We start from the raw sequence: 129,046 nt of genomic DNA, 5'->3' as shown, positions 1-129,046 counted from the left end.
TCTTTGTACACTAGACGTACGACACACAACACTTTCACAACAGAAAGCACAAACAGCACGATCCTTTTGTTGTATAAATCCATATTCTTTTGTCCAATTTTCTTGAAATGGGCGTTGATCAAGATTTTGCCTTTTTTGGCCATTTTAGGGGTATTGTATTTAATACAAGAACATAAGAAATAGCAATAAAACTATACACGTTTAACACGTTGGCCGCGTGCAGTGACTGGTGTAGCGCCTTCGGCGCCACACTAATATAGCCTGCTGCTGGCCAGTGAAAGCGGACATGTGGCGACACCTAGCTAATGCAAGAAATATTACGAAAATGATATGGCGCCGTCCAGTGCACGCAGCAGCCATTATGCTGACGTACGTTGTTTTGACTTGCATTGAAAAATATCTTTTTTTCCACTTATTACCCTTTTTTCGGGGGGTGGGGGCGGGTCTTCCGCGTGCCATTGAAAATCGCTCTGCGTGCCAAGTCTGGCACGCGTGCCGTAGGTTGCCGACCCCTGTATTAGACTTGTTAGTAATTAACCAAGGTAAAATCTTCATGTGTGATATCCAAGTGTTTAATGAATTTTCTTCTGTCGTCGATGAGTTGAAAGTATCGACTTGGACCTATCAGTATTTAGTCTATTGAATATCAGACGTTGAGCAAATTTACACAAGCAATTCAACATAACTTTAGCAAACCACAGTTCCTCCTTTGTTCTGGTAGACGTGTTCGTGGTGTTGCCTTTTAAGGATATGTACCGTTCTTTGAATTCGTGTTTGTCTTTCGGACTGTGACACCAAGAAAGATAGCCTCTAGCTTGTTTTGTTTTGTTTTTTTTTTTTAAATTTCACAGCTTTGCTGACGTAGTGTAGTAGGGACATTTGATATGATTCAACTGTTTTTAAATTTTCTAGTCTTGTAAATATCCATATTGGATAGACTCCACAATGCAAGAAATGTTCTGCAATTGTACGGTCAGGTACGCCGCACAGTACGAGGTTTATTGCCGGTCGTATAGGAACGACGGGGTCGGGGTCGGTACCGTACCAATAAGAATTAAATATCTACTTGCACCACTGGTGATGTTCGATCAGGACTGTGAAAAGACGGAGATTCGAGCACCTTCTTGTATTAAAGGAAGAGGGATGCACTGCAGGAGAGGTGATAACTGGGAAGTAGACAGTCGATTTACTCGCCTTGTCCCAGCCGCTTCAACTTTAACAATCTTAAGTTCGATTATTGTGGAATTGACTTATAAGAGGTGTACCTACGTTACTGCTGTAGCTGCAGTTTGGCTGGCAGGTGGATCGACCAGATTGTGTTCGTTTATTTGTTGAGACCTGTACTGGTGGACCTTAAAATCCTCTAATGCAATAATAGGAATAAGAGCGCCTAATAAATTCTCAGATTTCAGGGGCGCATCCCTAAGAAGATTTTTTTCTATGCAATGAAAGCTTCGAAGTGTCCAATGCAGAGTTGGACGAGCTCCACCGACAACGCCATTGCTGTAGACAGTGCGTGACTTTGTCTTTGCCATAACCTCCAGTAGCCATTGGAATGCCAGTGCCATAGAGAGTGAGTGCCTTGGTATCTTTGCTAGAGTCCAACGGTCGTTGCAATAGGTAACATTGAATAGCAAGTCTTGATATGGTCCACTGAGGGAAACTACCAATAACAGAATCGAGTGTGATGGTATAGTCACCAAGGACATGTAACTTTAATTCTCAAGCGTATAATGATTTAAAGCAAGTCGAATAAACGACCCCGGTGAAATTCCTACTTGTGAAGCTGCGGAATCTCAGATGTGGGTTAGGACCAGTTCAGGAAATGAACCATATAGCTGGAGGTTGAGACTAAGGGTCTCAGTATATAAAGGAGAACTGGACACATTTATTTTGCCAGGCGAATTCTTGTTCTTTGTCCAACCTCTGCGCAAGTTCTCTGCATATATATGAGTGTAAGATCATGTATGGCTGGGGTATTGCTTCTGAAAGGTTTTCTAAGCATGAAAGCATGAAAGAATATTTGCACCACTCAAACACGTAGGCTCAAAGCACTTATCAAGAGAAGGAGGTGGTATACTTCATTTACTGCCTCGCTGCACAATATATTTCCTCCTCTTCGACCACCCGAGATGCTTGGTAAGATGCGTTTGGAGTTCATATTAGGAGAGCGTATACTCTCTCCTCCTAATCATAAGCAAGCTCCTCAGAATCAACTATAATTTAAGATGTATTATCAACTTCCTGTTCCAATCTAAGGTGGGATACAGGAGTATTATACCCAGAACGACCCCTTGGCAGGGAAGGCTGAGACGTAGGAACACGATTGTTCTGTGACTCTTCACGGAGAGTGACTGAACTGTTCCTACGGAAGTGCGAGAATTTTTCTCGTCCCTCCTATGTCGTGCTCAACAGTTTAATATTTTGCATAGATTAAGATTTTTTTAAAAAGGAAAATGAATTTCCAATGTTTTTCTCACTGGCTATTTAAAAGAAAAACCTTGTATATCTTAGGTATTATTAAAATAATTTTTAATTCCCTTTGTTTTGGTGCATGATTGATGGGTGTGAATTGGGTTATAGAGTATAGTTTGGCCTTACTTCCGATGCGCGTCAATAAATTAAAAAGACCTGCTATCTCTGCTTGGTCATTTTCACTTCCTCAACTTCAAAGATAAATAGTGAAGAAAGAAAAAAAAATAAAAACACCAAAAAAACCAAAACAAATACTTTTTTTATTTTTATTTTTGATCCATTGCACTTCAGAACTGGCATTATCTAGTCTGGCCAAGTTCGATATCACTATTGTAATAACTGCTAAAGATTGTACTTTATACTAATTCAGGCTGGTTTTTTGAGCACATGGGAGCAGCCATTTTGTTTAGCTGTGAGTTTAGATCGTGTACAGTTTCCACAAGTGCAATATCCAAAGAAATTGTAGCCTCAGTATATGAAAATGACAGAGGTATGCCAAAATTCTCTCCAATGTGCATCTGGCACATGCAAACAACTTCACTTCACGCCTGTCACTCTCTCAGAAGTGTATAACATCTGTAGAGCGCATTCTAGGCTTTTTTTTTCCGTGATGACCTCTCTTAAGTAACTTGTAATGGTCTTCGATCCTCAGCACTCAGGGGGCCATATAGAAGACATCCATGGTGGTACAGGATGATCTCTCTCTTAAAAAAAGAAACTCAACATCCTAAAATGGTTAAAAGAAGCAGCAGAGGAGGTGAACAGACCTTTTGCTGAAACGTCATTTTTGACAACTAAAACCTCATATGAATTTTATTTTAAAAATCAGGCCAATAACTCCAAACCGAAGCCTCTAACTTACCGAGAGTTTCTCTAATTGGGTTAGTACTTTTGTTACTTTATCTTTGTCGTTCGTGTTTTTTATATATATGTTTTGTTTACCCGCCGTACGTTTCATTGAGGTCGCACCTCCCCTGCTGCTTTAAATGTATAAGTAATTTAATCATATATATATATATATATATATATATATATATATATATATATATATATATATATATATATATATATATATATATATATATATATATAATATGTTAATGGAATCTTACACTAGTAGATTAGCTAGAGAAGGATTAGAAGCAATTAGAAGATATCTTCCTGTTCATGATGCTCTTAAACAAAACTAGAGGAACGACAAAAAGAAGCAACTGTTGAATATGTAGAAAATAAAGAACGATTTTTTAAACATGTTACAAAGGTTACCGAAAGATAGCAAAAAGAACCAAGCAGACAAAAAAGATTTTAAAAGATCTTCCAACTGAAATAGCTGTCATTCAACATCCTCATATTCAACTTGAAGAAGAACTTGAAGGCGCTGTTGGTGAAGAACAAAAACCAAGAACAAAAAAATAAAAAGTTAAATTGCTTGATAAATTTACTTAAGAAACTATAAATGCAATTTAAAAAAACAGCAAACATCAGCAGATTTAGCTATATTTGCTGTTGCGAGTTATAGTAATGTAGATAAATATTTAAAATCTGAATATGCCGGTTTCAAGAGACAATTGGCACAATTGGATATTTCGAGTATACAACGGTGGTAAGCAAGCTAGGACGGGTGATTTTGATTATATTGCATATACAAGTGAAATAAATAAAATATTAGCCATAGGGCAACAATTTAGAAAACAACCTAAAAAATCGAAACACGAAGTCGCTCTTCAAGATAAGTTGACGAAAAATGGTTTTAAGGCTATCGCTAATGGAAAATCATAAGAAGTGTATGATATTGCTGCAAACTATAAAAATATTGAATCGTGTCTCGAAAATGTTGATCTTGCTACGACGATATTGGGTCTGGCAAGATACAAAGATGATTACTCGAGGTCAGCTGGTCAGTCAATGATTTTTGCAAAGAATACCACTGATCACACGGAGAGTAACAACGTAACACTAAATGCAGCTGGGGACACAGTTGTATCGATGAACGAAAATTTCAACTTAGGATTTGCGGCACGTAGATCAATGTTAAATGGAGAAGACAATTTTCCATGTGTGATTCCATTATCACATATCTTTGGATATTGTTAGAAAAGTTATATTTGGAGCTAGACACACTGTGGTACTCGTGAGAAAAGCCACGGACAATGATGCAATTTGGCGACCTAACGCTGGTAAAGTATCGCTAATACAACTGCCACTGTGTATACAAGTAATGACTCCATCGCTTGCTGAAAAAGAAAAACTAATTGCTTTTATGAATTCAGGTGGTAAATCATTGTTGTCATGGTTGGCAATGATTACAGATATCATTCAAAGTAATGCGGCTGGTTTATTTACATTGCACATAGCAACACAGCAAGGAGTTTCTGCACCACGATATATATTCATCGAAGTTCGGGAAAACGCCAGAGTAGATTCGCAAGAAAGAAGTCCAATGGTATTTGACAAACTTGGAGCTTCTGAAGTTGTTTTTGAGGATAAACGGGCATCAAGAACCTCCTAAAGAAGTTTTGTTAAATTTTGATCAAAATCATGTCGCACGTGCATAACATCATTTGATGACATTTATGGGGCGTGATCAAAATGTTGACACTGGTCTGCAGATATCTCAGAGGGATTTCACAACATTATATCCAATCCATTACTTTTCGTTGGAACATTTAGATTTATTCAGGGAATCTGTCGTCGATATACACTTTCGAGCCCGCGTAGCTCGACTGCCTGCTGGTGGTTACAGAGCAATTGCACTTATACTCAGCGATAAAGCAACGCTATTTGAAGGTACAGGTTGACGAATGAGAGTTATTGATGCTCCAGTAGAAAGCATGTAACATTTTCAATTTAAAATAACCTATTATTTACAAAAATGACATATCATCATGTAAGTGTTAGTCTGACTCCTGGTCAGATTAAAATGCTTCAATCAAGTTCAGCAAAGAACTGCGGAATAAAAAATATCATTAAAAAAGAACGTCAACTCAAACATTTCCATAGCGCCAAACAATCAAAAACAGGTGTTAAACTCAATCTTGTTGCTGGTGCGGTTAAAGACTCAATTAAAACAGGTGGTATATTTCCACTTCTTCCAGCAGCCATACCAGCTTTATTAGGTGCTGCTCCAGCTATTGCAAAAACAGCTGCACTTGGTGCTGTTGGAGCTGCTGGTAAAATGGCTTTTGATAAAATAGTAGGAAGAGGATTTAGAAAAAGATGGAAAGGTCTAAGATTTCCAGGAACCATTTATCGATACGAAAAAGATATAAGACTTCCTGGAACAGTTCGTTAATCCGTCCAATGTCAAACTTTGATTTACTTGATGCTGCTAAAAAAATTTAAAAAAATTAAATATAAAAAATTTCAGAGGTGTTTTTATGCGTGATCAATTACCAAAGCAAACAAACAATATTGAAACAGACATTATTAATCTTGATAATAGTACTGATCCTGTAACTCACTGGGTGGCATACGCAATTGATCCACGTGGAATTATTTATTTTGATTCGTATAAGTTAGCTCCACCAAAAGAATTTTTAAATTACTTAAACACAATAAAAGCTCCAGTCTGGTATTCAACATTACCAACACAGACAATAACAGATCCGCCAATATGTGGCCGTGAAGCAATTGCTGTACTCGACGCTATATCTTCATCAACATTACCGCCTCATAAAGTCGTGCACGAGTTTACAAGTAGCGGTTAATCGTTTTAAAAAGATCTTTAAGTATAATGGTAGATATTTATGAAAGATCTTCTCGCCTCAGTAAAACTCAGCAAGGCGACTTATCTAAAAATGCAGCCTTTGACGAGGTCAATGATGAACTCGCTAATCTTTTTAGTCTTGCAAATGTAGACCAAAATGAATTTTTTTTTCTTCAGGATAAACAAGGACGATTAAAGACGATTAATATCCCGTTGATAGATATTATCCTGCTGGTTCCAGATGCAACAGAAGATAACTTAGTGGCGTTTACTAAAAACGGTAAAATTAAAAACTCAGATGAAAAAACTCAGATGAATCAATTATTGCTGAACGTATCAGAAGAATTGGGGATATTATGTACGGCGATCTCAATATGAGTAAAAATACAATAAATAACGTGACAGAACCAAAATCAGATGATGATGTGGTAACAAAAATATATGTAGACAGCAACAACAGCGTGATCACAACTGAGATCTATGATCGTGTATTAACCACAGGTGATACAATGTCTGGTTATCTTAATATGACTAATAATAAATGTATTGGTCTTGGAGAACCAGAATCAAGCCATGATGCTGCAGCGAAGAAATATGTCGATGATAACAACATTCCCATGATGAACTCGTTAATGACAATCAACGATGGAATGACCACATTTAGAGCTGAATAATCTAATCATATACAAACGTTTGTAAATTTTCGCAAAAATATAAATGGAATAGTTAACGAATTTTTGGGAAATCCATCAGAAATCAACTTTAAGCTCTCTGTCATAAAACAATTACCGATCGTCTAATTATATACGGTAACATCTGGATCAGCATTATGGTCACGACTCAATAAATCCATTCAACATCGCGCTGATGTTACGGGTATATACAGGCTCTCAGTACTTGGTGTTACAACATATACAATATCTACTAAAATTTCACGGCGTTTTCCACTAACTGGATCCTCTGGATATATGTTAGTGACGTTGGATCAAAACGACGAGGGAATATTCGTGGTGGAACCCGAAGAAAAAGGTAACCCCGTGCTGTATTATTGGGTCCTGAATTAGTTGCTAAATACCTCCTACATACAATATAATGAGCTTCCCAATCAACATTCAACATTACAGATACAATCAAGCACGTGAATGGCAAACAAAATTAAGAAATATCTTTGGCTAATATACAGTAAAAGTAATAAAAATATAGCATACGTGTAGTTGTTGTTGACATAATAGTATATTCGGCGTCTGCTGTTATTGCTGAAACATGCGTATCATTATCAACAATAACAATGAGATCGCCAGCAGTTGTAACAATTTGTGTTTCAGCTGCAACAATAAAATTGCTGTCCTTCTTAATATCATCGCAAAAAATATATACGTGTACAAATGCAAAATTGCATGATTATATAATAAAATTGCATACAGCGACGCTAGCATACTCCAAATTATCTTCGTTATTATCAATAAGCCTTAGTGATGGAAAAATATCAGATTTCGAGCTCACGAAGATGATTAAAATTTACAAGGCGGTAATGGCTTTGATAGAATCCACGCCTGATGTAGAAAATCAGGATTTAAATAAGAATGTCATCTCCGAACCAGCTTCTTCAGTAGACTGTCTTTAATACAACTTCGTCAAAAACTACGCTGACATCGGTAAGCTAAACTAATCCAGAATTTAGTGTTAACTTTCCAACTGCAATTTCAGCGAAAGAAATAGCGATATCACAATTACAAGTATATTACAGCTGGTCAAATATCAGATGAAAATCATATGGTGGATTACAAGCAAATAATTCGCTTGTATTGGCAAATAAAAATAAAGATGATCGAACTCCAGATTGACAAGTCGTCAGAATTCCAACAGGTAATTATCAAATCGAATAAATCAATGATGAATTCCAGCGCAGAATTGAATCTATTAATTAATTAAAAAATTGCTATAAAGGTTCACGAACGAACTTTACCAGCTGCGATAGAAATAAATTCACAAGATTATATCGTAGATATTTATCAATCATCGATCAGAAGTGTGTTAGGGTGGCCTCAAATAGCACCAGAGTATAAAAGACCGCCAGTACCTCAGCGAGATGACTTCTCTATTTACGAATTTTTAAAAAAATAAATGAACCACAATATCGAAAAGAAGAATCTCTATTGCACGCTAGACTTCAATATCTCTATCCTAGTTCTTTAGTCATGCGTGATGAAAATTAGGTGTATGTTAATCATGAAAGAATATTCAAATCATTATCTAGTAAAATTAAAGATGAACATGTAATTATATCAGCAACACTATAGCGGTTATTTAAAAAATATATTCTGGAGTATCCAAATGACAATCTAAAAAAGAAAATAGTTGAAACAATGCAACATTTAAATCAAATTACATCAGACCTTGATTATATTAATGAAGAAACTGTTGATATTATAAAAAGTAATCCAAGAATTACATCACCAGAAAAAATATTTAGTTATAAAGAAATATTTCTCAATCATTAAAAAATATCTGAAGCAGATCTAGCAACATTTACAATACCAGAATTTGGAATTATCGAACTAAAAATACGGGTAAATGATATTATCAATGAACATTTTCCACAAATCGTTGATGCATGGAGAAAAATAATCCCATCATCAAATATTCTCACACATAATAAGGATATGTACGGTGGCGGCAGACATATTTCACAAGGAATTGTAAATATAACATCAACAATCGCAGTCAATCTTGAATGTGATGCAAATGATGGCAGCTATCAGATAGATCTTGAAAAATCAAATCAAGCTCAACAAGGATATATTTTATATACATTTACACCGCAAGAACCTCCTTGATATTTGATTGTGCAGGAGCCTATTAATCCGGTTTATCTACGATGTCATAATCCGTTATTATTAAGAATACATTTCAAACTTACTGACCAATCCGGACGGTTACTTGATTTACGAAATGAAATTTAATTTTTAAATCTCGACGTAAAATCTCAACGATTTCATGGGTATATTCAAATTATCGGAACAAATTGCACAAATCAAATTATTGTTTTTATTTCTCAGGTAGAATAAAGTCAGATGATAATTAACCACGAAAGGAACCCCAGTTGTCAATACTTTCACCTTCAAAGGCCCGTTGACAATTTTCACTTTCACTTTTACTAATATCATAATGTCATCGTTGTCATTTTCATGAGCTGACATAAAAAATTTCAACTATCACACGCGCGTATTTCCTTTCGTACTCGTCAGCTAATTCTGATCGAATTTTTTCAATCACCCTTGAGAGAGATACGAATTTTCTAACTTCTGTATCTTTCACAGTAGCAAAAGATTGGAACATAGCCTGTTGGATTTGTTTTATAAATCTGTACTCTGTTGGTAGTGTATATCTATTTTAAAATTTACGTGTTTGCAATGAATCAAAATCACAAATAATTTTTTCTGGATCAAGTGTAAATTTTATGCCGTCCTTTTTTTAACTTTTTAATTGCAGAAATAATATCATTAATATTTTCTTAATTCATTATATAATATATATATATGTGTTTAAATGTAATTTTTAACAAAAAATAATCCGTAGCATGATGAGCGGTTATCATTCATGGGGTCATTTCATATTAGCCTTTGTGCCTTTAAATAGGGTCCTTTTGTGAGATTTTTCTTATGGTCTTCTTTGCACCCCAGGAGGCTTTTCCTTTTGGCGGACATTCTTTCGGAATGTTTTTGTGTGGGGTACCATTCAGTCAGATTAAGAGCTCATATTACGCTACGATTTAGTTTTGGACAGCTCCAAAATGCATAGCCCCCCCCCCCCGCCCGCGAATTCCTAAACGAAACGAAATTTTAGAGATTCAGAGGGTTGACTAGGGCTTTCAAATTCATGTACAACCCCACAATATCACACCCCTGGGAGAGTGCAAGAAAGGTGAGGAGTTGTACATGAATTTCTCGGGGTTTGGAGCCTCCCACTTATTTAAAAATTGCGATTATCGCCACAGTCGACAGTATGTCCAATCACGGGTTTCATACGCTAACCCTCGAGTATGAGAATTACCCGCTCTACCACTGCGCTATGTTCTAATCTTACTGATATATGATTCAGAATTATTATAAAGTTACCTTTACTAGATTTTCCTACAGATAACCACGGCGTGGATTTATTTTCCATTTTCCAGAACACATCGTATTAAAATAATCGTATATTGTATATATTTCAACCTTTGACAAAGTCAGATTTACAATACATATATTTATGTATAACAGAAAGATCTAGAAATAACTGAACTGTATTGTGCATGTAACGGCGTGTATGACCTTTTTCTGCCTTGAATTTGTTAGAAAGTACAAATAGCCTTGTATTAATTTGAACAATTATAAATTTATATTACTCCTCTGATATTAATTATCACATAGATGGTTAATAATTAATTAAAATGATAAACAGATTAAGATCTACCGGAGAAAGATATGCTACAGAGTTATCTCCCTTCTTGAGATCAATACATAGTAACAAACAAAGTAACTACTGAATTACTCTGCCGGCGAGAGCTTCAGCTTGCCAGAGTTATCATATTAATATAATATTAGCAGCAACACTACTTAATTACTCTATCGGAGATATATTAGCTTGACAGAGTTATCTCCCTTCAACAGTAACGAAAAGCAGATTTGTATATTTGCCAGCTACGTTCATTGATTGAAATAACATTTCTTCGCCAGTCTCTGTATTTACAGTCTTAACAGTCCTTTTTGAAATTGTTTTACATCTCCCAGTATTTCCAAATTTGCTACTTTGACTATGTGTAATGAATCGTAAACTCAAGAAATTCTTGAATTTTTCTACAACAATATGATCGATCACAAGACCGTCCTCGAGTACACCCCGAAAACACTCGTATACAAATTTGTGTCAAAGATAATTTTTTCCCCAGCGCAAAATTTGTGATACCCAGTATTAATGACAGTACCAATTAGATTTTTAGCCGATAGTGTTATATCACACCATCACGGGATGCTTCATAATCCTTCATGATAGGATGTCTCACAACTTCTTTTTGCTCCATTTATATATAATATTATTTGTTTAAATGATTAATTGTCTAAATCATTACTTTGAAAATCTAGCAAGACAATCTTTTGCATTTCTTATAACTTTATCATTATTATCAGTGTTATTTTTTATCATAATATCCTTTGAGCTCTCTGTATTTATTTTATCAGCACATTTCACACACAGCTGCGTGTTTCCTCTAACCCCAACACCACAGTTCAAACACGGTTTAGTTCCCAAACTCACTTTGCAAATGATATCCGCAGAATTTGTTCGCACAAAATTTTGTCACAAGGAATTGAAAAGCCTATCATAAGCCATTTGCATTTGGTCTTTGTTTGAATCTTTATATATATATATATATATATATATATATATATATATATATATATATATATATATATATATATATATATATATATATATATATAATTTCAATTTAAATACATATTTGTCTTAATTATAACGTGAATGAATTAACAGAGATTAAGATTAAACCATCTAAATATAGATTCGGTCTTGATAGAAGAACACCTGATCCACGAAGACGAGCTCTGGTTGATCCGACGAATGCTCTGATTAAATGTATTCGTAATGCTAAAAAAGAGTTTTGCAACGAGAACGCAACTCATGTGTGGTCAATATTTAAAATCATACGCAACACCGATGGTGTCGACAAAGTCGTCGATGCTACAATGAACGACCAACGAGCAGCGACGATTGCTAATTCTCTCGATAATCAAAGATATTTTTCAGAGTAAAATTTATTTAGGAAGTAGACGATACTTGGATTATCAGTGACAAACGTGACCCTGTCCTTCATAATGAAAAAATTGCCGTATTAAGTAAATATTCCAAACCAGGAATGTTGACGTATTAACAAACCGTATTATGAAAGAGCGTATCCTGTAACCGCGGTTATTTATGGAATTTATTCCGATAAACGAAAAATTTTCACAAATAAACTGGGTAGCCGAAGTAACGGAATATTATGCAAACGCTATACGTGGAAATGGTTTAATGGATAAAAGACGTAAAATAATAAGCGAGTGGGGAGAAATAGTTAAAAGATACCGGTGCGTCTGTCAAAGACGTCGCTGAGCTAGGAAAGAAACTAAAATTTACAATAACGATAAAAACAATAATCAGAGAGATTTTACACGATTCAAAATATAAATCGAAAGGAGCTTCGATTGAAATTATTGATCATAATGCGCATGCGTGGACAAATGCAGTCACAATATTTCCACGAAATCGAACTGTTAAATTTTAGCAAGGAGATATATTTGATCTTATTAACGAATTAAGTAAAGGTGATCCTGTATCAGTATGGTTATTTCAAAGTTCTGATAATGGAAATTATGATCAGTTTGTACGGCCTAATGGTGATATTTATCGCATAGAATCTCTCTGAGTAATTGTTTTACTGTTTCGTCAGTTGCTGCTCATTTCGCTGGAGAGAAAACTTCGTGAAAACCAACACGATTGGACTTTCTTGAAGAAATACAACGCAGTTGTGTCGAATACGGACACGGTGGATTATGGAATACCAGATGCGGTTATAGAATGTTATTTTGGTTGATATGTTTGAATGTTATCCGGGTATGGGGGAGTGTTCTAAATATTTTGAGCGATTTGGACATCCAATACACGAGATGACCAGAGTATCACTAAGTGGACCATTACCAGATTTTGACCTGACTGGATTTGCTTGTATCGAGTCATATAAGTTTGCCGAAAATCTTCATCCGATTTGTTATGTCTGGTTTGACAAACATTATTCAGAACAAAATGTGGGCACCAACAGTATTATTAAGGTATATGCTTGATGCAAAAATACTATTATTGTTAACAGTAAGTGAAGCAATTATATCGTATCGTCCACAAAAAGAAGTTTGATTATCACAACAAAAGAAACATTCTGATGATAAAAATCCTGATATAACTGATCTTGAGAATAAAATCGCAAAAGATCTTGGCAGAAAAAAAATTGGTAAATTCACCCAAGTAGGATCGTATGATCATAAACGACATTATACAAAATTGATAACAGATGATGCTGAACTCGATTTTATAATTGCTGATACAAAGAATAGAAATATGTTTACAAGTCGAAATAATGTTAATTTATCGGACGGAACTAAATTAGGTACAATTGTATGTTATATTGATGGTGAGTCACCGCAGTTTACTCATTTAAGATCTTCAATGCTCGCGTACGTTTCGATAAATCTATTATCAGTGATAAATAGAGTTTCTGAGTTTGCTGTCAGAGTCGCTACGGATTCATTTTATATCAATAAAAATATACAGGATTGTTAGAACAACTACATATCGGCACGTATACATTATGGGGTGAATGAAGAATAAAACAAGAAAATATACTCAATTATTCTGAATCCGCTGACATTGAAATTGTTTTTTTTTTAACCAAAAAAAATAAAAAATCATCATACGCACCATCTGTATTTGATCCTGTAACTAGACATAAAACAATTTACCTTAATGGGCCTGGAGTTCTGGTAAAACAAATCGTGTGATTGAATTATTCTTGAACAGTTGCTCAGAAATAGTTGTATTAACACCTACACACAGACTCGCAAGAGAAATGAATGAAAGAAATATTAAATCATGCACATATCATAAATTCTTTCGATGGAAGGGAGATAAATGGACTCCTGAACGAATGGGAGAGAAATATATTCCAAGAATTATTGTTTGGGATGAAATGTGCACTGTTTCATTAGAAATGTTAGAAATATTTCTTGATCGGTTATTGACAAAAATTACTGCTGTAATAATGTGTGGCAAAAATGGCCAACCACCACCTTTTTGTTGGATTGTCTCCACACGAATGATCAAAGAATTGTTAGATTATGATGAAGAAAGAAGAGATGATCATATAGCACTTGATACAGAATAAGGAGAGTTTAAAATAATTAATCGGACTACAACCGAATAAAATTCAATGTGAAATAATTTCAGAAACTCCTAACAATTTTTGGAATTTATGGAGACTAGATGATTTGATAGTGGCAAGTAGAAAGACAGTTCGTGATACACTTCAACAACAATTAGCTATGTTAAATAAAGAAAAAAAATCAAATCTACCCGTATCATTGTCGTATCGACCAGTAGATTCGCGACGACAGAATATCGACGTTGATATACCAGGATCGTCAGAAAAACAAAATCTTGTATTAAATGATATTGTTTCAGTCCTTGTCAGTGTTGTTGAGAGCGCGTTGTCTATGGACAAAACTCTATGATGGACACTAGGATACGCAATGACAATTCATTCATCACAAGGATTAAATATCTCTGATACAAATGTTTGGATCACCGATGATCGTATCGAATGGTCAAACTTAGTTTATCTCGCAGTATCTCGAGTCAGAAGAATATCTCAATTGTGGAGAAATGTCATAGACTTCACAGAAAATAATAATAAAAATCAGGAAACCATTGCTGGCAATGGCGGTGATATAGTAAGAAAAAATAGTTATAAACAGTGTTACAAATAAAATAAATAAGCGCGACTTTGATCTCGGTGCTGCATTTATTATGACATTAAAGCAACAACAGAATAAACATTGTGCGAGCTGTAACACAGTAATGTTGTGGCAGAATTAAAAAAAAAAATCCAAAACAATTCACCGTAGACAGAATAGTAATTTTGGTAACACACGCGAAAATGTGATGCTGACCAGTCTTAAATGTAATCGACGTCGAGGTGCTAGTATACAAAAGTGAATGTGGTGGTAATTGTGTCTTCAGGAATTACTTGTAATTGCTCACGCACAAATCTACGCTGAGGAACAGTTGAATCCAATCTGTAGATTGCAGGTCTACCCGTGGGTCTTTCCACGCTAGAAATTTTATGTATTGTAATACTCCAAATAGGATTAGTCGCTCTTTTTTTTGTTTTACCACCTTCAAGTTCACCAGGTTCATATAAATATCTTAGTCACATTGCCTAATACTAGTTGTTTTGAAAATTCATGTCGTTGTATTGGTGTTTTTTTGTAATTGCATTAATGGGTTTCATAGAAATTGCACTAGTAATTTCATTATTTAATGCAGCTATCACATTTTTTTAATCTTGAAACCCATTCGCGAGATCTCATATCTTTCTGAAATATTTCCTTTGCATATTTATATCCAAATAACCTCCCAGCAAGTGTTCGATTAAATCGTTTAACAATTGCCTGATTGCAATGAATTGCGATATCTCATCTGATTTTGGCATTATGTTTTTTCATCAGAGATGATACTGCACCAAGAAATTCCTTGCCAGGATCAGCCTGTAATATTTGTGGCCATCGCAAGGGTCCTCATTGATAAAATTCTTTCAAAAGCAGAAGAAACTTCAGTTGCTGTTTTAGTTGATAGTGGTTCTGCTTCCTTATATCTACTTGCAACATCAACGACAGCTAACCCCTAATTTTATGTACGTGTTTGACGTCTTCCAATTTTAATAGTTTCATGTGGTAAAAATAAAATATCTGCTCAATGAACTTCATTAGGAGTGCCGACATCAAAATATGCATGCTGAATTTTTTATTAGGTCGTACATAAATTTGCCATATTGCCTGTCATGCTAACCATTTCGCAGCAACAGAATGTTTAACATTTGCTGCATCAGCGAGTTTACTAATCGCCGCTCTACCTTTCCAATATCCTCTTGGGTTATAGTAAATCGATTCCATTATTTTATACTAATCGTTTGATTAATTAATGGCTCCGAATAATATTTCACCTTTCATCGCAGATCTTACCAACCAACTGCCTAATGATTCTATAATAGATTTATTTTTAATGGAATGTAACGAGTGAATCAACTTCACATCTGCAATATGTCGTCGTTGCAATCTTTACTTTTATAAGCTACATCATGAACGTGACATGCTTGATCAATATCCTTTATTGGATACTCTCCAGGTCTTGGTTGGTCTCGCTCGTCAAATCGGATATCAAGCCGGGCTCCAGGACCACAATATTTATACCCAGGAAGATGTTTTTCTCCTGTGTATTTAGCTCAAGGAGTTCCTGGTAATTTTCCTAATGAAGTAGCGATATGAATACCAATTTTATTATTAGATATAAATTTATATTTATTTCTACCACATTCTATACATTTACCTGCAAGTGCACGCTCTTTATTTTTTATTATTGATGTTAATCTACTTGTGGGTGTGGATGCTCTACATCAAACACAATATAAATTCATATTATTTATTATATTTGTACAAAATGTATGTCGTATTTCAGCATTACTGACTTCCATCAGAATGGTAATAATAGGTCCATCCGGATCGGGTAAAACACAATTACTGCTTAATTTGATAATGAGATAGCTCAAATGGGATAAGATGTATTTAGTAGCTCCGTCTATTGATGATCAGATGTTACAACGTACTTAAAGATTTGAATGAAAATGCAAAATTACTGGAAGAGGAGGGTGGTGACATTATCAATTTTATCACCTATATTGATGAAGCCCCATCTGTTGATGACCTCGATGTTATTTATTAATAATTTAGTAGTATATGACGATGTAATGCTGGATAAACAATCAAATTCAGCAAGAATATTTTCTTGAGGCAGACAAAAACACAGGCGTGTTTTATGTTACTCAGCAATATACACAAATACCTAAAGTGATCAGAGATCACTGCAATACTTTAGTTCTGTTTAATTGAGTTGATACACATACTCTGCGAAATATTCATCACATTTGGCGTAGTGGAAATATGGACATGGATTAGATTCAAAAACTTTGTTTCATGAGCAGTCTACTCCACACGGATTTATAACAATAAATTTACATGATCCTCGATTGCAAAATCATATAGGTATTGATAAAATATTTGGTTGAGAGACTGATTTAATTACTTATACATTTATAGCAGCAGAGGTGTGACCTCAATGAAACGTGCAGCGGGTAACTAAAACTATATACAAATTTAGAAAAAAACATAAACGACAAAGTAAAGGTAACAAAAAAACTAACCAAATTAGAGAAACTGTCCAAGTTAGAGGCTTCGGTTTGGCGTTATTGACCTTTTCTTTCAGGTTTATTTTTCAAAAATGACGTTTCAGCAAAAGATCTGTTCACCTCCTCTGCTGCTAAAGGGAACAGGAGGAAGGAGGGGAGATCAGTTCGATCTCTTCTCGTGGTACTGTGCAAGCTCTGTCGTTGTAGTTGAGTAATTTGGTTATGTAGAAACAGTGATTCAGATGAAATAAAGAAAAAACGTACTTCCATCCTATTTCTATATGTACGCCAACATTCGGCTAGGTTTTAGATATTTTGCGATGATAAACGTAAGGGGCATCCATCCATTCATGTACACTTTGTACACGAAAGATATGTGGTGTGAGTATACTGTGGAACATTCTTGTACCCAAACTTCGTGACAAATACAAGAAATTCTGAAACAGCAAACATTTTGGATTATAAGTCACAACTGATAAGCATCTCAACAAAATGGGAAGGTTCAGTATTTTTTTTATCAATCTTAAATGAAAAATACCCGGTTTATTCAAATTTTACTAAACGAATTATAAACTCTGGGACATCACTGAACCGCTCCGATGGCTTAGTGGTTAAAGCGTCTACCTCGGATGCGGGAGGTTGTGGGTTCAATCCTTGGCCGAGTCATACCAAAGACTTACAAAAATAGTACTAACAGCTGCTTCGCTTGGTGCTCAGCATTAAGAGGTTAGTGTTAGGACTGGTCAGCCTGGTGTCAGGATAATGTGACTTGGTGGGACATCATGCTACATGTCTGCGGCATGATGTCCCAGTGCTAGACATTATAAACTGTCAAACTGCAGACATCATAGCGATATGACTTAACAGTTGTTAAAGCTATGTTAAAATCCAAATCACACAATGGGACGTCATTGTATGAAATAAAATACTACTAAAAGCATTAATAAAAACAGGAGAAACATTGAATATAAAAAAATAAAAATAGTAAAATTAAAAATAGTATAATAAGAAGATTAATTGGCGGTAATAACGCTCGTTGCTTTAATAAGATGAACCACCGCACACCAGCCCCATACTATAGCAAATATACATATTTCTACAGGACGAAAACAGGAGATTCTTTTATGCTTTACAGACTCACCTCAGTGTTGTGCACCGTTACAAAGCTCCAATTTGGAGTATCATGTTATAATGTGCATGTGCGTGATTTCGATTTTTAATGCAGCATTAAATATTTTGGTCCTACTGCTACGTCTCCAATGTGGCCATTTAGAGTCCATTAAATATTTTATCGTTTTGGGGGCAAGTGTTTTGTTTACTGGCACTCTCATAAATATCTTGCCTGGGTGTTGCCGACCACCAAGTTTCTCTGCCTATTAAACCAATAATGAGCTTGTAAATTGTTACTTTTGTAGGCTTCAGCGTCATTAATTTTACTGTATTAAAAAACATTCACAGGGAGCAAGCTATGGTGCATGATTGATCGATCGATTATATTTTTACGGCACATCAGCACAATTAGGCTATTTAGCGCCATACAAAAGGTTATATGTAGGGTTATTTAAAAGTGCTAAAAGGTTTCACATCGACCAACGATATATATTTAAAAAAAGACTTGAATATAAAACTTCAAGATGGAAACGGTTATAAAAGCTAAGGTGCAAGTTTAATCTCTCCCACTTTAGCTTTTTTTTTATTATAACGTATAGAGCAATTAGCCTGCAAATTTATCATTTATAAGGTACTCATTTTTTTAGTGGGGGGTGTTTACAATTTTGTTTCAAGATGAAATATTTTAATTTTCTTTTATTTCAAGACAGTTTGTTTTCTTCAAATAATGATAAATAACTTCAATAATATGGTGTTATTTTGCTATAAACTGAAGCAAGATGTGTATTCCAGCAACTGGAAGGCAAAAATATAGAAAATAACTATGAGGTCCCAGTCCCAGAACAATAAATTTTCAGTCCCTAATATAACAGAGGTAAACCATGGTAGGTATCATGGAATGTCAAAAAATTACAATGGTATACTGCAGTGCAAATTTTTTGTGATACCTAGCTCTAGGACAACCAATCTAGGAAGTGTTTCTTCTGTGGCATCATGTACAATAAATGTATCCATGCTTCGCTTCAAGTGAACGTGCACTGACTGCTTAAAAGAATGTTATGATGTCATAGTCTCTTAACCATCATGATTTAATATGTACTAAAATACCTATGTACAATACATGAATGAACATGTACCTGGGATTCACTGCTGTGCAGTGTTAATAACGAAAGAGTTTCTGTCTTAGCTATTTTAAAATATACACATTTTGCCCACTGCCACATGCAGAAAGTGCTGGTGGTGAGAAAAAGTAATGGGAGTTCTCCAGCTGTGATTCAACTACAACCAGTGTACTTATAACCCAAGTTCTCTGCGTTGTCACACTACAGATGGGAAGTTTTCTGGATTTTTGGGCCAGAAAGCTGTCTAATTTACAAAATGTATCTTCAGCTGTAGTGATATGTGAAAATGAATATGTAGTGTTTGTTGTTATTTGCTCTGTGATGAGTATCGTTTTATCTATTTTTGAATGTTTTCTAAATTCTAATGTTTTACAGACTTGCGTTACAATAATGGCAGGTTATCAGCCTGTTTAAGTTGGCTATTTTTATAACTGACCAGGTAAGGTGAATTCAGTTATATGCTATATGCATTTAATCCCTAGCAGTCTTTGAGTTCTTATAATCCAGAGCAATTAGTCCTGTCCAAGACAGAGATTCATTTATCAATATGATTTTTATAATAATAATCTTGTTCTTATGAAATAATTTAATGCATAATGTGCATGTATGTGTAATGTATATACAGTAATTATATTCTGACTTTACAGTGTCCTGTGTACTACCTGCTCAGTCATCTCATTTTTAGCAGTTAAAGGGGAGTTGGCAAAATCAGGTTTTGTGCAACCCAGGATGCGGCCATCACTGGCAACATTGGTTCGAAGGAAGGGCATGGTTTTCTAAGTGCAAGGGGCCAAAGATTCTGGACCAGCTAGAATTGGAGGCTTGAGAGTGATCCTTCGACAGGCAGGTAGGGGTGGAACATGCAAGGCTGTTCCTTCACCATTTAATGTGAACTGTGAGATCAGAAATCTATTGTCATCACTGACCGGACACCATGAGGTAAATATCATATGATCCACTTCCTTGACACTTTTGCTAATAGACAAATGGAAGACAGAAAACAGACATTTTGGGGGTTATATCAGTAACATTTTTATTTGGGATGGTTACCACTGTTGTCACCATCTGCACCTGTTTCATTTAAATCCAACGAGACACCAGATATCTTTTTGTGAAATTCCCTTGATAACATAACCATCCAGTCTTCTGGAGAAACAATAAAATATTTTCAAGATAGCCACAGTTTCAGCCAAACTGGATGCCCGAACAGCAAAACTATCATTTTGGACCAACTAGTAGAAAAATATCTTCAGATGAAAACAATGTTGATCTTCCATTCTGGAGTAGTGATGACCAGATTTTCAATGTAGCCGTATTGGATGTCTGAGCAGCACCATTTTCATTTAGGACCATCTGGACCTTGGGATGAATATTTGGGAAAGTTTCATGGCATAGCTTAGGATTAATTAGCAATCCTGTGTTAATGGACAGATGGCTGTTGTACAATACACCATCCCTTAAGCCCTTCTGCTGAAAAGTGCCTTCCAACTCTACCCTATCATCACTTCTGAACAAAATGGACTTTGGCACAAAGAGTGAACAAAGGTTCCATGTACTATGGCATCTCACCCGCAAATCGCACCATGTGGATGCTGCTAACCCAGGCTTGACCGAATTCCTTGCATACCAGAATAAAATCCAATACATCTATATTGTTGGGGGCCAGGTGGCCGAGTAGCCTAAGGCACTCGCACACGTAGGTTGAAGTCCTGGCTCGACCATTGTTGGTATGCAAGAAAACTTGTTAGTGGCTTCCTGTGGGTCACATGTTCTTCCTCCACCAAACTTTCTGGCTGCCACGACCAATTTATTATGTGCTGAAAAAAATAGCGTTCAACCCACAAAACACAAAACTGTCAATAGTGTTCAAATGTTTAATGTGATCACAGGATCACAGCAACAGATCTAGGACTTGTTTCAAGAAGTTTTAAAACAAAATCAACATTACTGTACCACTGGAAACTGATAACTATACCTTGTTCTTTTCAATACAGGCTTGAACAAACTACAAGAGACTTTCTTTGCCAAGTCTTTATTTAGTCATTTCAGAAAGGTCTGATACATTAATGTTGGGTGTTTTTAGTTTGTAACAAAGTTAAAGTCGTCAATCTCCTTTCAAAATGCACATTAATGCACTATGTTGGACCCAATCTTCGTGAAGTATTTACTTCTTGGCAGGTTTCTTGGCTTGAACCTTCTTGGTTTCGGCCTTCTTGGCAGCTGGCTTCTGAGGCTTGATCTGTTAAGAAATCAAAAAGGAAAATTGGGATTGACCTTTGACTAAAGGCAAAGTAGAAAATTGGTAATTGCTAAGAAATATTCACTACTTTTTGTGGAGTACTGATTCTCATGAATTTCACTTGTGCTACAAACCACAAATTTAAAGACCCAATGCAAAATGATCCATGTGTGGAAATAATAGAACCTTTTCCCAAATTAACAAAAAATGTTCCTGAACAACTAACAATTTGATATGAAGGCTCAATGAATTTCTGTTTCTGACCAATAAACTGCATGTAATACTAGTCTATCAATATGCCGGAAGAAAGAAGTGCAGTATTCACTATTTCATTTATGGGGGTCAAAATGGTGATCAGCTGGAGAAAAAGGCAGGTCATTTTCTAAATTTGCTGAAGCCACACATTTACAACATAAAATATTACAAAGACGGAATGAAGTCGATACTTTTAAGTTTAAATATTTGGCTTTTCCTGCAAGATTACCTGAAATGACTAGCAAGATTTTCAAGATGGCAACTGTAACTGCCATACTGATCACATGAAGCTGAATACATTTGTTTAAAAAATTCGCCTAAATTTGGTTACTATCAATCTTCTTGTAACTAGATTTTCTTCATTCACAATAAAAAGGTATCAATGCAAGAATGCTATGAATGAACCAATTATATTCTCTGCAACATTAATAATATGGGCTGCCAATTATGGAACATTCTTTGAAAACATCAGCCTTCTTTTCCATTTCACATGATGGTGGCAATCATATTTACTGCCACAAGACATACTCAAATTGACATATGCTGTCCAATAAACGTAACCACGTCCCTTCCAGCTTTTATTTACAAGAATCTGAATATTCTTTTATATTCTTCTGTGAAGATTATTAACACTGTTCAAGAGGATTATTTTCCCTTTTGTCTTAAACATGCAATGCTTCCTTGATGCCATTTTTAAAAAAATTCTATAATCAACAGTTTGATCATGCACATGCATCTGAGGTGCAGCTGTAAAGTTAGTCTGGGTTCTCAGACTAATTTCACTAATTCTAATATGAAACCCGGATCCAAATCAAACATGGATGAACAGATTATCTGAACTTTTTGGCATTAATAATTTTTCCGTAGTCTTTGCTTCAACGTCTAAGTCTGCATTTTGAGGGTAATTATCGGAAGACTTGCGTTAAAATCGTTAAGAGTTGGTATGTCTGGAATGAAGGTAACAAGACACTGACCCCCTAAATACATATCAGGATTGACATTTTACACTGAAGGACCAAGGCTATACCTAAGGAAGGCAGTCAGTCAAACCAGTTTTGAATAAGGTTTAAGTATCATGGACTGCCATTGTCATGCATTTAAAAGTCCAGAAGATTCAAGACTTCCTATAGATTTACTGCCCAGTTATAAAGGTTGGTAGGTCTACAACTTCACCAGGAGCTCTGAGCATGCTCACCAAATAAACTGATGCAGAGTGCTTTTTTTTAAAGTTGAACTACATCAAAATACTACAAGAGACTCAACATGAGCAAAGATACATTGAAGAAAATTATGTGAGCAAAAGCAGACAAGGAATTCTGGGAAAACTACAAGCTTGTAGGGAAACAAATACATTTGTGCATATAATGAACAAAAAAATTAAATGAAACAACAGAAAAAACTTTCTTACCTTATTTATAAACATTTTCAAAGGCAGAAAACAATTTTAGTAAAATGAGTATATTAAAAATTATGAAAATAATCATTCCATTTTTATATACACACAAAACTAAATGTTATTAACCAGATTTCTTCCGACTCTTATTGTTTTGAAAATAAACACTAAAAAACATCCTTGACTTGAGAAGAAAAAAAAAAACAACCCTAAATAAGGAATGCTGTTAATTAACTTACACCACGATTGGCATTTTTTGCTTCTCGACGAGCTTTTCTGCTCTTTTCTAGAGCCTGGGCAGCGAGTCGAGCAACTTTAGCATAAGGATTCAAACGTCCCATTGCACGGTAGTTCTTAAGAGGATTCTTCTTAAGCTGGTGACGTTTATTTTGGCGTCTGAAAAATAAAAATAAATAGGTTAGTAGGAAGGTGGTTTATTAAATATGCTGTACTTGTCTGATGAATGGTATTTATGGCAAAGAAAGAAGAATCTGGGATTCAGCTACCTCTACACCAACTGCTTGAAATATAGCTATAGCCAATACTGAGTAGCATAATAGAGGAAAGGCAAGTAGATCTTCTAGTTTTAAAGATGTAGCAGGGGAAGGTGGGGATGGGGTAAAACAAACTCTAATTATCCAATACTGACCTGTCGCAACTACTATATTCTTTTCAGAGAAGTCAAAATTTTAGGAAACTTCTAGCAGGTACCCACTGATCCTAACGATCGGTTACCTAGGTACCCAATCAAAAGAAATTGTATTAAATGTGAACTTGAACTGCTTTATTGTAGGTATATACATACCAATCCCCAATAGAGGTGCAATAGTAATTGTTACTAACGCAGGTGGCAGAAAGCCTGATCTGAGCATAAAAAGACCAATCTGTATATTACATGCCATAATTCAGGAAAACTACGAGAAATGTACATTACTTAGCATAATCTGCAGTTAAAATTACTGTCACAAATTGGACAAATCCATGTGTGTAGTATGAGAGTATAGACACAAAACAAATTTATAAATCATTTACTCCCAACATGTTCTTTAAGTAGTCCGCATGTCTAACTTTCGCAAACCATCATGAAGTCTGCAAATGATGAATGCTGTATTACGTAAAATTCTTCTTTAAAAATTTTTGAAGTACTACTGATTTGTCCTTTTTCGGATGCAATGTGTTTAACTTTAACAAAATCCCTAACACTGGTCATTTAACATTCATGAGCCACATCGAAAAAGCCATATCTCTTAATATCTGAGACTGAACCAATATATTTTCGTACTGCAGCAACAACTGGAAATTCTCCACTTGTAAGTGAGCACTGAAGTAGACCACCTTGTAGCCCGAGTGATGCATTTGGCAACCTTGCACACAAACTCGTTCTGCTGTAAGAGGAACCCCATGTGCTGTGATAGCAGATCCATTCTCTGTGATCAATTTTCTGGGTTCACAGACTGAGGGCTGTTCCATTAAAATGTACATGGGACCCAGGCAAGGCATTTTTAAAGTGGGGTACTCACCCCTAGATGCAATTTAAAACTTTCTTATCATGTTAATATTAACTGTAAAATCAAAGTACCATGGCATACATTTTTTTAAAAAACTGCCTTCCCTGAATACCGTATGTTTAGGTGGCACAGCCCTTATAGACTGAATCATGATCACCAAGGAATTATTCTGAAAGGTGGGAAAGCAAAGGTTTACATATGATCTCATCACAGACTGAAGATGACCTCAGTCCATGCCCTCTGATCTGGCACTGGAGAGAAAAAGGAAGTATGTTCAGTCACGTTGTGATTAAGTCTCACTGGCACTTCCTATATGTAAAAAAATGTCTTTGTTACCAACTGCTGCAGAAACCAGGAGGATTGCTTACCATATGGACAAGCTGTTCACCAAAATAATTTTTTTGCTGGAATGTGATCCCAATTCAGACACTGTTAAGTACTGGAGGTTCCTGACATTCCCATAAAGAGGCACAGGTATTGTATTGAGGTGCACTATGGTCGACATGTTTTTTTTTTGTTGTAGAGATTGTGATGCAGTGACGTCTTGTGCAGTCCACGTGCACTCTAGATTACTGATGTGGAGTGAAGATTCTTCCCATGATCATAGTACTACCCTCTCAGGCTATAGGTGAGCATCCTAGCCTGAATCTAAGTTTACAGAAATTAATGGGTTTTGATGGGTGTGAATTGAGACTTGGGTCAAAAACTGGTCCAGATGCAAGACATCAATACAGGTGGTGGTGCAAGTCAGATCACACAGGGGAGAGGAAATATGGACTTGACAGGGTACAAATAAAGTATCTCAATTTAAACTAAGTCGGCAATCATGTTCCAGGAGAAAGAGTAAATGTGAGCCAGCAAGGTCTTGGCCAAAAGACCCCGTTATGTGAGACACAAGTTCATTGATCCTGTCCAAAGGAACATGATCCTGAACATGCTGTGGAGGAAATTCATCCTCATATATATATGAAATCAGTAAAATGGATGAGATCAGATTTCTCTAGGTTGGGGATAAGATTGAGATGAGACTATCAACCAAAAACAGAATAGGTCCTTCATAAGACAATCTCTGACAACAGGCTTCAACCAGACCCTGAAATACTGGGAGGATGGGGATCACTGGTAAAGGCTCTTGAGGTGGATGCGAAGCAGGTGAACAGAAGAGCTCAAAACTGAAATACCTTCTGTGTGGCAGGAAGATTGGGAGGGGAAGATACACATCATGAAAATTAATGGAGACAGGCCAGTTGCTAGACATTATGGTGTTTGTGATGGAGGTGGTAGTCTCCGTTTTGAAGTGTTATTCTCAAAGAAATGTATTGGAGGCAGAAAGATCAATGAGCAGAACATTTGTCTTTTTCAACATTAGTAAACTCTGAGAATATAAAACCCGGAGTCTGGTTGCTTTCCACCCTCTCGACTGCACCTGTCTTAAGGCATGCACTGCTTTCTTTAACTGAGCCAGTTTGGATTGGTGATAGATTAGAGTCCATGATAGTGGTAAATGTTCCTGGAAATGACACTGTCATCTTCCTTTACAAAGGAATGGAACCACACATTACAAAAATGGCAATAGATGCACCTAGCAGAATGCCAGGAAGAGAAGATTCTGTAAGAGGGAGTGTGATTTTCTTATAGAAAACAGGAAAGAGTCGTCAGGTCTTTCTCCCCTGGCCTCTCCAGAGTACCTCATCTAGTAAATGACAGGTGGGAGGAGGCTTTGAACCAAGACTAACTGCTAGACTGCTGAGGCTCCACTTACTTCAGAGCAGGTGCTCTTCTTTACTGGTTTTCGATGGGTTCGGAGTCACCAACAAGGATGTGTGTTGTTGGTCCCTCAAATCCTTTGATGCTATGGAGAGGACAAGACCTTCGAAGAGCATCTCCACTTTAAGTAGTTCTGCCCTTAGAAGGTTATTGCTGTGGTTCAGCAACACCTTGCACATCACCTTAAGATTTGCCGATGGCTTCCACTGACATGGAAAGTGCATGACACAATATCTTTGTTACAGCCTCTATCAAGTGCTGAAGCAATACTGGAGACAATAGTTTCTTCAAAAGGCTGAAGGAGGCCACAGAAAAGAGATTGGCATGCTAAGTGATCATCACTAGAGTGAGGGCCTTGTCTCAAATCAGATGATATCCACACCTGGAATGCACTCGAGTCCAAGGTGAGTGGGATTGCTTTTTGGCCTATGCTGGAGAATGAACTCCACAGATGAAGGCAGGGACCAGTCCAAGTATACAAACCACCCCTTTTGTCACCAAGTAAAATCCTGGCCAGGAAAAAACAAACTCACAACATAAAAGATTGTGGAAGCAGCAGAAAATCTGGACATGAGGAGTCACCAGAAAGCCTCTTCAGACTGGAAAGAATCATATTGTCCTCAGTGCCAGAAGGCTCAGGATACAAATCAAATCTAAGAGAAGGAGATGGCAAACTTTGTTCACTTCCTTACTGAACATTCAAACCTTTTCCTTCTCTAACACCTGACCAGAGAGGTGGGAAGGTGTATCAAGAACCTAATGGATGGGCAAGGACTGTTGCCACTTATTTCTCAGGAACTTGTTGGATTTGAGTCCACCATAATGGAAAGGACATCATTTTCCAGAGCCTGTTTTGAGATGAGACAAGTATTAATTTTGGTATCTCTTGCCAAGCAGGAAGACATCAAAATGGAGTTGTGTCATCCTATGACCAATGATAGGAAGATATGGGACTAATTGTACCAGCTGTCTTCCCAGATGAAGGTAATTGCTGACCATCTTGGTGAAGAGAGGCAGCCACCCCCCTTTAACTTGACCAGAGATGATGGAACAGATTCACAACTTGTATTTCATACCTTGAAACCAAGGTAAAGACCCTCATGACATCATGGTTAGGGTAAAAGATTAGCACTTGCTCCATGTAAAGAGAGTACATACTTAGGATCAAGTGTTTACAAACATGCACCTCCAGTAATGAAAAGAAAAGCTAAACTAAATTTCTTTACCTCCTAATATTACCAGATAATACAAATAACCAAATTAACCTACACTGGATCAGGTTTTACAACAGAGTCCCCTACAGTAAATGACACTGGTTGAAAATATTTTCCAGGAATTCAAGCAAAGACCATTTCTTCCTATCAACCTGCATTCTTCAGCAATAGCATGACTTTCATACAAGCTGCTGTGGTAAACATTTTGGATGTCAGCTTGGACCATTTTCAGACATCATTATAATTCTTTAAGTGAAAATCCCAGGTCATAATGAGCAACCATTAAGGGAAGTTTTGACAAGAAGATTTTCAAAAGTTATCATGGCAACCATTTTGGATGTATGCCTGGCGCTAAACTGGCAACATAACAAATCTGGTAAAAACCTAAGGATGATATAGCCATCCTTTTGGAGAGGACAATATTTTCATGATAAGGCTTTCCATTCAGGAAGAGTAGCAATAACAAAATTTAAAGATGGCTGATGTGGTTGCCATATTGGACATCAGATTATTGCTATTTTCATTCAAGACCAAATGGATATCACAAGACATCATCTAGTGAAAACCTCACTTTACGTTGTACTAAGATTTTTAAGCTGGCTGCCAGATATATTAGATGTCAGATCAGCACCACTTTTATTTAGAACCAGCTAGAAATCATAAGTCTTTCAGTAAAAGCCCCATGTTGATATGACCATCCATTCTGGATGAGTAGCAATAACATTTTCAAGATGACTGCCACGGTGGCCATATAAGACAACAGATCGGCACCACTTTCATTTAGGACCAATTAGACCTCATATAAAGTATTTTTAGAAAACACTATGTTGAGAAGACCATCTATTCAGGAGAAGTAGTGACAAGATTTTCAAAATGTCCCCTGTGGCAGCCATACTGGATCAGCACTGTTGTCATTTAGGAACAACTAGGCATGATAAGGAGTCTTTTTAAGAAATGATCATTCAGATGTCGTGATAAGATTTTTAAGATACCCATGGCGTCCATGAGTCATCAGACTGGCACCATTTTTATTTAGGACCAACTAGACATCTCAAAAGTCTTTTCGTGAGAACACCTTTGTTGATATGACCTTTCATTCAGGAGAAGTGATGTCAAGATTTTCAAGATGACTGCCATAGTGACTGGACATCAGATTGGAAACGTTTTTATTTAGAACCAACTAGATATCATAGACATTTTTTAGTACAAAACCCATGTTGATATATGCAATAATGTAGCAATAACAAGATTTTCAAGATAGCAGTACTGAATGTCAAAGCAGTATCATTGTCATTTAGGACCAACTAGGTCATGGTATTAATGTATGTCATGTTTCAAGGCAATCGTCAAAATAGTTTAGGCAGACAAATGTTAAGAAACTTGTGCTAACAGATAAACGGGCGACAGACACCTATCCCAAAAACTCTTCTGGTCTATGAAAAGTAGAGCTAAAAACATGCACCAACAACAGTGCAAAGATTATTGGGAACTAATTTTTCCTTCCTTTAATCTGTTCAATATTATAAATAGAAATTAACCAAATTAACTTACATAGGATCTCGCAGAGCAGCCTGTATTTCATCACTCTTCAGCAATCTGGTTAAATCTGTATTTGTCATTTTTGATGAAGGAAGACTGAAAAAAGGACAAAAAATGCATTTATGTTTTGGTTACCTTAGTACACAAGGATATGATGGACAAAAAAATTCTTCATGTGTTAGGGTTGAAGAGAAATCAATCATACAAAATGAATTCACAGAACTATACAGACTCCCTTGTATGTCCGGTCAAATGGAGACCCCCCTCCCCAAAGATTCTGATCTTTTGGCAAATTATGTGATGGCAGATCAGGGTCTATGTTGTTTGTTCAAATAACTCTTCCTTACAACTTCAGAGATCTGGTCAGTCAATATGTTCCTTACAACTTCAGAGATCTGGTCAGTCAATATGTTCTGCAACAACAGATCTGTCTTGCAGTTTGCATATGGACTCAATTTATGAGTATACAGTCTATCGACAGAATGATAACAGTCTATCCATGGCAACTCCCGTGCTTGTCATTACACATCACCATTACACCCATCCACCTTACGGTTACAACTCTAAAGCTACAAAATATATTGTCCTCATGGCACGGCTGGAATTGTCAAGAAATATAGATTGCTGTCTGACATCTGTTTAATAGCCAAATGCAAGTTATGTTAGCCATAAAATCGGGGTCTGTAGGATCTCTCTTGAGAAAAAAAATCCTTCAAATGCTGAAGACTCAGTTTTATAAAAACACTGGCTTCGAGGTTTCTGTTTGTTTGAATCTTCATCCGTATTTTATACAACATCAGCCTCATTCATCCAACAATAAACAGACTCAATGCCAAAAAGATTTTAAAGAGACAGTCGGTTACAGGCATTTCTCTTGTTGGCTACAGTTTGACAAATCTATACCATCAGCACAAACAAGAAAGGCCTCAAGGCTAGGATGTCTTCTGTGAAACTTGTAGGTGGATTGGCCAATTTTTAACTGCGCTTTTAATTACTTAGGTGAATTCTGATGAATGTTTTTTTAATTAGCTTTTAAAAAAATCTTTTGAAACAGCACAGCAAAAAAATTATGTTGAAAATTTGGCATCACTGCTACAAACTTAAAAATCCTTCAAACCAGGATATCTTTTATCAGATTTGGTCCAATTCTGCCAAGTTGTTTTTGTAAATTCATCATTTTAATGATTTTCAATTTATTATTTTGCAAATGGTGGTCAGGTTTAAGGGCAAATCCACATTTATAAAAGCTTGTAAGATTTCATGCTAGAATGCTTTCTGTAATGTTTGGTAAATTCAGTTGTAGCCATTTCTGAGAATTCTTCTCAAGCTCTTTCAATTTATTTTTATTAATGGTGCCCTTATTTTATGGTAGAACGTCACAATTTGTAGGAATAGCCCTTGCTGGCAGGATGCTTAATTTTACTAATTCTTTTTCTAATTCCAGTGAGTTATTTTTCAAAAGAAGTTACTTAAAAAGACTGCATCAGAAATTTCAAACAAAAAAGTTTTTTTCAAGCACTATAGTTAACCATATACAAACTTTGGACCAATGCTAATAATGCTGGGGTCGAGTCGAAGAAGTTACAGAATCAAGTATTTCATTTCTTAAACAAGAAACCTGTGATATCTTTTGCTAAATAGACACAGGCGAAGATGCTAGTGTAAGGGACCATGGGGCATAGGGGGTAAGGTAGTCATCTCGTCTCGTCAGTATAGGCATTAGTACTCGTTTGCCTGAGCATCCAACTCCAGAGTTTTCCTGCTTTTACAAAGTATTTTAAATTAGTTCCTTTTATTTATAGTTCATTCTTAATCTAGCTTAGGCTATTTTAGCTTTTCAAATTCTTAGCTGTACTTATGTTGGGGCTTTGAGTGCAATGTTGCAACTTCGAAGGCAATCTTTATCGATATCAAAGAAATTAAAAATAATAAGTAGTGTATTCTGCAAGCAAATTTCTACTCATATTTAGCAATTTTAAGTACAACGCTGTCAGATATGTACCATTTCAAGAATTATTTTTGATTACTGTGGTCGGTATGCAAGTTAAAGGTAATGTTCTCACCTAATGTATGATCTTGACTACCAGTGATCCAATTTATTTTCATGAACACTTAGACCTTTAATTTACAGCTTGTGGCAATCTTGTTTGAAAATAAACTTTCCATCATTGAGCACAGGGCTCACTCTTTTTTAAAATCAGCCCTAATGGCCCATTCAACACAGCATCCATCATTTACATCCAAAGGTGGTTAAAATACCAAATAAGGCATAGTACTAATAAGCACATAACCAAATATGTAAGTGAACCAATTACAGGAAATCAGGTTTCTGCCTTTATAACAGGTTTTTTAATCCAATTTCTTCTCAATTGTCTTTTCTGATATCTATGTCAGTAAATTAATCTTTTCAATGAAATACATTTATTTTAAAATTAAAGCACTTGTCAAGAACAGCTTCAGTTTCAAACAGTTTCCTTTTGGTGTTGACCTCAAATTCAAGCACTTTTCAAGGTAACCAGCAAAATTAAAGTGTTTTTCAAGGTTATGTAAATACGGTATCTCTGCCTGGATGCATTCTCACATAATCTTTTAAAAGATTTTAGGGCCATTCCATATAAACACAAATGGTCTTTGGGAAAGGCACATTCTTTTCAAAATATATGCAAGGGTACTCAGATCACCCAAAGAGTTCATATGAAAATGATACAAAATTCTAAATGCATCTATGGGTGACTATTCTATTATAAAAGTGCCTTCCATGGGTCCCATGTATATTTTTTTTACTGGAACAGCTCTTAGATGGTGTTATGTTCTGGGGAACAGTGGTCATACTTGCCGATATATAGAGCATCATCCTGAATAAATGTGAAACTCATCTATGTCGGGGTGCTTTCTGTCATATTTAGACAAACTTTGTTCAGCTATTGCAAGAAATAGTTTCATATATTTTTTATTTAGGTCTGTTTCACATATTTTTATTTAGGTCTTTAACAAACATGGGTGCAAGTATGTTATCATTCTGCACAGGCCAAACACGAACCTCTAGCATGTCAGATATTAACAACATATGTGAAGTTGAACATAGCTACAAATGCAGAACATCTGTGATTTGCTCAGAACACACCCACCAATTAGAACATCTGTGATTTACAGTCACATAAGTAGAACAGATGTGATTTACAAAGTCAAGCACAGCCACTTGGGCTGAACAGCTTCAATCTGCAGTTGAAAACAGATGTACAGCTGTGATCTGCACAGATGAGCATGGACAATGATATAGAACAGCTGTAACTAGCACAACAGCCACTTACGTAGAACATCCATGATTTACAAAACCTTAACATTGATGGCACTAATCACAGCATAAAGTTGACAAGTTTCCACTCACAGGCAGAAAACAATAACAAGAGTTATTCAAACATAAATTCAAGTGCTACAGAACAACTAGTGTGACCCAGTGGTCTGACAGCTTCTCAGAAAAATCATATGGGCCAAGTCTGATAATAATAAAAAATGCTTGTCTGTACATTCTGCATGCTTATAATTTACTGAACATCTAGTATACTTCATGTAATTCTCGATGCCTTTCACCACTTTATTCTATGCACTAAGCTGTAATGCATATCTTTAGAATCTAATGTTTCTCAAGCTATTTTATAGAATTTCTTACTTGTATCCATTTTTCTCTGCAGACTCTTTTCTCCATGTGCCATACAGACCATCCAATTTGCGGAAAGCCGACTCTGTCCAAATACAAAATCGACCAACATGGCCACCAGGAGCCAGTTTTAAAAGATTCAGCCTGGATACATTTATCAGTGTTATGCCTGTAATATAGAGAACAGATAGCTTGTATTGTATATACATACTTATAAATCAAGTCCAAATGCAAAATGCACAGACTAAATCTGCCACCACATACTGCAATGGAGTACTGGGGTCTATGCTGTTTGTTAGTAATAATCAGAAGAACAAACCAAAAAGATCGTCATCTGCCAATGCATTATGTACTGGTACATAGGGGTCTTTTCTGTTTCTTGACTGTAGTTGGAATTTATTTATAAGTAGGATATATACGGTAGGTAAAGACTTTACTTTTGATGAAACATAATTCCTCTGAACGAAAAAGTTTACGCTGAATTGACCAAATATTTATAAATTTAACAGAACATGGAATTTATGGTAACCAACCTGCCATGAGAATGTCTACAATCATTATCATGATTATAATGACAGTGACTGCAATAATGACAGCAAAAATAAGTAAAACAATGCCCAAAATATATAAAGGAAGAAATGTCTGGTTACTCAACAATGAATAAACATCCCTATGTTTTTCTGCAAATTTTACCATATAGCCACTAGCGTGCCGAGGTGCCATAAAACTGCTCCATACATACACTTATCAAATTTTTTAATTAGTTGCAAACAATAAATGGTGGATGTGAGACATGCAAACAGCCTCACATTCATCGAGGCTGTTTCTGAATGTAAAGGCATGACAAGTAGTCCGTCAGGTTGGTACAAGTGTCAAACCATTTAAATCAAACATGGACCTGAATTCTCATGCTAAGTGCTAAAGTGGCATAAACATAATTCACAATTTGAGCTCTGAACCTCATTTCAAGTCTAAAATTCTAGCCCTAGGGAAAAAGGTTTTTTAAAAAAATTCATGGAATTCATATTCATCTGAAATTTTCAATATCTGACGTGCCCCACTTGAGGTCAGATTTTTAAAAAAAATATTTGTGTATATGTGTGTGGTCATTCCATTTCAAAATAAAGGGGAAAATTTCAAAATGTTGGAGGGATTTAATGAAGAAATTATGATAGGGACTTAAAAGCGATGCACTTGTACATTCATTTGATTTTTCAGTGCCCTTTTTTTTGGACAAATTAGTGTGAATTGGACACTTGCAATGTCCTAGCACAGATAATGCATGCAAGAAACACAAAATTTACAAGTCAAAGGCGGCTCTCTTTAATATTTCTTTGAAAGAAAAAAAAAAAATGAATATACAAATTACCTATGGCACATGCATATAGTAAAGCTATAGCTTTAACTTGTTTTTATGATCTGCCACAGAAAGTACTCAAAATGTTTCAAAAATTCTTGCATCGAGGTACAATTGTGGCGCTGTAAGGTGGAGATATAATATTACAAAAAGACATGCTCATGCCTTCAAAATTTAAGGGGTTTGTTACCTGGTATGTTTCTAAAAGCTTTGGAAATGCCATTGTCTTGGCCATATATGATAAGTGGGCCTCTCTTTTGCATGCGCCTTCTGTTTCTCATTTTTCCAATTCCCGCACGGAATCTTTTTGAATTGTATACCTGAGAAAGTTAAAATATTTGATAAACAGCAACCTAAAACAAAAAAAATATTAGCTACCATGTAAAATCTGCATCTTTATAAATCTTCAAAACAAATTTTTCATTACTTGTTATACAGTGCCCTATGTTAAATCATTATCATGTATCTTTAATCATAATAGCAGCAAAAAAATTGAACTTTCACACTCACATATTAGAAGAGTGGGACCAACTGAATTAATTGTTACTTAACAAAAAAAATTGGATTCTTAAGTTAAACAGTGGCTGTACACCGACTCCAGTATATCACATTAATAATCAGCCAATTTGAATTTTCCAAAACAAAACAAAACCTGGCAATTTAACTCGACAGAATAGGTTCATGTAGTAGTGTTGTTTTGGGGTTAATGCCATTTCTCAGCACATACATGGTGGCCAGAATTAATGGCGGAGGATGAACCTGGAAAAACCCAGTAAGAACCACCAACCCATTGGAAGCTACTTGCAAGCATTCTCATATGCCCTAATTGGTTCAGCCTGAGACCCAAACCCACGCGGAAAGAGGTGAGGTGGCAGTGACTGGTAACAGCGAGCACCTTAGACCACTGCCATCTGAGGCCCCTTCATGTAGTAGTTGAAGCAGTTTATCTGTGTTAATGTTAACAAACTACAAATTGTTTGGTCTGGTGTTTTAGGACAGGTTATTTAGTTCTGGTGTTTTAGGACAGGTTATTTAGTTCTGGTGTTTTAGGACAGGTTATTTAGTTCTGGTGTTTTAGGACAGGTTATTTAGTTCTGGTGTTTTAGGACAGGTTATTTAGTTCTGGTGTTTTAGGACAGGTTATTTAGTTCTGGTGTTTTAGGACAGGTTATTTAGTTCTTGTGTTTTAGGACAGGTTATTTAGTTCCACCAAAGCAAAGGGAGTAAAGTGCCCTGCCTTGGGACAACACCTCTAGTTGACCTTGGCTGATTTGTTGCTAGCATCCGAAACCTACAAACTTTGGCACAATTTTCGCATGTTGACCACTAAAATGTAAGAAATGCCAATTAAAATGCCATCTATATGTATGCCTAAAGGGTCAGAAATACATTGGCAGTTTTTCATGGTTGTAGTGGCAATTTTGAAGACAATTTTAACTTAGTTAACTGAAATTGTTGTATGTAGCATTTAACGCCATTTTCAGCACATGATAGACTATACATGGCAGTCAGTATTAAGGGTGGAAGAAGAAACCGGGAAATCGCTGGAAAGAACCACCGACCCACGATAAGCTACTGGCAAGCTTTCTCACATACCCCCATTGGCTGAATCCGAGACTCGAACATACGCAGACAGAGGTGAGATGGCAATGATCCATAACAGATCGCTTTAGACCATTTGGCCACTCGGGGCCCCAGTTAACTGAAATACTTTTAGTTTTCATCTCAGAATTCTGAATTTGACCATTACCTTTTGAAATTCCTTCCAGTATAAATGAAGTTTTCATGTTCAGTAGTGCGGCCTGTTTTTATTACTATAATTCAATGATGAAAACACTGGCACTTCCAATGAGTAATCAGCTCGGTTTTTTGAAGCTATGGGTAAAATATGACAGTGATAGTAAAAGCTTTGCTCCGACCATCAAATATATATCTTAAACAAAGCTTTCCTCTTGCCTTCTTCCTGAATAATTTAAATTTTTCATTTCTTTATCCTTGATATGAATTACAATTATGTGTCATTGTTTTTAAACTCCAACCCCCAAACATTGCAGTATGCTGTTACATCTGATGTGCATCTGTTATGAAGCAGTATGACTTACCTTTTGTATGTCATGCCAGGCCTTCAGTTTTTTTAGAAGGGAAACTGCTTCCTTGGTCTTCTTGTATTCCTGTACTTTGTCACTAACCACAAGGGGGACCTCTGGGATCTCTTCAATTCTGTGGCCTGAAGGAGAAAATATCAATGTCAAAGGTTCATGAGAAATGTCACTAACCACAAGGGGGACCTCTGGAATCTCTTCAATTCTGTGGCCTGAAGGAGAAAATATCAATGTCAAAGGTTCATGAGAAATAATACACACAAGTACAAAACAGAAGTCGACACAGTAAACAGTTGTCACTTACTTGACAGCAAACTGTCAAATCTTCAACTTCATCTGATACAACTTAGGTCAACCACTGCACATTGAAAATTCCAACACGCAACCTAAAAATTTAATAACAAGCTAGGAGTAACTCAAGATATAAGCTTGATCAATAAAGTTTGATGTAGAATCTGCATGGTAATATGCCAAGCCAGTTTCCATTTACTGAAGTTTTCATCAAAGTTTCATGGAAATACAACATACCAAAAAAAAACAAATCAACCTAACAATGTTTAATCTGACCTTTTATGTCAAGTACATTGTATTTTTACAGAGAGAAACTATATTCTATGTACTTTCCTCCCTACTAAGGTTCATAGAAAATGCAAGTTCAAAATGTTACCCCCTCTTTAAAACTGAATTTTATCATTGCAATTCATAATGTAGAAATTTCACTAAATCAGTAATAATTTGCAAATGCCGGAACAATTGGCAACTCGACAACAACCTTGTATTAATGTACAATGGACAGATGACACAAAAGTCCATCACACAAGCTCTTCTGGTCTCTGACCAGTAGAACTAAAAGTGCTTGATTATCAGTAATTCTTTATTAATCTTATATTCATTGTAGGTTTGCAGGCATCAGGTTGGTTAAGTGTCTCATCACAAACTGTCAGTAACACGGACCATTGTTATCATCACATGATCTGCAAACCTAATGAATTGTTGTCAGATGTACAATAATGCCATTAGAGCAGTTATGGATCTGTGCATCACAATAGGCCCCACTCATTAGGATATACTCCTTAGGGTTTTTGGACATATAAATTGTGTTGGGAAACCAAAGTTAGGAAAAAAATCAGCATGCAGGAGCCAGGACTTCACTAAATGACATGGAATTCTAGAAATCCAATTCCTTCAAGGAATTAATAATTGAAGCAACATCCCATTTAAAAGATATCAGTTCATCGACAAGTGCCAAAACTGTGTCCAAAATGGAGTGACAAAACAAAACCCATAGACACATCTAGGTCACTGAAACAATCTTCACATCAAAATGCATTAGAATATGCAAATCCCACGCATATATGAAATCGACTGGCAAGGGCCATGACTCATCAAAAATGATGAAGAGAAAAAATCCAAAAAAGGCCTTCCAAATAATGTCTATAAAATATTAAATCAAAATACAAGGAATGACTCAAGTTGTGCATGTAAAAAAAAGATGTTAATTTTCAAGGGCCACAACTTTGTCTGCAAATGGCACTGAGGAGACATAACTCACAAAATGTTGATCTAGGGCTCAGACAGTGTTGATACCAAAGCTCATCATAAAGTGCTGCATGATTCTTTTGCCATGCTGGATACAAGCAACATCCTGTATGAAGATACGAAAGTGCCATGGGCCGTAACTTTATTCCAAATGTAGTAAACAATACAAAATCCATAAATGGCACATCTCTGTCTACGGGGCAATGTTCTTGCCAACTTACATCAGAATATATTCAATGTATCTATGCTGGTTACAAGCAACACCCTATATGAAGATTACGAGGCTGATCATGAGCCATAACTCCAAATTGGGGTTGAACTATACTGGAAATCAAAACTGATCGTAAAAGGCCAACAACAATCCAAATTTTAAGACGAACTGACAACACTTCTAAGAGGCACATCTACATGTAACAGGCAATTCACATACCAAATGACATCCAATTATGTGGAAGGGTTACTGAATTGTGCTGGTCATAAGATGTATGAATGGTGGACTGACAAAAAAGGTTAATATTGCATTCACCTTCAACCCCAATAGATGTATCCACCTACCAATTTTAAAAACTAAAGGCATTAAGGATATCAAACAATGAACAAAACTTGGTCACTTCATATATCAATCTAAATTTTTTAACCCAATTGTCATCATGGGGTCTCTGATACTGTCATCTTCACGTTTCAAACGAAATGGGAGTTTCTTTACTAACACAACTGCTAAGGTCAAGTAAATATTTCTGACAATAGCTGTGATGTAGCTTTAGTTTTCATTGATCTCCAAACTATTATGTAAATTTCAGAATCTTGGGGAGTTCCATGTTTGGACAAGTTTGTAAAAGTTTAAGTTAGGGACCCCCTGGTAAAAACAAGGCCAGAAATTATAAATTGATGAATGAAATGGTCAAGTTTTGTACAATTTTATATCCTTCTTGTTTTCTGTTTTTAAAACTGCTAGGAGGGTACAAACTGATAATAGTATAAACAATGCTATACAGGGCCCCTACACTTCAATGTGGATCCTTAATAGCATTTCTTCTCCGTTTGGCAAAACAAATAAATAAATTCCGGGTCTTTTCAATTTGCTTCATGCATAGAATTTCTGAAAACACATAAATACTAACTGAATGGAACTGAAATCATGTTGACATGTGAAGTATTATGTAGTAAAACGTTTTACTGTTTATTGTATCAAGTTCTTTTGTCAACTTCCATCCAACTAATTTTTTAAAAACAATTTGGCAAGTTGAATTTAACAGGTTTATCTACAAGAACACTTGTGTGTATTTTTTAAATTCTGTCAAGGTCTTGTATGCATTAAAATAAAGGATTGAGAGCAAGATGGGGATATTTCTTAGTTTTTGGTAAGCCATGTTATCTTGGGCCAAAAAATGTGCTTCAAGTTGGCCCCCCCCCCCACAATTAAATATATATTTTGAAGAAAAAAATGACCAGCTTATTCTAATTTTAAAAACAAGGATAACACACACTGTTAACCTGTTATCATGGTAATTGTATTTTTTACAGACTTTTTACAACTTTGGTCCAATAGATCCAGTCTTGCAGCCTTGTAGTCACATTTAGACTGATCCTGATATAGTCCAAAGTGATAAAAGAGGTTTGCCAGATATCTAAAAAATCAAGAATTTCTTCAAATTTACAGGATTAAATTACTTTTTTAATCACAAACATTATCTGAAAATTCACCATGTATTTGTTAAAAAACATCTGCAATTTCTCTCACCGATTTGGCAGAAATATCTTTGACCTGTAATAAAGACGGTGGAGCTAATGTTTTCTTAGCATTTAATTTGTTTAAAAACTTCCATATCTGATCACTAGCCCGTTCTCTTCCATTACTGATTTGTAGTACTTTGTCTTCTTAGTCCGACATTTACTTTGTTCCTGCATTCTTTATGATTTCCATATATTACTTTGAAGATAGCATCATGGTGGCCAAATTGGAGGTGTGACCAGAACCACGTTCCTTAAACCAACTACATATGAACATAAGAAGTCTTTTAGTGAAAAGCCCATGATAACACACGTAGTTTGGCAGTGGAAGCAATAACATTTGTAATCTGCACATTTTCATTACTAGATATCACAAATCTTTCACTGAAAACCCAATGCGAGAATGATAACTAAACTTCCAAGTAGCAGCCATATTGAACATTCAAGAAGAACCATTTCCACTTTGGTCCAACTGGACCCTGGATGAATGTGTGTGTGTAAAGTTTCATGCCAAGTTTCCCCAATAGTTTAGGAGAAGTGGAAATCTGCAACAAATTCCTAATGGAGGGACAACATACAACGAGCCAAGAGACAGGTTCTTATTGTCTATGACATGTAGAAACAAAAACTGCTGCATATCATTATCTGCTTCAACTTTTTAATAGGCTTCAATGTATTGTAGGTTTGCAGATATCAGGTTGGTTAAGTGTCAGATCACAAAATATCAGTAACACGGACCATAGTTATCATCACATGATCTGCAAACCTAAATAACATTTGATGTACATGTCTAATGCACAAAAATTACTTTTTGTAAAAAATGAGGCTTATTAATGACCGATGATTAGCATTTTAAAAAATTCCCACCTACTACAATTTGATCCATAAGATGTTAAACTGAGGTACATGCAATGGGACACCACCACTAATAAAAATGGACAATCTGGGAGCATAACTATTATAAATGATGATTGTTGTTATGCTAGGTTCAATGCCATTTTTAACCACCTAAGAGGCTATATATGGCAGCAAGTATAAATTGTGGAGCAAGAACCCAGAAAATTCCATAAAGAGTCACAAACCCATGAGAAGCTTTGGCAAGCTTTCTCACATACACTGATGAGCACAAGATATAAACATACATGGACCAAGGTGAGATGGCAGTGATCGGAAAAGGTGAGCACATGAGACCACTTGGCCATCTGGGGCCCCTCTAAATGATGAGGTGGAATGCGTAAAATCAACCATTAATGAGCCATCATTCAGTGATTTTCAAATCCACTTAAGCAAGTTAACTTTAATAACATTTGTAAATCCCTGCATCAGAAAATCAAGAATTTCTTCAAATCTACAGGATTAAATCACAATATCTGAAAATGCACCATGTATTTGTTAAAAAACATCTGCAATATCTTTCACCGATTTTGCAGAAGTATCTTTGACCTGAAACAAACATGGTGGAGCTAATGTTTTCTTAGCATTTAACGTATTTAAAAACTTCCATATCTGAGCACTAACCTGTTCTCTTCCATTGCTTATCTGTAGTACTTTTTGTCTTCTCAGTCCAACATTTACTTTCTTCCTCCATTCTTTATGATTTCCATGTATTACTTTATAGATGGCATCACAGTGGCCAAATTGAGTTGTGACCTGAACCACATTCATTTAACCAACTACATATGAACTTAAGAAGTCTTTTAGTGAAAAGCCCACGATAACACATTGTTTAGCAGCGGAAGCAAGAACAATATTTGTAATCTGCACATTTTCATTACTAGATATAAGTCATTCAGTGAAAACCCAATGCGAGAATGACCACCTATGAAGTAATAGTGATAACAAAACTTCCAAGTGGCAGCCACATGAAACATTCAAGAAGACCCATTTCCACTTTGGTCCAACTGGACCCCGAATGAATGTGTGCATAAAGTTGCATGGCAATTTTCCCCAACAGTTTAGGAGAAGTGGAAATCGGCAACAAATTCCTAATGGAGGGACAACATACAACAAGCCAAGAGACAGGTTCTTATTGTCTATGACATGTAGAAACAAAAACTGCTGCATATCATTATCTGCTTCAACTTTTTAATAGGCTTCAATGTATTGTAGGTTTGCAGATATCAGGTTGGTTAAGTGTCAGATCACAAAGTATCAGTAACACGGACCATAGTTATCATCATATTATCTGCAAACCTAAATAACATTTGATGTACATGTCTAATGCATAAAAATTACTTTCTGTAAAAAATGAGGCTTATTAATGACTGATGATTAGCATTTTAAAAAATTCCCACCAACTACAATTTGATCCATAAGATGTTAAACTGAGGTACATGCAATGGGACACCACTACTAGGAAAAATGGAAAATCTGGGAGCATAACTATTTTAAATGATGACTGTTGTTATGCTAGGTTCAATGCCATTTTTAAACACCTAAGAGGCTATACATGGCAGCCAGTATAAATTGTGGAGCAAGAACCCAGAAAATTCCATAAAGAGGCACAAACCCATCAGAAGCTATTGGCAAGCCTTCTCACATACATTGACAGAGCCCAAGATTTGAACACACACAGACCAAGGCGAGATGGCAGTGATCGGTAAAGGTAAGCACACGAGACCACCTGGCAACCCTCTAATGATGAGGTGGAATATGTAAAATCAACCATTAATAAGTCGTCATTCAATGATTTTCAAATCCACTTAGGCAAGCTAACTTTAATGACATTTGCAAATCCCTGCTTTAGACACTACCTCGGCACAATAATGATGACAGGGTGCGAAGCAGAAGCAAAAACAAATGTACAAATATTTTTACACAAAAACTGTAGGAAGATAAACCTTTCAAATAATATGCAGTAGATACTAACATTTTTGATCACTTGCCTGGTTTTCTTTTATTGCTTATTTGTAGTAATTACTTTTGTCCTCTCAGTCCACGTTTTATTTCGTTCTCCACTGTTTATGATTTCCATATATTACCTTAAAGACAGCAATCATGGTGGCCAAATAGGATGTCTGACCAGAACCACATTCATTTAACCAACTACATGTCAATGTATCACAAGTCTTTTAACTGCTGCACGTCATTATCTGTTGGAGCTTTTGTAATAGGCTTCAAATGTATTGTAGGTTTGCAGACATCAGGTTGGTTAAGTGTCTATCACAAAATATCAGTAACACGGACCATAGCTATCATCACATGATCTGCAATCCTAAATAACCTTTGATGTATGTGTCTATTGTACAAGAACTACTGTTTTTTATATAAAAATAAAGCTATTAGAGAGTGATGATCAGAAATTGTTTCCAACCAACACAATTTTTGCTCCTCAAGGCATAAAAGTGAGCTGCTTTATTGGGAAACCATCACTAGGAAAAATGGCCAATCTGAGGATACATGTCCATTAGATGATGCTCGTTGTTGTGGTGATTTTAATGCCATTTTTCAGCACATGAAAGGCTGTAAATCATGGCCAGGATAAATGGCGGAGGAAGATCCTGGGAATATCCTTCGAGACCCATCAACTCATGTCAAGCTTTCTCATGCACACACACTGGCAAAGCCAAAGACTCAAACCCATAAAGACTGTGGCGAGATGGCAGTTGAGTAAAAGCAAGTGCATCAGACCACTTGGCCAACTGTGGCCCCTCTATATGATGAGATGGAATGCTTAAAATACAGAACTATTAACTAGACATCAATCAGGGATTCACAAATCCACTTGTACAAGGTGACTAAATGTTTCATACCACCATAGCACAAAAATGGCGCCATGGTGCCAAATTCTATGTAAAGTTCTATAAATGTAAAGAAGTATTATTACACAAAAAGTGAAGGAAGATAATCCTTTCAAATAAATGTATTCGTGCAGTACTACCATTTTTTAAGATCACCAGCCTGGTTTTCTTCCACTGCTTATTTGTAGTAATTACTTTTGTCTTCTTGGTCCATGTTTTATTTGTTCCTCCAGTGTTTTTAATTTATATACATTTTCAAGATGGCAAAATTGGAAGTCTGACCAGAACCAGGTTCATTTAACAAACTATACATACAAATCTTCATGAAAAGCCCACATTAACAAACAAATCTAAGAAAGAGCATGAGAGCAACATTTTTAAACCACAGCAACTATGTTGGATGTTAGACGTGCACATTTTCAACCAAGAGTACCAGATAGTATAATAAGCCTTTCAATGAAAACAATGCCAGAATGACCAACTATTTAGTAGAAATGATGACTAAATTTCCATGTGGCAGCCATATTGAACATTCAAGAAAACCCATTTCCAGAATGTGGGTGTAAAGTTTCAAGGTTGTAACATGCAGAAACAAAAACTGCTGCACGTCATTATTAGTTTGAATTTTTGTAACAGACTTCAAATGTATTGTAGGTTAGCAGACATCAGGTTGGTTAAGTGTCTATCACAAAATATCAGTAACACGGACCATAGCTATCATCACATGATCTGCAAACCTAACTTTTGATGCACAACAAATATTTTTGTAAAATTAAGCTATGAGTGACTTTGAATAGTAAAAAAACTGTCCACCAACTACAATTTGCAGCCTAGGACAGAAACTTCACTAGTTCCAGTGTTTTTCAAAACCGATCACTTCTCTTTAAGCATTATGAGATTGTGGACTGCAAGCAAGGGTTAATTACCTCCAAAACTGAAGAGCCATACAGTGCGCAAAATTATGTACCTCAGAAAATTAAGATTTGAAAATCTAAGTGCCACAATAAGCATCAGCAATTTTATGCTTTGCAAAAAACACTCAATAAATCTTTTTTTGTTTTAAAAGAATTGTGCTTAGGTTAAAATTACTTTCAAGAGATAAATTGACTTTAGTAAATCATGAAAATTAACAAAGTAATCGGGCCACATGTTTGGAACTAATTTGTTGCTCTTAACATATAGATGCAACCTCACAGTTGGACGGCATAGGGATAATAGCCAAATTTGGATAGCAAATTGCCAGATAGCAGAGCTTTTTTTAATCACCTATGGGGCAGAGTACTTAGGACCTTAAACCAATGTACTTGTGTGGAAACTACCATGAGAAAAAATGAGCACTCTGGGGACGGAACTCCACAATGATCAAACCTGAGACTTCAACCCACACTGATCCAGTTGAAACGGCAGTAACAGCTGGCACTTTAGACCACTCAGCCACCTGGGGCCACTCTAAATGATGAACGCTAAAATCCAAAAATATTCATGGTCATCAATCAGTGATTTACAACTCCACTTACTTCAACTCCCATGACAAGCTCAAGTTTGCAAAGCACTTGACCTTGAGCCAGTGAAACAAATTGAGAGGGATAAAAGATACATGAAATTCCATTTAATGTCTGTAGTCTGGGTAAAATACACGAAACAACAGCTCTGCATGAGTTATTTAACAAAAATGGGTCACATTTAGTACATAATGCTTTATTTTCTGCAAGTTTTATACCCTGCCATTTTGCCACAGCACCTTTACTTTTCATGTATACTGTAGTCCTCATCTACATAACTGGACAGATTCTTTTATCTACTTTTTGTGTAATAACCATCTTGAAGTCAAGGTCAGTCTTGCACTTTCTTGTGCAGACGTAATAATGTGAATATTTACTGTTTTTACAAACAAGTAATACATATTTTTATTTTAACTTATTAGTTACATTTTAATCACTATCTTTTTATGATTGGTTTCATTCACCAAACTTTCAGGTTCCAAGTTGGCATCCTGCAGTCTTTCAGATTGCCAACTCTAAGCAATGACTTTTTCAAAAAAGTGTTTTAATGCAATTTTATGGTAAGCAAAGTGTTAATTGTGAACAAGACAGTGATGCATGTTTGGAAATAAATGATACCCATCTCTAATGGTCAACCAACAAGATTTCGCTCAAAGCGTGACTGATAAACATTTAGCACCAATTCCAAGGTGACTAGATGATAATTGTTAAGTAAATGGATAAAATAAGCATTCACAAATCCTTCAGTATAAATAAATCATAAAGTCAAGCTTTCATTCTCTTGAAATCGAGCTATATATTTGGACAGTTTTAATTATTAGCAAATGGTTTTAACATACAAAGATAAAAAGAAACATCCACCCTCCCCAAAAGTTGAAAAAAAAAATATTTGACATCCTTAGAATAAACCATATTTTATTCATCTTATTGTTTTACTCATGTTTGTTTGGTGCAAGCTCAGTTAAATTTTCCAGTCGGATTAACCCTGACAAGCTGAACTGAATATAATTTTTAAATCCCTGCATCAAAGTATGTACATAATACAGTGTTTAACACTACCTCAGCAATTAAAAGTCTAGTTTGACAAAGGAAAAGAAGTATTATTACACAAAAACTGAGGGAACACAAACCTTTCAAATAAATGTAAATATGGAGTACATACTACCACATTCGATCAATAGCATGTAGGCAATAAACAACAAATTGCTAATGAATGCATGACATACAACGAGCCAGAATACATCCTCTCTTCACCTCTGTCTGCGTGGGTTCGAGTCTCGGATTCGGCTAATGTGGGTATGTGAGAAAGCCTGCCAGTAGCTTCTCGTGGGTCGGTGGTTCTTTCCGGGGTTTTCCTGGGTTCTTCCTCCACCATTAATACTGGCCACCATGTATAGCCAATCGCGTGCTGAAAAATGGCGTTAAGCCCTACAACAACAACAACATCCTCTCTTGGTCTTAGACATGCTGAAACAAAAACTGCTGCATGTCATTATCTGCTTTCAACTTTTTAACAGGCTTGGTTTGCAGACATCAGGTTGGTTAAGTGTCTGATCACAAAATATCAGTAACACGGACCATAGTTATCATCATACAATCTGCAAACCTAAACAGAATCTGATGCTCATGTCTGATGCACAAGAATTACATTTCTAAAAATAAAGATACTGTTGAAAAAATTTCACACCCACTACAATCTGCTTCTTAGGGCCTTAAAACTGAGGAACTTGTACTGGAAAACCAACATTAGGAAATATGGGCAATAAGGGGGCATAACTCCATTAAATGATGAGCATGGGTGATAGTTGGAAAAAACATAATGTGCAGTAGGCTAACGGTCAAGGGGGCTGCCCAGGCCCCCTTTTGGGCCAGAAAACATGTCCGAGGAGTCTCAAGTGAAATAAATATCCCATGAAAACTTCCATTTGACAGTAAGTTTAAAATTTTGTATCCTAAGCATCAATTTCTTTTCCTACTAAACACTCTCGAACCACTTTAAATCCCTGTAACCCGCAGAAATGAAAATTCCATCTTATCATGGAGAACTTTCATCCATTGAGGCCTGAATGCTTAAAATCCAACTAGCAACGAGTCATCAATGAATGTACATATACATATATAGCATTTAACACTAACTAGTTCTACAACTGTGAAAACTTTCACATAAACTATAATGTAAATATAATTGCATTATAAATGCTGTTTGAATTCTGTACTCTGAGGTCAAGTGCATGATATGCAAGTCATACAATACATGATCGACCTATTTGTGATTTGTGTAATGACACTCTCCGACGATAGTTAAAAGGTTAAAAAGCATGTATGTACAGTTTTCAAACTGATTTTTTTTCCTTGTTGGCTTAAACAGCTAGACACTGATAGGAGGCACTTTTTTCCAATCAAAATTGGAATAAAATATGGTTGCACATGTACCATTCAAATTTAATTTATATTTGTATAGGATTTCCTATAGCTGTGCATGAATTCTAAAACATAAACTCATTTCGGGTGATACATGTGTATTGTGGGGTGTGTGTGCATGATCTGATGTCTAATTCAGGTTTAAACTTGTATCTTGTTGTAGAGTTCAAATTAGAAACAGATTTTGATCACAGCAATACATCTTTCATATCCCAAGCACCTGTGACCTTTAACCCTAAAATCAATAGAGTTCAATATCACCCCAAGTGCAAACCATCCACAAAGTCTAAAAATAAATGGGTCACATCATGTATTGAGAAAGAACTATTTTAGCTTTGTAATGAGTGTGTTTTCAGAAATACAAGCAAATGAAAATAATGAACCAAAATTCTCAAATAATTCTTCTTTAGCTTTGAATTTGACCCAAACTGCACACATCAGAGATTAAATCATCTTCAGAATAAGCGATTCCATGTAACATTTTAGACAGCCCAGGTCACCTGTGGCCCTGTGTTAGAAATGTGTGCGTGTCATTTCGATTTTTAATGTAACTTTAACAATTTTTCTGTCATACTGCTATGATGTCTGCAGTTTGGCAGTTTATAGTGATGTCTAGCACTGGGACATCATGCCGCAGACAAATCGCATGATGTCCCACCCAGTCACATTATCCTGACACCAGGCCGACCAGTCCTAACACTACCTCTTAATGTCAAGTGCCAAGCAAGGCAGCTGCTAGTACCAATTTTGTAAGTCTTTGGTATGACTTGGCCGGGGATTGAACCCACAACCTCACACATCCGAGGCGGACGCTCTAACCACTAGGCCACTGGAGCGGTGTGTGTTAGAAATCAATGTGGGCTCAAAATGTTTAAAGTTATTGGCCCCTGACCCCTGACCCCTTTATCTCAATTGTTAAATTTATGCAGATAATAGTGATAAATCTAACTTTATCTGACTGAAATTTTTTAAAAAGTCTTTGGTATGACACGGCCAGGGATTGAACCGATGGCCTACTGCATCCGAGGCTTCGGTGGCATCTTGGTTAGAGTGCCCACTTCGGATGCGGGAGATCATGGGTTAAATCCATGGTGCCCCCCCCCCCCCGAGTGGTCTAAAGTGCTCTCCGTTATGGATCATTGCCATCTCACCTCTGTCTGCATGGGTTTGAGTCTCGGATTCAGCCAATGTGGGTATGTGAGAAATCTTGCCAGTAGCTTCACGTGGGTCGGTGGTTCTATCTGGGGTTTTCCTGGGTTCTTCCTCCACCATTAATGCTGGCCGCCATGTATAGCCTATTGTGTGCTGAAAAATGGCGTTAAACACCATAACAACAAAAATAATCCCCGGCAGAGTCATAATAATGGGTAATTTAAATAAAATGCAATGTCCTACAATGGAAAGTTGTAGACTATGACAAAGGGTACTTCTGAATTCCATGAAAAAACAAAACAAAAACAACAGCAGCTTTAGTTCATGACAAATTCATGACCTACACGTTCAATCACTACCTTTGGACATGACAAGTGCTGGAATGCCAGAGGCTGCTATAGCTGAGCAAAGTGCATAGCGACGTTGGTTGATGTTTATCTTGCGGAACCATCTACGCCAGGTCTTTGTTGGGGCAAACATCCTTCCACCTCTGCACATGTTGCCAAAGGCTCCCTGACCAGATCTGTGGGTACCTCCACCACGAACACGAGGAATACGAGCCACAGCACGACCTGTACCCCAGGACTCAGCAGAGGTCTGGTGTCCTACAAAGAAAGATAACTTCATCATTTTCTTGTTTAAAAAACCCCAGATACAACCATTTCCGTTACCCAGTGAGCCATTTATGGATAGATTACTACTCATTTTGAAAGGACATAATAAAATACTTTTATTAAATTTATATCAAAAAACATAAGTAAATGGATCAATGTCACTTTTCTTTTATAACAACTTTTTAGAACAATTTTTTAAATACATTGTTGTGCCATATTTTTATTATCTAAATACTCATATGACTTGCGATGGATGGGTTGGTGAAATCAAATGTAGACATGTATACACTGAAGTTCAAGCATTCACTAGTTTTATATACAACAATCTTCTTAAAAATGTTAGATAGCTGGAGTACGTCTTAATGAGTCCATTCAACCAAAATTATTCATCTTAAATGTGTTACATAGACTGATAGACATGGAGATACACAGTCTACACCTTATACGGAAAGATAATCATTTATAATTTTTCCAAATTAAATTTTTTTACTGAGTGTTACAGGAAAATGTGTATCACATTAGATCCTTCTCTTGTGATATTAACAAAATAATGTGCATGTGTGTGATTTGGATTTTTAACTTGGCTCTAACAATTTTTCAGTCATACTGCTACGATGTCAGCAGTGTGGCAGTTTACAGTGATGTCTAGCACTGAGGCATCATGCTACAGACATTCAGCACGATGTCCCACCCAGTCACATTCCTGACACCAGTCCTAACACTAACCTCTTAATGTTGAGTGCCATGCGAGGCAGCTGTTAGGACCATTTTCTTAAAAAAGTCTTTGGTATGTTCTTGTTTTAATATCAGTGTGCAGATGTATTTAATGTCGGGTTAAGATAATTTGGACCACTCCGGTGGCCTAAGTGTATCCATCTTGGATTGGGAGATTATGGGTTCGAATCCCAGCAGTCATATCAAACACTTATAAAATGATACTAGCAGCTGCCTTGTTTGGCACTCAACATTAAGTGGTTCATGTTAGGAATGGACGGCCTAGTGTCAGGATAATGCAATTTAGTGAGACATAATGCCTTATGTCTGGTATGGTGCAACAGTGCTTGACTTCACTATAAACTGCCACACTGCAGACAATGTAGCAATATGACGTAATAAGTTTTTAAAGCTATATTAAAAATCCAAATCATACACACATACACAGAGATATAATTTGAGAGGTACCACTTGTCTGGATTATTTGCTGGAATTACAAAGTACCCACTGACTGGACTAAAATATTCTGGGTTTAGTGTTAATTCATTCAAAGGAATTTTGGACAATGCCATTCTAATATATCAAGACTGTTGGCACTTTAGCACACTGAAAACTACTGGTATTCCAGCACATTCAGGACCTGGAAGTTATATGAACACTCAGATCTTCAGTACTTATATAGAACCTTTTAGGGTCATTTTTTTATTTAGTTCATAATACTGAAAGTTCCTATTAAAGTTTCATTCTATAACTTAGAGAATTAAATTATCTGTTATGTCTAACAAGACTTAAATGCTTTTGTTACTTAGCTGAAGACTGTCATTGTTAAACAACCTATACAAAGGCAAAAACTGTCACCTGCATCCAATATCTGCATTTCTAGTTTTAACATTTACAAAAACTGGAACAATATAAAAAGGGCACATGGATTCAAAGTGGTGCTACTCCCAAAGTTACAGAAATTTACAGTTATTTGGACCTTATAGACGATGAAGAGCTATTTAACTCCCATTGTTTTGACTCCCCCATGCAGATATCATGACTGTGTTGGTAATGAAACTTCCATTTGGTTTGAAACATGATCAAGATGACTGTCTAGCGAGTGTAGAGATGAACACCAATGACATTCACATTATCTTCAAAACCCTATTGAATTTATATCTGAAATGTAGCTATTGCATCATTGTGTGACAAGATTAAAATAGAAATTTTGGGCATGTGGAACATCCAAGCTTGTGAATTTATTTAAGTCACCAGCCCTGGGCCTGTGTGTTGAAAAAGAAACGTCTTTGAGCACTGGTATACATGTATGCATGTATATTTCAGTTTTAGAGCTCTACAAAACTCTTCAATGAACTTCTGATCCAAATGTTGGAATTGTTTTTTTTTCTTGCTTACCAGCATCAACCGATACTGCATATGGCTGCCTGCTGTTTTTCTGCATGTCAAAGTGTACAGTGGAGACAATGTCTGGCCTAATAGGGGCACGGAACACTGCTGGGAGTGTTATGTTAACTCCCGAGGGCTCCCCTTTCTCTGAATAAACGCTGATTAAAGGTCTTGCAGCCTGCAATAAACAATTTGCATGTGTGACTAGTATTTATCAGAATTTTCACAAATAGTGAATTTAACATATTAGCAATATCAAACTTTCATGAATAACCAATCCTTAATACTGTATCAAGTGACAATATTTTTAGTAAATATGGATTCAATATAAAATGTCCAAACTGTTGTTCTTTCTAAAATTGCAAGTTACAGTTATGGGGGGGATTTTGTATCGACACAAATTACACAAAACAGCCAACTTTCATTACCTCACTGACTGACTCTTCATAGATACAAGTGTAATTATTGCTAAGATAAGTGGCAGAAAAGAGTAATCCGAGCATATAAAAGAATAATCTACAAGACCAAACATGTGCAATAACTAACTTGTCCTTATGGATGGTTGAAAAGGATGGAGGTCATTTGCCAAAAGTAGGTTTGATCATATGGAGCTTATTATAGACGACATCATTCCATGAAGCCGTACAGTTTTATAAGAATATTGATCAATAATAATGGGTTTTCCAACTTCCTATTGTTAATGAAAGAAATAATAACGAATCAGATAAGAATTAGATATGTCGTTTCGTTATTTTGAATATTCTGTTTTACAAGAAAAATATTAAACAGGGCAATGTTTATTTGCAAATCTATAAATTCTCTACTCAAAAGAAAATGAACTTATAATTTTGATATACTGTTGTGAACGAAATTATATGCAACCAGCAAAGGGAAATAATATGGTTTTCTTACATCATACAGCAAGAATTTTTAACTTTGCTAATGAAGACGAGAACAGAGTTTGATAATAAAGACATTTTGGATTGAAATATTCACACACTATACCATAGCATATACAAAACCTTAATCTTGCAAACTGAGGTAATCTCAATCATTTAAACAGCAATTTCTTCCAATTTACTTTGGAAATATTGCCATAACACTGAGAAAAAAATATCTAATCAAAATTGACCACATGAAAATATGGCAAGTTTTGCATTAATTTTACATGAAACTTCCAAGTGATTGGATTCTTGCATGTGCAACTACTTGTTATAGATTATTTCTATTTTGGTACTATATACATAGCAGACCAGTCTAAATTGAAAATAAACAGTGCCAGGTATCTATGGACTATTGAATATTATATGACTGAGAAATGTTAGAGGATAGGGATTTTGTTAAACTTAAAAACATGATGCACCTGACCGTTGTTCAGGGACGAACCAAGGCAGGTTGAGGATACTACAACAGTCATCATAAGTGGACTTAATGACTAGTCGCGAAAGTTACTGTAGACATGTGACGAGTTGAGTGTCATACGTAAATAATTTATCCATTTCTTTTGTGTTTATATTCTTATATTTACTACTAATCCACATCTGTGACAAAAAATTTAACTGCAGATCCAGGTAAGTAGCAAAAATAAATATACATTAAATAAAATGTGTATTTTCAGTTTTCCGTAATTTTGGCATGTAATATATAGATTATGTTTTATGCTCAGATTACACTTTTTTACCACTTGTATTAGTAAAAAAATAAATTACGCTTATACCTCTCTCGGGGGTTAACATGTGTGAACCTACAACAAAGCAGTTAAGGTTTCATTTCAAATACCTTGCAGCTCATATCAACACTTTTCTATGAATTAAAGTCAAGTTTTAGTTTGACTTTCCTGATTGTCTTTTTCCTAATAAATTCAAACTGTCCCAAAAGCAAATGGAGGTATTTTCAAGATCTGTTAGCTGGAATGCAATAGAAGCTGGAATTGCAAAAATCAGTTAAAAGGATTACAAGCATCCTGAATGAAACAAAGCTACATAAACCCTTTTTTCAATATTAATATATTTGTATTAACTTCATTAAAGAAACAAAAACCTAATTTGATTTCAACTTCCTTTGCACTGAATTTATTAGGAAATGACGAGTGGAAGTCAAGTCCACTAAAATACATCTTTAATATTAAAAGTATATTGTTATTTAAACAAATGTTAAGTTATATTTTGTCAAATACTAATATATATTAATACTAATGTGTAACTTGCAGGATTTTACTGATCATGTGATGCTGTATGAATTTCTCAAATGAAATATAGTACAAACCTGCCATTGAATCAGTGTTAAATGATTTCACTTTTTAGTAGCATTCTGTACTTTTTTATACATTAATAATTAATAGATTCTTTGTGTTTCTCAATACTGATTTCAATGCACACTGGCATTTGAGTTTTATTGTTCTTTTTATACATGCTGAATGTCCAATTCTTAATCAAGTCTTTTAAAGGATTCTGAGACTACTCGGCCCATAATGTACTCAGCCAAAGATTTATGTAAGTGTAATGCAAAATATCAACCATTCAGTGTAATGAATTACAAACTAGAAATTAGGGTTTCAACAGAACATACTTTTTGCTAAATATTAAAAAGCATCAATTCACCATTCAGTATAAAAAGTCACAAGTAGAAATTAAGGATTCAAAGAGAAACTTTACTAATCATTAAAAAATATTCCATGCAAGTTCAGGTATTCATCCAGACAACTACCTCTTACTTTAATTAACTATATAGATATGTTACTAAGTGTATCAGGAACAAATGTAAAAAATATTATGAATTTATTTTCTCAGAACAATGACCATATGCTTCATTCACATTTTTGTTTTTAATTATAAGATTTTAATGTTATACCATCACCTGATCAAAATAAAGAAAACTCAAACTGTGTGCATCTTGTCAATATTGTCAAATAACGACTTCATTATTTTCAATTATCAATATAAACTAATAAAACTATCCATTATATTCACTACTTTTTCTGCGTTTAAACCCCAAATGGAAACAGAAATAAAGGTTCATAAAAACCTTGTATCCTTCCATTTACACTGCATCTTAAATATACCATTTACAGACATGTTCATGTTTTGTCCTCGTATATATTAACAGAGTGGTTGCAAATCACATCAGTCAACAACTGAGAAAGTGGACACTTCAAGTGTTTAAACGATTACAAACTAGTCTACGTATATAAATATAACTCCAAATATATTTTTAATGGGTATATTTGAGCGTATTTGAGTGTACATATAGTTCCCAAATGACATCAGCCGCCATATTTGTCGTCATTTGGAAGTTGAAATAAATTCATTGAATCTCTAGATACCTTTACAAAATTTACATAAATAAACAGAACGCAAATCAGGCTTTCTGTTAATCTATATTTGTGATTTATAAGTTGACCTTGCTTCAGTGTGCCTTGTCAAAAATGGTAAAATTTGGTAATTGCATATAGGAGAAACTGCCATGTTGCCCATCATCCAGGTAAAATGGACAGAATATTGTCTGCTAGTGACCTCATCGGGAAAACAGGCTTGTATCATTTAAAATTGACCGGTCATAAATGTACTACATAATAACTACAAAGGAGGACACTTTTCTCCTTCCTCACAGTATCACTTGACATGTACCTGATCTGCCCGCTTAATATGCAAAAACAATGCCCTGAATGGAATACTTCCTTCTCATTGGCCAACTGAAAATAAGTTGTAAATAAATACAGGACGTCATTTTCTTTTATCTAACGAGAGGACTATTCCATTCAGCGCTTTTTTCTTGCATATTAAGTGGGCGCGATCAGGTACATGTAGAGCAGTACCGTTAGAAAACGATTTGGCATTCCTTAAAGGTATGATAGTAAGTCAAACTTTTGATAAGGATACACATTTGGATGCCTGAGCTAAACATCGGTACCAAATTAATTACGCTACGCGAAATGTGGCTTGAAATAACAGCGTTTATATTCTTAAATGGGTCGCGCAAGAAAGGAGAAAAGTGTTCTCTCTTGTAGTTATTATGTAGTACATGACAGGTCAATTTTAAGCAACGATACCAGCTCCTGTGATCGGAAAGCATCTACTGTAGTAAAAATACGTGACGAGTCAAGTCCGACTAAAACGTTACTTTAGCTACTTGGAAGCTTTCTCGCGTACCCACACTGGTCGAGTTGTGAGTCAAACTCACCCTGACCGAGGTCTTATGTGCGAGTAGTTTGTAAAGGCGATCACCTTAAACCACTTGGGGCACCATGAGTTAATGAATCAATGACATCGACCACGTGGGAGTAGAGTTTTCTTAATGCTACCGGCACCTTCACTGCTAACAAATGATCTTCAATTCATTTTTCTGACAACATAGTAGAATATTTAACTCTTGATGGCAACTATTTTATAACAAGAAATTCAAAACAGAGCCAAATGCTGTACCATTTCAATAGCCTATGTGGCCAAGAAATCTTGCTCCTTCGATAGTCGGACTGAAAAGAACTACTTTCGGCATGGCTGATTCTAAATATGAAAGTGAAGCGAATTATCTAAAATTCCGGACTCAATGGTAGAAGCTAGGTTAAAGACACGGTAAAAACTAATTTTTTGTTCTTCGTAGCCAGCGCGAGAATTTACATCAAAGTGTTAAAAAGTTGCAACATGTAAAAAAAAATGGCATATGTATAGACCTATTAAAATGTAAAAGTTATAAATAAAATTTAAAGCTTATTGAGCAATATACATATCCTGTCAATTTAAGCCTAGATTAATATTAAAATTCCAAATCAATATAACCCTCCCAAATAAGGAATATACAACCCTTTCCCTAAAAACAAAAATACAAACCACACCACCATGTACACTAAGGAAGACTAGATACATGCAGTGCATCATATAATACTTTAATAGTTATACACGTAACTCCTGAATGTTCACATTTAATGTGTGATCATATTATTTTTTTTTAATCAAGTGAAAACAATTATACAAATCAGACATAGGAATTACATAGAAATACTTTTAATCTTCTGACCCTAATTATCTAGTAAGCATTGTGATTATAAAAATCATATAATTTAATTTTCCAAAATTTTCTGAGGTTGCACATACTTATTAACCAGTTGTAATATCTCTCCTACATGAGCAGTATGCTTATAATTAGATGTTTCATGTTCTGTCTTCTATCTCACACTGTTGAGGGCATGCTTGAACTTCTACCTCACATTGTTAAGGGCATGCTTGAACTTCTACCTCACATTGTTAAGGGTATGCTTGAACTTCTACCTCACATTGTTAAGGGTATGCTTGAACTTCTACCTCACATTGTTAAGGGCATGCTTGAACTTCTACCTCACATTGTTATGGGTATGCTTGAACTTCTACCTCACATTGTTAAGGGCATACTTGAACTTCTACCTCACATTGTTAAGGGTATGCCTGAACTTCTACCTCATATTGTTAAGGGCATGCTTGAACTTCTACCTCACATTGTTAAGAGCATGCTTGAACTTCTACCTCACATTGTTAAGGGCATGCTTGAACTTGCATATATCATTGCTATTTACAACCTGTTTATCAAGATTATTAGATGAATTGATAACTCTGCTTCTAAAATAAAATCTTTCTTCTAAGTATTATGAATGACTTCAGAGTTCAAGTGTTCATAAAATGTTAAAGTGGAAAGTAAATTAATTTAAGATGTTGAAATTTAGATGGAGTATGGTACCACCATTACAGCAGGAGGTTGTCTATTTCAATGTAAAATGAAAATGCATGTAAGAAGAAAACAGTTAAGAGTTTTCCAGCACAAAAATTTGGTTAACCCAACTCAGAAATGTTATGTAACTGACAGTATCAAACAGAATTTTAGTAGAAAAATATTCATGTACTTGACAGTGCCAAAAGACACCACTAAACTGGAAACCATCTGGAAGGTGTTTCATGCGTAGCTGCTAAACATTTTACTCACCACAAAGTTTAGATCCCATCACTGGATACAATTTTGGTTGGATACAAAGTTCAGATCCCATCACTGGGTACAATTTGGGTTGGATACAAAGTTTAGATCCCTTTACTGGGTACAATTTTGGATGGAAACAAAGTTTAGATCCCATCACTGGGTATAATTTTGGTTGGATACAAAGTTTAGATCCCATCACTGGGTACAATTTTGGTTGGATACAAATACATGTCTGCACATCAATGGTTTTCAAATCATGTGGGTGACAACCACTACTTTATAACTGTGACTTGATTAATATTGTTTTCATTAGAGATCAGACAATTGTACTATGTTTTTTACAACCTCACAAAATAGGTTTTCTTTTCTCCAAAATTGATGAAGCATTGTTTTCAATCATTTCAAAGTAACTTATTTTTTTCCATTTTCCAGAAGCTAGAGATTTGCATACTCTTCTACAAAAGACAGAGTTAGAATGTTATTTTATACCTCCTCGTCCATCATATAAATAACAATATAAATTATTTTACTTGTCTTATAAATAAAATATGAAATTAACTGTAACAATCTCTCTCTCTCTCTCTCTGAATCTTCTACTGGGATATTGAAGATATAGGCTTGTATTCTTTATTCCTGCTGATGGTGACCAAATTTAATCTCAGTACTGCATACAAGTTTTAAAAAGTTTATTTGCATTTGAAATAGATGAATTCACACTTCAACCACAATTACAATCAATATTGCTTTCTTTGCACTGAATAGCTCCAGTGGTTAAAAGTCATTCTGGAGTAAAACTATCTCCATTTATAAAGAATTTTGCCATGAAAAATAATGCAGATTTTAGGTATCTTATGTGAAAGTTTATGTATCCTGTAAATTTGGAATTAATTTTTTTGTACACAAATAATTTTATGATAAATCTAAATTAACACCTTATTCAACAGAACATATGTTTTTTACCCCGACTGCCTTCTGAATTTATCTAATGGGACGTCACTCAGATTTACATTTGGAGAAATGTTGATTAATCTGTCATGTGCTAAGTTGATACCATGGTTACCTGAAAAAGAAAAAGCAATAAGAAAAAGAAAAGAAAAATAACTTAATAATAAATGTTGGTCTTGATCTGTGTCACTTTAAATATTTTAATCATTTGAGTTAAATTATATTCAATTTTATTTTATATTCGCCATTTGTATCGGGTCAGCAGCAGTGTTACAGAACTTCTTCCGCGTCTTTTTTTCGAATTTTAATTTGAACTAGAGTAATTGCGAATGAATACAATTCTGTAGTCTAAATACTTGTTATCTGATCAGTAGCATAAAACTTGGAGTAAAGTAAGGGTTAATACTAAAGACAAAGTTCACAACATGTATTGAACACGTTTAGTCTCCTAAAAGTTGTAAATATTTATAATCTTTGACGCACTACTTTTAAATGCACCCCTCTGAGAATTAGGAAAATGTAGGATAAGATAACTTGCTTCACATCCGGTTATTTGTTGACACAAATTTCAAAATACAAATATGTTGATGAACAGCCCCTAAGTCGTCCTCTTCGTTGTCTCTAGGGTTGTTGACAGTCAAAAATGCTTCACGAAGTTCTGCTAGCTCTGTTAGGCCATTCAGGTGGAGTATTTACAGACAATGGAGACGGAATCAAGGTTAATAAGGCTTGAATATTTAGTTGTGACTAATTTGGTGTATGTAGTACTAGCAACAGGAAATGATATTTTGTTCTAAAAAAATATATGAAAATGGAATGTTTTCTGCATAATTTCAGCGTGCTGAATTTTAAGATGAACTCATCTTTATGATATCTTTTGAAGTAAATTCACAGGAACGTTTTAAACACGCACTGTCTACCATTTTTTTTGTATTGGTCTTGGGTAACTTGTAGCAAATCTTTGGTCTCGTGTTCATGCAAATATTTGCATATCTCTTACATATGGTTACAAAAAAGTGTTTTATGAACATTTACCTTTTAAGAAAAAAAAACACCCTTTTATATGTTCCAGGTACTTCTAAGCTTTTATGTGCCTTTTATCAAGTACCCATAACATGTTTGCATGAAATACCATATTCTAAAGCCGTACACAATTTGAAATTATTTTACTCTTAAAACCGGTAGTAGATATTCAGTAGTGTTCGGTAACATATATAAATTGATATGAAATCACAGTTTATTAAATGCCATTTTAAAATTTAGTTGTGCTAAAATATTTTTATATTGACATTTATATCGATAAAATCAATAACTAAACCTAATCCTGACTATTATTTTGAGCAATTATGCATCATTCACAAGATAGGGGCAAGTGTTAAAATGTCAAAAGTTAGAGAGAAGGAACTGCCACAGCATTGGTTCTTAAGAAATATTTACAATTATGTTTTTTTTAAGCAGAAATATGCTTTAAGTTAGTTTTTTGTTCTTCATTCTGACATGTGATGGGAATTGGCCAGATATTCATAATTGATAATCAGTTCCACTTATCTGATAATTGATTATAATTGGTTACTAAGAGCAATGTTAAATCTTTGGTTTTTTTTATACAGTTATATCTTTGCTCAAGAGTTCAAAATGTTAATAATTGTACAGGAGCAATCTCTTTTAATGACATACGTTCTTTAAACTGATACAGATATTATATTTATTTCAATTGCGTTATTTTTATTTCTACACCTTTGTTAATTGAAAGCAACATTTGTGGCTAATATTCTTATTTAACTGATATACCCCTTCATTCATATGTGATGTGTGTTCAATTTAAAGTATAGAAGGAGATGGTTTTCTTCACATTATTTCCAAATACTACAAAGGATTTTACATTTAAACTGAAACAATTCATCAAAATTTGCTTAAATTTATTAATTCAGCAATTTAACAGCATAATCATGTATGTGTTCCTAATTATGAAAGTGTGCACTTATGGAATATGGTATGGTTTTATATATGTAAGTTATGAAGGGAATAAATAATTCAGATCAATTTTAGTCAATTGGAAACAATATTTAGCTTACCATTTACACAGGAGTTTTACCAACCATTGTGTTCTGCATGCAGCTAAAAAGTAGTAGTCTCCTTTTTACAAACAATCGATTATGGAGTTTCACAATTGATTACATTATTGGTTCACTCAAAAATTGTTAAAGATATGTTAAAAATCTAAATCACTCACACATACACACACTTTATTTTCAAGCAGAAATTTTCAGAGTTCTGTCTTTATTATAAACGCATCTGGTACATGTTTAAATTTATATACAGTGTATTTTGGCAATATGAAGAAAGAGAACAACTGAAGCTAAACATTATAGTGATATTTAACTGAGTGGCTTGATTATAGTATTGTAATTGTAAGTTAGTACAAGTGCTTAATATCAACTACCTTTAATCAAGAATTTTTCTTTTACTTTCTGAAAGTTTACTTTAAGATGGCAGTTGAAAAGATTTTTAAACTTATTTGAAACAACCCGTGCCATGTACATGAGAGCAAATACATACATCTTTCAGATCATACTATTCATTGTAATTTCTTTGTTGCCGATAATTTTTTTAACCATAACTGTTCTTAGACAACACACTGAAGAATTAAAGTAAATATATGAATGAACTAAACCCTTTTTTCAACCAAATCAACACACTAGCATGCAAGTGCATCTATTTTTAGAAAGAGGGGTTTTCTTAATGTAACCACTCACTTTACAGTTTCATTACACCAGTCCACTGATAGGATTGTAAATATAAGGTTTTACTATTTGTCTGCATACTTGTAGTAATGTTAGGCATTGCTTATATAGGATTTGCTTCATTGTTGTTGTTTTTTTTTCTTTGTATTTTTACAAAAATGAGTGACTCGGAATGCAACCTTGACCATACAGCACCTCTCTAATTCCACACCATTTCATTGTCCCGTATATTTCTGACTTTCATAATTGCATTTTAAAGCTAAATCTTCAATAATGTAATGTTTAGACTCTGCTTTCTATGAATTGTATATTTTCCTGAATATATTTGCTGAGTGGTTTACAAAAAGTGACAATCTAATAAAGTGGTACTTCCCAGACACAGCAATGTCTGCCATTATTTCCCTATGACAGGTTCACTTATGGTTCCAAACTGATTTGTTACCGGTTCTATTATTAAAACAAAAATTGCTATTTACATAAATTTAAGTTTTGAAAGATAAGTTTGTGTGTTTTTATCATCAAATGATAACTGGCAGAAATCGGGCAGTGGTAGTTGCTAACTTACTTGGGAAATGGTTAATGGTCAATTAACTATCAAAACACATGCCCGTGAATGTGCAAGAGTTTGTTTGTTGGCACACTTGATATCAACACCAACTATTTAATGGCATGAAACCTATATTTCACCTTGAGTTATAACTTTTCACAGGAACTAACCTGGCTAACGCAAGGTAGCATCTCAAAATGGACGGTCATTCATTGTTCTCTAAAATTTGCAGGGCGAAGTCGTTTTTGCTTTCCTAACAGAAGAAGGTGAAGTTTACATTTCTTAGGTGACTTTGTTGCCCACTTTGCCTGGTAGCATGACACCTGTTTTATACAAATATTTGCACACATTTTACCATTATTCTTTTTAAAAAAACTAAAGTATTTAAAAAGCAGTAGAGCGTATGTTTGTTTTGAGTTTTTCTGCGTTTTGAAAAATTCTTGTGCCTGATGTCATATATGCCAAATATAGGCAGTTAACCTTTTAGGCATAGTGTGACCCCACTATCATAACATGGTGGTTCGGGTCAATAGAGCCCAACTGAAGAAATGCAGTTACCTAAAATGTGGCCAGGTGTGGGAGGAGGGTAATAAAAGTGGATGCAAAATTACATGCTTTTAATTAAATGTAGATAAACTAGTTTGAAAAACTTGTATATTGACAATATACATTTGTGTAGTAGAATCCATAATCCATTAAGTACTATACATGTAGATAAAAAATCCATGAATAGATCACAGGTTATAAAGTTAGTGTATGACTCACGTCCCCTTTAAAAAACATAACACATATATAAAAAAATTGATTGCCCTAATTTTTTTATCTATATCTGATTGTAACTAAAGAATTAATTACAACTGTTACAGATCGCATGTGGCTAGTTATACATAGTTGTTTACATGTATATGTTCTTAAATTGGCCGTGATTTTGGTCAGCTGGATATAGCTATCATCTTGCCAAGGCTACCCTAGGAATGAGGCTATCCATAGTGAAATGAAATTGTAAACAAATTATAAAGTGAAATAAATATCTTTGCAAGATACCCCATCTTCAATTAACTTGATGGCCAGATATCTATAGTTTTAAAAGACTGGAAATTTATTTGTTTTATGTCGCTGTTGGTAGCAACCGAAAGCATACATTTTTTTGTGCAAAAATGAAACTTTCATGGCACAATAAACATCTTTGTGATTGCTGTATATATAAGGGAGCAATGGTGGGTTAGTGGTTAATGTGCTGGACTCGTGACCAAAAGGATGCAGTTTTGAATCCTACCATTGGACCAGACTGAGTCGGTTACTGTAGTGTCCTTGGACAAGGCGCTATACTCTAGCTGCCTTGACACTAAATAAAAAACTTGTGTACTGAGTACTCTGATGTTATCCCAAGAAATAGTGTGCTCCAATTCCTTGCAATGATCACAAACATCAGTCAGTGATTTTATGTTGGTATGCAAATGTTCTTTAACCCATGTTTCAAAACTTCTGGCGGTTTCCTCAATATAGTCTTTTTCACAGTTATTACACTAGAGTTTATAGCTGATCAAACAATTCTTATTCGAAGGTGTTTGATTTTTGGGATGTACCAGAATTGAATGAATGGTGTTAAACAGTTTGTAGATCACAGTAGCTCCATGTTTTTAGAATTTTTTTTATGTAATCTCTTGGAGAGTCCACATATATACAGTAAAGTGACAGTTAAAACTTTTTCTCATTTCTCCTTCAGATGTTCGTCCTTTCTCCATTCCTTTTCAGGATATACAAACATCCAGTCTTTGTAGCAGTTGACCCTTATTGCTTTGTTAATATGGTTGACTTCTATCGCAAGGTCTTCTAATAATGCTGTTTACCTGATGCAGCAGAGTTCTCACCACGGATCTATTTTGTCAAAGATGGTGGTTGGAATTTAAGTCCAGTTGGTACTCTGTAGAGGGAATAATACCCTAAGGAGAAAAAAAAGGAAGCTATTGAAATTATATCATGGTCATTCGCTATGGACTATGGACCCCAACTACCACATTATAACACTTGAGTATGGTATTTGGTTATATCATTGTTTAAATGTACTGTTACACTCATTTGGGCACTCGGATTTATAAGCCAGTGTTGCAAACTAACATGCAAGTTGGCCTGAAGCTGAAGTTTCAGTGTGTATTGTGATCAAGCAATATGTCCAACAAGTAGATGAAACATTTATTTTGTATCATAAAAGGTGAACCATTTATAATCAGTTCTGAATTAATGAGCAAATAATAAATGTTCTGTTTCTAAGGACAAAGTCAGAGATGTCACAAAACAGTTTATTTGTATCATGCAATATTTTCCTGATTGTCACAAGCATGCAACATGTTTCTTACAGGTTGAGAAGGATATTCCATTCATACACCCCTCTGAAGTAGACCAGCTGAACCACCTGTGCAGATTGGGCACCTTCTATAAGGACTTCAACAACTTTATTAAGAAGCATGGTGGTACACTCAGTCTGCATGCTGATGGTATGTGTTTTTGCATGCTGATAGCATGCTGCTTTGTTACTTATATGTATCGACTCAAGTCACTCTGTTGGACAGCATCTGTTATGATTCCTGTGTGATAAAGTCACTCATGTTGGACGACATATATGATGACTTCATTGTGATAGAGTTAATCCTGTTGGACAGAATATATTATCACTACAATGTTTGAGTCATCTTTATGGGACAGAATGTATTGTGTCTTCATTTGTGATAGAGTCACTTATGTTGGATGGAATATATTATCACTACAATGTAATAGTCACTCATGTGGGACAGAATATATTTTCACTACAATGTATATATATAAAACTGACTGTATATTTATATTTTCCTGCAACAAGGGATTCCAAAACTATGGGAACATTTTCAAATGTAACCCTGCCTTTGATAAGACATAATTAGATACTTCTGAGAAAAAACATTTCACTGTATCGTATAAAAAAAAGAATATTTTGATTGAGAGTCAATGTATGAACATGGCATTTAGATTTATCTTGTGATTTGCCTTGTGAAGTTTGATCTAAAAGAAGTACTTTTTTTAAATAAGATCTGTCTATAGCACTTTCACTGAAAAAGCTCCATGTTAAATTTTTGCTTGATGGTCCCATAAAGGGCATAATTTGCCAGTATGAAAATCCTTCATAATGAAGACTGTGCTAATGTTAGAATACAAGAGTACCACATGATATCACACTAAAATAACTTGTTTAAATCTATTTTCTTGATACATTTACTTTGCATGCAAAACATATACATGCATGATTCAACCAGTACTCTATCGGTTCCTTTTAAGTGACCATGACCTTCAAGCAGTAGACCCCCAGATCAATATGCTGCTCTTTAACCTTGCTGGTTTCATTGAAATCCATCTACTGTATACACCTGGTTATATGTTGAGTCCAACTGCAGACTGCACAGACTCAGATCTGGTTCTATGCTGTTTACGGTATAGACCTTGATCTACCATTGCATTATGCAATGGCAGTTCAGTGTCATGCTGTTTGAAGTTAGACTCAATTTATACAGGAATATATATAGTACTGGGACTAAGACTGCCATGTATAGATTATTGTGTGAATAGCCAGAATTAACTTGCAGTCTACTCTCCCTCGGTGAAAGGGTTTCACCTCTGATATGATGGAACATGCCTACCGGATTTTGTTGAAATCTTTATCTTAAATTGTAATATGGAAACCAATCCATTAACCCAGCTGCCCATACATGCAGCATTAAACCATAAATACCCCACGACCTTTGTTGCTTGGATATATTAATACAAGCAATAGAATCGTAAGCAAGTCTTGTGTCTTATCACATTGCCAAAGACAAGTTACAAATTTTGCTGGGGACTTAAAACCTTATGCAAATTGCTTATAATTTTTATGTAGACCTTGAATAGAAAATCAATTATACGGACTTGCAACAAAAAAAACCAACTCCTTTCTGCATAAGAAGACTTTTTATTTTTTTATTTAAATTACATGAAAATAAATTGACACTCCACAAAACCACTGTCTCCATATCCACTTTCTTTTTAGGTCCAGGAATACCAGATGGTATCCATGGCTTGTACCTGAAAGCTTTCTGTCATGGCTTGGACAGGGTTCTAGATGATTACAGACTAACATTAGAGAACCTCGAGCAAGATATTCTGAGAGACCCCCATCTTCCACTGTCTCATTTGCTCTGTAACTTACAACAGGTATAACACATTGAGATACTATGTCACACATGGTGGAACTTAGTTTTAAAAAACCTATTCTTATAAAAGAAAAAGGTTGTGACAGTTTGGACATGTGAAAATTAAGAGTGGGGGATGTGTCATTTGAATTACTCTCATGAGATGATCATAATGTTCAAATGATTTAACAATAAATGACATAATATGACTGTCATAGGTAATGAAGATGTTAAACAATTATATTTTGTTGTCAGTTTAGTTGGTGCAGTCACATGCTTTGACACCATGCTAAAATGTACATGTCTGTCAGTGTGCTGTATTATTGTGTCAGTTTTAAAATTTGGGGATAGTTGACTTCTCTTAGTTGCCAAATTAAGTTTTCAGCTTGTGTTTTAATTGGTCAGTATACAAAATATAAAAAATTAATCTTGCAAGACCCCAAAAAATCCCTTCTTCAGGGCTGTGCACATTTTATTTTGATTAACTTGTAGGGAGGATGTAGGACAAAGTAAAAGCCTGTCTGACCTTGTAGTGAACTTTGATCTGTTGCAACCAAAATCTTTGGCTCTGTGCCTAAAAAGAATCTATCATCGGATCTGACAGATTGAGTAAGGCACCATTTGAACTGGTATGTCTATAGTTTCATTGGTTCATGTCCCATACAAAATCTGCTTCGTAGTGATCCTAGCTTTAGCAGACAGAATCAGTGAAATAAATGCCTTGTCAGATGACCCAAACAATCTTCAGTTCCTGATCATTAGAAATTTCCCATACATGGAGCATACATTTCTTAAGAATTTGACATCTTTGGCAATATCACACTGCCTTTATCAGCAACTAAAAATTTTTTCAGCCATTTTAGCCTAATTATGTCTACATGTAATTGTATCTCAAAAGTTGAAGCTGCCTCACATACCTTAGGGCATTGGTTTTCAAACTGCAGCACTGGATCACAGAATGTCAGGCACTATGTCACTTGCTGATCCAAATGTATTGAAATACTATAATTTTATGAGAGAAAAAATCTTGTTAAAAGATTCACTTGTTGGGTCATATACAATTTTGTGTATATTTTTGACATAAGCATACAATTTTATCAATTTCTGAGATATTTTAATGTTTTGGTTGGGTGCAGAAAAATCAACACATGTATTTCTTCAGAGTGTAAAATGACATTTGATTTATACAAAAATTGATTCCAAAAGCATGTAAAACAATATGGAAGTTGAATAATCTATGATTCAAGTAGTTTGGTTATATTTCATGTACTCATAGGATACAGCAGTTTATTGTCATGATCTAAGATGACAGTGAATTCATTATTTTCACAGGGTACAAGTTTTCATGGATTTGATTCTTTTAATTAAATTTGAAATATAAAGATTTTGATTGAAGATATTACAACCAATGATCCTTCTGCCAGAATTATATGACTCCATCTCAATCCACACATTGTAAGTACTAACAAAATTGAAATTTTTGTCAGAACCACATTGTTTCTCCAGAATAAATAAATTTGCAATATTCACTTAGGATTGCAAAATCTAATGTTGAATGTCCTCAAAAGGATTGAGAAATGTTGAGTTTTTATTCATATTTGTTATAATCCCCTCACAAGGATTGATAAATACTGGACTCTAATTTATGTAATGTAAAATGCCCTCACAGGCATTAAGAAATACTGGCCTTCAGTTTAAGTAAGGTAGAATGTCCTCACAGGGATTGAGAAATGTTGGTCCTTTAGTCATGTAATGTATAGGACTCTCAAAAGAAATGAGAAGTTGGTCCTTTAGTCATGTAATGTATAGGGCCCTCAAAAGAACTGAGATGTTGGTTCTGAATGCAATATTTGTAATGTGCAATTCACTAACTAGAACTGGAAATGTTGGCGCAGTATTTCACAATGCTTAGTGGTAAATATGTTCTTTAGCAAAATTCATTGTATTAATAGGACCATTTTTTCTTGTTTTCAGTTCCAGATTTTATTTCCAGCACTTGCCTCAGTGATTGAGCAGCTTGTAAGTCATAAGGTAGGTCTCACTGTTTAGATCCTATAGGTATCATTATGATCCCATGTTGCAAGGAATATTTTTGTACCTTCCATCCATCCATCTGTCTCTCCATTACCACATGTGCAAAATTACAGAGTAGAAATTCACAAAACACCATAGTTATGCTCTCTTTTTGGTAAACCATCTACAAATGGTCATCCTGGCTTCCACCTCTTGGGTTCCTGGGAATAATCAGAGGTCAGATATACAGAGTTTCAGTTACAATGACATTTTCAAAATATGTTTAATCCAATTTTATATATGCAGTCATAGCTGGAAGACTCATCATTTATCTCATGCATTATAATCCCCTGCATCACTGGCTGGGAGGTGGGGTTAGTAGGAGGGTATTGAAGGGAGTTGCTCTAGTCAATTAACTGCATACAAATTTGTGAGCAATTGCAGTTGCTGGAGACTTGTTTTTTGTTATTTCTTCCTTTTTGCTCAACCTGTTTCTTATTATAAGAGATATGTATATACTAGGTGTGGAATGGCATTTTCTCTGTGATACTGAAACTTTGAAAGTCTCACAACCTCCTTTCTGCAGAGCTGTCTACCTAATGGATCAATTTGCAGTTCCAGCAGGAGAAAAGGCCTCATTGTTTGTTGCAGTAGCTTTTCATCTCAGAACTTCTTCCTCTTTTGAGTAACTAGTAGAAGACAGCAAACATATGGCATTCATGTACAGACTGGCACATCTGGAAGACTTGGTTCTTGTCTTTCATAAAGCGTAAGAGTCATAGAAATCAGTTGTGTGTACCAAGCCTGCATTTAGCAAAACTGTCTTGCAACAAATGTCCAAAATTAGTTAAGATTAGAAATATAGAAAGTCATTTTTGTCATCTTTCTCTGTTATAACATTTATCTAAAGAGCTCTGGTAGTAGAGGCTGCAGTCTTGTATTACTATCTCAGTGGGATGTTTGATTTAGGCTGCATCTGAGTAGATTGGAATTGTACTTAGATGCAGTATTCCACTTCTGGGTCTTTGTGTCTGTTGTCAAAAAGAGCTGTTGGGACTGACCATTTGAATTTATTCTGTCTTGGTCTACTATGTTAGGAATACTGTCTTGGTCTACTATGTTAGGAATAGTGTCTTTGTCTACTGTGTTAGAAATACTGTCTTTGTCTACTGTGTTAGGAATACTGTCTTGGTCTACTGTGCCAGGAATACTGTCTTGGTCTACTATGTTAAGAATATTGTCTTGGTCTACTGTGCCAGGAATACTGTCTTGGTCTACTATGTTAAAAATATTGTCTTGGTCTGCTGTGTTAGGAATACTGTCTTTGTATACTGTGTTAGGAATGCTGTCTTGGTCTACTGTGTTAGGAATATTGTCTTGGTCTACTATGTTATTAATACTGTCTTGGTCTACTATGTTAGGAATACTGTCTTGGACTACTATGTTAGGAATACTGTCTTGGACTACTGTGTTAGGAATACTGTCTTCGTCTACTGTGTTATGAATACTGTTTTGGTCTACTGTGTTAGGAATACTGTCTTGGTCTACTGTGTTAGGAATACTGTCTTGGTCTACTGTGCCAGGAATACTGTCTTGGTCTACTATGTTAAGAATATTGTCTTGGTGTACTGTGCCAGGAATACTATCTTGGTCTACTATGTTAAGAATATTGTCTTGGTCTACTGTGTTAGGAATACTGTCTTTGTATACTGTGTTAGGAATACTGTCTTGGTCTACTATGTTAGGAATACTGTCTTTGTCTACTATGTTAGGAATACTGTCTTGGTCTACTGTGTTAGGAATACTGCCTAGGTCTACAGTGTCAGGAATAATGTCTTGGTCTACCACATCAAGAATACTGTCTTGCTCTACTATGTTCAGAATACTGTCTTGGTCTATTGTGTCAGGAATACTGTCTTAATCTACTGTGTTAGGAATACTGTCTTGGTCTCCAGTGTTAGGAATACTGTCTTGGACTATTGTGTTAGGAATACTGTCTTGGTATACTATGTTATCAATAATTTCTTGGTCTACTATGTTAGGAATACTGTCTTGGTCTACTGTGTTGGGAAAACTGTCTTGGTCTACTGTGTCGATAATACTGTCTTGGTCTACAGTATTAGGAATACTGTCTTGGACTACTGTGTTAGGAATACTGTCTTGGTCTACTTTGTTAGAAATACTGTCTTGGTCTACTATGTTAGGAATACTGTCTTGGTCTGTTATGTTAGTAATACTCTTGGTCTACTTTGTTAGGAATACTGTCTTGGACTACTATGTTAGGAATACTGTCTTGGTCTACTATGTTAGGAATACTGTCTTGGTCTGCTATGTTAGTAATACTCTCTTGGTCTACTGTGTTAGGAATACTGTCTGTTTATATTTTTATGGCACAGCAACATTAGTAATTATTTAGTGTCAAAGAAATTAAAGTAATTGCATTGCACAGAGACACAAAATGGTAGCTGATCCAATGGTAGGATTAAAATCTATACCCTTTCAATTGTGAATTTGGGATACTAACAAGTGCACCATTTGGTTCTTTTTGTCATTACTTGCCTCTGTTATTTTAGTTGCCTCTTAATACATTAGTTGCCTCTCATTACATTAGTTGCTTCTTATTACTTTAGTTGCCTCATTACATTAGTTGCCTCATTACTTTAGTTGCCTCTCATTACATTAGTTGCCTCTTATTACATTAGTTGCCTCATATTACATTAGTTGCCTCTCGTTACATTAGTTGCCCCATATTACTTTAGTTGCCTGTTATTACATTAGTTGCCTCTTATTACATTAGTTTCCTCTCATTACATTAGTTGCCTCTCATTGCATTAGTTATCTCATTCCATTAGTTATCTCTTATTACTTTAGTTGCCACTTATTACATTAGTTGCTGCTTATTACTTCAGTTGCCTCTTATTACATTAGTTGCCTCTTATTACATTAGTTGCATATCTATGAACTCAAAAGACAAAACAAGCTTTTTTTGTTTTCCTATAAGTTATACTCCATATATACTTGTACATGTGATAATGTGTCATCTGCCTTCTTGGACTTCAGTTTTATTTTTGCAAGAAGACAGCATCTTGGCAGCATCACAAATGCCTGAATAATATTTCTGTATCTTGTATTCAGACTAGATCTTCAGGAAAAACCATGAGACATAGAAAGGTATGCAGATATCAGATGACTATGATCCAATCAGAATGTGTATATTTCTTTAGCTATATAATAAAGTTCCAATTATGGACCTTTTTGAAGTGAATATAAAGTTTAAAGAACCAGTAAACATAATATTGACCAATGCAGGGTGTATGTCACTTTAATAGGTTACTGGTTATTAGAACTTAATATTCATTGAAACAGTTGTCTGTAATTTTTTTATTATGTGATTTTGAGACAGAATTTGAATTTACTTGGATCTAATTTTTCTAAAATCATTTCATCCTCAAGATGCATATAATTTAATGTAAGGATATACGTAAAAGTCAATAATGTTGTGACCTTGCAACATTACGAATGACAGTGGGACATAAGAAGTCTCGTATCACATGATGTTTTGCCATTCACCGAGAAATCATCTCTCACAGAAATTGTGTAATTTATATTAAGCTTTTGTCAGTGAAATTATAAAATTTAATCTAAACAGGTTCTCATTATATTTCATATTTCTCTTTCAGGCGCATGGCTGCTACATCATTGATATTTTACACAAGAGTAGTGTGTGTGGTTTACCTTTAGTTAAAGAATCTCTAAACAGGTAAAGTTGATTTTGGCACTTCTTGAAAATAACATTGATTCATTATAGCAGTTGAAGTACATCTGAATTGATATAGCAGTGTAACATTGATTCATTATAGCAGTTGAAGTACATCTGAATCGATATAACAGTGTAACATTGATTCATTATAGCAGTTGAAGTACATCTGAATCGATATAACAGTGTAACATTGATTCATTATAGCAGTTGAAGTACATCTGAATTGATATAGCAGTGTAACATTGATTCATTATAGCAGTTGAAGTACATCTGAATTGATATAGCAGTGTAACATTGATTCATTATAGCAGTTGAAGTACATCTGAATCGATATAACAGTGTAACATTGATTCATTATAGCAGTTGAAGTACATCTGAATCGATATAACAGTGTAACATTGATTCATTATAGCAGTTGAAGTACATCTGAATTGATATAGCAGTGTAACATTGATTCATTATAGCAGTTGAAGTAAATCTGAATTGATATAGCAGTGTAACATTGATTCATTATAGCAGTTGAAGTACATCTGAATCGATATAACAGCGTAACATTGATTCATTATAGCAGTTGAAGTAAATCTGAATTGATATAGCAGTGTAACATTGATTCATTATAGCAGTTGAAGTACATCTGAATTGATATAACAGTGTAACATTGATTCATTATAGCAGTTGAAGTATATCTGAATTGATATAGCAGTGTAACATTGATTCATTATAGCAGTTGAAGTACATCTGAATCGATATAACAGTGTAACATTGATTCATTATAGCAGTTGAAGTACATCTGAATTGATATAACAGTGTAACATTGATTCATTATAGCAGTTGAAGTAAATCTGAATTGATATAGCAGTGTAACATTGATTCATTATAGCAGTTGAAGTACATCTGAATCGATATAACAGTGTAACATTGATTCATTATAGCAGTTGAAGTACATCTGAATCGATATAACAGTGTAACATTGATTCATTATAGCAGTTGAAGTACATCTGAATTGATATAGCAGTGTAACATTGATTCATTATAGCAGTTGAAGTAAATCTGAATTGATATAGCAGTGTAACATTGATTCATTATAGCAGTTGAAGTACATCTGAATCGATATAACAGCGTAACATTGATTCATTATAGCAGTTGAAGTAAATCTGAATTGATATAGCAGTGTAACATTGATTCATTATAGCAGTTGAAGTACATCTGAATTGATATAACAGTGTAACATTGATTCATTATAGCAGTTGAAGTATATCTGAATTGATATAGCAGTGTAACATTGATTCATTATAGCAGTTGAAGTACATCTGAATTGATATAGCAGTGTAACATTGATTCATTATAGCAGTTGAAGTATATCTGAATTGATATAGCAGTGTAACATTGATTCATTATAGCAGTTGAAGTACATCTGAATTGATATAACAGTGTAACATTGATTCATTATAGCAGTTGAAGTACATCTGAATTGATATAACAGTGTAACATTGATTCATTATAGCAGTTGAAGTAAATCTGAATTGATATAGCAGTGTAATATTGATTCATTATAGCAGTTGAAGTACATCTGAATTGATATAATAGTGTAACATTGATTCATTATAGCAGTTGAAGTACATCTGAATCGATATAACAGTGTAACATTGATTCATTATAGCAGTTGAAGTAAATCTGAATTGATATAGCAGTGTAACATTGATTCATTATAGCAGTTGAAGTACATCTGAATTGATATAGCAGTGTAACATTGGTTCATTATAGCAGATAAAATATATATGACTGTATAGCAAAAGAGAGGGTTTTCCAAAGCCTTGAAACTTCTTTAATTCAGAGGGTTGCCCTGAAATATCCCTGAATTTCAAAATAATGGGTTTTGTTATAGGAAATTGGTTGCATTTCTGAAATAACTACTTGAATTTCTTCAAAAACTCCCTGAATTTTATCAGTACTCTGGAAAAATGTCTTTTAAAAAAAGAAGAAAGTAAAAAGAAGAAAGTTTTACAATAAAATTTAAAAGAGCATAACACAGTAAAATTGAGTTGGTGAATTGTTAAATGACACTACTAGGTACTGGAATGAGGTGTATCCCTTTGCATAGGTGATACTGTAATCAGACTGTCAATGCAGATGGCTTACCTAGGTCACACGTGACACACGTGACCTATCATGAGCTGTATATACAATAGCAAATTGGAGCGTGACCCATGTTATAGTTGTAAGGTAAAAGCAATAAAGGGAGACAAAAAAGAGGAAGATTTATAAAGTTCATAACACAATGTTGGATATTTCCAGCATGGGAGAAAGTGCTCTCAAGTCTCGTGTGAAAAGTGAGAAATACAAGAGAAATGCAAGATTGTTTCCTTCAGGAAGTTTATTCTGTTTTGAGTGAAATGATAATAGTATCCCCACCACAGCTAAGATCAGTGACTGCTCTGCTCTTTTGCATTATTGATAATTTTGCAGCAAGGGAGGATGTTTTTAAAAAGCAGAAATATTATGGACTTCGATAGACTTGACTGTACACCATTCATACTATTCTTCCAAAACAAAACCAGGCATGCTGTTCCAAGCAATATTTCTAGTAGAGACATAACTTGGAATGTTGGTATTTTATTCAGTAAAAATACTGTTTGAAAAGTCCTTGAAAATAATGTCTTATGGTCTGCAAAGATTCACCAAGTGCATGTGATAATGCAATATGTGCAAAATTTGTATGAAAGCAGTGATGCTTGAGAACTTTCACAGATTAATTCAAAGTCAAACATATAAAAATGTACTCAACATAGCAGTTTGCATATTTTATTTATGTTAAGATACATTGAACAAATAAGAATGTAAAATTAAATTCAAAAGTAATGATATTTTTTTAATCATCATATCGCTTCCATTCCAAAGTCAGCATATGTATATTAATACTAAAGAAACTTGGAAATTCCAATAGTTATATATAACAGAAACACATGTCCTAAATATGTTTTGCGATTCATATCCTTTCCTTTCATATGCACAAACTTTTGGCCATTTCTGGAAAGTGAAATCAACCATAGCAGGACGTAAAATTACTGATTATTTTCAACAGCAAATTAGTGGTGGTGGGAATGTGGAAAATGGACTTTCAAGTCACAGGTGACAGGAATGTGGAAAGTGAATGTGGAATGAAGAAATCAGTGTAGTTTTTCATAGAATGGAGGGTGATATTTCAACAGCAGTGTCAGATGCTGAGTTAGATGTACCGCTAAAACAGAAGCCAAAATGTGCAGCAAAGTTTTCAAATTCTTGGATGTCAGGGCATAAATGTTTGCAAGACAACTTCAGGGCAGGAGATATGTTCTGTGATTCTCGCTAAAGTTGTGGGAAAAGTAACCTTTTTACAATGTAAATCAGCTGTTTGAATTTTAGGACTTCAGGTCTTACATGTGAGGCTGAATCACATGATCGTATGTAGGCATATGCTTCCTCAGACTGTGAAAGGCATTTCTCACCGCATAACAATATTCCCACACAGCTTAGGAGCAGATTAAGTTCATATACAATAAACACATCGATGCTTATACTACTAGCGGGGACATTGTTTGAAGATTTTGACTTTGTTAAAACCCCAACATGAGTTGAGCAGGAAGAAGAGAGATTGATATTTAAGTGTTCGGTAAATATTGAACTATGTCTGTTTTCACCCTCCCCCATTTTTTTCTGCTCCCCTCTTATTTTGGTGACAAAAGGGAAAATCCCCTTTTATGATAAAATCCTGGGAGCATCTCGTAGACTGTATGAACTCTGAATATAACATGGGTTCATTATAGCAGTGTACTGTGTACAGGGGAAGATATAGCTGTAGTAGCGATCCAGTTGAGACTTATTTTGAAAACACTTTCAAGAGAAGACAGCTGTTTTAGAACTACTTCATAGCATTTGTCAAACCAGCTGATAAACTTTATTTTTTCAAGAAATTATGCTTAAAATTATTTATGGATATCCAGGTGTTTCCCTTTTTGCATTGCAATATTACTGCTATTGAATCGTCACTAAAGTTTGGGGGCCCAATTTTAATTGTGTAACACTTTCCTGCTATTATTGCCTAATTCTCTCTTCCTCATTGCGCTTATGTCCTTTCAGTATTGATCCAAGTCAAAGAAGGATGATATTCCAGTCATTGGAAGTTAACCACAATCATGCTGTTTATTATTATAGACTTCCAGTTTCTAATTGGAGAAGAAAATAATCTCATTGGACTGGGGATTAGTGCCAGGAAAAGATATAGAATGCATTAATTGCAGAAAGTTATAAAATAAAATTAGTATTAGAGCCTCAAAACCTACATATTAAAGCTTTGGTTAAAGCTTTTTAAGGGGCCTCCAGTGGCTGTGTGGTCTAAAGCGCTCACCGTTCAGGATCACTGCCATCTCACCTCTGTCTGTGTGGGTTCAACTCTCAGGCTTGGCCATCATGGGTATGTGAGAAAGCTTGCCAGTAGCTTCTCTTGGGTTGGTGGTTCTTCCTGGGGTTTTCCAGGGTTCTTTCTCCATCAGTTATACTGGCCACCATGTATAACCTATCTTGTGCTGAAAAATGGTGTTAAACCCTACAACAACAACAACAACAAAGCTTTTTAAGTTGTGTATATTCCTAAAGCCCTTCATGGATTTCTTCCTATTTTAAACGAATCAGTATAAAGCTAAAGTCATTCATTCTGCAACAGAATTTCTTGCCCCTTTGACCCTGTGGTAAAAATCAGTCATATGACATTTTTGTTAAGGTTTTGATCATAATTTTGTTTCATTTGCTTGTATTTCCTTTACTGTCTGATTCTGATGGAATTTGTTCATCTTGGGATGAACCATTGTGAAGCTAATATTTCATTCTGCAACAAGCTCACTCACTGCTTTGACTGGTGTGAATGGAATGAATAATTATGAAGCTTAAACAATTTATTGTCTAAGGAGCTCACTCAGCCCTTTGGAGTAAAGGTCAGTCATAGAAAATTTCATAACACATTTTATATCAATGCTTAGATTATGGACTTGATTTGCCGACACTGGCCTTATTTGATTGTTGTATTCAGCCACATGATCAACTGCATCATGTCAGTATGCCTACTTTTCCAGGATAGCCCATGTATGTAACGGAGTGATGTTTAAGCAGTTGTGTGCCTGGCTGTTGCATGGTTCCCTAAATGATCCCTACCAGGAGTTCTTCATACAGCGGTCTTCAGATGAACAACTGGATCAGTCTCTTCAGAAACAGGAAGAAGAAGATGATCTGGGACTTATGGGAGTGACAGGGAGACAGTTGCAGGTAGTTTGCTACTTTATCATGAATGCAATTTTAGAAAATAAGAAAATCATTCATGTGGAGGAACAAAGAGAAGACTTGTTGCTGTTGAGAATTTTTCCCCCAGTGGTTGAATTTCTCCATATCACATCAATGCATCTGATTAACTCAGTGAATCTTTATGGATTTTCAGATGGCTGTGGTCTTGAGTTTGTCAGCATGCATTGATTGATTAAATGATCATTTTAAAGATAAACAAGTTTTATTACAGTCATCTAACCATATCATCTTTATTATTAGTATTTATGCTTACTATTGTAAATACAAACAAAACTTACCAATTCTCTTAAAAGTTTCTTTGACCTCTTAGTTTAATCGTTGAAAGGGCCCTGAGTAGAGTTGTATCATATACTAATGTTTACAACAATGCCATCATTGGTGTTTGTGATTGCCAATGTCATGTATCAGACAGGGGTAAAAATGAAATCCTTTGGTCATGCCCTGGGGATATACACTGGCAGCCCCTGGATATCAGCTCCGAAACTGGGTCTGTTCTTATACTTAACTTTGGAGATCCATTCCCAGTAACCATATATACACTTACTGGGTCATAAATAAATAGTTTATACATCCAACTGACATTGACCGCCAAGTTGTATCCCTCATTCCCAGGGAGTTAGCTCTGGAATCATAATTTGGAAGCCAACAAGTTCCCCACCCTAAAATAATAATAATAATCATAAGAAGAAGAAGAAGAAGAAGAAGAAGAAGAAAAAAGAAAAAGAAGAATACATCTATTGATCATGAAAAAACGTATCATTCAGGCAACTGTCATTGATCCAACAGTTCATCATTGCACACATGGACTTGGCCCTTAGTCATACCTTTGGAAAATGTTTAGATTCCCACCCTATAAGCATGTATACACTTACATTAAGCCATACAACAAAATTTTGACCCCTGGTCTATTGTTACCCTTTGGGACTTGATGTTAAGGGTACAGATCTTGGAGGGGCAGTCAAAAAAGTAGGTGAGTGCTGGGAAATAGTGGCATGCCATTAATTTAAATCTAATTTGTATTCCTATAAGATTAAGAAGACTTAACTATATTGTTCTTAATGAATGTAATCATTTTTTTTAAAATAAGAACAGTACAGTGGTCCACTCTTATAAGTCTATTCTTTATATAATGAGGTGAACGAGAAAAATGGTCAAATTGCACTAACCTGGTGAAGGATACAGTGGCCTTTCATCAAGGGATTCAGGGTGGGCTCAATAATAAGAAGACAACTATATATTATTCTGTTATTTTCTTCCACAGACAATCTTATCCATTAACATGCCAGACATATTAACACCAAGTCGACACCATTTCTCAGTGAACAGCAGCCTTCTACCTGACCATATTCCGGTGAGGGTGGCCAACAAAATTCTGTTTGTTGGAGAGTCAATTCAGATGTTTGAAGATGACAAGAAACCTACTTCACATAAAAGAGGTTAAAACTTTATTGATTTAAAGAATATATATATATATATATATATATATATATAGCATATTTTCTGATTAATGTCTGCTTCTTCTCATATTTACTACCTTGTTATAAAATTTTGTGTAATACAACCATTGTGCACAAAGGGTCCATATACACAAGTACAGTCTGCCCAAAAATCATGGTCCATGACAGATGCAATCATATTAAATTCAGATCTCCACTGTCCTACGTGAAGATCTTACAATGACTGCTTACGGGTCATGTTCTGGTGACCTATTACCATAACTGCTAATCTTTTCAGCTAGATGTAGTCTTATACCTTCACATTGCGGAGACTGAGCAGTATGGCTGAAGAGGATCAATGTGTGCTGAATGATTTGATTCACCTTCAAATTTCTGAAAGCTGCAGTTTGAATTGGTTGATTCAGAGGTCACTATAACACGACCCCTAAGTGTTCGCTGTCACGTCTTCATGTAAGACAGTGGAAATACGATTTTAATCAGATTGATGACTGGTACCCTCTCATAACAGGTCACAACACTATATAATCAATAAATATGTGCATTGAGAATATGGTCTATCAAGACAGGTGGTCTCACATAGCAGTGGTCTTTCAAGACAGGTTTTACTGTACTACTTTATTACCTAACTGTTGATAGAGAAACTTATATTAAATCCATGTGATCTTTCATGCGTCACCCAACCATTGGTAGGGAATCTTATAGTGAAATCATGTGACCCAACCATTGATAGGAAAGCTTATAGTGAAACCATGCACCTTTTGTCCCTTTCCCAGCCATTTATGGAGATGCTTATGGTAAAACTCTGTGACATTTCATCTGTCACCTGACCTTAGATAGAAAAGCTTATAAGCCATGTGACCTGTGTTAAGTCGTTAATGGTATTTGGTCAGAATTATGGAATTTCATCCCAGCACAGAACCCACACTAACTTCTGTCATGTTTGTTTAGAAGCAGCCAGTGCTTAGCGGTACTACAGAAATCATTCAGGCACTGTAACTTTAGCATGATACAAACATTGGTCTAAATCAGGGAAATACTACTAATATTTAAATACGAGTTGTGTACTTTTATTTATTGAACACAAAATGGCAATTATTAAAACAGTTTTTTATATGTAGCACTTTTATGCAAATCACATTACAGAAGTTAGGTAATGGTACATTTATCATAAGGATAGATCATTAAGTGGTCTTCCAAGATCATCAGCAATCATTAGGCAGTCTGCAGTGTTCAGATGGTCAGCAATAAAAGAAAATCAAGAAACAATGGTTTGATTTAACCTAATTATTGAGGTATCTCAGTGATATAAATTGACTTTCATAGTACCATAGTAAGATATTCACTTTATCCCTAGTGGTGACTAGTGCAAGTTTGCCAAACCAAGGTCTGCTCTTTGCTTTGGATTTTTAGGTTTTCTCCAACTTAGTGATCACCCCACGTCATATGATAGTGTAATAGAAATTGTACAGTTAACATAACATATATACAGTAATCATTTATTTTTCTCACATTCCTACATATCAGTATATGTGACACAGTTTGCCAATGTGAGAAAGCCACGTGGGGTACACCTATTCCACAATTGTGCACTCATTGACATTATTAATTATTTCATTATGCTTATGATGTCATGAATATTTGCAATGTTTCTGGCATTTAAATATCGAAAAGGCAAGATTTACTAGTTTAAAAATAGTTTTTCCTTTTAAAGGAAAAAATTAGAATAAAATAGAAATTCCTTTCAGATATTGAAAAGGCAAGATTTTCCTTTTTTGAAAACAGAAATTCTTTCAAAGGAAAAAAAGATGAAATTCCTTGTGAATATTGAAAAGGCAAGATTTTCTTGTTTAAAAACAGAAATTCCTTTTTTATAATAAACTTTATGTTGTAGACTAAACTCTATCTCGTGACATAATGCTTTTCAGAAAATATTAGCCTTGATCCTTTTTATAACTACATTGCCCCTGGTGATCATCTTCGCTAGCTAAGGTTCTGATGTGCTAACCTACTCCTTCGCATATCGTACAGATATTTAGGAGCTTCGTCATAATGGCATCTATTGGATTTCATGAGTTGTCTCCCTTATTATACAAAGCCATCTAACCAATATCATGTAACAGCGATGCATTGTACATCAACTGAAAATGGTGGAGGTAAGTGACTTCAGACAGATACTTTGTAAGTTCAACAGCAAAAGTATGACTATACACCAGAGAGAAGCCATTAGATGTGTATTTAAGGGAAAGGATGTATTTATACAAACATGGACCAGCAGTGGAAATTGCTTATTTAATGAGTTCATTCCACCTGTCTGTTCCACTTGTCTTGATTTTGTAGGAACTAGGGGTGAGTATTACTAGGAAAATATGTATTGCAATATATTGCAATATGGCATGTCTGTATTGCGATACGTATCAATATGTATTGGTCATTGATAGCATTTATGACTTGAATGTTGATTCTGCGTATTTTGTACTGAAATATTGAGCAATTTCCCTGCATTTAATAAAATATGAAGAAGAAAATGAAACCATCTTGCTTTTAATTCCACCAAAACACCCAATAATTGTAATAATCACATCACTTGTTTAGACAACAATAAATATATCAACATGTGAAAACTTCTATAAGCAAGAAACAAAAATACTGGAAAAGAGTTATATAATTATTTTGCCTGATTAGAAAGTCTTTAAATCATAATGCTGTAAAGATTCATTTCTTGCATGACAAGGGAAAAACACAAGAAAAACAACACATAATCACAAATTATCACATTGATAAATATCCTACTTTTATTAGAAAAATGAATAATATAGTAAATTAATAATAAAACCTTTCTTGGTTTGAACCTGAGAGACTAATTATTTAATAGGCAGCAGAAATCAAATCACAGAAGAACCTAATTTGGCTGACTAGAGACAGTATTTTTGTGATTATCAAAATTAAACTATTAATATAATTTGATCACTGATGTAAACCCCTTGTTTTCATCTATAACTTGGCAACACTGTCAAACTATATTTCTCTAATACAAGAAAGAACACAATATTTAATGTGACTAGATAAAACAAAGTCTTTTACAGCTGGACAAAATTGAAAATATCAGCTTATTTAGCTGTGTTTGAAACAAAGGATTAGCAAATTAACATTTTTCTAGAGAAACTTGTTTATGTGTCCTAGCCCTCCTAAGTGAATCCATCAAAGTCCAGAGTTCATTGTGTTTACAAAGAAGACATTAAGATATAGTCATGTTCTTCTTCAGAAATAGTAGCATATCCACATTCTACGCACTGATTGCTGCCCTTTGGCTTGAAACAATATCTCCTGCAATAGTGAAGACTATCAGAAGAGACGGATGTTGCTGGTATGCAGAGCAACTCTCTTGCATGACTGGATAACACAGGAAACTGATGTTGATGATCTCGCCACCATTGTAATGGGTTCTGGGCAAGAGGAATGGACTCCTGATCCTTGTAGCTCTCTATTTCTTCAGTTACTTTTTCAAGAACAGTCTTAGTATTTTTCTCCACTTTCACAACATATACATCTCCAAAAATGGAAGCAAGACCAGCATTAGTTATCTTTGGAGAAAAAGAACTTTCATCTGTTGGAGCAATGCAAGCATCAGCAGATGTAGATAAGACAGAAACAGAGTCAACTTTAGCTAATGTGGATGCGTCAGAAGCATCTTCATCCATCTTATTCTTTTCATTTGGTGAGATGTAGTTGTGCTGATATCCTCAGCTGACAAGGCTGGTAATGCAGGAAGAGGTGTAACATCAGTAGCTGAATCCTGTTGGCATACCTGTTTAACTTTTCTTTGGCTGATTCTGTTCGTAAGAAGTGGATGCAGCCAGAGGGAGGTTTTTGAACCAGGGGTCCAGAGCAGTTGCTATCTGGAGGAAATCCTTGTTTCCTTCATATCTGGTCGAAAGATCATTCACAATAGTTGCTTTCATGTATTTCATCAATGTTGAATCATGGTCGGACGGTGCCATAAGTGTAGTCAACAGCTGATTCTGCAGTGGAAAAATGATCGATATGGTGGGTGTTTCTTCTTTGCACAACACTGTTGTGATTGTCTGTAGTGGTTTCAAACATGCCAATACTTATTCAGCATTACTAATATCAGTTTCCGACAAGATACTTACATCTTTGTTCACACTGCGCACCTCTTTGCTGGTTAGGGCAGCATATACAGCTGGTTGTAGTTCCAGAAACCTTTCAATCATGTCAGCTGCTGAGTTCCATCGGGTACAAACGTCTTGAATTAGTTTGTGTTTTGGTAAGTTTAGGAGCTCAATTTTGTCTCTGAGTATTCCTGTAGCAACTGCACTGCGGTGAAAAAAGTTTACAATTCTTCTGATCCTGCCAAGAAGTCTGCTAACATCATTGATTTTCAGTCCTTTTTGGGCAGCTAAATTTAAAGTGTGTGCATAGCAACCAATATGAGGGTTACATCCTGCTTCTGCCATGTTTGAAGCATTGTCAGTTACCAGTGGAGGATTGGATGGAATTCCCCATTCATTAATAGCTGACAGCAGAACTGCAGCAATATTTGGACCTGTGTGACTCTCGGGTAGAGCCCATGTTTGTAGCACATAACTCTGAAGTTTCTAATCAAGAGAAATAAAACATGCAGTTACTGTAACATATGATTCGGTTGCTCTGGAAGTCGAACCATCAGTTGTTAATGCAGCTTTAGATGCTACATGCAAGCAGGCTTTTACATCATCCTTGACTTGTAAATACATATCTGGGATAATTTTCTCAGAGAAGACCTGTCTAGATGGCACAACATATCGTGGATCAAGCACCGATGCCATGTTTAAAAATCCTTTGTCTGATACAACACTGTATGGATGTAAATTGTGAACGATGAAACTAGCAATGGCACGAGTGATAGCTGTGGATCTTGGTGATGAAGACTTGTATTTAGTGTGTGTACCTAGCGTATCCGCAATCTTTGGTTGTCGATCTGAAACAGTATGTACACTTTTAATGGAACCTTTGGCTGTTGTGTTAGAGGTTGTGTCACTCTGTTGCACAGTACTTATGGAAAGTACCGATGGATGGTAACACCGTAAATGAGTCGAGAGGTTTGTCCTACCACCTGCGTGCTTGATTTCAGTTTTGCACATATTATTACACACAGCAACAGTTTTGTCTATTGTATTAGTGCTAAACTCCCTTTATAGTGAAAAATTATTCCAAACATAAATCTTTGCTCTTGGGTTCTTCACTAGCTCATACACAGAAGCTGCCATTTTGATAACTACATTAAACCTAATAAAAGACATTGGTGTGCTCAAAGCTAGTTCCGGATGGGCTAATGTTGGTTAAGAAGAAGAAAAAATGGTATACCAGTATTACTATACTCGTATCGTGATATACCACTTTGGGCATTTTGTATTTCGGTATATCGTTACACCCTTAGTAGGAACAGTGTTCAAATTTAAACAGCTTGCTTTTGATTGGATGTGGTGACTTGCCAATGCATCAGATGAAATTCACAGACCTGAAGCACGCAAATATCTGACCAATTTGCCATGGTGTAGGTAGGGTTAGCACATTGGAACCTTGGCTATTGAAGATGCCTGATGGTCTGAATATGTTTATAATTAGAAATGAGATAATAATAACCTATCATCTGTGTTGGTGTGAGATAAGGAAATCAGGAATTGTGGGCAGGAACTCTACCAAGTCACATTCCTGCCCACAAATTCTGACCCTATGGTGGGATTTACCATCTCAAACTGTTGCTTATGATGGACTCTGTTAGTCTCACATGTATTGAGACATATGTATCATTTTTCCAGCAATGACACTAAAAGTGGTGTCTGCATCCACAGTAGCATCTTTGTTAAGGTTCTTTGATTCAATTTTAACTTTAACTTTGGGATAATATTTCTATATATCTCAAGTTATTTCTGTGTGTGTAATGTGAGCACCCTGATATGCTGTGTATTCCTGTGTAAAGTCTGTTTGCTAATATCAGGGTTCCCACGCTACCGGGAAACCAGGAGAAAGTCAGGAGAAGTGATAATTTTTTTCCAAACCATGAAAAGTTCTTGAATTTTGCAAACATTGTCAAAAGTCTGGGAAAACCCCAGGAATTTTCCTCCACAACTTGACGCCTGAAACATTTACATAATTGAGTCGTAGCTGAACTAATTGTGAGTTAAATTTATCGAGTTCTAGCCAGAATATTAGGAGGTTGCAGTATGGATCATTTGGGTGTTTGCCATAAATATATTTGTTGAAACAATCCAAATGCTCAGTGGATTAGATTCGTCTAGTAGACTTTTTGTTTCACAGTTCGATATCCGTATCTTTTTTTATAGGGAAGGTATGAAAACCAGTCTAGCATCACAATAGGCCAGTATGGTGGCATTAAAGCATAGCCGCTAAGCGGATGAGCTAGCAAACTTAAACATTGTTAAATCGAGTTATACCTGCATGAAATCGGTATGAAAATGATTTATTTTCTCAGAAATTGCAATTATTAAAATCGTTATGTCTTTAATCTGCTGAAAGATGATAAAACTAATGCATCAATGAAATTTGAGCTGGTACTAGCGATTTCGATTGCTAGTCAAACAAGCACACAGAATCTCACAACCGCCATTTGCAAATATTGTAGAATTTTTTTTAATATGAAAGTTGTATGCTGGTTGTAATAAAAATACAAAAACGAAAGAGCACAAAATTCTCTATATTTATTCTGAAACCAACTTCCAGAATTTTGTTGTATCACAGACTACCACGTTGACATGTGCTGTCTTACACAGGGAGCATATGAAGCAGGGAAACAGACTACTCTGCTTGCAGAATCAGACTGGCCAAGTTTCTTGTAGTTGTTCTCGAAATAAATATGTTGAGAATTATATGTTCTTTCTGGTTTTTATGAAAGGTATCAGACTATTGGACTTCTGATGTCGTTGTTTGAGAGTTGTGAAGTCATGTGACTATTAACACAAATGGTGAGTACTGGGTCAGGTTTCATCTATGCTGAGTTTCGTCTAGTCTATCAGTGGGTTGAAGACATAACAATTATAATACTTGCCATTTTTGAGAAAATAAATAATTTTCCTGTCGATTTCATGCAGGTATAAGTTGATATATCTTACGGTGGCAGCAGATTCTAAATTTTTTATTTGTAATTGCTCTGAACCCACAATCCATCCTAAATGTCCAAGTGTGAAAAATGGGTTTGGAATGTTTGGAGGAAACCTGGATTAGAAAAATTTCAAATCTCTGAGCTGAACTTTGGTGCAAAACTATTACACAGTGACTTGTAGCTTGAAGCATTGGTTTCAGATGTTAAATAGAATGCAGGAGAAAAGGGAAATTTTTGTCCCTTTTATTATATATTAAGAAATGATAAGAGCCCATGAATCAGTACAGGTTTTGGGACTGGGTATTGAACTACAAGAAGACAAGTTGACGTTACAAAAAATTAATTCCTTGTTTATACAACAATATATAATTTTGAAGGTCTTTTGTCAAAATTTAAATCAACCCTTTGTAAAAGTCTTTAAATGATGGAATTTTTAACCAAATCATCTTAAGAAGTTTAGGTTTGTTGAAAAATCTTGTTTCTGATTTTATTGGCACACATAAATTCAGGGTTAAACTTTTTTCGTTACAAGATAAGATTCTAATACTTTGTGTTTATGGGGGAGGTCATACTGTCATAGGAAATGTTTACTTTGTATAACATGCACATATATTGCTCTAGAATCCTTTAGAATTAAAGGTTTGAAAGGAAACAAAATAATTTATGCTTATTATTTTGTTTCCACATAGCAGCATAATGCAGGTCAACAAAGTAAAGTTAGAATTTGTGTTCTGTACATTGAAATGGCTTTAAATGCCAATTTATAGGATTATAGTCAGATTTGTTTCATGTGACTCATTTTGTGGTTTTGTACATGATCATCTTTTCTGACATTTATGTTTTGGAGAGTCTTGAAAGAGAAACGTCTTCAAATTTGGAAAATGTTTTATAATCCAAAATATTCTTTAATTCCATTTAGTAATGGTCATATGTTAACCTTGAAAAAATTAACTTCATCCCAGAAAAAAACTGGAAAAGACCTGGAAATTTATATTTAGAAAAGCGTGGGAACCACGTAATATGCTATTTATTCCCATGTAAGGTCTGTACCCTGGTATGTGGAGTATTTCTGTGTTTAGTCTATACCCTGGTATGTAGAGTATTTCTGTAAAGTTGGTACCCTGATATTTTGTGTATTCCTGTGTTAAGTCTGTACCCTGGTATGTAGAGTATTCCTGTGTAAAGCCTGTACCCGGTATGTAGAGTATTCCTGTGTAGAGTTGGTACCCTGATATGCTGTGTATTCCTTTTTCACCTGTGTAAGCAGAATCATAATGCCCTTCACAGGTAAGATGACTCCATGTCCTGTGGAACACTTGGCTTTGTGGTCTTGCAGAAGTTTAAATTTTTTTACATAAAATCCAGGAATATAAATAAAAGTCCTATTGTCTTGACAGATTGATAATTTTTTTATTATGTTCAGAAATTCAAGGATTGCAGTGAGAGTCATATTGTCTTGGCAGATTGGAAATGTTTGTTAGCTACTGAAATTCCAGGATTGTAAATAATAGTGCTATTGTCCTGACAGATTAATTTAATTCCAGGATTGCAAATGGTGGTCCTGTTGTCTTGACAGCTTGATCATTGTATGTTAGGTATTGAAATTCAGGGATTGTGGTTGAAAAATGTTTGTCCTGAAAGATTGATATTTCTTTGTTTGATATTGAAATTTGGGAATTGTGAATGGAAGTTCTATTTGTCTTAACAGATTGTTCATTGTCAGATACTGAAATCCCAGAATTGTTAATGAGAGTCCCATTGCCTTTACAGATCATTGTTTGTTAGATACTGAATTTTGAGGATAGTGAATGAAAGTCCTGTTGTCTTCACTGATTGGTGATTATTTGCCAGGTACTAAAGTTCAAGGATTACAAATAGGAGTTATATTGTCTTGACAGATTGGTCATTGTTCAGTGTTGAAATTCAAGAATTGCAAATGGAAGTCCTGATGTCTTGACAAGTTAATAATTGTTTGTTAGATACTCAGATTTTTGGGTTGTAGCTAATATGAAATCCTGGAAAATTGGTAACCACTGATTAGTCCAGTTGGTCAAGAATTTCTGATGTGTTTTGGCAACATCCACTCAATGAAGAATTTGAGACACTGGCAGGGATAGTCCTGGCTTTTAAAAAGCTGTCGCCAAAAAAATCGCCAACCTCAATATTTTGTCGCCAATTTTCAAAAAGTGTCGCCAGAACAAGTAGTGTACATTTTTTCAAGTGTTAATTTAGTCTGTTAATGTAACAGGCAATGAAAATTACAAAAGATGAGTTAGTTAATACTCTAATTACAACAAGCATTAACAAAAGGTTACAAAGTGTTGCATGAAGATCCGTCGCGATTTTAGGGCTGCCCACTTGTTGAATGCAGTTTTAAAGTCTAATTTTTCACGTCTGTACATGCTGATTCTCATTAAATTCTCGAGAGATGAGATGCAGAGTTTATTTCTGATGTCAGTTTTTATGAGGTTCATCTTACTGAATCCATGTTCACAGTCTACAGTGCTGACAGGTGACACCAGTAGTCTCTCAGCAGCCCCCCCCCCCCCAACCTTATGGCTAGCTTCACAAAGCTTGTAGTGAATTGCTTCCTAAATCCCAAGAATGATCACTGAATGCTGTATAAATTTTCTCGACAAGCAAAATAGGATCTCCATTCCCACGAATGAAACTTACAGGAGTCAACACCTGGCAATATTGGGCCGTATATATAAGCATAAATTCACACCCAATTTAGGGATTCTTTCACTCCTGTATTTTGAGAAATAAATAATTATTATTAATTATGCAAAACTGTTTTTTTTGCTATTTCTTGTTGCGGAGTTTAAGTCTCTGCAGCTGTAACACGGATTGATGGCAAAAGGAAAACATCAATGAGTAAAATGCTGCGCTGGCGACAGATATAATTGTGATTGAGATTTTTTCCATTTGCTTTGTATTTATACGCAGTAGTCGGTACTTCAAAGGTTATAAGTTTTCTATGAAGGTTCAGCAAAACTATTGTATTGGTATATGTCAACAACAAAAAAAAAAACAACAGAAGGATTAGCCATTCAATTAATTGTATCTGTTCTATTCGCGTCTTCAGAAGTCGGTCAGTTGTAGGTATAGTTCGGTAGCATGATTGACTGTATCACAGCATACAGTACTCAGCCCAGATGTCAGCATAAGCAGATTATGATGTAACAATGCATGGTAAAGATGGGGTTGTCAATACGAACAAAGGATTGTTTGTGTAACAGATTGATTCATATGCATTGCTTAGTCAAGTTTGTGGCTTCCTTTCATTCTCCCTTTTAATTTATCCAGTCCAAATCCATGATTGTATGTACAAATTAAATAACCAAAAAGTCTGTCGCCAAAAAAATCGCCAGATGGGATATTTTTATCGCCAATAAGGAAAAAAAATCTCAATTTGCGACATTGGCGAAGCCCAGGACGATCCCTGCACTGGAGTTGTTAATGTCCAGTCAATGAAGAATTTGAGACACCGGAGTTACTAATATCCAGTCACTGAAGAATTTGAGACACCTGAGTCACTAATGTCCAATCAATGAAGAATTTGAGACACGGAGTTGCTAATATCCAATCAATGAAGAATTTGAGACATCTGAGTCACTAATGTCCAATCAATGAAGAATTTGAGACATGGAGTTGCTAATATCCAATCAATGAAGAATTTGAGACATCTGAGTCACTAATGTCCAATCAGTGAAGAATTTGAGACACGCAGTTGCTAATATCCAAATCAATGAAGAATTTGAGACATCTGAGTCACTAATGTCCAATTGATGAAGAATTCTGATGTATCATGAACTAATGTTGAATCTTATAAAAATTTCTGAAATTGGGTTTTCTAAAATCTAATTATTGAAGAATCAAACATCAGAGTTTTTAAAAGAGTTGGAGTTTGCATAATTGAGTGAGAATTTTTTTGAAATCTTGGGAACTGGTTGTACATTGTCTTGATTATGATAATTAAAACAATGTTATAATTTTGTCTGGGGGAGTAATGGTAAAAAAAAAAATATATTTAGTTTTAAAACTTAATACATGGAATCATTTCTGTTATCTCTTCTGCTCATAGACCAGAAGAGCTTATAGGATGGATATCCATCATCCATTGTCTGTCCAGTTGTTAGCAGAATTTTGTTATCACCACTCCTTTAAACCTGGGGGATCGATAGCAAAATTCACACACACACATGCACACACGGATGCATACACACACAGACAGACAGACAGTGGTCTAATTGATCTTTAATGAAAACTAGGACATTCAGTGTAGCCACCACAGTGGCTTTGGTGAAAATTCTTGGTGTCACTACTTCTGAATGGATGGTTATACCAACATACGGTTCTTATGATCTCTGGTTGATCCTAAATGAAATCACACAATCAGATCAGCCCAACTCAGCTACTTTGGTTTGTCCTTGAGTAAGGCACTTTACTCCAGTTGCCATACGAAATAACCTACATGCATTGTTGTGCTGTAAAACAATAAGCCAGACCTAAGTGTAAAATAATGCTGATCTTGTATCCAGTATATCCATCCTGGCAGCAATCTTCAAAATCTTGCTATTGCTACTCCTTCTGGATGGATGATCATATTAACATGGAGTTTTCACCCAAAGATTCATATGATGTCTACTTGGTTCTAAATAAAAATGGTGCCAATCATTATTGTTACCATAGCATCTTCCATGAAAATCCTGTTATTTCCACTCTCCCTGAATGGAAAAGTCTTATCCTAATGGAGTTTTCACCAAAGACTTCTTGTGGTATCAGGTTGGTCCAAAATCAGAATAGTACTGGTCTGACTGCCAATAATTGTGCCAGTTTGAAAATATTGTTATTGCTGCTAATCCCAGATAGAAGACCATTTTGACATGGGGTTTCTCCAAAAGACTTCTTTTGGTGTCTTGTTGGTCCTAAATGAAAATGATGCTGATTTGACATCCAGTATGGATACCACAATGACCATATTGAAAATATTATTGTTACACCTTCTGAATAGATGGTCATATTAAAATGGAATTTTCAACAATGGATTTTTGGAATATCTAATTGGTTACAAATAAAATTGTGCCAATGTTGTACTCAGTATGATTGCCACAACAGTTATCTTGAAAATCTGGTTTATTTTGCTACGTCTCCAAATGGACAGGGTTTTCAACAAAAGACATAATGTTTGGTTGGTCCTAAATGAAAACTGTACTAACTTTACATCCAATATCTCTGCCATGGTGGCCCTCTTGAAAATCTTGTTATTGCTCCAGAATATCAGATGGTTTCAGCCAATGGAACATCAGATCAGTCAAAGCTTTTGAAGGTTTCTCATTCATGATGAAAATGTTTGAGAATTTAAATGTTTTTTTGGAGATCCTGCAAATATCTTAATAGATAAGGCCTGTTTCTTTTTTTTAAAAAAACATTCAAGATATTATGACTGAATTTTGGTCTGATTCCTGCTTAATACTCTGTGAATATATCATTCTTACCAAGGAAGCAGTAAGAAAGTTGTTTGAAATTCTCATTTTGAATATACATAACGTAGTAATTCTTGCTTATGGTAACTACCCATTAAGAAACTGTAAATGTTTAATTTGTTGCAATTCATTAATCATTTTAAGGCAGCATCTTGAAGAGCCAAGAAGAAGAATTTGCCAAAGCATTACATGAACTTTCTAGAGAGTCTGAATTTAACCTGATGACTTTTGAAGCCTTGATTGATAAAATCAGAACTCATGTTGCTGCGGTAAGATCAACATTTGTGAAACAAAGTAGACTAATAAACCAATTTTGCAAGCAGAATAATAGTATTTCTTGCTATAACCAACTTTTTGTCTTAATTAAAACCAGATCTTCTGTACCTGTTTTTCTAATGCATTATTCGTTCCCATCTCTATCACTTATAGGACCATATTTCATTAAAGTTGGATGGTCTTGCTGGGTATATGACCTGATTTTTGAGAAGTGTATAAAGTATGAATTTTGTAAGCATTGATTGATCTGTATGTAACATTTTTGTATTTTAAAATAATTGTTTTGATAACTGATGACATTTTAATGAATTCATTTATTTGCATGAACTGATCCCACTTTCTGTAAAAATATTCTGCTTAAGTACATATTTATACACAAGGGATTATTGTATTGACTGTTTGTTAGATAACTGAATTGTTTTCATTCTTTGGTTACTTGCAATGTCTATTGTAATTTACAAATTATTAACATTATGGATCGGTAATGGGGTCTATTTCAATTTGGATCAGTAATAGGTATTTTTCAGTATGGATCACTAATGGATATATTTTAGTATAGATCAGTAATGGATATATTTCAGTATGGATCACTAATGGATATATTTTAGTATAGATCAGTAATGGGTATATTTTAGTATGGATCGGTATTGGGTATATTTCAGTATGGATCAGTAATTGATATTTTTCAGTATGGATCAGTAATGGGTATATTTCAGTATGGATCAGTAATGGGTATAGCTCAGTATGGATTAGAAGTGGGTATATTTTAGTATGGATCAATAATGGGTATATTTCAGTATGGATCAATAATGGGTATATTTCAGTATGGATCAATAATGGGTATATTTCAGTATGGATTAGTAATGGGTATGTTTCAGTATGGGTCAGTAATGGGTATATTTTAATACAGATCAGTAATAGATATATTTCAGGAACAATCAGAAATGGGTATATTTCAATATGGATCAGAAATTGGTATATTTCAGTATGAATCATTAATGGGTATATTTCAGTTTGGATCAGAAATGGGTCTTTTTCAGATTGGATCAGTAATATGTATATTTCAATATGGATTAGTAATGGGTACATTTCAGTATGGATCAGTAATATGTATATTTCAGTATGGATCAGTAATGGGTATATTTCAGTGTGGATCAGTAATGGTTATATTTCAGTATGAATCAGTAATCAATATATTTCAGTATGGATCAGTAATGGGTATACAGTCAACTCCACTTAACTGCACATCGGTTAACTTCACACTCCGGATAACTGCACGTAGTCATGCCGGTCCCATTTTTTCCCAATGCTTTTCAATGGGAACAAACTGCGGATAACTGCACTTCGCTTAAATGCGCACTCCGGATAATAGCACAATAAATGTTCTGCCTGTGGCACATTATTCAATACAATTTTTCTCCGGTTAACTGCACAATGTATAGTCAGGATTAGTTATTGCCAGTCCACTGCTGTAGCGCTTCAAATAAGCCGACAATTAAGCCAGTAAATGCGACTTCGTAAATGATTGACATGTAAAGGACGCCATAGGTGGTAGATATGGTAGATGTATATTCCCGTTCACCAGGGAGCAATAGCGTGGGAACAATCATAGTTCAGCATAGGAAACTTTGCTCTAAACTGTGATTTGAACTTGGGGGTACTCATCGGAAGTTCAGCCTTGAATTTATGAGCGTTTATTTTTGAGTCTAAAATGACTAGTCGCAAGTGTAAATCCCTGACGTTAGCTCAAAGGTTTGAGGTCATAAAATGCGTTGAGAACAACAGAAGTCAGGCCTCTGTTGCACTTGAGTTTGGTGTTAGTCACAGTGTGATTTCGCGAATCCTCAAGAACAAGAAGATCTTTGAAGACTGGCAAAATAACAGCAATCCTTCTCGGAAGCGCAAACGAGGTGGCAAGTCTGAAGATGTTGAAGAAGCGCTGTTACAATGGTTCGCTCAAGCTCGCAGTCGACAGATTCCGATAAGTGGACCACTGTTGCTTGAAAAAGCTAATCAATTGGCAAATGGTTCGGGTTTGCATGATTTCAAACCAACACATGGATGGTTGGAAAGATGGAAAATGCGCAACGGAATTCAATTTAAACGACAACACGGTGAAAAACAGGATGCAGACGACTTTGGAGCTGAACGATGGGTAATTGATGTTCTACCCAAAAGTCTTAAAGACTACCAACCAAAAGACATCTTCAGTGCCAATGAAACCGGGTTGTACTGGCGGGCATTACCTGATTGGACTTTGTCTTTCAAAGGAGCAGAAGTACCGGGATGTAAGATTGCCAAAGATCGTTTGACAATTTTGCTTGCATGCAATATGGATGGTAGTGAAAATCTGGATGCCTTGGTGATTGGCAAAAGCAAATCCCCTCGATATTTTAAGAATTTGAAAAAGCTGTCAGTACAGTACGAGGCAAACAAAAATGCCTGGATAATGACAGAAAATTTGGAAGAGATGGTTGAAGCGCGTTGACAATCAAATGCGTTTGCAAAAGAGAAGCATCATTATGCAGTGAGACAATTGTGCAGCTCATGGTGACGGCATCAAACTGTCAAATGTTAAGATTGTTTTCCTTCCTCCGAACACAACTTCACTGATTCACCCAACGGATCAAGGAGTTATAGCGAATTTCAAGAGTTCTATAGATCGCTTGTTATTCGAAAACTGCTGTCAGACATTGATGGATCATCTCCCTTAGAAAAAGCGTCCAACAAGACAAGGAAGCTGACAGTTTTAGATGCACTTCATGTGATTAGAAATGCCTGGAGCAATGTAACAGTCAACCGTAGCAAACTGCTATTGGCGGGCCAGTTTTTCAGTGCCTTCTGATGACGAGTCACTTGATGACCCCACCTATATCGGTGAAACCCCATTCGAAATGCCACACGGCATGAATGTAGAAGAATTCGAACAATATGTTGCAGTAGATGCGGTCTTCAGATGGAAGGTGAAATTGAAGACTCAACCATCGTTGCAGCTCTTACAGAGACAAAACAAGAAGAAAATGATGAAAGAAGTGATGACAACAACACAGTAGATGACCAGGTTTCATCTAAAGTCGCTATACAGTCACTCCAGAATTTACACAGATTCATGGAACAGAGAGAATGTGAGCAGTTTGAACCGTTTTACAAAATAGAGTCGGCAATTCACCAACTTATTAGTAAAACTTGTGTTCAGACATCAATTGCCAATTTCTTTTGGAAATCATAAATTTCGTTGTGTTTGATTCAACAATATGACGTTAGTGCTGTTCATTGTAGACTCTTGTTTCATTTAAGTAAACGTTGAAGGACGGATTCTAATCATCTTTTTACGTTATTCTTCACCTATATTCGTGCCGTGCTGATTTAAAGCTGTACTGTACCGTACTTCGGTTAACTGCACACTCCGTTTAACTGCACAGTCTCATGACGGGCCCGAGGCTGTGCAGTTAACCGGAGTCGACTGTATTTCAGTATGGATCAGTAATGGGTATATTTTAGTATGGATCAGTAATGGGTATATTTTAGTATGGGTCAGTAATGGGTATATTTAGTATGGATCAGTAATGGGTATATTTCAGTATGGATCAGTAATGGGTATATTTTAGTATGGATCAGTAATGGGTATATTTTAGTATGGATCAGTAATGGGTATATTTTAGTATGGATCAGTAATGGGTATATTTCAGTTTGGATCAGTTATGGGTATATTTAGTATGGTTCAGTAATGAGTACATTTTAAAGTAATATTATGCTGTTCCATCCTTTTAAGTGAATATAATAAATTGGTAATGAACATTGACCTCATCTGATTTTCAGCACTTGTGGACCATGTTAGTAGAAGATGCCAACCTTGAAGGAAACTTGAGGATCATAAAGGACTTCTTCCTGCTTGGGCGAGGAGAGTTATATCTGGCCTTCATTGATCAGGCACAGAATCTGCTGAGAATTCACCCCACAGGCACAACAGAACATGGTGTGTATAGTTTGGCAAACGTACTATGCCACATGATTTTTTAATGTTTTTTAAGTCAAAATGGTTGTTACACCTGATGCTAAGAACATTTTTGTTTTGGGTAATTTTATTTATATTTTTACAGTCTGTTATTGTCCATGCAATATGAATCAGTACAATTCATCTGACATTTTAAATAATGTGTTTTGAATTTGGCTATTAAACTTCGGTTTGTTTTGCATTTCTTGTATAGGTATTCCTGGTAATGTGAGTTCACCCAGCTGAATATAATTTGTATTTTATTTGTATGCCCTTCTTTTTCTCTCCTGACCATTTCAGAGATGTCAAACAAGTGCCACAAGTACAAGCATTTCAAAGTCACATGCAAGAAGGGCTGTGATGATGGCAATATACCTATTGAGCATTGATCCAAATTGAGAATAGATAGCAAAATTATGGATTCATAGAAATGGTCCCCACATCCTTGTCAAAGACTTCCAGAGCCACAATGACAGCAACAATCACTTATAATGCCATGGAATCTGTGGCAAGCAATTCTGATCATGCACTGTTGGAATTGCAGATGTTATATCATATACAGGTAGCTCTGTCCTCGAGGTTGTCAGCAATCATCTGAACAAAACTGAGTCAGATTTGACTCCATTTGGGTGGCCAACTAGGCATAAGCCCCCACCCATACCTTTGTATGGCCTTAGTGCCTTTGAAACTGGGCATGCAGGAATACTGTCCGGCTTTGCCAGACAGCTAGGCCCACAAGTCTTGTACCATACACTTTATGTTGTAATGGCTGCCAACCAACCCTGTTTAGCCAGTTAGCTGACCAGTGTACATATTTGACAGGCATGACTTGTCATTTCAAATTGGTGAAACACATGTAGGTACATGAAAACAGTATGGCAGACCAACCTCACAAATTCTATTACCTGGCTGTCCTGGACCAATAATTTCTGCAACTGGCAAGTTGGACCCACAATACACATGGTGATTACACAGCATCATCACTGCAATGCAGGGCTTGCAGGAGTAGGGGAGGAGGACAAACCCCCATAAACAAATGGGATTGCAAGACTTCCTGAACATTCCTGTCTGACTGTCGAAAATATAGATTTCAGCTTTACTTTGACAAATAGAAGAAATTTATATAGAATTTTGTTATCTTGTGAATGCCCTCCTTCTTTTGACAGTCAATACCACTTACAAAGTTTAGGTAAAGTAATCACTGATGAAGAGGATGAGGATCTTTCTGAATTTCCCACAATTGACAAATATTGCTGAAATTACCAGGCATCTCCCAGATAAGATTGATGACCATGGTAATTAGAGATCCTTCTTTTACATGAGTCATTTGCCTGGAAGTTTCTCACTCAGCTGGTATGAGTCACATACTGATGCTTGCGACTCTGATAAAGACACAACCGTTGTTATATGTCCATTGTCATCTCTTACATGGTGGACAGACGTGTTTCCTGCCACATCAGAGTTGGTGAGGAATGTAGTGTTAACTTAATTCCTACTTGAATTAATTTCACTAACAATCTTTCATCAAGCTGGGAAGGCATGGAGTTACCAGGCTTGAGAATTGGTCTGCCACATTGCCAAAGTAGTCAGTAGAGCAGCTCACCACTTGACCTGATAAGAAGAGTTGACCTTTTGCAGTCTTCTGTCAAACCCCACCATATGGCAACCCTTTGCTCTCTTCCTTTCAGTGTCCCCATTTGTTTGAGGTCATATTGAGGAGTCAAGAAGGCAAGCAGAATAGGAATTGCCACTTCAGTTTTCTTTGTAAGTGCCTGCTTCATTTTGACCTCATCAGGGGTCATATAAAAAATGAGGTGATCATTGCCATAAAGACTGCAAAAATACTTCTCGGCAGTAACAGTCTTTTGATCAGGTGAGTTTTAGTTGGCCAAGCCAAGATGGAATGGAGGGAGAGAAAACACAAGTTTCCACTATTGATATACCTCTTCACAAAGTATCTTAAAAGTTCCTTCACTTTGAGGGGCCCCGAGTGGCCGAGTGGTCTAAAGCGCTGTCCGTCACGGATCACTGCCATCTCACCTCTGTCTGCGTGGGTTTGAGTCTCGGGCTCGGCAAATGTGGATATGTGAGAAAGCTTGCCGGTAGCTTCTCGTGGGTCGGTGGTTCTTTCCGGGGTTTTCCCGGTTCTTCCTCCACCATTAATACTGGCCGCCATGTATAGCCTATCTTGTGCTGAAAAATGGCGTTAAACCCTATAACAACATAACAACATCCTTCACTTTGACTATCACTGGATAATGTAGCAATGCAGAGCCCTTCCATTTGTCCTCATCCTGAGCCCTTGGGCCTTCACAAAGACATTGGCTTAAATCATATCCCACTTTAGGATGTCCTCCACAACAATGGTAGCATACCTGGATATTATTCTGCAAAAACACTAAGTTCAGTTTTAGTGTAGGATATGAACAACCCTTCTCCCTTCTTTGTAGTTTAGGGTGGATAGTGAATTTGGAGGATTCAGAAATTGTCTATTCTCGTATTTTTCATCTAAATAAACTAGTTGATCTTCCTGCAAAAATGAATTGGCAGTATCTTTTGTGAGTTGGAGACATCTGTCATGACTTACATTATGGTGCAAGTTTCTTGTCTCTTTGCTCAGCTTATTGTTGCAGCAGACTTGATCCGTCGCAACCACCATTACATGTGTCCCCTATAGGTGGCCATCCTAGCAAAATTGTGTCTGATCTTGGGTCATTTAGATCACTTGATACTGACCTAAATCAGACACTTCATACTAAACTGGCACGGCAGGAAGCAGCTAGCAGCAAAGAATACCTATGCAAGCCTCCTAGCAGAAAGTCACATTCTCTACTTGCAGACACCAGTTTGTAAGTAGGGGGTACAAGCACAATTGCTACCATGCTTCTCAACACTTATGAGCAAGTGGTTGTAGAATAGAAAGCTCTTCACATCAGTCTCCAAGGATCCATGCTAGGAGTGAGCATATCTAGGGGAAAATAATGTTGATATTAAAAGAAATTTGTGGTAAATTACCTCATCACACAAGGGTATGGGACTTCCTCCGTTGGTTGCCTAAAACCATATAAACATACAATTCCAATACATCCCAGGCAGACTGTGTCCTGGCTGATTCATTATCAAGGAGAAGCCAGCTGCTTCATGTATGCTGTGGTCTCTCCATTCAAAGATCTTTCACTGAGTTTGTGCTTATTGGAGCCAATCAGTGCTAGACCTATATAAGGCAGAACAACAACTCCACACCTTTGTCTTTCTGTTCTTGGACCCAGTGACCTGGGCTGTCCATGCCCTGCCAATCAGATGGGTAAGGATGTTGACATATGTCTTACCACCCAGAAGGTTCGATGCTGAAACTTACCAGAAGATGATGAAAAGGCTAGCATAAATAGTTCTGATTGCTTCTTTCCAATAGGACAGATTCAGGGTTAACAGTCTGCATGATTTCATGACAGATGTGCACAGGAAAATGTTGTTCAAGCAGTTGAGGTCATTTGTATACCATCTGTGTCCAGGGAATCTCCATCACACCTGGATCTTGTCAGGGATGCCTTGCATGAAGAAGAATTGTGCACTTAAGTTGTGTAGAGAATCTTGACAGCTAATAGGCCCACCACTTTGAAAGTTTATAAGGGGTAGTTTTCAATGACTGGTGTTACATTGACAGTGTCACTCTTAGCTTCCATCCAGCTGTTGGTTGGTTTCTCTCTTTTCCTCTTGGAGGACAAAAGGTTTGTCCCTATTGTAACAAGATAACTGGGTTAGATTTCAAATTTATTACAGAACACTTTTGATGGTGACAATAATACAATATTTATTGATGAATGACTTCAATGGAAAAAGAATAATGATTAATATTTGTGTATAAGACCAAAATTTTGGACAAAATTAACACAATCCACACAAACCTAATATTGTAACATAAATGTAAATACAAATACATGACCTTACACAGTACAAGGACAAAGGTTAATGATTCACGAAAAGAATGATGTGTTTTTCTCAAATAGCAAAAATGTTTTACGGTAATTTCACACGACAAAAGTATGATATGTTTCACTCAAATAGTAAAAGTGATGTACCTTATTCATATAGTAAAATGATGTATTCACTCAAATAGTGAAAAATGAGGTACTTTACTCAATAGTAAAATGATGAAACAATGGAACAGATATCATACAAAATATCTTTACATTCCCAAAACACTGGGTGTCACAAACCTCAAAATTAGCCCATGGCTAAAAGATTACTTGTATGGAGTTACACAAAACACTCCGTCACTAGCATACTTGGCTACCAGTCACACTGATCAATCAATCAGTCAGCTTTACAGGTAGTCACCAAACACCATACAATTCCTTGGTCAGTCAAGCAATCTGCGCCCACCAATCAGTCAGCATTGCCCAGTCACCTGCTACTCAACCAGCAACACACTGTTCAATCAGCTGCACAGCCACCATTCAACCATCTCCGTTGCCAGCTCCATCATCAGCACCACAGCCTTCATAGTCAACTTCTGTGGTCAGCTGTACAGGTGGCACCCAGTCAACCCTGACCACTATGGTCAGCTCCACAGTTGCCATGGTCTGCTCTGATCACCATGGATCAGCTGTGGCTCTCATCAGCTGAAAATAAATCTGACACCATGTACCAAGAATGAAATGGGCATATAAGATAGCACGTAATGACATTATATACGGTAAGCTGTACAAATTACATTATTGGCATAACATTACAAAGCATTAAACAGGTTCAGAAGTGAACCTACACGATTCTGATAAGAATACTACGGTAATAAACGTTTCTTAATAAAATGTAACTTTATTGCTAATATAAATCTCCTGTTAAGTCACATTCAAGAATAGAAAATATTTGCATTATACTATGCAAGCCAGAGTTACATAGAAAATATGCACACAGTAAACATGGTAGTACAATAGGTATAACCTATAATATACACAAGAAATTAATAAATAACTCGCGTACCTCTACAGCTGAAGATTTGTAAGTCCTTAAGTAGACTGCTCACTGACAAGACTTTCCATAATGTAAAGCTTTCATCCTATGGTGAGGCATTTATACACAGACAGTGTAGCCCTACATCGTCTGTACACTTCATGAATATAGCTTTTCCCATCAAAAGCACTTTGCACATGGGGCATAGGATGAAGTGAACCCACTGTTTTGAAATATTGTACAATATACATAAATCACACTTGGGTATCATTGTAACAAAAAAACGAAACCCAAGCACATGTATTTAATAAATAAAGGGATTTATTCAATTACGTGACACCTGTTATGATAAAGTGATACTGTTCTATGAGTTCAGACATGGTCAGATGTCATGAAAGAGACAGACCTGCCAACCCTTATGATTTTGCTTTACGTCTTACAGAATCGACCATTAAAATATTGACATATGAAATAAAAGCAAAAAATATGGAAATATTATTGTTGTGGTCAAATCTAGATAATTGGCTCATCCATTTTTGTTTTGGATCTGTGTTTCATTATTAGATTCAGTGGAGTTAGGAAACCAGTCTAACTTTACAGTAGTACCTCAGATGCTGCACATATATTTTTCATGCATCTGCATGATCAGACTGTTAATTTTAGATATTTTTTTTAATGGCAGCCAGCAAGCAGTACATATTGAAGACAAAAAGGAAAATAAGCTTCTTAAAAAGTGTTAATCAGTACAGAAGAATTTTAAAGGAATTTAGATTATTGTGAATTAAAACCATGAGGGGATACAATTACAATTATTTGACATCACATGTCAATTTGGTATGTCTCATGGCCGAGGATATGATTGCCATCATTATGTGAAATGGAAAAAAAAATCCAGGAATTATGTAAAGTTGAGAGATAACAACAAGCCTTTGAGCTGCATAAGGTTTGAAAATGAAGTCTGTGGAACTGTGCTAGAAGTAAATAAGGTGTAGTTCTACTTTAAAAACTTTTAAGTTCAACATCCTGTTTAATATTGTTGCATCAGTTTTGAATACCAACTTTTTGAATACATGTTTTTGAACTTAGCAATACTATTATATTGTTACACCTTACTGAAAACTGGTCTAACTTAGAGAAAAAAATCAACTGCCTTACTGAGAAGGTCTTGTTAGAATTGGCAAGTCTGAAGAGATGATAATGTGAGCAACCGTCTTAATAGTTAATTGGACCATTACAGTGCATCAGAATTATGACAGTATTGAGTGACAGTCAGCTCACAATTTTGATCTATGACCAGGAAATTCCTTCTACACTGCTTATTGGTGTTCTGAAATCATCAAGTCATACAGCATTAGCCAATATTTTAGTTTATAAATACATTCTCATTAATAGCTTCTTTCTCATGACACAAGTGTTATGAACTTTCAAGAATCTTTCTCATATTTTCAGTATCACAAATTTAATGCCATGTCATAACATCATGGCAAGGAAAAGGATAGTGTGTAAGGTATCACAGTGTACAAAAATTTATTTTAAAAATGTTAAAAATTTGTTTTACTTGTTTGTCGAATGAAATCTTATCATATTTGATCTGCAACTAGAATGATATAAATGTGCTATCTCATCTCATCTCATATCTGTTTTACAAACCAGTTTTTATGTATTATGTTTATTATACAATGACTGTATACTCACTTAGAAGTCAAGTCAAGCAGCAAACAATATAGACCCTGATCTGCCATTACATAATGCACTGGCAACTTAGAATCAATGTTTTTTGTTCTACTGTTCTGCTGATTACTCTTAACAAACTGCATAGACCCAAATTTACTGGTGCCTTATGCAATGACAGATCTGGGTCTGTGCATTTTGCCATTGCTCTTGACTCATAAGTGAGTACATTTGGTATTCCTTTTTTCTTCCAGATGTGAACATGGCTTTTCAGCAGGCAGCAAGGAATGTCTTAATTAGTGATGACAATCTTCTACAACGCTTCCATCTTACTGTGATCACCAAACAAGACAAAAGTAAGATATTTTTATATACATGGATTACGTTACTATTGCAGAGAACAGAATAAAATTTCACTCATATTTTTTCAGCAGAAAAGTGTTATTAGGAGAAGCATTAAGAGAAGGAAAAAGTGCAAATAATCAAACTGTTTATTACATTTCCTTGGAAAAACACACTGAATTCAGTCAACCTCGATTTAACAAACTTGGTAACAATGATTTCTGTTATATTATAAAAGAGTTTTCAAGTCCCAAACCTTGTCTTCTTTCCATTTATAAACATTATAGTAAAATAACAAACTCTGAAACAACACAAAATCTGAAATGTCAGAATGAAAAGTATTAGTGTAGTTAACAATAAATTCTAAGCTGAGAGAAAGGCTTTGTTTTGCTTCATTTTGCATTGTTACCATTACCAGAGATTATACTCCTGGCAATTAATTAAAAGTCCTTTATCAGTGTATATTCATTGCCATGTAGTCAGATAAGATATGAGCAAACAGCTAATGAACGTATTACAATATCCATCATGCTCGTTTGCAACTCATAAGTTATGGTAATTTGCTCATTTCTTTGTGATGATAGCACAGACTTGAAATTCAAAGAAGAACAGATTATAAACCCTTAAGATAAGATTGAGAATACTTTATCCAAAACCCTTACATATTTTTTATTCTCTGGTAAATTTCATGATAAAATAACCAAGACAACTCTTGTTCAACAGTTAGGCAGATTATTAGTGGAGGTGAGTAATTGGCAATAGAAATGGCAGATTTTTGATGTTATGAAGTAGTTTTGAAAGTTTCAATTTTTTCTTTAAATCCAAGGCTGACTATTTGATTTTACTATAGTTCCTCATTTAAAATATTTATATATAAAGTTCTCTTGTTCATTAGGACTTATAAAGGGGTGGGTGGGATTTATGTTGATGTGCATTTTCATTCAGGTGGTAATTTTCTAAACTGATTTGTTTTCAAGAACTTCTACCATGAAATGTTGACATTTTATAACAATCCTAAAGGTGCCCATCTCTACATATGCAGTTATAAGTTAAGTGATAATAAAAGTTTAACTCATTCTCCAGAAGATCCCTCAGCAAGTGGTAGCAGTGCTTGGAGCCAATCTGATCGTGTGGAAAATGGCTGGAATTATCTTGGCTTGACTTATACAGTGGAGTGGCCACTTCATATTTTCTTCACACCAAAAGTTCTAGAAAAGTAAGAAATATGTTGTATAGCAATCTGTTTATAAAATTTTATATCCATTTGAAATATTTTTTATACAGCTTGGAGCCGTGGCACCATTGTTGGTGGAGCATCGGGCTTATAATCTAAGGGTCACAGGGTCAGTAGGTCAGCCTAGATCAGCTGCCTCAATGTGTCCTTGGAAAAGGCACTTAGCTCCCATTTTCTCCTTTAAATATATTCCCCAAAAACATGAATTTTAGGAATATTTCTTCACTACCATGGGATTCATCAATTCTAGAAAGACAACAAAAGTTTTATTTTCATGTCTGTATACAGGTTAGACAAAGGTGAAAGATTTTTTACCTATTTCCTCTCATGATCACTGCCAGGTGGCACCATTAGTAAAATAGTTTAAGCTTTCACTATGGTATGAGTAAATGTCGCATGTAGTCTGCTTAAAAAATCTCCATGATTTCAAACCAACCATTTTTAAGTCGGTAATTTATTGTGTTACAGTGACTGCAGAAAATTGGTAAACTTAGTTGGGATTTTTTTATTTGGTATTTATTTCAATATTTTTCAAAGTTTATGGACTTTGTATTTTATTTCCAACCATTGTAAGTCACACATGTTAGACTGACAAATATGTGCACCATGTTTAATTGCAAATATTGTTTAAATTTGATATTTTGTGAAATTACAGGTGGTGTTTATTTTGGAGTTATTTCCCATTTTTTCATTGCTGACCACCCATGTCTTTAAGCCAGCACTGTGGATGCTAAACATGGTTAGTTATTGAGGTTAAAGAAGAAAATCATTTTGCTGCCTTGCACAGTTGGTAAAAATCAGCCACAAGTTTGGTCATCTCTCTGACAAATCCTTGACCTAGGAAATTCAAAAACTTTTCTCCTTCGAATACATTCTCTAATCACATTATCTTATTAATGTTAGCTTGCTACCTTGCAAATCCAGCCCTACTATAAGATGAAAGTCGTCTTATTGTCTATTTTTAGATAGATAAAGAGTAGTAACTCTTGCTCATTACCTTCCCTTGGTACCACCAGTGTCACCAGTTTTTAGCTTTGCTGTGTTCTGCGACAAACACAGTGGAATAGCCTCTGACAATCCAGCCCGTTTTTTTTTGTTCCTATGGGCCCAGCCAAAATTAATTTTGCATTTATAATGCAGATTTATCGATCTACTGCAGGTTTTATTCTTTTATTCTACAATTTCTGTTAATATTTTGAGAAATTTGTCAGCTATGGAGCTCTTAATAGCGAAATATAAAGTGCTGTGTAATAATAATGCTTAATTTATTTATATTTCATGCTGTTTTTGAGAGAATTATTATTTGTCATGCATGCAGCATAAGTCTTAAAACAGGGCCAAGGGTTTCTGATATGACACTTCCCTAATCTGTTAGTTACGAGAGTGTTTTTAGCGACCTAGTAATTTCACACATTACTAGTTTCTGCTTTAGTTTGTGTAATGTGTCATTTTAGCATATATCAATTAAACGTGCTACAGGCCACTTCAGAGCATGGAAGTTTACCATGACTCCTGTTTGGGGCAGTCACCCCAACATTACCAGCAGCCCAGCTCTCCTAGCATGGAGACCTCTTGGCCGTAATGGGCCAAATACACAATGTTTACAGGGATCTTAGTGATAGATCCATCCATCTAGCTCTACATTCAGCAACATATAATTATTTCACCAGCGATTTTTATGAGAAATCTGCCGTTTCAGTCACGACTTTGGAGCAGCCGGTACAGGTTAGTGGAAGACTGACATAATGCAACGATAGTGCTGGAAAAGGCCAGTTGTGTGGCGATGTCTAAAGTATGGGAAAGGCCAGAGATACCGGCAGTGCTGAAAAGGCCAACAGTGCGGTGATGGCAACAGTGCGGGAAAGGACGCCGTTGCAGGCAGTGCTGGAATGGCCAGCAGTGTGACGATACTGGAAGTGCTGTCTTTAAAGCAACGCCAGATATTAGAGTACTCATAGCTTATACTCGAAAATGTCTAGCTGATCAGTTCTGTTTCAGATTTTTTTATATTTTTACCCATTACCTTATCTTGCACAGATAAGACTGAGCAAAATTGTCAAAGCCACCCATCATGACTTATGCTGAGTTTGAAGATGAGCCTGGTGAGAACCCAGCACACAGTAAGGGTGATGAGTCATCAATAGTTACATGTGCACCCACATCAACCCCTATCATGAAATAGTACAGTGGCTGTATGAAACCAATTTGCATTCACTGCACCTCCCTGTTCCCTCAGGGGTGGGGGGGGGGCTGATCCAGGTCAGCCAGAGGGGCTTCGGGTTTCATTCATCAACAATCCCCTTGCCCCTCCACATGATACACCGTCACATAGGGAGATGGATACCTTTTCATAACAGAGGATACGGCTGCTCATAAAAGGCATGGGAGCTTGTGCTAAGGATACATTCCCCAATGAGTTAATCAAGACTTGCCTTTGGCATGCAAACAGCAGGTAGAGGCCCATCATCCACTGGAGTCTCCTCACCATATTCAAGATGGGGAAGGTGATGTCATTCTGCCTTCCCATCAGATGGAGCAAGTATGCCATTAGTCTCAATCTGACAGATGTATACTTCCACTTCCTATCCATTCCCATCTATTGCTAAGTTCCACATTTACCGCCACACCACTATCAACTCACTGTGTTTTCTCTTTGGCCCTCATACCCTGGGCTCTCGCTCACACTAGGGACTCCATCATCTCCTTGTTCTGGGCATTGTCATCTACATTGACAGCAGCATACCTGGGCAGCATCTTAAAGAAACACATGGTAATTTCTATCCTACTCCAAGGCGGAATGGTCTCCCTTCTCTGTTAGATCATCCAGACCTTTTCATGAACTGGGAAATTCAGACCTCCATACATCCCCAAAGTTTTGTACATTTGGGCATGGACTTCTTAACCAACCAGAATCTAGCCCATCCCCTTGTGTTCATACTTCTGGAATTGTCGAACTTGTCCCTTTCCATCAAGACTTGGCTCTTATCGGGGAGTTCTTGCAGCTCTTCGGCTTTTACAGCAGCGGACTTGATCCCGCTTGGCTGTCTCATTATGCAGGCGTTGCCAGTACAATGGTGCCTCGTTTTATGTCCTCTTAATCAAGCAGTCATGATCACACCCAAAATTCAATTATTCCCACATTAGTGGGGGAATCCAGGCTGGCTGACAATTGGAATCCCGCTGAATAACCCCAGGCAGAAATAACATAAGTACTGCTGCCAATGCACACGTTGGGAGTATCCACCTGTTGCTGACCTTCACTACCGTTAGCAACACCTGGGGCATGGCCTCTATGCATCAATATCCTAGAAGGAAGGCTGTCATCAATAACTTTCATTTCTGTAAAGATTGATCCTGAGGGGTAAAACAGTCCTCTTTTGATCTGACAATGCTGTGGTGGTGACCTATATCCTCAAACAAGAAGGTACCAGACCACTTGTCCTGTGTTCTGATTTGTCATTTTTCTACATGGGTGCAACAATCTCCATATCAACATACAATTCAGACAACTTCTGGCTGCATAAGTAGTTTCAGTCCAGAAGGGGTCATGTCCTTCACATGGAATATCCCCATCATCTGTTGGTTGTAACTTGGATTCACACGCTTCAAGGGCATCTGATGATGGACTGCTTGGCGACAAAGTTAAATTGTGACATGTGCAAATATCACTTCCTCCAGGTCAAGGTCAGAAAACAAGGCATCACCCCTCAAGCCCTTGCATCATGGTTGAAAGAGTTATATGCTCTAGATCAGAGTCGCGTCATGAGGATTACAGCTCTCGAGATTAGAGCCATTTCTGCGAGCCTCGCTTTCGAATGCAAATTTGTAGTGTAATTTATGTTTCTCTGAGAATAGTTATCCAATCACATTACTTAAAAACCCTCTCAACCACCCTGCCATGTGAGCAATGTCACATGCGGCTAAAAACTGGTGATACCTGGTGGTATCAAGGGAAGGTAATGGGCAAGAGTTACTGACCTTTGTCTATCTAAAAATAGACAATAAGATGATTTTCGTCTTTTAGTAGGGCAGGATTCACGAGGTGGCAGGCTAATATTCCTAACGTAATGTGATTGGGTAAATATTCTTGGAGAAACATAATTTACTTAAAAAATTTGCTTTCTCTTCTGAAACTTGTTATCAGTGTTGTAATGCATGATGCTGCCATGTGCACTCAGAATTGTACGATAAGAGTGATGATTAGAACATAGCATCAGATGTTGACTCTGTTGTTCTTTAAAATTGATCGCAAAGTATATGACTTATGAACTTGTGCATAATTTGGTGGCAACATCATCAGTGCTAGATTTAGCATCATTGTACATTTTTTACCATACCAAAAAAGTGAGAAACAAGCATGCATACGAGTCACTGGACCACATAGCTAAAGTGATTAATAGGGTAGATCACCACTCCATGGCCATCACCCTTTACATGTTTGTTTTACTTTGATTTGATATGATGTGAGTACTCTTTAGCTTTACACTCATTGCCATTCTGTTCCCTGGCACTTGCAGTAGTCATATAGAAGATTTACAGAAGTAGGTGGTGCAAGAAGTGCCCTTCCAATTCTCTCTACCTCATAGGAGAAATGTTTGAAAGCAGAAGGATTGATGATAGTATCCGTCTTAACAATAAGTGACTCCTCTGCAACAATTCTTCTGATGGCAACAGAGTTTTGATTCTCAGAGGCAGTCTAATATGGTTGAAAGGAAACAAAGTTTCTGTTTTCCTAAACCTCCAAACAATTGCCAGTGACTTACAAATCCCACTGCTTAGAGAGTTTCTGACCACTCTGGTTGCCTAGTGGTTAGAGCAAAAATAAATGTACGTTTTTCATATGGTTTTCTGTAATTATGACATGTAATATATAGATTACTCTTATTATGCTTTTTTGGCCATGATATCAAGTTCATATTAAAAATGCTGTGGTAAAGAATTTATACTGCACTTCCAGGTACACTATATCTAGTGAACATGTCAACTCAAACATTAGTAAATAGTTTTGTTACTGCATTTGGTATGTTAGAGATGGTTTCTAAATACACAAAGTTGCTGAAATGAACCTTTTTTGGATTCCTGGAAATTCTTTTCAATCAGTGAAGCATTATTCCCTTCAAGAGCATATTCTTTTTGACAGTGATGCTGGTGAAATCAATTTCTGGAATATCATACGTTATCCTATCATAATATTATCAATTCAACCACCATTTAAGAAATACATTCTATATTCCTTGAGGGGCATTTTTGAAAAGATATGTTGAAATACCTTATAGTCACTGATTAATTTACAATAGTAACTTGTTTTCATTGATTTAACAGGTATAACCACATCTTCAAATTTCTCCTGGCCATTAAGAGAACGCAGACGGACCTACAGCATTGCTGGAGTTTGCAGATGCAGCATAGAAACAGGGTTACAACTCCAGGGGAGGGCACCAAGTGGCAACTGAGGACTCACATGAGTTTCCTTGTGGATAATCTCCAATATTATTTACAGGTATTTATTATTTTGGATCAGGTTGTTTCATTTTATTTTTATTTACACATGTTTCAGTTTTGTCAAGCCCAAATTAGTGGGAAAGCAAGACATAGCAGTCACTTTGTTTTGGGTTTGTGGGTGGGGTAAATGAGGTAGCATATTCACAATCTTAATTTTTGTTGCATAAAAATTTTGATTTTTAATTTATATGTTTTCCATGATTTTTGAGAATTTTGTTTTTGGTTTTGTTTGCAAAATGTTATGAATGCTAAAATTTGGTGATTAACAACATTAATTCAGCATTAAAACAAATAGAACAATTAGATAGTGCCAACTACAAATTAACATTTTTTTAATGCCACAGATCTTTTAAAAGAATATAGTGCCACCATCGCCTGCCGATCCATTTTTTGCATTTCAGTCAGTGTTGTTGGCATTTATGTTTTATTTCTTGTGTTTTTAGCCGTAAAGAAAATGTAGCAATGTAATGGTTGGAGAACGAAATCATGAAATAAAATAGTCAAAATTTATCATCTTCTGTACTATTAGCATTAATTTCTATGGTTTTGTGATAAATAGCATTTTTCTAATTACTTAAATTTGTGGATGGCAAAGAGGGTACTGTTGTCTTTACAAATATATAGCATTTCATTGAAATTGGCACTGCATGAAAAATAGTGAATTCACATATCTAAAATTGCTAAAATTAAACTAAACAATGTAATATACCCCATTTTTTAGAGATTTAACTTGATGGTAAGAAGGATGAAAAAGTAGTAGGTTCACTTTTTTTGTCTTCTTACAGGTTGATGTCATAGAATCTCAGTTTGGTATTTTAGTGGATAAAATAAAAAGCACAAGGGACTTTGAGGCAGTGCGGCTTGCACATGATCATTTTCTTGTGACACTTCTGTCACAGAGTTTTGTACATATGAAGTCTGTAAGTATATTCTTACACATACCAGTCTTGATATTGCACACTTCCTTGATTCAAGGACATGCAAGATATTTATTGTTGTTGTGGGATTTAATGCCATTTTTCAGCACACGATAGGCTATGCATGGCGGCCAGTATTAATGGTTAAGGAAGAACCCGGGAAGAACCACCGACCCACGAGAAGCTACTGGCAAGCTTTCTCACATACCCACATTGGCCGAATCCTAGACTCTAACCCACGCAGACAGGTGAGATGGCAGTGATCTGTAACGGAGAGCACTTTAGACCACTCGGCCACTCAGAGCCCCCCAAGATATTTGTAAACTGCCAACTAAATTTGCAAAGTTTCTCTTTTAGGTAAGTAGAAAAAAATATGTATTAGCCAGTAAACTTTATTTCTCAATAGGAATCAATCAGGAAAATAGGGAAGAATTGTTTCAGCTGACTAAGAAGGAAGGTCTTACTTAATAAATATATTTAATGTTTGAAATGGCTTGGATTTATTTCCGCCTCAGTTCAGGCACAAATTTGAGTTTTAGTTGAGATCTAGATAGAGGTGCTTTTGATTTGGTTTGGTATTTTATAGCACAGCTACACAAGTAGGTTATCCATGGCTGTTGGAATAAAGTGCCTTGCCCAAAGACACTCCAAAGTAACAGACCCAGACAAATCCAGTTATAGGATTTGAACCCACACCTGTTTGGTCCTAAGTTTTGCACTTGACCATAGAGCTACCAGAGCTCCAGATGGAGATAGACAACTCCTATTGATGGGCTCAAATGCAGACAACTGTCAAGGATAGTTTTGCTGTTTATTTGGAATGTATCAAATTACAGATACGAAACAAATGAATTTTATTTTAAGCACTAAATTGTAACATTATTGTTGTAAACAAACTTTGAACATTAATATATATGATCCTTTTACTCTTCCCATGAAAAATATATTTCTTAGCCAATCCCCAAAACTTGAATAAATACATACATGAAGCATAGGGGAAAATGGTTAATCACCACCCAACAAAACAATGAACTAAATTCCTATGCAAGAAAATCAAAGCCACCCCCAACACACTTTTGATGTCAGGGCCTAAACTTAGGGGGGAAAAAGACAAAATAATCCTAGTCAAAGAAAAGCTAGCTCTTAAAAAGCAATTTGATAAAACTGATAGCTGGTTTGGCCTTTATAGCGTACTAGAATTAATGCATCTCCTGAACAAACTAAACAGAAAGCCTCTTGTGAAACATGAAGAAATTATGAATCAAAAGGAAGTAAAACTTCTGATATGGAGGACAGAGAAGCAAAGATTAACCACATTCTGCAAACAGTTTTAACACTTGGACTTTATCATGAAATTTTATAGATAAATGCATATGAAACAAGTGAAAGAGGACTGCCAAAATTTGCATATTTATAGGATTTAAGTTTGATGGATTAACCTCTTCAGATAAAGAATACAAAAGATCAAAACTCTCCAGACATTGAAGGGAGGTTGTTTGAATTGGGGTTATACACTATTACTGCCAGTATGACCATAATTCAGCCACTTGTCAAGATCAATCCCTTAAACCTTGTTTTCATGCAAGTGCTCATCATCAAACAGAGCCAATGCAGCCAATAACACCATGTCAAGTAGCTAATGAAGCACATCGATATGACCTTGTTTGCAAAGCCATCAGATAGTGAAGATGCTAGTATAAGTGAAAAATGGTGAAATCAATCCTTTGTGCCTACCTCAAGTATGGATAACTCCCAACTATTAGATTTAGCAGTATAAAAAAACACGAGCAAGAAGAACTGAAATCACACTTCTGCTGATATGCATAACAGGTCATTGAGACCATTATGGGAAAAGTAATACATCACTAGTGATGAACAATGCATTTTAACAGCGGTCTTTCAATCAATGGTTAAGCCCATTCATGCTAAATGGATAATCATGGCCCAAAAGAAAATGTCACATCTAATTTTCTGTGGCTTTGAGAAAGCAAAACTTGTGTAATTCTGCAGTTTTAGAATTATTTACTTGATAAATGTCTTTGTGTACCAGTAGACTTAAATGACATATTGTTTAGTGGCTTTGTCTGAAAATCCATTGTGTACTGTGCTGTAATTAGTGTTTAGTTTCCAGTGTTTTTGTTGCATCGGATTAAAAAAGTGTAGACAAAATGAGATATGCTTTCAGGAGACCTTAAACTTGAACAGGAAAGTTTGCTGCCTGTAGTTAGAAATATAAATGTTGTCATTTATTTCTGCTATATGTAGATTATTCATGTTAAATCATTAGTCACAGAATTGCAGATAACAAAGTGAGTGCAGTTCTTTCATGCAGTTTTTTTTTACAGCAGTTTTAAATGATTGAACTAATAATGTATATGAGTATTAAATCTAATTTAGGTAGATTATTTTATTATTCAATCTTTCATTTTCAATAATACTAGTACTTAGATATTTTATGCACTTTCTCTTTTCTCTCTATCCTTACTGATATCACAAAAGGCTGATTTAGTCAGTGAGTGAAACTTACAGTTACCAGAGACTGTATAGATGCAGATTATATAACTATTAAACATGCTTTACTATTGTTCTATTTATTATTTTCAAATATTTTTACTAACAAATCCGCTAACAGATGTAAAAGATAATATTTATTACAGTGATCAAGTTGAATTAACAAATAGCTGTAAATTTTTAAGAGCTGGGAATATGTCAGTAAAATAAATGGGTTTGCTAGGAGCGGGGCCTTCTGCATCACTTGTCTCTAACTTTTCATTGGATCCTTAGATTCTTGGTTTGGAGCATCCACCTTGAAATCCATGAAAATTGGGACCCATGAACAAAGTGCAGCCACAGTATCTTTCTAATGTACACAACTGTCTTTCTCTTTCTTTACAACATAGTAGTTGGGGTCCATAACTGCCAACTATGTTCTGTATTGAACTGTGATAAAATGAAAATGATCAAACAAAATTAAAAAGGGGGGTGGGTAGGATTAAATAAAATGCCAGCCAAATGTATAGCAATAATTTCAGTTTATATATTTAAATATATATTCTTCACTTCATTGTATTTGTGCATTTAATTTTGTAAAATAATAATTCTCCTTCAAATACATTTCCCTATCACATTAATGTTAGTATATTAGCCTGCTACCTCTTGAATCCAGCCATACTAAATGATAAAAATTGTCATTTTCTGTTTATCTCATATAGACATACGGCAATAACCCTTGCCCATTACCTCGCCCTTGGCATTGCCAGGTGTCACTAGTTTGTTTAGCTTCACTGCTGTACTGATAACAATATACATTTTATATCTAACAATCCAAGACATCTTAGTGTAAAAAGAAAAATTGGATCATCAAAACTTTTAATTTGGATTTATCATGTTTGACAATCATTCCTCTACAGGTGGTAAATATTACTTTTACAGTTTCTTACGAATCTGAGTGACTGTTTTACCATTATGGATTTTATCTACTTAAGATCATGTGTCAACATGCTATTGTTGAACTCATGTTGTCATTTATGTGTTAACGTGACAGTGACTATTTGCACTTACTCCATTAGTAATGGGGTAGGTGTTGGCAAGTTCATAACATGCTGAATTACTAATTTATGCTTTGTTTTTTTTATATCTTGTGCATGAAATGCAAACAAAAGTTCAAAGCAAGGGAAGACAACCATGACTCTTGTATTGTATGTACTAAGTGTACATTGTCTGTGCCATGCATTGAGTGTTTTACATGGACAAAGTCTGGGCTACAGTAGTCCAGAAGAGAACATGTTTTGTGGGGGACGCTGGGGTTTCCCCCCTCCAAACATTCATCACTTGCAGCTGTCAGCCACAGTAAAACATTAAAGGCAGGGGTGGATAATGCTTCATCTGGTGCAGGAAACAACAGTGCAGTTATTGACATCAGGCCATATATTACCTTTATTTTCACTTAAAGAGAGATGGCACTATTCATTGAACAAATTACTATTGTGTCTGCATTTGTGATACCACATTTTTGCATAACCTGAAAACCTCAGATGGTTTTAGCAGCATAGCATTTGCACAAAGAGTTATGGCCATATAGTTAGTTGAATGACAATCAGACACATTATTAGATTATTGATTTACATAAATTCTGTACTGTACTCTTTTACTTATCAGCTTGGATTTGTCTATTTGTTAACTATTTTTCTCTTTTATAATAGGTTTCTCACTGCCTGAACGAGATTTTGGACCAGTGTGGGGCATTCTCCCGACTTGTCTCCAACTGTGAGAATCCAATGACAGAAAGAGAAAGAACACATTTGGAAAATATAGCCAAGGTGGGAAGAAGCATTTTGCAAAGCCATATGGAATGTTAAACAAAGTGTGTACATATTACTTTAATCAACTGAATCAACACAGTAGAAACAAATCTGAGAAATTAAACTTGAGACTGTACATTTTATAATTAGTTTTAACAATATTTTATTAAAAAATACATTTTTTCACATATAAAATCAAACTGCAAGATAGCCTTGGTTCTTTTTTTAAGTACATTACCCAATGATAATATGTTAAAAGCCCTTCCACTACCTCACAATTTCAGCCCTCCCATGGAAAGAAAAACAATGTCTACAGCAAGGTAAAAAGTCATCTTCTCTTGCATAAGAGGGATTGGCTTCAGATCCCATCATTTATCAGTTACAACTTCTGCTCCTGATGTGACGGCATGATTGTTGAGATGCCTTGCAAATATTTTTCAGTTTTGTGCTGTTGTTGAAGTCTACGCAACCCAAGAATGAACTCTTTATAAAGGCAGTATACTTGATCTATTCTCTCATTGAATTTCACTCAGCTTTTCATCATAGACAGTTCCTTATATCATAGTACCAGGGTTTGAAGTGCACAGCAGCAAGTAGCTCATTTGCTACCCATTTTTTATTTTTTTACTTGATGAAAAACAATGGAAATGTTTTGCTACTAAAACTTTTGAAAAGAAAGAACCCCCATTGACAGATTTGTTTCTTGGTAAAGCATTTTTGCTACTGGATTACAAAGTAGGTTGCAACAATTTGCCTCCTTCCTATCGAGGATTCACTGATAGTACAATATGATGTCACAATCTTAATTTTAGATTCTCTGTTCCCAGCTATGCGCATTTTTATCACACCTTTTATCAGTTAAATGATGATTTGTTCTTAGGATTAAGATTATTTCAGTAAATTTCTCAGGCATTTATTTTATTTCTTATCATCCACTTCATTTCACTGTAAGCTTTGCATGACAGTAACTGATTCTGACTGTATATGACATTGTTGTTAGTTCCTTAACTACTGGTAACAAGGGACAGGATTAGGTGTGGGACTTGCGTGAAGTTTAAGTTATCAAAGGCTAATCATCTCACCTGCATTGTATGTACAGTCTACTGGTTGGACCACACATATCAAATATGTACTTTGTGGTACGAGGACAGATGGAGGATAATCTCAGTGAAACAGTTGATCTTGACCAGTGAGGTAGCTAGAAAACAGTCCAATAGTAATGTAGATTTGATCAGGACTGCTGCTGATGCTACCTTGGTGGTACATTTTCTGATATTAGAGTAACTTGAGGTTAATAATCGCTGACAATGCAGAAGGACATCATAGCTAATGCAGTTCTTCTTTGGACATACCAGCACTAGACAGGCAGACTAGTTCTGCTTTGGCACAGAAGCCGATGTGAACCATATCTGGAGAACAGTATACCACACCGTCATACCGGTATGGGCTATAGTGATCTTCCCATAGATAGCTGGTACCAAAGGCCTAGACATGACATTAGCTGGCCCTGTACCTCATCCAGGGACAGGTAATATTTTCAAGATCTGGAACATCTGGTTTGTAACATTGTAGCTAATGGTTTATTGCTCAATATGGTCTCTGTTCCATGCTCAGTCTGGTGTATGTGTCATTCTTTCAGCAATCCTAGCTAACCAAGTTCTGACCAGTGAAACCTTAGCTGGCTGAACAGGACAGTTTAGCATTGTCTTTTTGTAGCTGCTTCTGTCAACCTCAGAGCTCCCAAACATTTTCTAAACCTCTTCTAGACATTTTCCCCACCCCAGCTCCCATCCTGCCTGTGATACAGACTTTCAGCTACCTTTGTCCCTTATCTTTTGAACATTTATTCATTGTGCCTTTTTCTGTACAAAATGGTAAATCCACGTTGATGTTTTTGTTCAGTGAAACAAAGTTTAATGCCAATACTTGCTTCATTGGAAACACTTCAAGCTTGACTGCACAACTTCAAAAACTGTAAATCTGATGCTTCATTGTCTTTCAAGTAACCAGGAGCTTTGTATGGCAGGCTATTGTCTTCTCCCATTATCTACAGCCTTATGCTTGGGCCTCTTAAAATTGAAACTATCTTCCAAGAATTGGTGTAATAAAGTTGTCTGTAGTGTATTAAAAACAGAGATAAATGGTTAGACAATAAATGTAATAAGATATATGCAGTTTGGTCATACTGAATACTATTAGTAAACTGGCAAAACATGGAAAACATGCCAGGGATGCATGCATAGAAACTGGAGGTATTATAGCATATTTTACTGAATCATTCATACAATTTGATCAAATTCCCCTCAAATGCATAGATATTGACCGTGCTTGACACTGGGTTATATCTGATCATAAAGCCTGCTTGGTGGGTTTCATAGTGTTTGACACTGTATTATATTCAGCTTTTAAGCCAGATAGGTGGGATTGAAAGTGCATGACGATGGATTATATATGACTGTAATGTCTGCTTAGGAGAATTTACAGTGCAAGACTTAATTAAAAATGGCTGTAAAGACTGCTGACAGATCAACAGTGCATGACACTGGAGTATATTTGGTTGTAAAGTATTCTAATGGGTATCAACAGTGCATGACACTGGATTATATATGACTGTAAAGTATTCTAATGGGTATCAACAGTGCATGACACTGGATTATATATGACTGTAAAGTATTCTAATGGGTATCAACAGTGCATGACACTGGATTATATATGACTGTAAAGTATTCTAATGGGTATCAACAGTGCATGACACTGGATTATATATGGCTGTAAAGTATTCTAATGGGTATCAACAGTGCTTGACACTGGAGTATATATGGCTGTAAAGTATTCTAATGGGTATCAACAGTGCATGACACTGGATTATATATGACTGTAAAGTATTCTAATGGGTATCAACAGTGCATGACACTGGATTATATATGACTGTAATGTCTGCTTAGGAGAATTTACAGTGCAAGACTTAATTAAAAATGGCTGTAAAGACTGCTGACAGATCAACAGTGCATGACACTGGAGTATATTTGGTTGTAAAGTATTCTAATGGGTATCAACAGTGCATGACACTGGATTATATATGACTGTAAAGTATTCTAATGGGTATCAACAGTGCATGACACTGGATTATATATGACTGTAAAGTATTCTAATGGGTATCAACAGTGCATGACACTGGATTATATATGACTGTAAAGTATTCTAATGGGTATCAACAGTGCATGACACTGGATTATATATGGCTGTAAAGTATTCTAATGGGTATCAACAGTGCTTGACACTGGAGTATATATGGCTGTAAAGTATTCTAATGGGTATCAACAGTGCATGACACTGGATTATATATGACTGTAAAGTATTCTAATGGGTATCAACAGTGCATGACACTGGATTATATATGGCTGTAAAGTATTCTAATGGGTATCAACAGTGCTTGACACTGGAGTATATATGGCTGTAAAGTATTCTAATGGGTATCAACAGTGCATGACACTGGATTATATATGGCTGTAAAGTATTCTAATGGGTATCAACAGTGCATGACACTGGATTATATATGACTGTAAAGTATTCTAATGGGTATCAACAGTGCATGACACTGGATTATATATGGCTGTAAAGTATTCTAATGGGTATCAACAGTGCATGACACTGGATTATACATGACTGTAAAGTATTCTAATGGGTATCAACAGTGCATGACACTGGATTATACATGACTGTAAAGTATTCTAATGGGTATCAACAGTGCATGACACTGGATTATATATGACTGTAAAGTATTCTAATGGGTATCAACAGTGCATGACACTGGATTATATATGGCTGTAAAGTATTCTAATGGGTATCAACAGTGCTTGACACTGGAGTATATATGGCTGTAAAGTATTCTAATGGGTATCAACAGTGCATGACACTGGATTATATATGGCTGTAAAGTATTCTAATGGGTATCAACAGTGCATGACACTGGATTATATATGACTGTAAAGTATTCTAATGGGTATCAACAGTGCATGACACTGGATTATATATGGCTGTAAAGTATTCTAATGGGTATCAACAGTGCATGACACTGGATTATACATGGCTGTAAAGTATTCTAATAGGTATCAACAGTGCTTGACACTGGATTATACATGACTGTAAAGTATTCTAATGGGTATCAACAGTGCATGACACTGGATTATACATGGCTGTAAAGTATTCTAATAGGTATCAACAGTGCATGACACTGGATTATACATGGCTGTAAAGTATTCTAATAGGTATCAACAGTGCATGACACTGGATTATACATGGCTGTAAAGTATTCTAATAGGTATCAACAGTGCATGACACTGGATTATACATGACTGTAAAGTATTCTAATGGGTATCAACAGTGCATGACACTGGATTATACATGACTGTAAAGTATTCTAATGGGTATCAACAGTGCATGACACTGGATTATATATGGCTGTAAAGTATTCTAATAGGTATCAACAGTGCTTGACACTGGATTATACATGACTGTAAAGTATTCTAATGGGTATCAACAGTGCATGACACTGGATTATACATGACTGTAAAGTATTCTAATGGGTATCAACAGTGCATGACACTGGATTATACATGACTGTAAAGTATTCTAATGGGTATCAACAGTGCATGACACTGGATTATATATGACTGTAAAGTATTCTAATGGGTATCAACAGTGCATGACACTGGATTATATATGGCTGTAAAGTATTCTAATGGGTATCAACAGTGCATGACACTGGATTATATATGGCTGTAAAGTATTCTAATAGGTATCAACAGTGCATGACACTGGATTATATATGGCTGTAAAGTATTCTAATGGGTATCAACAGTGCATGACACTGGATTATACATGACTGTAAAGTATTCTAATGGGTATCAACAGTGCATGACACTGGATTATATATGACTGTAAAGTATTCTAATGGGTATCAACAGTGCATGACACTGGATTATATATGGCTGTAAAGTATTCTAATGGGTATCAACAGTGCTTGACACTGGATTATACATGACTGTAAAGTATTCTAATGGGTATCAACAGTGCATGACACTGGATTATATATGGCTGTAAAGTATTCTAATGGGTATCAACAGTGCATGACACTGGATTATATATGGCTGTAAAGTATTCTAATGGGTATCAACAGTGCATGACACTGGATTATATATGGCTGTAAAGTATTCTAATAGGTATCAACAGTGCATGACACTGGATTATATATGGCTGTAAAGTCTGCTAGGAGGGATTGACAGTGCAAGACACGCGCTTATATATGGCTGTAAAGCCTGCTATGGGTTATTAGGAATGGATATATTTGCTGATACTTCTACTACAGTGAACATACACTTGACCGATGCATTTGAGACCTGGACAGAAGAAACAAAATGAGTAATTAGATGTATGATTTTTGGCTTGTCTGGCAACCCATATTTACTTGGGTACAAAATGTGAAAATGACCAACATATCCTATAATTTTGACCAGTTTGAAAACCCCTGGTCATCATCCTGTATACAGTGAGAGAGCCCAAACCATATTAGCTTCCTGTGCATTCAAATGAAACTGCTCTCTGACCAATATTATTCAGGTCATAGGATGGAGGTCTTATGTGAGGTTCTTCATCTTCTGAGAGACCTTTTATTTTAAAAGACTTGATTTCAACAGGTTACCTAGACAGGTTATTCAGCTGCTTAGTAAGCTGGTTACTCTACTTCCTCTGGATTTGCAGAAATGAAAACATTTTTCTTGTAAGACCTTGTCTCATCCTTCGGTGCTATCCTTTGTCCATATCTTGTACGAGATAGACAGCTACTGCTGTTTATATGTAAGGAAATTAAAGCAAGAACCAAATTAAGGGTTATGGGATGTAACCCCCTGTACCTCTAATGTATTAAGATTCAACAGTGTATTTAAAGAAGAAACCAATTTTGGAGAAAATTATTTGTTAATAATACTTGACCAATCATAGTACAGTCATTCCTTCCTAAGCCCTCCCTGAAGTTACTGGAAGAGCATGCTCTCTGCTGTAGTGGTAACTGATGAATGATGGAATGTGGCACCACTCCTTCTGTTCAAGGGGAAATTGCTCTTATCTGACTTCAGTCACCGTAACCAAACAACTTTTTATCACTTTTAATGCTTCATTAAGCCAGCAACATTTTTGACTCCTTTTTTCACTTGGGAGGACTGGATTTGTGAGGTAATGGAAGACCCCACATAGCATACAGTCTTTGTACAGTGACTCTAGTCTAGCATACAATCATTGTACAGTGACTCTAGTCTAGCATACAGTCTATGTACAGTTACTTTACCTGTGCAGTCAACCTTAGATACTGGTATGACTAGTCTAGCATACAGTCTACTAACAGTGACTAGTTTAATACATTGTGTGTGTGTGTGTGTGTGTGTGTGATTTGTATTTTTAATGTAGTTTTAATAGTTTGAGTCATATTTGCATTCAACCGTAGATACTAGCCATGGTCTGAGAGATAATACAGAATATTTCATCAGATGTAAAATTAATGTCAATCCATCTTCCATAAACACAGATATAGCTAAGGCTTTATTAATATAAACTATAATGCTATAATGGGAAGAAAGTGAATAGTAAGTCCCTTTATCAGTTGATTTGAGACCAGATAGTTTAGAGAACTCCATTATGTGAATTTAATTTTGTTGGTTGAGATTCAAGCAGATGATGACAGTTGACCAGATTTATCAGACAGCTCTATGTATTCTGTTAAACATGACCCATGACTTTTTGTCATCGTTTACAACTCACTTCCCGCTCATTGGATTTGGTAACCTGTAATTCTAAATCGCTGCTAAAATTACCAAGTAGGTTATTCTATGGCTACTGTAGTTTGATGGCTGTTTGGAGTGATATACTAAGTGCTCTAGATCATGTGAACTGAGATATTCTGAGTGCTTTTATCAATATCTTTGCATACATGCTGTTCATTTACCCATTCTGGTACTGGTGTATGTGTGTGTACATTTCTTTTTTATTCTGATGTGTTTATTTCAGAACTTCCAGAGACAGTCCAGTTTCCTATTTAAGATCTTGTCCAGTGTGCGCAGCAATAATGCCAGCCCACACCTTGCTCAGCTTTTACTTCGACTTGACTTTAACAAGTACTTTACTATTGCAGGAGGGCAGCTGGGAATGTAAGTTCTTTTGTAAACCTAAAACTCTTTGCTCAATTAAATTCTGAATAAAGCAGGAGTATTGTCATTGCCTCCATGTGTCAGTCCCCCCATGATGAAGCTTGCCATTGCTTCTCCTTCCACAAAGTTTGGTTGAAACTTTGTTCAGTATTTATGTGGTTAGTTTAGGTGCACAGCCTTGTTTCTGCCATTTTTCAGGCACATATTTGGGGCAAATTTCTTTTAAAAAATTGTCACAAACAAAGGGTATTGAAAAAACTAAGTTCATCATCACTTCTGGCCCCCCCCCCCCACCTGCTTGTAGATCTTATTGAAACTTTGGGCAAAAGATGTCAAGTTGGCGTAGATGTGCAACAAGGATTTTTATTTCTTCTGTGGCCCATTTTGGGGGAAATTTCTTGAAAAACTTGTAGAATTCAACTTGTTATTGCTTTTCCTCCTCGACTTTTTTGAAGGATTTTATTGAAACTTTGTAGAATAGATATGTGATTGGGGTTGATGTGAAATAAGATTTTACACTTTTACACTGGCCCATTTTATGAGAAACTTTTTGGAAAATTGTCCAAAAAAGGCATTTTTTGAGAATTCAATTTATCATTGCTTCTCCTGAACTGCATGGAAGATTTTTCTGAACTTTTGTATGCAACATGTTGGTTTGGATGTGTTGTAAGGTTTTACTTTTCTTGGATGGTCAGTCATATACCCCTGGGTTTATCAGAAAACAGGGACCAAACCTAAGACCACAGAGGTGCATTATGAGCTCATTACATCTGCACTCTCCAGGCTTTCATAGAATTCAGGCCTGAAATTCATGTTTCTTTTCCCAAACCTTCGACTTTAGATCCTAAGAGCATACTCTACACTTACAAAAATAGCTTAAATCTATCTTTGATTAATTTCATTATGTCAGTTTACGACTTTAGTTTGCGAATGCAGCAGAATGTACACTTAGTTTTCAAAAATAAATATATTCTAATTTATATTAAGTTGAATTCATAAAGTCACTTCCAGCCCAAGCATGGGTTCTCCCATTTCTGACTCCATACATCATCCTGTATAGTTGTTGCCTCGAAGGAGGATCAATTTTTCATGAAGGTGATAAAAAGACATGTTTACCACATTAATGTCAGACAAGATGGTATCAGAGAGATATAGGTCCTTTCTTTATGGTGGCCATAAACAAAGGAAATGTTTGTCAGTGCATAGCATTGTGCAATAAATGTGGCCATCATAATAGTGTAGCAGATATCTTCCTATTACTTTATGACCTCCCATCCATGAACATAAGGATGATGGTTTTAAAGGTGATATATGATTAGTAATTTGGGACCCTTGCAGGTTATTGTTGCTTTAATGTCATTTAGTTTATTGTAATAAATATCTTAATTTTGGTTATATGGCTCATATTTAGGGTATCATCTTTTGTGTAGAAATTATCATGATCACGTACTTGTTTTAGTTTCTGTTTCATCATAAAATAAATAAATTTAAAGAAAATATAGGAGCATCTCCTTAAAATGTATGGAGTCTATTTAGATTAAGGTAGTTTTAGCTAAACAAAATTTTTTTGTTCCTTTCAGATACTGAGCTATTGTTTAAAGAGGATGATGTAGACACTTTGAAATAAGGTGTATCCCTTGAATCATAGTGTATAAATTTGTTTATTTTTGTCAGTCTTGTTAAATAAAAACACAAAATACTAATATTTCAAAAAGTGTTGTTTTTTTATTTTGTTTCAAGACAGTTAACCAGAACAGACAAACTATTCTAACATTGAAATTGTAACCAAGTACCAGTAAAGAGCACATTTAGTGTAATCTTAATAAGGGATTATAATAATATGTAATTAGTTATTATTTTCTAATTGCAATCAGATATATTTTTTATTATGAGATACTGTAATTGAATCAGTTACAATCAAAAATATTTTGTAATCTATAATACTTTGTGATTACAAAATGATTACATTTTCCTGAGCATATGTTTTCAGCTTGATCTGTTATCAGGCTTTTTTTCTATGAAACAGAATGATGAAAAGGAATGTCATTCAATTTTGAGAGTTTTGGGCATTTTATAAAAATGAACTTTATACAATTGTAGATATGGCCTCATTTCAGCATATTTTGTTGCAGGTTTGTTACCTGCCCAGCCATTTGTTATATCCTTGGGGAAAGGCACTAAGCTCCCATTATTTAATACGATTTTGCCAGTAAATTGTTAATATGCCATTGAAACCAAGAAAAACAAAAAGAAAAATCAGTGTATATGATTGGTCTAAATGGCATATGTTCATGATAGAAATAGTAATGTGTTATTATAATTAAACATAAAATTAAATTGATGCTGTATTTGAAGTTGAAAAGAAATATCACCTGTTTTGTATGGAAAAAAACAGCTTTGGTTTGTTGAAGCTTAGACTTAATGATGACAAGATGGAATTAAAAAGATCTATTGCACCTTTTAATAACTCTCGACTGTCACATCTCATATGACCAACAAAGTTACAAATATTGAAGAGTGTAACAAACAGCTAGTACTGAAATTAAAAAGTTTTGTTAGCTGAGAGTATTTATTTACATTTTTATCAAACTCTAGTCTACTTTTAATTATGATTACATAGATATTATTCTGTCACTCTTAAAAAGCACAGTATATGGAAGTACATTGGTCATTTTACAAGAAATGTACTGGATTCAAAGTAATTGATCACATTGCATAAAGTAATGTAATTTAATCAGTTACTCTGTCCAAAGTGGGAATAATTGTATTTGTAATTAATTTCATTTTAAAGTAATTTACCCAGTGTTCGGTACTGAGTATCTATCTGTGTTGACCTGCCTGCATGTCTGTATAGCTCTTTTTCTATCTATTTCTCTCTCTCTCTGTTTGGACAATGTGTGATTTATGAATGATTTGTATGGCAATCATCCTGGTGTCAAAATCTTTGGGTTTCTACAAATTATGTTAGACCACCCCCCAATATAATGTCCATAATTTTGTTTAAAAAGAGAAGAAACAAAAGCTTCCAGTAAGTTAGATTTGCTGAACCTTTTTTGAACCAATTCATATAGGTACCAATATCTTTTATATATGTGGAAATAGTACTGACCTGCCATGATGTCCGTAATAAGAAGTATAAACAAGATTTTAGTATCTTACAATGTTTTTAAACAGAAATTATGATAAATTTTAAAAGCAGATATTATGCTTCTTTGGTCTATTATAATTTAATTGATTAAATGTAGTTTAAGTAATACACAGTGCATCCTTCTCTAGCCCCTAGATGGACCCCTCTGTCTATTATGGTTTCTCTGCCCAGACATGATAACATTGCAGCCAATATATGTTAATAAGCTGGTAACTAAATTTAGATATGTTGTCATGTTGAACCAATCAGATGACTGAGTTGGAGCATGTGATCAAACAATGTGTCAGTTAGGGCTGCATTCATACAGCAACTGTAGATATGTTTTCTTTTCATTGTCAATGCTGCATTTAACTTCTTCCACCATGTTGTTTATATGGGACATTTCTTGCAGAACATACCATTCCAGCTCTGTTCTGAGGGGCCATTACCAAGTCAGCCGATGTTTGTTATCATGGCAATCCTCAGGATCAGACTTGTTGAGTTTCAGTTATCAGTGTCATTGTATACCTCATATCAGCCCCTTACAGCTCCACATACATGTGTTGGACACTCTTCACAACCCTACAAACTCCCCCAAGTCTCTCTTCCTGAGGTATTCCTATAGAAAATTCAGAGCTCATCTGGTGCAATGTGCTGTGACAGGATTTGTCCCCGTTATGCCAAAAATTATTTGATATGTACAATAAAGTTTCTTCTGAACTTATGTATTGTGTTTTATTTAAATTAAGTTTATGTAAAACATTATGATAGTCTGCCAGCTTACATGGTTGCTGTTATAGTTAGAAAGGAAGATAAAAATGCTTGATGTGGTTTTCACAATCCAACTGCCAATTTTCACCAGATTTCATGTAGAGCACCTTTAAATTTTGTTCAGAGGATTTTAATCATTCGTCTAAATAAGAATCTGTAAGTAAATATAGAAGCTAACAAAAAACTAAATCATGAATATTTTGCAAAGTTTTGTTAAATGTCACACAGAGACCTGTTTTCAGAGGACTTTATTGAATGTCACTGAGACCTGTTTACAGAGTACTTTATTACATGCCACAGAGACCTGTTTACAGAGTACTTTATTACATGTCACAGAGACCTGTTTTGAGAGTACTTTATTACATGTCACAGAGACCTGTTTACAGAGTACTTTATTACATGTCACAGAGACTTGTTTGGAGAGTACTTTATTACATGTCACAGAGACCTGTTTACAGAGTACTTTATTACATGTCACAGAGACCTCTTTACAGGTACTTTATTACATGTCATAGAGACCTCTTTACAGAGTGCTTTATTAAATGCCATAGAGACCTGTTTACAGAATACTTTATTACATGTCACAGAGACCTGTTTGCAGAGTACTTTATTACATGCCACAGAGACCTGTTTACAGAGTACTTTATTACATGCCATAGAGACCTGTTTGTAGAGTAATTTATTACATGCCACAGAGACCTCTTTACAGAGTACTTTATTACATGTCATAGAGACCTCTTTACAGAGTACTTTATTAAATGACACAGAGACCTGTTTACAGAATACTTTATTACATGTCACAGAGACCTGTTTGCAGAGTACTTTATTACATGCCACAGAGACCTGTTTACAGAGTACTTTATTACATGCCACAGAGACCTGTTTGCAGAGTAATTTATTACATGCCACAGAGACCTCTTTACAGAGTACTTTATTACATACCACAGAGACCTATTTACAGAGTACTTTCTTACATGTCACAGAGACCTGTTTGCAGAGTACTTTATTACATGTCACAGAAACCTGTTTACAGAGTACTTTATTACATTCCACAGAGACCTGTTTACAGAGTACTTTATTACATGTCACAAAGACCTCTTTACAGAGTACTTTATTACATGTCACAGAGACCTGTTTGCAGAGTACTTTATTACATGTCACATAAACCTGTTTACAGAGTACTTTATTACATGCCACAGAGACCTGTTTACAGAGTACTTTATTACATGTCACAGAGACCTCTTTACAGAGGCCTCAATTGAATGTCACACAGAAGCCTGTTCACAGAGGCCTTTATTACATGTCACTGAGACCTGTTTACAGAGGCCTTTATTGAATGTCACACAGAGATCTGTTTGCAGAGGCCTTTTTTTTGGTTCTTGGATTTTTAAACCTTTTTGAACATGATACTCAAACTCCAGTGTGCCATTTTTTAAGACAAATTTTACATGGCATTTAGCTAGAATCAAAGAATGTGAATAATTTCAATATTTTTCTTACACATTCTTCTTTGCTAAATTTTTACAATATGGATGCACTTCGTGATTGTCTGCACTAGTTGCTACACAGAAGTTGCCACAAAATCAATGCTAAGTTTTAGTTCTTTTGTAATATCTGGGTAAGCTGTTCATATAAATTGTAAATTTCTTCTTCAAATCCATTTCTTTATTTAATATGTTTATACATTATTCCACTACCTTGCTAATGCATCCCTCCCTGTAGAAATAAGGACGGTAGCACCTTTTTGCTTTTCTTGTCACTAAAAGAGTCTGGATAATATCTCTATACAGAGATGGACATCTGACATGGGTGATCTCCCCATAAATTGAAGATTGGCACAAAATTCCATCATTCATCAGTTACTGCAGTCACTTATGCTGTAATAGTACACCTCATAATGAAGCCTTTCAAGTTAATTATATTGTGTACTTTTCTCCATGTCTATACAACTACAGAATTTTCACATAAGTGAAGCATACTCCACTTACTATCTCATAAAATTTGTATTCTATTTTCATCATAGACAGGTGTTTGTGATCCAAATTTATTTCATCATATTTGACCTAATGCCAGTTCTCATGTCTGATGTCTTAGTACTTGCATTTCAAAACAGTACTTGGCCTTTTGAAATTTTTAATTTAATGATTTATTATCATAATTAAGATTATTTCAGTAATTCTTGATAGCATTTATTTGATTTCTTCTTTTGATATGTACCTGATAATAATACCTTTGGAATACAACCACTGTCTCACGATTCCATCCCTCCCAAGCTATTTTGTTAGTAATCAGAATGCTAAGTTATCTACCCACATAGGTGGAGATGAGGTCAAAGTGATCTCCCATTGATAGAGTGATTGTTGTTAAATCTCATTCATGCAAAGTGCTCTGTGTGCAAATACATTATGGTGAAGATGTTCATACTGCATGTCTGAAATGTATTGGGTGTAATTTGAGTCAGACATGTGACATTTGAACACTATGGACATAGAGTCAATTAATTACTATCTTGGCCAAACAGTACACACTGACTAATGAAAAGGCAAAGAAATGCACCATTGGAGATAAGGAAGACATTAGTATTGCTGCATCAGTGAACAATTTTCTACTCAGCAAAATGTGTAAAGTGGAGAGTTCACCAGTTTAAAAGAAAATCCATTGGAACATTGTATGACGGATTAAACACACAGCTCTAACCCTGCCCTCATCCCCACAATCAGAACAGATCTTTTCAGTAATACCTTTAGGATCTAGGCTTCTCTATACCATAGCAAGAAATTTAATAATAAACCCCACTGTTTAAAATGCCTTTTGGAACAAACAAGATTCACTCATTTACTACCCAGATAGGGTGGAATGTAAAAGAAGGGTTTAAAAAAATTCAATCCCTTATAAATTAAAATACCTTCCACTATCCCCCTACCATCCTATGATTCCTATTATAAATTAAAGCCCAATGTAAAAATCCAGATATGGATACATTTGTAGTATCCATATCAGACAAATCCTGTGATAGTTGTAATGGCGACTAAATGCTCTTGGTGATAATAAACATGAATGCATTTTCTGTCTTGGAAATCCATTCCTCGAAAAACAAGATCTCCACAAATGATCCAATGGTATGCTTTCAACATATTATGATGTTTCAACAAGTCATGAAGTTTCTGCATATCAGGAATGACATGCACAATCTTTTAGAAATGACAGCTTGTCACAAAAGAATATCTGCTTCTCATTATTGCCGGGATCTCTCTGATTTTCGAATACTATCCCATCATTTCCATTCTGCTCTATCGTTCTTTGCTGTAAACATTTGAGCCAATGCATTTGCACGGGTGGAACATATCTGTACTTGGTGGTTGTTGATCTGGATGATACACGTTTTTCTAGTTCGAACATCATCTATCAATAAATCTCTTTGTGTATTCCACTACCTCTCGGAGGTGTTCATAATGTGCATCATGGGAAGAGTATCTTTTCCATTAGAGAAGTTAAACTTCTTGTTAGATTGTTGAATGTGTTACATTTTTTCAGCAATTTCAAAGAAGTTTATTCTGCAGGTGTACTAGATATGATCAAGCTAGGAGACTTTAAACTCTCGTCCATAATGGATTGTTTCAAATGACCTTCATCGTTAGCGTAGTACTGTCCTTCAGATATGTCTCATAATGATTCCCATAGATCTCTATTGAAGCCAGCTGCATTCTCTGGTGGAAGTTGTGTCCTAAACTCTTGAAATGTCACCATGTACATGTTTGCTGGCATTCCATATTTTCCCTAAGTCACTTTCTGAGTAACTTGAATGCAGAAATAATCTTCAGTGGCTATAGAAATTTGTTCTATTTTTTTTATCTCGACTGTTGTTCTCTGTACCATATGGTAAATGGTACTGGATAGGTACCTGTCATTTCCTCTTAAAATTCA

The 129,046-nt window shown here is 35.5% G+C and overlaps 2 protein-coding genes across 3 annotated transcripts; one reads left to right on the top strand and one right to left on the bottom strand.

Moving 5' to 3' along the window:
* Nucleotides 1–21,475: 21,475 nt before the first annotated feature.
* Nucleotides 21,476–55,801, bottom strand: LOC149801957 (large ribosomal subunit protein uL4A-like). Of its 2 annotated transcripts, none has more exons than XM_089956356.1 (9): nucleotides 55,715–55,801; nucleotides 51,303–51,471; nucleotides 48,936–49,181; nucleotides 36,492–36,703; nucleotides 34,580–34,709; nucleotides 33,045–33,201; nucleotides 29,387–29,470; nucleotides 23,586–23,742; nucleotides 21,476–21,698 (listed from the first exon to the last, which is right to left on the bottom strand). In XM_089956356.1, exons 1-9 carry the CDS (start codon nucleotides 55,715–55,717, stop codon nucleotides 21,624–21,626), a joined length of 1,233 nt encoding a protein of 410 aa, XP_089812482.1. In that variant the 5' UTR covers nucleotides 55,718–55,801; the 3' UTR covers nucleotides 21,476–21,623. The 2 variants fall into 2 exon arrangements, with proteins under 2 accessions (XP_089812482.1, XP_089812483.1); XM_089956357.1 differs by having other exon boundaries at nucleotides 36,492–36,616.
* Nucleotides 55,802–58,701: 2,900 nt separating this feature from the next.
* Nucleotides 58,702–125,071, top strand: LOC149801956 (gamma-tubulin complex component 4-like). The gene is made up of 16 exons (XM_089956355.1): nucleotides 58,702–58,896; nucleotides 63,829–63,964; nucleotides 65,524–65,687; nucleotides 67,640–67,696; nucleotides 71,359–71,438; nucleotides 76,544–76,733; nucleotides 78,031–78,205; nucleotides 90,980–91,104; nucleotides 94,931–95,087; nucleotides 101,984–102,085; nucleotides 103,155–103,287; nucleotides 108,628–108,805; nucleotides 109,593–109,727; nucleotides 113,927–114,043; nucleotides 121,085–121,224; nucleotides 122,805–125,071. The coding sequence occupies exons 1-16, from the start codon at nucleotides 58,822–58,824 to the stop codon at nucleotides 122,809–122,811; spliced, it is 1,971 nt and encodes a 656-aa protein (XP_089812481.1). The 5' UTR covers nucleotides 58,702–58,821; the 3' UTR covers nucleotides 122,812–125,071.
* The last annotated feature ends 3,975 nt before the right edge of the window (nucleotides 125,072–129,046 follow it).

This window comes from Sinohyriopsis cumingii, chromosome 4 (genome assembly GCF_028554795.1).
Source record: "Sinohyriopsis cumingii isolate HCF-2022 chromosome 4, ASM2855479v2, whole genome shotgun sequence".
Lineage (NCBI taxonomy): Eukaryota > Metazoa > Mollusca > Bivalvia > Unionida > Unionidae > Sinohyriopsis > Sinohyriopsis cumingii.
This window is presented reverse-complemented; position numbering and strand designations above follow the sequence as displayed.

What these genes read in the sequence shown, in the direction of transcription:
- LOC149801957 (XM_089956356.1), bottom strand. An exon ending in CCTGGCATGACATACAAAAG is followed by an intron (nt 34,710 to 36,491) that starts GTAAGTCATACT and finishes TAACTTTCTCAG; the next exon opens with GTATACAATTCAAAAAGATT. An exon ending in AGCTTTTAGAAACATACCAG is followed by an intron (nt 33,202 to 34,579) that starts GTAACAAACCCC and finishes TCTATATTACAG; the next exon opens with GCATAACACTGATAAATGTA.
- LOC149801956 (XM_089956355.1), top strand. Translation starts at nt 58,822, where the DNA reads ATGCTTCACGAAGTTCTGCTAGCTCTGTTAGGCCATTCAGGTGGAGTA. An exon ending in ACACCAAAAGTTCTAGAAAA is followed by an intron (nt 103,288 to 108,627) that starts GTAAGAAATATG and finishes TTGATTTAACAG; the next exon opens with GTATAACCACATCTTCAAAT. An exon ending in GTTTTGTACATATGAAGTCT is followed by an intron (nt 109,728 to 113,926) that starts GTAAGTATATTC and finishes CTTTTATAATAG; the next exon opens with GTTTCTCACTGCCTGAACGA.